We start from the raw sequence: 144,179 nt of genomic DNA, 5'->3' as shown, positions 1-144,179 counted from the left end.
AGGTTATCCCTATTTGGGATGCTTTTTAATCAATAGTGTGTCTGGCGAGTCTTTTACATTTACCAATTTTGAAAAAATGTTTGGTGTCACCAATTTGTCCGAACATGATAGTTGTACCAATTTTCTTTTTTATGTTTGAAATTTTATTTCCACAGATGTAAATTTCAACAAACCCATTCGAATTCGGTTGCTTTTTTAAATTAATGGTTAAAATTAAGAGAAACACAGAATATCTTATATTAAATTGCTGAAAGCAAGGGAAAGCTTAATAAGCATGTTAAGAAATGGACCCTTAATCTTGAAACCTCTTAATTTGTTTTTCCGCTATTGCTTTTAAGGCCACATCATTGCACCATCCTTTTTGTTTTTGTTTGTTTCTTTAGTGTGTTGTGTTGTGATTATTGTTTTTGTTTGGTTTGAGTATAAGTTTTTGTGTCCACTGTTTTGTCTTGTTTGTGTAGGGGTGGGTGGGTTTGGGTTTATTTTCTTTCTCTGATATTAGAGATTTCACTTCTTTTTTACAACATCTGTGTACAATTAATTATGTGTTGTTTTCTTATGAAAAATATTTCCTTTTAATTAATTTGTTGTGTATCAATATTGGGTTGATCTGCAGTGTCTGTCATTTCCCAACTTTTTGGATGCCGGTGCTTCTTGCATTTCACAGAATTAATTCTGTGATGTATTTTAATTTTAAATAATTATAAATTAATTAATTAATTAATGTATTTATTTATTTATTTATTTATTTATTTATTTATTTATTTAGCTATTTATTTATTTATTTATATTTATATTTATATTTATATTTATATTTATATTCATATTTATATTTTTACTTTAATTATTTTATTATTATTATTATTATTATTATTATTATTATTATTATTATTATTATTATTATTATTATTATTATTATTATTTTTATTATTATTATTTTTTTGGTAATTTTACCATCAATTTCATTATTTCAGAAATTGTCTTCCTGTCGGTTGTTTTGGTTTGGCTCTTTATCGGGTCATTTTCATGCATTTCACAGGAGTTTTTTCGTGACTTACATCTCTGCCGTGTGTCTTTTTCACCACCAGTCCCAAGTACATGTACTTTACCCTACTCAATTAATCTATTTAAAACATGCTCAAAGCATTCCCTAATTTCTAGAAAATGCCTACAATACCACCTTAAAACTTTGTATCTATATAAGTTTATTGATCGCATAAAAGGCTACTGTACAGTCCTCCATACCTTTTAACATATAAATGAATAGGAACTGTATTTAGGGCCCATGGAATCATCCATGGTCCAGCCCTATACCGGTATGCATTTTGCAAAAAGTCTCCATAGCTCCATGAAGTTCTATGAATTTCAGAATGCATAGTTAAGCCGGGTGGTGTCAGTTTGAACTCAAATATTAAGACAAATTTAAGCTGACACACAAGAGTAAGGAATGTGTACTGTTCTACAAATGAGATCACATTTGTAGAACAGTACACATAACTTCCTCTTGTATCATTTCCGCCTCGATTGCATGACTTTTTTTAGGAGTGGAAAGTCTTCTTTCGTTTTGATATATCATTGGCCAAAATTCAAGAATCGCAGGATCTTCCTTGACATGCTTGACTCATTTCCAAAAAGATAAATGTCTGAATATATAGGCCTGTTTATATCAAAAAGTGCACGGCAGGTTTTTTTAAAAGTTAAATGGCTAAAACTTTAAAAATATGACCTCTGCTCAAAGACAAATACATCAGTAATTGGTAAACTATTATTTTTATTCTGTCGTAGCCTGTAATTAATTACAAAAATAATGCACAATAATTCAGAACAAATTCTGCACAGTTTTTGAGTATCTTTGATTTAACCTTAAATATTCATTTGACGTAATGTACTGCTCCTGATATTCAAAACAATTTAAGTTCAATTTGTTTTTCATTATGATTTCATATTAATCACATCGTACTTTTTCCAGCGTCTTGACAAGTTTGATTATAGTTTACCATTAGAGAATGAATTTGGAGATAAAAAGTCCCTTTAAAAGGGAAAGCCATCAGCCTCAATGTAGAAGAGGTCTTGTAATTAGTTTTGGTCAATGTGAAAGGCATTTTTAGGATCACGCTTACATCCATGTTACATGACAGTCCACCAAACCATCAACGATGAGAACATGCACACTGAAACAGCAGAAAACATTAATTCCTAATCTCATGTCAACTCTTTAATTCATTACTCCAAATTGTTCTGGTCTGTTTTTTTGTTGTTGTTGTTGTTGTTGTTGTTTTTTGTCTTTTCAGCTTTTTACCCACGATATCTCAATTTCCAATTTTGTAATACCAGAACTTACGAACTCAATATCTTCGCTTAGGAATGTCCGATTTCACTGCTTTCGATATACCACGTCACAAATACACTGCCGGTTTGAGTTAACTTACATGTTGATGATAATAATATTGTTGATAATCATGTTGATGATAAGCTTGTTGATGATAATAATGTTGATGAAAATGATGTTGATGATAATTATGTTGTTCATAATCATGTTGATGATAATAAACCTTCTGATAATTACAAACACTCGATGAGCAGCAAGACCTTCCCTATAAGCTTTTTCCGATAAGCTGATTATCTATTTGTTTTCATGAATTGGAAGACATTCTTTGATGTATTACTGAGCTCAATCATCTGAAATTACTGGAGCGTGATCCACCCAGGCTGGTGACTCACCAATACTTTATTGTAACGCAATAAAACGCAATTCTATTGCACGTGGTGATGAAAAAACCATGTGGTGAATAAATTTTGTGCAACTCATTTCTGACACATTTCTTGCATTTTGTATGTGGAAAAAGTTTGTCGGATCGGAGCTTCGGATATATCTTATTCCTGACCCGGGTTCCTGACACACCACCCCGCATTCTATTCCCCCGCATTAAACGATTCTCTTGAATTCTGTTTCACAGGATTTCTTGTTTTTTGCATGTTCAATAACAGAGTCACTCTTCCGGATGTGACTAATGACTGTCACGTGACCGTCTGATATGGCGAGAGCGCAATACTATTAATCACCACAGACCCGGTGATCTGTCAGGGTGGATGGATATAGATTTCGGGGGGAAATCTTTGACATTATTTTGTCTGATTGCTTGCATGAAAAAGGCGCTCAATAATTACCCTCCATACAGCTTTTGGGAGTTTTGTAACTTTTGTTATTTTTTCAAACAAATGGGACTTTTTTTTACACATTTTATATGCTTTCAATGGTCGACTGGTTGGCGAGTCTGGCTCACAGGCCTATTTTTGCTGAACCATGAAATGGTCTCAGCCTATAGTAGTATACAAATGGTCATGTTTTTTATACTGGGCACCTAAAAGGGTGGCTCTGTTGCATTCTTACTCATCAAGACATGTTTACATGCATGTCGTTTATTTATTTGATGTTTATTATGAGCTTGTCTGGTACTATTGTGTTCCTTAGACATTGGCCTTTCAATTTCTGAAACAAAAATTTATGATTTTCATGTGTACTAATTACTGCAACTCGTTAAGTCTAATTAGTCAGGGGTGGCTCATGTGATGGAGGATCATGTGGTGGAGGATCACAATGCTGTACAATGGTGATCCTCCGCCACATGATCTTCAATAAACATTATTGATGGATTTCTATTTTCTATTTGTTTCTGTACTTGATCTCGGCTAAATGATATCATGTTTAGCATTCATTGCCTCAGTATTTGTTAATTAGACAATTAAAATTTACCAATTACTTGTTGCTACACTAATAAAGTTCATTGACCTCTATGCATTTGAATAGGGATTTAATGTAGGGAACATTCAAAAGGGTGCTACGGGCAAACAAAACATGATAAAAGCCTCAAATTTCTTAAGCAGACCTTGGTTGTGATCCTCTTTACTTTAGTAAACTAAAAACTAGTAAAACATAGAAGGTTTGCGACAAATCTGAAAGAGCGCCCTCACACTCAATTTTGGTCCAAAAAGTCAATTTTTACAAAAACGCTTTGTCGAATTCTCTTTTAACTTTCAAAACTGGATTGTTGAGCTTATTTTACATCTAGTTACATACCTCAATCATGAAAATGTGCATTTCCAGTGCCAAATAAGGTGTGTTTTGAAGAAATTTATATAAATATTGATAGATTTTTGACAACCATGTATCTACATTTTGAATTACTTGACCACCATAAGTTCCATATGACTGGGTGGGCAATTAAGTTAGCTATTTTAAACATTTGTCAAATTTTTACATTATCGATGTACGTCGGGGGTGACACCCTAACTGAATTAATATTTTCATCCTTATTTTGCTTGTTACACCCTGTATATTTTATGGGCCACCCTGTATAATGACTCCCATTGTTTCGTTTCTGAAATCATCCGAGTATATGCTCTCAGAATATATACTTTAATTGGGTTCTAATGTAAACTTTTGAAGTTATAGTACCAAACCTGTAAAAACATGTGATTCGCTTGAAAAATACACATGCATAGGGCCTGCACTTTGGCTCGACATTTGAAAGGGGCGTGAATTCATTTTTGGATACGCCCCTATTATAATTAGGTAATACTCGACTCACACACATTCCCTATATGTATATACATGTACCAAATGTAGTCAATCTGTCTGCTTTATCTGTATTGTGCCGTTCTTAAGCAAATACGGTAGTTAAACACGATTTCATCAAACATAACAATAGCTCTTTTACAGTGTGCAATCATCCCGGGCAATAATTGGGCAATAATAGAGGATGTGCGTGAAATTATTGATTGGCTCCATACAAAGGAATTGAACCGGTGTCCTTCACCGTAATCATGGCACAATGCAGTGCATTCAATCAAACATTGTCGTCAACCTATTTGATCGTATTTGTGCATTTGCTATGTGTGTGAGACGAGCTGTCGCGGTAGATTGCAATAGCTTGTAATCATGCTTTTGTTGAATGAATTTGAGTACTCCGCCATATTTACGGTATGATACGTCATAATCTAGGTGATTATTTGCATTGGATGTCTTGAATACGCTGGCGAGGTTGTGTAATAATCGGATTAATGCTATAACAGTAGGTGAATACTAGTTTTGAATATATCGCGTTGCAAAGCCCCATTCAGTGATCCCAGCGAAAGTGAAAAAAAAATCAAATTGTTACTTGGCACAAAACCCAAGAAAACGGCAGTATTGACGAAGTTGAAGCCCCATTCAAATACATGTAGCTAATTTATATATACTGTCAGTATATAAATTACAGATTCACGTAAATACATTATTTTTTGTCTTAAATAGGCCTACACGGCTTAGGGCTGAACCACTAGCAGAAGACCCCAAGTTGATGTTTTATGACCTTTGACATTCTTTTGTGGCGAGTGACATGGTCAGTTCAATTCACGCCGAGTGTCGTTTAACTCTGCTTCGGTGGTCATGAAAGAATTCAAAAGATAACCTCTGCCCCAACAATCCCAAGCAATTGTCTGAAACTGCTCTTCGGATGATGTATCATAAGAACTCAGTCGTCAAATGATGATAGTCATATATAATGACCTAAAGATTATTACTGACTATATCATTGAGCGTGTTTATAGTGGTGTACGGTATTTATACGGTATTCTTATACGCATACGTGATTAGAATGGAATGTGACTTATCCGTTATCTCGACTGTTTATAGTGGCAATCAATAGAGCTAAATAGCGCTATTCTGAATCTACACCACATTTCGCCAAAATACATTCTAGAAACGCTTGCTGTTAGAATAAGAAAAATTTTAATGCTAATTTATTGCACATTCTAGGGAAGCGTGGTTACCTTTTTAAAATAACCGAGTGAGAGGGTTTTCAAGATAATATTTTTCCTGTCAAAACTGAAGCATCCTCTGTATAAAAGAAAATATGAATATTAACTGCACATCATATATAACGATTCGTGATACCCAATTGTGGCACATTTGATGTCGTTTAAGAAGCAGAGAATTTTATTTCAATTTTATATACGCCAAAATATTTTTTAATTGAGCAAGAATAAGGATAGAAAAAACGTTGAAAATCCTATGTGAATATTACATTAGACCCGGCAAAAGATTACTGTTTCGTTTTTATGGTAATCTAATCTTTTATTTCCTGAAAAAACATTTGGGGTCTAAAATGGAATTTTTATGTAATTGATAAAAACATCGAACGTGTATACAAGAAAATGGTAGGTTTTCCTCTATAGTATTTTACTGACCATGGAAATGTACTGAGACACAAGCACGTGTCAAAATCGATATAATGTATTGTCCATACAGACGCCCAGTTATCATGTTCATTGTTGGATTTTTTTTGTATAAACACGCAGTTAACAATAATTGAGTGCTAATAATACACATAAATGTTTTTAGGCAAATAAAATTCCAAAATATGGTACGTTTTCTGCCTTTGCTTGTCACGTGGTAGGCCTATGTTGAAGTTGCGATTATATCTTCCAATAAGTTTCAAATGAATTCCAAGAAGACAGGTAGCCGAGTGGTCTAAGGCGCTGGGTTCATAGTGTATCCAAAGCAGTCCGCCGCCGTGGGTTCGAACCCCGCCTCCGCCAAACTTTAATGAAGTAAAATTAAAATTAAAATTTTACTTTAAAAAAATTTCATATTGGGGAAATGTGACTGGCAGAATGTATGTATGGCGTGGAGTGGTGTGTTCTGAATCCGAGGTGGTTGAACTCAGCGTGTTCGAGGTCACCGCAATGCAATGTGGGAGACACAAATATGATGCCAGTTTCAAATAGTTTGCCGTGGAAACGATACCGGCCTATTTTTTAAACATAATTGCTACAGTACCCTACCATTTTGTAGGTGATGTGTTATTACAGTGACAAATTTGAGCTCGGAGAGTTATATAACCCTGCTCCACTTCCTTGAATAACGGTATCGTTAATCCCCGTCTGTTTATAGTGGCCGTATACGGAATGAATGTACTGCAATATCCATCGATATCGAAGGATATCAGTTCCGTATAATATGTGCGGCAAATAGCGCTATTGGTCTGTTTATAGTGGCGACCAATACCGTATAAGATGTACTTATACGCTAAATACCGGATAATCTGGCTCACTATAAACACGCTCATTGAAGACTGAGTTCCGCAGTCTTGTACAAAATCTGAATTTTGATGATTTTTACGATCGTCCGGATGAAAAAAAATCACTGAATGGGCCATTAGTTCCCTCCTCTCCTTACACTGGCAATATGGATCAAAGAAAAAAAAAAGAAAAGAAGAAAAAAAAGACAAAGAAAAGAAACAATAAAAGAAAAACAAATATGAAAAGTTCGAACAATATTTGGTTTATAAAATTAATGTGACCGTGATGAGGCTCGAACTCACCACCTTCCGATTTAAAGTTCGAAGCGCTTGTGTACCAAATTCTGATGCCTTACCAAGTGAGCTGTGCTCCTGAGATACGAAATAAAAATAAAATAATACACTGTATACCTGTTTGTGTCGGTAATTGATTTGCTCAAATTCCTTAATGGTACAGTGCAACAGAGCAAAATGCCCAAAATGTAAAAGCTATATAATCTATGCCCACTATACACTACACATAAAAATACTAATACAAGGGAATTTCAACGTAAGAATCCAAACAATTAAGTACCAACATGCACAGCTTTGTCCTTATATCACATTTGGGTTTTTAACAAAATGTTATCAAACCTCTACTGTGATTGGCAGCTGCACAAGGCATCTCTTTGATAGCTGATCATGGCCATCCATTCAGCAAGTGGCTACTAACTGACCTTGACAGGCTTGAATGAGCACTGTCATCTGCTACAAAACCATCACACTCTAGGACTACACCACATTTCGCCATACTGCATTCTAGAAACGATTGCTGTTAGAATAAGAAAAATTTTAATGCTAAATTATTGCACATTCTAGGGAAGCGTGGTTACCGTTTTGAAATAACCGAGTGAGAGGGTTTTCAAGAAAATATTTTTCCTGTCAAAACTGAAGCATCCTCTGTATAAAAGAAAATATGAATATTAACTGCACATCATATATAACGATTCGTGATACCCAATTGTGGCACATTTGAGGTCGTTTATGAGGCAGAGAATTTTATTTCAATTTTATATACGCCAAAATATTTTGTTAATTGAGCAAGAATAAGGATAGAAAAAACGTTGAAATTTCTATGTATAAATAACATTAGACCCGGCAAAAGATTACTGTTTCGTTTTTATGGTAATCTAATCTTTTATTTCCTGAAGAAACATTTGGGGTCTAAAATGGATTTTTTATGTAATTGATAAAAACATCGAACGTGTATACAAGAAAAATGGTAGGTTCCTCTATAGTATTTTACTGACCAAGGAAATGTACTGACACCGTGCGAGCACATGTCAAAAGCGATATAATGTATTGTCCATATAGACGCGCATTTATCATGTTTATTGTCGGATTAACAACAATTGAGCGCTATTAATACACATTAATGTTTTAGGCAAATAAAATTCCAAAATATGGTACGTTTTCTGCTTTTGCTTGTCACGTGGTAGGCCTATATTGAAGTTGCGATTATATCTTCAAATACGTTTCATAAAAGATTCCATCAAGACAAGTGGCCGAGTGGTCTAAGGCGCTAGGCTCATAGAGCATCTCCAAAGCGGCGTGGTGCGCCGTGAGTTCGAACCCCGCCTCTGCCAAACTTTAAAAGAAGTAAAATTAAAATTTAACTTTTTTTATGATTTCATATTGGGGAAATGTGACTGGGAGAATTTATGTATGGCGTGGAGTGGTGTGCTCTAGGACCTGGTCACTCCATAATGCTACAGGGAGCACAGTACTTTGACAATGGAGTGAAAGACTATTATTATTGATTAGGCGCGGATTTTAAAAGTACAGCTCCTATGCGTGTATAGCAAAAAATTGGAATAGAATGTTTGGAATCATGTAACTAAAGTACTAAATGCATTCTGCAAAATGCGCTCTGACCAATTTATAAATTTAAAATTTCATTAGCTTTAATTTGACATATTGTTTGACATATTTGGAATTATGGTAAATCATTAAATAAAATATTTATTAATTAATCAATTATGTCAATTAATTAAAAATTTTATGCAAATATGCATATTTTCTCTGACAGAATTGTAGGATTTGACAAGAGCCATCTTTCTTCAAAGTTTGATTCTTATAACATACCGGTATCGTATTGCGTCCCGTTATAGTTGCAGAAAAAAATACGCGTGCAGGACACACATACGCACACACCCCCACACACCCAGAGGATCGTACCGTTTTACAATCGTATAACATTCATTGGCGCTAGTAGTAGTAAATTTCAATTTTCTTTGCTTTACCTCACTTGTTCTGCTCAAATTAAAAGGGGACATATCTGACAGTAAAAGCTTACATTTTATGGAAATTATGTTTAACTATTTGCTTAAACAGCACAAAACAGATAAAGCAGACAAATTTACTATACATAGGCCTATACATGTATGGTATCTGTATGCCAGTGACTGTTTAAGAATATAACATTAGATTTATGATATTTACTTCGAGGACTGTTATTTATCAAAAATATGAAAAATATCAAATTTTAATAATTTGTCATAAAATTTGTATTATATCGTGAATTTCAAACAATGAAATTTATTTGATATCAGAAAGACATTCTTCGTATTCAGAATGCAATTCGATATGTCTGATGTGCTCTCATGTCCCACAAAAAATACTATCGAAACGCTCAAAACAGATCCCTTAATTTGGTTAATTTTCTTTTCTTGTTTTCGTTATTTTTTTGTTTATTTTTCTTTGATTTATATTGCCAGGGTAAGGAGAGGAGGGAACTAAAGGCCCATTCAGTGATTTTTTGATTTTTTTTCATCCCGACGATCGTAAAAATCCACAAAATTCAGATTTTGGATACTAGACTGCGGAACTCAGTCTTCAATGATAGTCAGTAATTTTTAATTTTTATATTTTGGACATTATTATGACTATCATTTGAGGACTGAGTTCTTATGATCCGAGGAGCAGTTTCAGACAATTGCTTGGGATTATTGGGGCAGAGGTTATCTTTTGAATTCTTTCATGACCACTGAAGCATAGTCAAACCTGTCAAGGACACTCGGCGTGAATTGAAAGACCATGTCACTCGCCACAAAAGAATGTCAAAGGTCATAAAACACCACTTTTGTGTCTTCTGCTATCTAAAGGCCTATGGCTGATTTTGTACCTTTCGTCATTGTCATAGATGTGCTAACATAGCTTGCTAGTGCAGTGGTTCAGCCGAAAGCCGCGCCGTGTGTCTAAGACAAAAAATAATGCATTTACGTGAGTCTGTAATTTATATACCGGTACTGACAGTATATAAATTAGCTACATGTATTTGAATGGGGCATGGGGCTTCTACTTCGTCAATACTGTCGTTTTCCTGTTTTGTTTTTTTTGCCATTTGTTTTTCATTTAAAAAATTTATAAACGTAACAATTTGATTTTTTTTTCACTTTCGCTGGGATCACTGAATGGGACTTATAGCGCGGATTATTCAAAACTTGTTTTTACCTACTGCTATATAGTATTAATCCGATTATTACATAACTTTGCCAGCGTATTCAAGACATAGGTTATGTAGGGATAAACTGTACATGGGTATAGAGGCCCTGCATGCTTTTATCGATTGGCTCCAAACAAAGGATTTGAACCGGTGTCCTTCACCGTAATCACGGCGCAGTAGCCTACAGTCCATTCAATCAAATGTTGTCAGTGTGCGAGACGAACGATGTATAAATCTGGAGGTCACATCATCACTTATCATGCTTATTGTAAAAAGTTTGTCCAATGCATATACTGTGTGTATTGTTCCCGGGTATTGTCAATACAGTCAAGCAAACAGGTATTATATTTTGAAAAGGCCGCTATAGTATATTCACAGGGGTGTCTTGAATGGCCAATCATATGGGACATAATCAAATTGCAGTGACTGCTTCCTTTGTTACCACATGTCAGTCATCTTGTGATTATTGGACCATATAAACCTGTAAAAAACGAGCCAAAGTGCAGGCCCTATGCAACGCAATTGGTGCCCAACATAAAAAACATGACCAAATACTACATGTTTAGCTATGTTTTGAGGGAAAGTAGTCAAAACTACTGGTCCCTCGGTGTTGGATGATTTGACTACTTCCCGACGCGTCAGCGGAGGGAAGTAGTCAAATCATCCAACACCGAGGGACCAGTAGTTTTGATTACTTCCACCGAAATGAAACATGTTGTATTTGTTTTACTATACCTCATAAATATTTTCACTATCACGGTAAAATCGTAAACAAAAGTCAAAACACACATGTCAACGACAACGTGCCGGTCGGCATGGTAAAAGCTTAATATTTTGCTTACCTGATTTTATTGCTGGATTTCTGTTCAATCAATATTTACATTTTGACCTATTATTATTCAAATTTTCTTTTTAACTTTCCATAAATAACATTTTGTTTCATAAAACGTCAAATTCGCGAGTTATTATCCATCGGTAATCTCGGCAAAATAACTGCAGCAGACGCCATTTTCACGAATTCGCATCTGCAGAATCGCCGTTGTCTAGCATAATGCTACGTCTGAAGGAACGGTGATGCGCGGGGTCGATATACCGTGTGGTAGTATATAGGGGTGCGGTTTTTACTACTTCCCCGCGTTCGCGTAATTGCACAGGCGCGGGGAAGTAGTCAAAATACCGTACTCGGACGCTGGTGTTATTAACCAATAAGATGTCTGGATTACCTAATAAATATTTATGAGGTATAGTAATCTATGTTACTTCCTTACTTACTTCCTTACTCCCTTACTTCCTTACTCAGCAACCTTTTGGTCTGAAATGGACATATCTCTAAATGCCACGGAGGTATGACCCCATGAGTGATGTCATATGAAAGAGGAAAACATAAAGAATATAATAAAAATATTTCCAAACGTCAGAGGTCATCCAGGGTCACATAACAGGGCTCAAAAAGGTCATTTTAACCAAAAATGCTCCGATTGAGCTTAAATTTAAAAGCAATGATCCTTATGACATTCTAAACATGTTTAAAACATTTACAAATTTATTTAAGGTCATTAAGGGGTCATAAAGGGGTCAAAGGTCAAGTTTTTCAAAATGCTCCAATTGAGCTGAAATTTATATGCAATGATCCTTATGACATTCTAAACATTTTAAAAACATTTTAAGATTCATTTAAGGTCATTAAGGGGTCATAAAGGGGTCAAAGGTCAAGTTTTCCAAAATGCTTCAATTGAGCTAAAATTTAAATGCAATGATCATTATGACATTCTTAACATGTTTTAAATATTTTAAAATTCATTTAAGGTCATTAAGGGGGTCATACAGAGGTCAAAATTCAAGTTTTCAAAATGCCAGCTTTCCACGATCAAGGTATATTAAAACGGCAATTAATGATTAAAATTAATACTATCCAGCACAGTATTGCTGCTTGATCAGATCGTCACAGTCATCCGCCTAAAGATTATGTCCATTACAGACTCCGGGTGACATTGGTATAGGCCTACCACAATATACTGCCGAAGCCACATGGTTCAGCTATGGTGCGGTTATCGCTCTAGTTATAATCTTATTCGTCTTGAATATACGATTAAAATTTTAATATCATCGGTTGTATAAACTGTTAAATATATACTCGTGAAGAGCAAGAGCAGGGGCGTAGCCAGAGAGTCACCCCCTAAATTTTCAAGGATGAAATGGGGACGGCAAATCAAAATAACTAAAAATGGTACAAAAAATTGACAAATGGCTTTGCCCCTTGCACTAAATTCCTTGCTACATGTCAAAATTAACAAAGAAGGCATGTTATAGCAAGCCAGTGCACTTTGAAAGTGTTCTTTTTCACAGTGACGTAGATTTCTTTTTGACAGGTGGATGGGGTTGAATTTTTTTTCTTGAAGTATGCAATGTAGTTGAACCAGCCCCTTTTGGCGACAGAATAAAGTTTATGGTACAAATGCGCCATTGAAGCCAGGGGCGTAACCAGACCTGACCTTCCGGGGGGGGGGGGGCAAGATGGAAAAATGTCCCAATTTTTGACAAAGAGTAGTAGTATTTATGTGCGCATCGCGAGCGGCTTGCCGCGAAGTGATAAACGGGTGGGGTCCAGGGGCCCGCCTTAGGGCCCCTGGTGGGGTCCAGGGGCAAAGCCCCGGCGGGGGTCAAGGGGGCGGAGCCCCCTGAAGCTCATGGTTTTTGGCATATTAGAAGCTAAAAATCCAGTGTTCAGAGTACAAAATTTCACAATGAAAGTAGTATAGATCTTCTTCCCTCTTTCTTTCCCTTTTCTCTTCTCCCTTCCCCTCTTCTCTTCTCCCTTCCCTTTTTTCTTCCCTCTTTTTCTTTTCTTCTTTCCCTTTCTCTTCTTCCCTCTTTTGCCCTTTCTCTTTAATTGCTCATATCTTTGGAACTGGTTGTTCAGTTTCGATGGGATTTTCTGCAAAATCCAGATTTGTAAATGCTTTTTTACTATACTATAAGACACTGACAAATTAATATTTCCGAGTTCCGACTGACATGCTGGAACGCATTACATTTAATATCCAGAGTCCCTTGCCTGGTGTAGAAACATTTTTTATATAAGATCGTATGATTTAAGGAATCGGATAGCATCGTTTGCACAGCATTTTTTGTGAGGCCTGATGAGAGGCACATCAGACACAACCAAATTTCATTCTGAATACGACGAATGTCCTTCTGATATCAAATAATTCGGATTTTTTTAAATTCGCGATAAAATACAAATAAATTTTATGGCATGATTACAAATTGATGCTTTTTATATTTTTTTATATTTAACAGTCTAAATCTAATGATATGTACTTATGTATGTAGCTGGGAGGAAAAGCCCTCATCATTTGAAAATTTTGACCTAACTTTTGGCCTATATCTTCAATACGAAAGGTCAGGATTTTCAAGTGATGGCTTTTCCTCTCAGCTACATACACTTTAAGTACATATCATTAGATTTATAAAGTTTACTTCGACAATGTTCGAGGACTGTTAAATGTAAAAAAAAAATCAATTTTTAATTAATAATTTGCAATAAAATAAAATAAAATAAAATAAAGTATTTGATTAAGTGACTTTTTACCATTTGTCACAATCATGAAGTTTCATAGTCGTCAAGTCAATCGAACGACCTTGTGTACTGAATATTAACTGATAACCTTCCGCATTTCAAAATAGTTCAGTGCGTGTTCAATCATGGTTCAATGGAAAGTAGGTAAGTTCGATAGCCAAAATTACGAGTTCCAAAAGCCCCACAGAAGTGCTAACCTGCAAAAGGAACGTGGATATCAATGGGAATACAAAAGTGCACAAGAACAAGTGAATCACTGTGCACATAAATTAGCAGACACTATAAACCAAACAACCAATGTTGCATTTTTGGGAGCAATTAAATCTTATTTCGAATTTTCTTAAGGGATCTGAAATGAGCGTTTTGAGCGTTTCGACAGTATTTTTGTGGGACATGAGAGCACATCAGACATATCGAATTGCATTCTGAATACGAAGAATGTCTTTCTGATATCAAATAATTTTCATTTATTGAAATTCACGATATAAACAAATTTTATGACAAATTATTAAAATTTGATATTTTTCACATTTTTGATATATAACAGTCCTCGAAGTAAATTTGATAAATCTAATGACATATTCTTAAAGTGTATGTAGCTGGGACGAAAAGCCGACGATCAATTGAAAATTTTGACATTTCATATTGAAGATATGGATTTTTTTCCCAAAAAGACCTAATTTTTTTTTGTGTTTTGGAAAAAAAAATCCATATCTTCAATACGAAAGGTCAAAATTTTCAATTGATCGTCGGTTTTTCGTCCAACCTACATACACTTTAAGTATAAATCATCAGATTTATAAAAGTTTACTTCGAGTACTGGTAAATATCAAAAATATCAATTTTTAATCATTTGCCATAAAATGTGTATTACATTGCGAATTTAAAAAAAAAATCAAAATTATTTGATATCAGAAGGACATTCTTCGTATTCAGAATGCAATTCGATATGTCTGTTGTGCATAATGTCCCACAATAAATACTGTCCAAACGTTCATACCCCACCCCTTAAAGTTGTGACGTGAAATTAAAAACAACCTACTTGAATCTCGATGGGGGGTCTGCCTGGTTGAAGATATACGGAGATGTGACACGGTTTTGGGTACCTTTATAGCGATTTAGGTATCGATGGGTGAGTTTTCATAAGGCAAATTTGGGGGCTTTTTGTTAAAAATTGGTATACTGATGGGTTGCAAAAAGCAACAAGTAGTTATAGAGAAATTCACCTTCCGAATATATGCGTGGCACATCCCCGCACAATTTTCTTCGAAGACCCCCCCCACTTCTGCCCTGGACTTGAATATATAAATTGAATATAAAAATTAATTGAAGCATATTTTTATAATTACACATTTTATTAGCATGCTACAACTACAATCCCGGATTCCCGGTCAAAAGTAGTTGGAATACTTGTGTAAAAGTAGGACTGTTTTAAACCGTGGAGTGATTTTCCTTTATACTTGACATACTAAAATTATGCATTCTTTGGTGTGAAGTCTGAAATTAACTTTCCGACTACTTCAAACCCCACACCACCACCAATCAATGTTGGATGTTTCCTTGGATCCATGATTTCAAATCAAGGCGGATCATGCTCTACCGAGATCAGACGTCGCGTAGCAATGGCAAAAACACCAATGAATGTGCACAATGCACAAGTTATGGAAGGACAGAAGCATCAGCAAGTCAAGCAAAGATTAGACTCGTCTCCACTTTGATTTTCCCGATCACAATATATGCATGTGAAACATGGCTGATCATTGCGGCAGATCAGAGAAGGATTGAAGCGTTTGAGATATGGTGCTGGAGAAAGCTTCTATATGCATCCCATGGACTGCCAAAAGGACAAATGAGAGTGTTTGGCATGAAATAGGAGAGAAAGACGCACTCTTCAACTCAGTGATGAAACAGAAGTTACAGTATTTTGGACATGTTGCCAGGCGAGAAGGAATCAATCTAGAGAAAGTGGTTATGTTCGGAAAAGTTGAGGGGGAAAACACAGAGAAAGACAGAGACTCAGGTGGACAGATGGGATTATTTCTTTAACCAAAATGTCAATTTACAGCTGTTACACCAAGGCACAAGATCGACATTAGTGGAGAATCTTCATCAGAAAGGTCACGAAAAGGTCATGTTAGCATGGTTAGCTGACTACCTCTCGAACCGCTCCATGAAGGTAATTCTGAATGGCAAATCGTCCAGTCTGAAGTGGATCAATACTGGTGTCCCACAAGGATCCATCCTTGGTCCTCTCCTGTTTATAATATTCATAGATGACATCTCTCAGAGGCTGACAAATACTTCCATCTTGTATGCTGACGATGTTACCCTGATGACCTTTATCAAGTCTAGAGAGGACAGACAAGCTGCTGCTGCATCTCTCAACAAAGACTTACTAGAGATCGAAACATGGGCCTCTACATGGAACGTTCTTTTCGGACAGCTAAATGCCAATCCATCACAGTTACCAACCGCAGAGATTCTGCTGGCAATCATCCTAGCGTCCAATTCTTTGGTATAAAGCTCCCAGAGGCAGATAGTGTTGAACTCGTTGGTCTCACCCTCAGCAGTGATTTATCTTGGAATCATGTTATAACCAAGATGGCAAAGACAGCAGCCCAGCGCACTGGTCTCCTCCGTCGTGCTGCACCCTACTTGGTGCCAGCTCAGAGAGCGATTATGGTGAGATCTAAGATGGAGTATGCTAGCACAGCATGGCATGGAGCAACTCCTACATCACTGTCAAAACTAGATGCAGTCCAGAAACGTGTTGCTCGCATCCCGGGGCTCGCATCATCGATCTCCCTGGAGAAGAACTTTCCTCTCTTCAAATTTAGCCTTTGGCTCACCGTAGAACAGTAGGTGCCACCACTATGTTCCATCGCATTTTCTACGGGAATGCCCCTGAATTACTATGCCAACTACTTCCGGACCAGCTCCAGACTGACCCTCGCCTTCGCCGTTCAGTTAGATCTCACGACCTTGCAGTTCAAATTCCAAGATCTAACCTTGTTAGTCATGAGCGGTCTTTCATTCCATCTACAGCCCGCACATGGAATGCACTCCCGCCTCACATTCCTGGAATTGTGAAAAGGAACGGCTTTAAAAAGGAGGTTAATAGCTATCTAGGCGCCAATCCGTCAGCTTTATCGCAACGATAACAGCTGTTTTAACATGCCGTGATATGCCTTGATATGTCTTATGACGATTAAAATAAGAAGTCAACTGTTAATTTTGGTTTCAAGGTTTTAACTCAAAAATGCATTTTTCATTGCACCGAGAGCAGTTTTATATACCTGTTATGTATTTTAGCATCATGTTTCCCACATTTTACTTTTATTTTTGACTAACTGATAAAAAAAAAAGGTTCACTTTTTAGGGGAAAATATGCAAAAACAAAGAGGTTCAAATTTAATATAAAGAAAACATAAGAAAGGGACCATGTACCGCTTCTTGTTGAACCGTTGAAAGACATTATGGGCATCGTTTTTAGCTTAGTGATTTTGGAATTTAATGCTCTCATATTTCTTGCGAATCAGAACTCGAAAATCAGAACTTGTTGTATTCCTCAAGGGCCGTTATTGGGTCCTTTACTTCGTAATGCCGTTTATGAAGATGATAAAAGCATCCAAATTTAAAAGGCGTCCGTCCAAATATTATCGGGAAGGTATCATGATCATATCGAATGTCGTAGTGTGCAGGTACTTGAGATAATATTCGTGATCCACAGCATCCCCCTCCCCCACTTTTCACCAAAAAAGTTGAGATTTTTATACCACTGAAAACCTCTGGCTACATAGTGTTTATGTACAAAAATATTCTTGCTGATTTATTCGCTTAGCAAAAATATAGTGAAATTTTAATTACGTTCTGGTACACCACAACGAAATTACAACACATTGTCTATGGAGCAGTATAAGACACATAATCATGCATAACTCGCAAACACAAAATCAATTGAAATTTTGGTAATAAGCTTTTTTCATGGATATCTACTGAAAAATGACATAATAAAAATTCCCTTTAAAAGGGAAGGCCAGCCTCAATGCAGAAGAGGTCTTGTAAATAGTTTGGGTCACCGTGAAAGGCATTTTTATAGGATCACGCATTCACGCTTACATCCATGTTACATGACAGTCCACCAAACCATCAATGATGAGAACATGCACACGAAACAGCAAAAACATGAACTCCCATAACTCCTGTCAACTCTTAAATTCATTACTCCAAATTGTTCTGTATTTTAGTCTTTTCTGCTTTTTACCCATGCTTATTATTAAAATCAAGAAATACACTGCAGTTGTTATTTAATTCGCTATGTAAACTCAACTTACATGCACATTTTATTTTTAAATGATTTTATATTAATTCGCAATGTATAGTTTACTATAAAGTAGATAGTGGCAAGCACATGATAAAGGACTGATCACTCACTACAATCTTCACTTTTAAACTGTATTTTTCTGAATGTGTTGATTGTTAGTCCGAAACTCCTGCAAAGCTATGGACATGACAACCTATTCCATTCTGTAAATAGTCTGCACTGTGTGTTTTGTCAGTCTTCAATCATTTTGTTGAATGTAATTTTATGATTAATAAACAAGATAGAAAGTGGCCTCACTTTAGTTATGTGTCATTTTACAGTATTTATAATTTATAAAGTAAGACAATAATTTATTTGAAAGTAAATTAAATTAAACTTCAACACTACTTGTTTATTTTCGCTTACCGGGAGCGCTTTCGAGGAACTTCCTCGTCGTCAGCCGATGTTGATGGCTCTGATGTATTTCTTGGAAACGGCTAGAGACCAACCTGATCATGTGTCATCACACTGGATGACGTCACAGAAGTTTAATTTAATTTACTTTCATTTTATTACCACTACGTATGAATCTGCAATAATTTATTTATTTAAAAGTGCATGTCAAAATATGGGATATATTGTTCAATACTATAGGCTTGTGCCCATATTATAGCTAGCCCCTAAAAACTTTATTTTCCATCGGATTTTTCCCGTTGAAAAGACATTATTACCACTACGTATGAATCTGCAATAATTTATTTATTTAAAGGTGCATGTCAAAATATGGGATATATTGTTCAATACTATAGGCTTGTGCCCATATTATAGCTAGCCCCTAAAAACTTTATTTTCCATCGGATTTTTCCCGTTGAAAAGACAAAACTGATGTTTAAGATAGCAATAATATCATCAATAACATTTTGAGTCGTTTTTATCCATAAAACGATACAGGATAGGATAGATAATTACTTTGACTTCAATGTAGTCCATATAATGAAGATTTTGATTCTACAACATTATTAGATCTGTTATCAACATATCAATTATGCACTCACATGCAACCAAACATCATGCTATGCTCAGTAGTCCACTGATATTAGCCATGTGTTTGATAATTACAGAAAATAAAATATGCAAAATTGCTTCTCAAAGCAAATTAAATTACCTGAAATATGATTGTATGGTGTCAATGTATGCAGTTTAAAGTTTAAAGTGGTTTAAAGTTGAAATGGACCTCTTGCATTATTATGACCACTGGGGTCACTTATATTCAATTTGCTTCTCCTGATCATCCTACACCCCGCAAATTATGTTAATTATATACCAATTATTCAAATGTTAATAATTTTTTACAACATTTATTATGCTTAATGTATTGGTCTCATCACAAGCTTTAGTTTGACACCAAATTTAACTACATAGGCTGTAGGCCTAAATTATGAACCCCAAAATGTCGCGCGCATGTTACATCTCCACTTAAAACACATGGCCACTTATTGACTTATTTATTTCTTTATTAACTTATTAATTTATTTATTCATTTTAAAATAAAATAAAAAATTAATTTTTATTTTACAGACATTAAATCATGAGAGTAGTTCAATATTGAGTTTACCTATTATTGTATTGACTACGTTAAAGAAATTCTCTAAATTTTGCTTACCTAGGTCAACGGGCAATACTTGTTAACAGTCGGGCAACGCTGTGAATTGTAGAAATATATCTTTCTCCGGTTCATAGTTTTATATTCGAAGCCGCATATATTTTGACGACCAAAAAGTATTCGAAGCCGAATATTCGCCTTCGAATATACACTTTGAACCAGCCTTAACCTTCGTTGGTGATATACCCCGCTAATTACCTTTTTTGATATGCTGATTGCTGAACAAGTTTATTGGTTAGCAAATGTTCTCAGTACAGATCCAAATAAGTAAAATTAGGTACTCACTAGAAATATTTCGATTCCTATCAAGAATCTTGTTCACTCTGGTTTGGTGAGTGGCGGTGTTTCTAGTTGTTATCGGCAATCTTTGTGACTGATGTTGATGACGTCACATGGGTTGCTTGCCGATTGATGATCTGATCGTAGATTCGATCAAGTATGTACGCCCCATCGTCCTTGGTGGTGTTGCCTCTGCTCCTAATCCAGATGGCCTCTTTGAGCCAACGGGTTGTTTTGTTAGCCTCTTGGTCGATTACTTTGGCCTCCTCCCACCCAATCACGTGATTTTTTTTTTTTAAAGAAGAAAAGTCACATATAGAGCAAGCACTTAGTCAATGTGGCTACCCTCAGTGGTCAATCAAGAAAGTTATCGAGGAAAAAGATCTCACAAAGCCAAAGAAACCAAAACCTAGCGACAGTAAAGACAAAAGCAAATGCCTTGTTGTGCTTCCATATGTAGAGGGCCTATCCGAACGGGTATCAAGAATCTTCAAGAAACATGGTTTCGCAACATCGTTAAAACCACATTCCACCATCCGCAAGGCTCTTGTACACCCAAAGGATAAGCGAGACCCGCTCCAGACAGCCGAGGCGGTTTATGAAATTCCGTGTAAGAGCTGCCCAAAAAACATACATAGGAGAAACGGGGCGCCTTTTGTCTACGAGACATGATGCAGTCATGTCTACAGTAGAACTCATCTCGACCTTTGCAGGATTAAACCCCATTAAAAGCTATTAAACCAAGATAACACTCATTGAAGCAGCTCAACTGATTAAATCAGATCTTCTCTGGTTGTGCACAAGTGTCTGTTTTCAATGTGCGACATCACAATAAAGCTGGTATTTATAGCTTCAGTTGGGTAACCGATTATAAAGGAAACGAAAGGAAACAATGGTATGTGTACTTTTGTTCACGAAATGAGACAAAGACCTGCTTTTTGTTAACCAGCATTCTTCAAAATGAGCAACATAATGATTGTTGACTTAACACGGTTTGGAAATAATTTCTTCATATTTTTGGTGTTATCTGTCGTTTACATATCCTTCCTAAAACACAAAAGTGCGACCCTCTCCAAACATCTAAATTAGCTAAAAATTTAGGACATGTTACAAAACTTTATTTTCTAGAACCTATTTAGAATAATTTAAATGTAGCTTTTACCGTTTTTTGTGGCATCCTTCAGAAGTGAGCGGTCCGATACCAATATTTTCGGTCAAATCTCCATTCAATTAACACGGGGAGTTGGCTAGCTATGCCTTGCCCTCACTCATATTTTACAAAAGTGCGACCATTTCTGAACATCTAACCTAGCTGTAATTTTAGGTCATGTTAGAGAAATATATTTGCTAGAAGTTTTGGAGAATAAATAAAATATTGGCTGGTTATTTTTCACACAGTGATGTTAACTAGGCAAGTGTCCATTCTCCCAACATACATCATTTGTACAGGTCACGCGTCAATGGTGAGAGCACTGTGTATTGTGTATAGGAAAACGGACAGTAACTGCAGTATGACTAAAAGAACATAAATCGGAAGCAGGTAGTGAGAAATCTTTCACCAGAGCACAGAGGAAGGCGTCAACCACAGAAACTTACAAATCAGCCATAGCTGAACACACAGCAACTAATAATCACGTGATTGGGTGGGAGGAGGCCAAAGTCATCGACCAAGAGGCTAACAAAACAACCCGTTGGAGGCCATCTGGATTAGGAGCAGAGGCAACACCACCAAGGACGAGGGGTGTACAGACTTGATCGAATCTACGATCAGATCATCAATCGGCAAGCAACCCATGTGACGTCATCAAGATCAGTCACAAAGATTTATAATCGGTTACCCAACTGAAGCTATAATACCAGCTTTATTGCGATATCGCACATGAAAACAGTCACTTGTGCACAACCAGAGAAGATCCGATTTAATTAGTTGAGCTGTTTCAATGAGTGTTATCTTGGTTTAATAGCTTTTAATGGGGTTTAAGTCCTGCAAAGGTCGAGATGAATTCTACTGTAGACATGACTGCATCATGCAAGATTCCCGATAGGAATCGAAATATTTCTAGTGAGTACCTAATTTTACTTATTTGGATCTGTACTGAGAACATTTGCTAACCAGTGATTTATGAACGATCCTGATGAATTTGTTCAGAGTGAACAAGTTTATGTTCTATGTGTAGGCCTAACCTATGATAACTTTTTAAGTCATAATGAATTCAAACATAACTCTGGCAATACTCAATCGTTTTCGTTCGTTGAAACGGCAAATCATATACTTTCTTTTCCTTACAAATCGAATTAGCAGACATCAAAAACATTTCCACCACAAGAAGTAGGATCACGAAATACTCCAGGCCTGGAAATACTCCTTTAAATTGTTTGATACCAACTTGAAATGCCGGACGTACACCTTCCGAAAATTACTTACATCATAATGTAAATCAGCATGGAAATAAACGTTTGATCATGCACATTTGTGCAAAAGATGACATAGCAAGCAACCCCTGAAGTTGTTTGTTATTTCATTTTGAATGTGTGTATCAAATTCACTTCGCGGTGTCGGACATGCAAAAAAGGACGATTTGCACTGGTCCCCCACACACCCCAATCGTCAAAGCACATCTTGTTGACCTTTTATACTCTTGAAGGTAAAGGTACCGATAACTGGCGTGACTGGAGCCATATCTGTGCTGGAGCAAATGGTCATCATCCTCATCCATCACAGAACTGGGCAACTACAGTCCACTTCTATTATAGCTCTTCACAAAAATCATCACAGACTGACGCACGACGACCTTGGCGTTTAATCAACCCAGAGAGCAGATTCAGAAGTGGTTATCTGATTCATCTCATCCAACTCAAATTAAAATCAAGCAAACGAATACCAACACTCAGCTGAGCCACTGATTGTGACATTGCACAGATTAGGAAAAGGCGTTTGACAGTGTTGATAGTGTCACAGCTTTGTTTGACCAGGGAACTGACAATGCTTTAACAATCGATCAACAATTCCCTGGCCAACCAATGATGCATCGTCTGTAACCATACAACATGTCAGTATTGTACAACAAGGTTCAGCTACCAAACTCTTAAGTGAGTTTCATCATGGAAACTTTTTTTTTCTTCCATGGTTTCATATTAAGGGATGAGATATGAGCGTTTGGACAGTATTTTTAGTGGGACATGAGAGCACATCCATGACATCAGACATATCGAATTGCATTCTGAATACGAAGAATGTCATTCTGATATCTAATTTTGATTTAAATGTAATACACATTATTTATGGCAAATGATTAAAAATTGATATGTTTGATATTTAACAGTCCTCGAAGTAAACTTTATAAATCTGATGATACATGATAAAACTTAGATGACCTTAAATCTGATGATATAAAACTTAAATCTGATGATATGTACTTAAAGTGTATGTATGAAAAGCCGACGATCAGTTGAAAATGTTGACCTTTCGTATTGAAGATATCTCCCCAAAACACCCAAAAAAATGTATCTCTTTGGTAAAAAAATGTATATCTTCAAAATGAAAGGTCAAGATTTTCAAATGATCGTCGGCTTTTCCTTCCAGCTACATACACTTTAAGTACATAACATTAGATTTATAATCTCAAAAAAAAATCCTCTACGATAAGAATAAACTTCAATTTGCCGTATAAGTGACGTAATAATCGGATTGTGAGATAGAATAGATGAATACAATTTTTGAATGTATCGCCCTTCACTACAAGCAGGTTTGCACCCATCACCTCTGTCTGTCTGCAATCATAGATTGAATACAATACCACTCTTTTCAAAGATACTTATCTTGCAGGTGCGAGTGATCAGCATGTGAATATTCTATAGAACTAGTTTCCAGGTCTCATCCCTGTTCTTAATTGACATAGGCCTATATTTTTTGAGCTTTCATAAATTTCATAAATGAAGGATAAATGTTGGACAGAAAATTTTTGCACATGTAATGTGTAAGTAATGAGGCTACAATTCACAATTTAAATCAACTTATTAAAAGGGGCCTAACGGTTTTTTAGTTAAGCCCAAATTTATGAGGGGGGCTTACTTTTTTGGAACCGTTTTAGTCTACTGCAGTAGACCATTTAAATAATCATCCCCCAATCCCTCTGACCATAGAAAACCCACCAATCCTGTTCTGATCCAACAGCTAGCTATCCATGTTTTTCTGGGCATGTCAGTCACTGGGGGCCGGGGATATGTGTTGTGTTTTATGCATGGAATGATAAAAAATAATGAATTGTTTAAAAAAGGAATGCAAAGCAGTCTAGGTATATGGTAACGTATTTATTATCAATTTTGAATGCCTGCATTAAACTTCCAAAACTGAAAGAACCACCTCATCAAACGTGTTATATTTATGAACATGGTGATCCCCGAACTTTGAGCTTCCAGGAAATACATGCATAAATGCATGAATAAAACAGAATCATTAGATAATGACCTTTATTTGTGTTTATGTCAATTGAGGTTATCATGATTAGCCATTCAGTCTGTCTTAACAAAACTTATTTACTGTCATTTGAAAACAATGGGAATAAAAGCTAGACGATAAAAATAGGATCTATTTTACGTATACCTGTCGGACATGTCCTAATAAAAAAAACATTCTTTAATTTTAAAGAGTGATGAAATTAAATAAAAAAATTCACAAAAGTGTTATTCATGCAGTCTTTTTATTTACATTGTGAAGTCATATCAAAATTAATCTACTGATTGTCGTGACCTTCATGACGCTAAAATGTGTAATGTTGTAATTTTTTCTTGATCTCAATTCTTTTCTTCAAACTGTCATTGTTTCTATCTGAGACAAGTTCATATGACACACTTTTTTAGTTGTATGCAGGGGAAAAACAAACAATTAGGGTCTTTATGCTTTCTTGGTCAAAAGAGTCCAGCATCTTGGGAAAAGATTCACTTTGGGGAAACAGGGTCCTCTTTTTCATGATCCGCCCCTCCCCCAAAATTAATCCTGGCTACGCCCCTGATTGTATAGGGTTGTATTTGATCTTGTGCTATACTATTTACATCATGGAGGCTGAAAATAATGTGGGACTACAAATTCATATAATAATTCTCATAAAACTCATTTATCATGTTTTCATGCCCAATCATGTTACAATTGATGTTCAATGTTAGTCTCTGTCAGTGATCCCAGCGAAAATGTAAAATAAAATAAAATAGAATTGTTTATAAATTTCTTAAAAGTGAAGGATAAATCATTCAATGTCATTTGGTATTTTTGAAATGAAAAAGTGGAAACATTTCAATAGCAAAAAACAAAGATAACAGCATGTTGAAGTTGAAGCCCCATTCAAAATTTCAAATACGTGTAGCTAATTTATATCAGTAGATTAATACAGGTTCATGTAAATGCCTTATTTGGTCTTAAATACACAGCTTTTGGCTGAACCACTAACAGGCTATGTTAGCACATCTTTGACAATGTCAAAGGTACCAAAACCTGAATTTTGATGATTTTTACGATCGTCCGGATGCGCAAATCACTGAATGGGCCTTTAATACTCAAAGTTTGAAATTGTCCGGACTTGACAATACTCATGATGCTGTGTCACTGAAAATTTACAGTTCATGACTCGACTTCAATTATGACTAAACATGATTCAACCAGGGATATGAGACAACGTTTTTATGTTTCAATGTTTATTGATTTTTATTCATTTCAAAACCAAAAATAACACTAAATTACATCATATTTACATGTATATTTATGCAAAATCACAATATAATACTGTACATACACTAGTGTACACATTAAACATCAAAAACAATCATGACAATAACAGAAAAACCGGAAATTTAGATGTCAAATCTCCATCTACGCGGAAAGTGGCATGAGAGTTTGTTTTCCTCTTAGCAATTTGAAAATACTCTGTTTCTCTATTTATTTGATTAAAAGCCTTGGTTACTGCACTGGTGGGACTTCAAGTTGTTTTGAACTAACACACAAACATAATATTTCACAAGTTTGTCAAAACATACTCTTGGGTACCCCAAAAATGTTATCAAATGTTACATGAACATTCTGGAGAATGCCTCTTCTTAATTTTGGATCTTCTAAATCATTGAAAGCAATAGCTTTGTAGAAGATTTTAAAATAAAATGAACGAAATCGAGAGAATCATTGAACATGCATTTAAAATTACGAAGATAAATCTGATCCCATTCGTCAGGGTCATTAACAAACTTATTCCAAAAACTGGCACGCTTTTGAGGAACACATTCCTCAATCATGATAGAAGAGTAGAATAATATATATAGGCATGTCGATGAGTTTTTAGATCTTGGTCTTGGATAAGGTTATCAACCAGATTATCAAAATATCCACGAACTAGAACTAGATCAATGTTTGGACTATCAATCCAAATAGACTAAAAAATGATTTAAAAAAATGTATTCTTCCTATCACGATTAGAAATATCAAAGTCAAGAATCATCATCTTATGCAAAATACGTTTATTTATCGTACCAGTCTTCATAGTAAAAATAATGTTTAGATTTTGATCTTTATAATATCTAATTTTTATTAAACCACAAAGATTGGCAAGACTCAACTTGCTTGTCTCCGTCATATCCCTGATTCAACTCAGTTTCCCCATTTCGTCTTGACTTAAGAAAAGTTGCTGAATTACTCGACTCGACCACTTGGGATTGAAGGTAACAAGACATTTCTTTCTTTTTTTCTTTCTTTCTTATTATTTCCCCGGATTATTTCTTTTGGTTTTTGTTAAACAATTTGAAGCGTTTATTTAACAGCTTGACCCTGCTCTGGTTGTCCTTGGAACTTGGACGCAGATTGCTGCCATGAAGCCGTTGCTAACTTTTGTAAAGTGCAAGCGGAAAGGCATTAATTTTGGCGCGGAGTGATCTTTGCAACTGGCAACTTACTTATTTGCATGGAAGCTATCCGGCTCCCTGATGCAATACTGATTTCAACCACAAAGTTATTAAACACAACAGGAAGTAGCCTAATGCAATTTCAACAAAAAGCAATACAAATCTCCCATTGCAAAAAATTTTCTTCAAATACTTTTGCTTAAAATGTATAGAAATTAGATTCTTATAAAACGCCTAGCTTCGGAATCACAATACTCATCATCATTCAATCTAAAGTTGAGCATCTTCCACCTGCCAGGAGTGAAGATCTGATTGGGTAGGCTACAATCAAATAAATACCTTCCATTGCATAAAAGCAAAGCAAACAGAAGATAGCAAGAGAAACTTTGATCTCAAAGTCCTTCATCATTTGATCATCATCATATCATTTGATCATCATCATATCATTTGATCATCATCATATCATTTGATCATCATCATCATCATCATCATCATCATGATCATCATCTTCATGATCATGATCATCATCATCATCATCATCATCATCATCATCATCATCATCATCATCATCATCATCATCATCATCATCATCATCATCTCTTCATCTTCATCTTCATCATCATCATCATCATCATCATCATCATCATCACCACCATCATCATCAGCAGCAGCAACAACAACAATGTGAATACCAAAGAAATCATTTTGACTGTGGTGATTTCAGGGTCAATCTGTCTCAGTTATTCGGACTTTGCAAAGGTTAAATATCTGTTGGTATAAAAATATGCCGGAAAAAATATAATTTATTTTCTTTCAAAAACAAATCACAAAAAGAGGATTGGAAATAATAATTTTTAAAAATCACCAAAAGGGGAATGGAAAGTATAACCCCCACACACACACACACCCACCCACAAAAGAAAAAGCAATTTACACAATAATTCTAGTTTAATATCATGGCAAAAACAAAAATTAAAAATAAATTGGGAAGAAAATATAGATTTATCGGGAAAATCCCGCTAGCCTATATCCATTCATCAGCCAGGAAATGTGTTTTAATTACTTTCAATGAGAGTCAGATCAGATGGTACAAAATTAGGCCACACTTCAATCAAGTATAATACCAGGCAGTCGGTATGATTCCATGAATTATGAGCATTACTGCTTCACGCTTTTTAACCTAGAATTGTGAATTTGTTTGGAAAAGTTTGGAAATATCAAATACACAAGTTTGTTGGTGGTATCGGATTCGGAATGTTTCATACTTTTACAGGGACATTTAAATCTATAGGCAAACAAATTTGAGCTCAAAAGAAGGATGAAGCGCATGCATATTATTGAAGTCTTAAGTTTAATGTAGGATAGAATGTAGTTATAAACCATTAACTTTTTTGCTCAGTTGCTTTATTTGTTGTTTTGTAGCCTATATAGAAAAGTTTTGGGCTATATGTTTAATTAATAATTATTGATTTCAACTTTTCAGTCAATTGTCTTTATTGCCCTTATATTCTTGATCAAGGTTTAATAGTTAAACTTAAATTATCTATTTAAAAGGTAGAAGTAGCCAAAGCTATTAAATGTTTCAATAAAAACTGCTGGAAAAATTGTAAAAGTCCCAAACTTTTGAAACTACTATTTTATTACAAGCAAGCTCTTGCTTATCTTAGCCAGCACTTCTTTCATTGTTTACCCACTGCGCATGCTCATTCGACCTTGAAGCCCAAAATGGCGGCAGAGCGTAAGGTAAGAGCCGTGACACAATCGTAGTTTTGCTAAAAAATAAATGTTGCATGAGCTTTACATTAAATTTATCTTGCTATGATGTTAACACCTAAGTTGTCTACTATGTTGTAAATTTTTAGGGTCTGTAATAGTGAAATAAGTATCAAAACTGGCTTCGATCTTCAGTGGTATTATCGCCGAGTATGATAGTTGCCATTTAAATTGCCGTACACACGCTGCACTTGCAAGCGAGCACCCAGATGCATGCACACGCCAAGGCACCACCACAACGGCGTTTTGCTCTGCTCGATCGGATAGGTCAATCGGGCAACTTGAATAGCCATAGCAAATGGTAGTTCAGTAGTTGTTGTGTTCTTTTGAATTTGGAAGTTCGTGCTACTATTGAGCCCGTGGATATTTTCAAGTTCAACATACAACTTCATTCCTGCATCTAAGAGAGTGATGGTATTTAAATATCTTGTTAAAAATCATCATGCATGCCGGTATTATTAAAATGATGAATATGAGGGTTTAAAAATATTAACATTATTTTTATGCATACCATGGTTAAAAACTAAATGAAAACATTGTAAAAAATGTATTATATTATAATATTAAACGTCCCAGGTTCAAGTATTAATTTTCATTTTGCATTCCCTGGTTTTTCTTGTCCATCACTCAGAAGTCAGAACCTGTCCCATTTTAAATCCATAAGATATAGTGATATACAGTACTACTGAGATAGTCAACTTGTCTAACTGTTTTGTGCTGTCCAGATTTTCATGGTTAACATTTATGTTTAAATCTTAAAATTGTCGCCAAGTTATTTCATAAATTAAAAGAATTCAGTTTAAATAATAATTGCATCCGTTTTGATTATCATAAATATAGGCCCTACCGCGGCCCGGTGGTGTTTTTCAAATGTTTTATTGAGTCGTGTCAGAATAATTTATTATAAACATGAAAAAGAAGAGCAATTGAGGGTAACTACAAAATTTGTTCTGTTTGACCTTGAGCCAAAAAGCCAATCAACACTGAGTTGCCAGATGTATAATCAGCATTCTTGATTTAGGACTACCATAAACAACTTGCATAGAAAAGTTTATACAAGTTTCATGAATTAGAAAAGTGGTATGGTACCAGAACTGGATTTTACACAGTATTTTATGATCTATTTTAAACTGGAAAGCAATTCTATTAAAATCATGGAGGTCTGTTTGCAAAAATGATAGAGGTTGCCAGATTGATTTCACTGGATCTTGCTGTTTTAGGTGCAACAAAGTCTGTCACATATTTTTTTCTTGGGTAGAGTGGATATTTTTTTTCCACCTTCCAAACATTATATCCGTTTTCGAGATATTCCGGTAGTATCATAATTAACAGCTACCGGTATTTAATATTTATTAAACTTATCCAAAACAAGTCAACAATGGTTGATATCAAATGCTTGACCCGGTTATAAAACAATGTTAAATTAAATTTTAAAATAATAGTGCACATGTGTACAGAGTTTGAAAAGTGCACGCCTCATTTTCACCAGTACGGTAAGTGTCCTTACTTAAAATAGATTTAAAATGTAAAATGAATTTCAATAGCCATTGCAAAATGGAAAATTGAATTTATAGGATAATATGTACATAAAATGTACAGTAGCGGTACCGGTATGTCACCATTAAATTTTTTAAACATTTTTTAATGGTTAGTGATTTTTCTAAAAACAGATAGTACCGTACATATTTGCAGTCGGTTTTAAAAACATGACACGTTTAAACATCAACACCCATAGTTACCAGAACATATATATATTTATTTAGTATTTTTCAAATGTGAGTACTCAGTAGTGAGTGTAAAATCTCAATGCAAGAGAAGTACAATTGATTTTTTAATGAACAAAATTATATTTTATGAAGCCAGACTCAATCCTCTAATACTAATTTTTTTGTACCAAACTGGTACTAAAAAAAGATGTGGCTAATATTTTAGAAAAAGGGCCCAAAATATAAAATACTTTTAGGGTGGTGTTTTTCAGTCAGAATATGCAAAAAGATTTTTTAGCTATTTTTAATATGACCCTTCATGGAAGCATTGTGATTGAGCGATGTTTCACTTGGCAAAACAGTAAAATAATTAATATGGAAGCAAAAGCGAATAATAATAATAATGTAAGTAAAATAATATTATTTTTTACGACATTATTATTATTTTATTTATTATTATTATTATTATTATTATTATTATTATTAAGCTTCTTTGCTTCCTTCATCAAATGTCAACGCAGTTAATTTTCTATTTTCAATTTTCTAAAATAATTAATCTGTTTAATTAAAAATGTCTGCCCATATTTTTTTTCTTAATCGGAAGAGATGACACTTGGGAAATATTCAAGAATCTGCTCAACATCCTTCATCCATTCATTCCATTTCCATTGTTACCATCAATTGTTTGTACTTGTGTCTTGTACTTTGAAGGGCGATGTAAATTGTACCGGTATATTCCATTCCATGCATCGATGCACAACATCATTGACATCAATCTAACATCAAGCTTTTGATGTCTACTTGCGTTATCCATTGCCATCAATACACTCTGTAATTTACCTAGGTGCATGTGTGTTGTTAGCAATGCTTACAGGAATTTGACACGTTTATGAAACTACAGGCGTAGTCACTCGTTTCATTATTGTTTTTGTTTTTTTGCCATAGACCCGGTCTGCACAAGTGTGTTTTTCCTATCAGTTACGATTGTGTATAGCTACGAAATAACAAATCAAATTATTATGAAATTTAGTACGGTAGCGTGTCTCCGCTCAATGTTGTCGGCATAATACAATCATGTCATCAATCGCTGATGATGAAAATTTCTATCATTGGGCCGTTTCGTAGCATGATGATGTTGTAATTGCTGATGAAAGTTACCTGTGTGTGTACACAGTTTGTTGTTGTGTCATGTTTGCTCAGTGCAGTGGACTTCGTAATTACTGTGGCGTGCGTAAAACCAGAGGTGATTCCGACACAATGACGAGGTGCTAAAGTGTGAACGCTCTACAAAAATGTAATCATACATTTTAATCGTGTCATAATCGGGAAATTACAACATCATGACAAAATAATACAATGTGGACTGGGTCATGTTTACAAGCTGCGAATATGGCAAGAAACATTAAGAATAAGAACAGAGTGAGCACTGAAAATTGAGTTGAAACCAAACATGCAGTTCTGATACGTGAAATATAAATATTGTCATGCTGTAGTTATTCCACATTTTTAAGGTAGTCCATTATGTCGAGATCAATTTCATGCAGCCACAATCAACTCCTTTTGCTTTTAAAGTGCATCATATTCATATCTGTGTGTTTCTCAAGATGAGTCACTGGAAGGGTTGAGCATTATTATTTTCTGCAAAGCCTCACCTTTTGTGATACTGGTAATGCTTCAGTAAGCCAAAGAATTAAGGTACCAGTTATGTTCAGCCCTGTATATCCTAAATAAAGACAAATATGTCAAAATTAAAACAAGCAGCCAATACCTGTACTCTTTAGCTCTGATTTAAGACCTTATTTGTTGAAATTGGCTGAGAATTAAAGAAACAGTGATCTATGATCTTAGAATGAAGAAAGGAAATCAAAAATTGCACTTTTGTGTTCTAATCAATGAAAGCACAATGCTAGTTTTAACGTGCTAATCAATGGAAGCGCAGCGCTAGTTCTCTTGTTCACAAACGTTTTGTGTACAAATCAATAGGATATTTAATGCAGCAAACTGCAACCTTTAAATTGGTATCTTCCTTGGGTTTTTGGATTGCCGTGTCTTTATTTCTTGAACAATTTCAACGAATGAGGTCTTAAATTTGAGCTAAAAGAAGCAGCCAAAATTGGCTGCTGGTTCCAATTTTATGACATATGTGATGAGATCAAGCAAAATCAGTCGGAACTCGGAAATATTAAATTTTCAGTTTCTTATAAGATAGAAAAAATCATTTACAAAGCTGCATTTTGCTGAAAACCCCATTAAAATTGAACAACCAGTTCCAAATATATGAGCAATAAAAGAGTTTCCAAAACAAAAGGAAACAAAAGGAAATATTTCCTTTATTTGGCTATATCTCAAAATCAATATTTCCGAGTTCCGACTGATTTTGCTTGATCGAAGCACATATCTGTCTTTGTTGAGGATATACAGGAGGTGAACATAACTGGTACCTTAATTTTTTGGCATACTGTATTCTGCCATAATGGTATTTTGTTTATTTCCTTACCTTTATGTCATAATGCTATTCTGTCAATGGTATTTTGTGTGTTCCCTAATGCACATAGAGAAGAAAATTTTATGTACTTGATCAAAACATATCTATTACACATTACACTAGTTTTTGGCGGAAAATTGCGGATTTTTGCGTTTTTTGGAAAATCGGGGTGCATTTTTTAGACTCCAAAATTGCGTATTCTTAGCAGCCCTAAATTATGGTGTCTATTATATCGCATTACACATGGAGATATGTATTAACTTGACAACCATGTGGTCCATTAGTGTTTGTATCATGTTTGGTATTTATCTGAAAGGTTGTGTTGAATTAGGGGTCGCAGCAGTTGAGAAACGTATGGCTCCTCCCAAAAGACTGCCTGAACTATATAATATAATAATAATATGCTTCTTGTATATATCCAGTCATCAGATATGTATGCAAGACAGATTGAGTCAGAAATACATGTCAGGTACTATGTATCTAAAAATATCAGGATTTAAAAAGTTCTGAATCGGGCATCGGTGTTAGTGAATTATGCAGTTGACGTTGTACAAAAATGAGAAATTGTAGCGCTGTATCATTAACCATGCTCAAAATGCAGTAATGTCAACATGAATTGTGAAAGATATTGGGAAAACAATGAATATTAATATTGCTGAGTTACTGAGTTTTTACAATGATGGTGCTTTGTATGTAGTGCTAGTAGAAATAAAGCAATATGAGAGCGACTAAAATACTAGTTTGGATGGCCATTTCATGCCAAATCAACACATTGTCATGGTCATATTTGGATCATAATTTGGGTATCCATGAGAAACTAATCCAAACATAAATTCCAATTCCGTACCGTTTTCACATCTAGCGGCAATGGCTGCCAATCTTTATTGTCCATTGACATGGTGCCATCCATGTCTTTGAATACATATTGTACTGCCAAACATAAGGCAAAAAAAAAAAAAGTTGTTTGTTTGTCCTCCACCGCCCGCTCCTCAGATGAAGGCCTGACCAATATTTTTTTTTTTTTCAATTTTTTTTATTTTTATAAAAATGAGTAAAAGTATCTCTGGACCTAGCTAGAGCTAAATGCTAAGATCTTTCATGGTTGAAAATTTAAAAAAAAGCCCACCAAATCATTAAAGACTATGACATGAACACAAATTATAACTTTAACTGCATATTAAAGAAACAAAATGTGGGTTTTTTAAGTCACCATGAATGATTGTAGCATTTAGCTCTAGCAAGGTCCAGAAATACGCCAAATCCGGGAAAAAAAAAAAAAATCCGCCCGCCCGCACGTCCTCTTTCAAAGCTGTGGAGGACAAACAAACAATTTTTTTTTTTTGGCCTGATGAGAGATTGTGATTTGCACATACATTGTAAACGCTAACTTCTACACATACGCCACTTGGAGCAATTCTAAATAACTCTACTGTGACAGATTTTCAATTGAAAATTGGTGACAGTATCTGTGGTTTTGATTGAATTCATTAATTGCAGGCATAATGCATAGAAATAGTCTGGAATTACAATTTCTCACTTTTCAATTAAAAACGAAACACTAATAAATTAAGATGAAGAAAAAAAAGAAATGGTAATTTTTGTTGAACAAATTCTAATAAGCACAGCAAGGGTGTCCCATTTTCCATCTTGGAAAGGAAGTTTAAAGACAGCTACAGACTCACAAGTACAATGTATTTGACGTAGATTGTTATTAGTACACATATTTTCTTGCAGAATGCATTGCATTAAATACTTTAGTTCATTGCTTTAGCCTGCTAATTCATGTCAGCTCATTTTAAAGGTCTGCTCTAACACATTTTATCATATTTTCCCATGTGTCACAGAATCATTCTATCAAATGCCACTGTGAAGTTGTATCAAGTTTGTTAAATCTTAAGCCTTGGTTAATACTAAATTTAGGTAAAATGATTATGCATTTGGCAACACCATCTACATAACCCTACCTAGATTGATTCAAATGTCCCTGGTCAAATGAATGTTCCATGTGCTGAAACTTTGTTCATTGAGTATTTCCTGTTTTTGACAAAATGATACTCAAAACATCTGGAAACACTGAAACAGTCCCTTTCCATGTATTTATCTATTGTGGGCATCTTGGTGTATCCCACTGGATCAGTTGAAAACTGAAACAGATCCGGTAGGTCAGGGTACTTTACATGAACAGTATGGTTACATTTGATTCACTTCCAAAATGGTAATAAAAGAAAGGTCATTTCATGAATTATCAGTAGTGCACGTTAAAAAAAGAGTTAAAACATTTTGGAACAAAACATTCATATGTAATTCTACCAAGATGTTAGCCTATCATCATAATCTATTTTGGCAAAACAATCTCAAGAAATTATTCTTTGTCAACATTATGTTGTACAAGTCTTGTGGTACATAGTATTGTACAACATTTTGAAGTTATAAATCATTGGGTTTGTCAGGTACATATAGTACATGTTGTTTTTGCACCTCTGTATTAGTAACAACTTTACCAGAGAAATTGAGATCTCATCCTAGAAAAGAATTCATTCCTTTCATTTCACATTAAAAATAAATCCACAGAAGGAACAATAACATTTGTTTTAAAACTTTCATTGCTAACATCTAGCTGCTAGTGCTAACATCCAATTGATATCATGTATTAGTAATCATGTCATGCAGCAGGCTAGATATTTTAAGCTACAAGTATTAGTCCATCAACTAAAATTAGAATTAACACTTTGTAAGTGCTGCATGCACATATTGGAACAAGCCTTAAAATTGATGAAGTCACCAGATTGAGTCTCTGTTACAGCTCGGCAAATTATTTTGGTCTATTTTTAATTTTAACACCTAAATTCATTTTCTAAAACAAGTGATCCTTGGACTTCATTCGTCTTGTGGTTTGGTCCCTGAATTTGCAAACTCATAGAACAAATGTAAGCCAACTTTTAAAACTTATTTCGTTATGTAGATGGTGGTGGGTCAAAACTGCAAATAATTTAAATGAATAGATAGATTCATTGCAAACCTACCCAATGTGGCAAAACCTATAGCGGATGCAGAGACTGGCAACTTCACTTAAAACTGCTCGTATAGATTACCATCAGCAAAAGTCCATTCTGTGACTTCTTTTTACATGGTAAGTACATGATACAAATGTTATAAATAGAGATCCGTCCTAAAAGTAAAAGACGATACATGATTTCTTAAATCCACATGTGACATGTTACATCAAAATTATATATCAACTTATTGTAAACAGGCATGGCATTTTCCAGTGGAAACACTGGAACCAGTCTTTTTTTATTTCAAAATTCCCGCAGTTTTATTTATTTTCAGCCCATTTTCAGGTGTTTTTGTCCAATTTTACGTGCTTTTCCAGACTTTTTCATAAATGCGTACTTCCCATGCCTGTGTAAATTATATGTCGCCTTAATGTAAATTATATGTCGCAGGGACTGTCTTTTTGAATTAGCAGGAGAGCATTAAATAGCTCGTCTGAAGCCTTCAAGGAGAGCTGTTTAGAGCATTTACAATAGAATATAAAAGGAGAAGATGGTCAACTAAGGAGAGCTAAAATCCACTCTCCAATATCAGATTTAAGGAGAGCAGTAGAGAGTGATTGCTCTCGCTCTCTTCAAAAGGCAGTCCCTGATGTCGGCTGATTTCCAAAATATGTAGCTAATGAGAGATTTAAGAAATGCAATGAATACATTCAGTTTTCAGCTACTGATTGTTGTTTGCAATGAATGGCAAGTTGATTTACAAAAGTACTAGGCATTTCAAGCTTCCATCCCAACAGTTGGTGTAGATACATGTAATGCTCAAGCAAGTATTAAAATCTAGAATCGATCTAGAACATAAATTTCTGAAGTATAAGGAATAGGTAATGATAATTCTTTTCGATGTAATTATACATGTAGGACGCTATACTTATTGTGGGATTAAAATAGTTTTGGGTACCATACAATGCAATGGATTTCTGCCAAAATAGTGTACCTTTTGAATTTAGGACATCACTTATGCAATTTGGGCTTTTACTTGTAAAATGCTGGTCACTGGAAATTCTGCAATACTCTGTTCCTGTGATTGTGAATATATAATATACCAGTAGTCTGGTTGGTGGACTCCTAGTCTGGTTGGTGGACTCTTGCTATAGGAATTCATGGATAATATGATTATTATGGCATTCAAATTGTTTGTAACTTTTAATTACATTGCTTGTTTGCAGTAGATCAAATTGTTACAAGAATATAGGGTTGACTGTATAATATTTGTAATTATATTATGTTGGGAAATCAGTAAAATCAGCAGATAAAATATATCACTTGCATTACATGCATTATCTTGTTTTATCAGCGACCTTTGCCTGTGTGTATTTTTATATTGTAGGTTTAAATTAATGATACAGTAATGGATGTAATTGGAACAGACAATGAAAATTAATGAATCAACCCTTATCTATAAATTTCTATTTTCTGTGCTTTAACAATAAAATAGTGACTACACAGTTGAGAGGCCAGTGTTGCTGCATTATTATTTAGGCCTATACAAATATTATTTTAAGCATTAATATGATTATAAAGGCCTCCTTGAAGAGACATTGTCAATCGCAGGTATCTCAACCAAAAGTCTGTTTCCACAATATAGTACATAATGTGTAGGCCTATACGTTACCTAACAATTGTTTTTCAGCCATTAATAAATTGCTCATGACTCGATAACCAGTTGGTACCGAGATGTAGCACTCATAAACTGCCAGAAATAGACATAAACATTTCCAACTGAAAATTGCCGACATGTGACTCATTCCTTTTGATCATGTCACATGCCTCAAATGGTCAAATGTGTATTTAATTTGTATCACTAGTTACCTGCTCGATTTAAATTGCTGTGCACATTTTCAAAGTAAATTGAACCCTGAATGTATGTTTTCTATAATACATTAATCCTAAATGATAACCCCTTGAGGATTTTGTAATATCTTAACCTCCTTGAGAATAGAGGAATACTAATTACTAAATATAAGCCTTGTGTAAAGTAATAAACTTATTTGGGTCTAATTTTGTACAACCAGGGTACAACCTATCTCCCATTGTAAACACTGCAAGGCCGAAGCCCGAAGGTCTGTCCTATATCCTAGTTGTCCACTAAATGTACAGCCTGGAGATATTCAGTCTGAACAGTGATTTTGACCCACACAAATGGAAGAGGGTGGTGTTGATTGAGCTGGGGAAATCAAAACTCTTGTACAAAGTTCTTCATAAATTACCAATAGTTACTTATTGGTTTCCATTCAAAGTTACGAATATGAGTACATTTTGGCAAGTTCATATTGACTGTAACTTTTTACCTTTGTGGGGTGCAGTTGTTCCCATTAACATGTACAAACATCGAGTTTTTTTTTCTTTTCAACATGACTTGCATGACAACACCCTCCTCCGTGACTGGCATCCCTTCCCTTTACTTTTAGTTATGTGATGCAATTAAGCAAAATGAGTCTGATGTTAATCAAAATCAGAATTCAGTTTTCAATAACATTATATGAGCCATTCTCATAGCTTTAGTTTGCTGAAAACCCCATCATAATTAGACTTACGGTTCCAGAGATATGGCCATTAGTGTTGCTCAGAACAATATAAAACAAAGGAAGTTGAATACTATTATTAGCAATATCTTAAAATTAAAATTCCCGACATCCGACTCATTTTGCTTGATCGCATCACATATATGGGTGTTAATGTGAGTTGTAAATCTATATTCCAATTGGTATGAATTGAAATATTTAAATCAGGTCACACCAAATGTTCAAATGTTGTTTATAATATTTCTGTGTTTACACCTTGCAACAGTTTGACCATTGAATCAACAAATCTCAGCATCTGAATTCTACTAAATATATTTTTTTAAACTTTGTGGTTTTCATTTTATTTACACAGTTTGTAATATTCTATATAGTATAACTAATATTGATACTAAGTTATGTAAAGTAAGGTGAAATTGCATTATAATTTGTGGCACTCAAATTGAGCAACCTTTTAAATTGTTAGACTCAGTCTACTACTATTTTCGGAATTTCCAAATTATGACACAAATATAATAGATGAGATGAAGTCCATATTTAGTAAACATGATTTAACAACAAAATGCGTACACATGGGTAACTTTCATTGGCAATAATGACACGATCATGCTAGGAACCGTTTCAAAGGAAATGTTTTTTATTCCAAAATTCATGTCTGTAGTTTGCCGATAATATTGAGTGGGTGCAGAATACTAATCAGGAAAAAATGTACTTGTGCGGACCGGGTCTCCGCGATGGTAATTTTAGACAATCAGTTTTAGAGATGTCGATTTGTCAATTGACGGACTTGTTAATGCTGCTCTTCGTAGTAATTCTCTTGTACATTGTAGCTAGGAAGAGATAAAAAATACTATAGATACTGTGCTTTATATTGCTTTTCGTAAGCCCTCTAAATAGAATTACTTCCAACTCCAGAAAAATATTGTACTAATTTTTTGGGGGATTAAAAGAATATCCTGTTTTGCCAAGTAAAGCACAACTCAATCATAATAGTTGGACGTAATGTAACTGGGCAACTCCCAATAAATGGTATGTACATCAAAATCATAACCATTAAATAAACAATCGGCAAAGATCAAGGACATTACTTTTTCTATGCATGTAGATGAATGTCTTGTCTTTTGAACATGAAGAAAACATTAGATACTAAGCGTTGAACAAAGTTTATTAGGTACATGTAGAGCATCAAAAGCCTCTCAAAATGTCTCCAAGCGCCTACGCAGTGCGTATGTTCGATGACTTGGTAGAAAACAAATTTATGCTATTTGTACTTCAGTTGCATTAATGAACCATGTGCAATTTTATGCCGTGTACTTTGCACACTTGAAGTATTCAGATGGGTATATTTACCTAACATTTTTATATTTACTTGCATTCAATTTCCATAGTTGATTCATGAGCAATATTGGACCCTAAGGAAACTCAACTCATTTTGTCTTTTCTACAGAGTTTGAACAGTGTTCTTGAGAATGGCAAGGATGCCATTCTTAATGAAGACATATTGAGTGAACTGGGTACAACTCGCAGGTCAGTTCGCCAGCAGGCCATTAAACTTCAGAAGACGGAGGAGCAAGAGCAACAGCAGCCGAGTGCACCTGTTGAGGATCATAACAGTCTTCCATCAGACAACCAGCCACCAACAATGGAATCTAACAATAAAGAACCTGCGGAATCTAACAATAAAGAACCTGCGGAATCTAACAATAAAGATCCTGTGAAGGAGTCTTTAGCCTCTAAAGAAGAAGAGACCTCCGCTCCGGTAACTCCTCAGAAGAGGGGCCGTGGAAGGCCTGCCAGCGTAAATCCACCTTTACTAGTAGATCAGCCGACAGCAGTTCGGAAGGAAAGCAACGAGAATCTTCATCGGAAAAGCATACAGGATCGGGTGTGACGGATAGCGAATCAGAGGATGCATCCGTGCAGTCCAGCAAATCACCAGAAAGAGCGCGAAAAGATGAAACTCCGAAAGATAGTGCTTCCAGTAAAGGGGAGACAGCCAAAGGTACAGCTAAAGTCCACCGGAAAGGTGTTGGCGAGAGATCAGTGCGAATGTCCCCATTGAAGAATATACCTGCTGCTCAGCGGGAGGCTGTTAGCGGGCTTGCTGCCAAATCTTCACCGAAACAGAAATTGGAATTAAGTACCAAAGATGCACCAAAGGACCAGACAGTATCAACAAACAATTTGGCAGAGGATAAACCAACAGACAATGATGATGGAGGAGGCAAATTGGAATCTAGGCGGAAGAGGAAGAGAGAAGAAGGGGAGTCAAAGGATGGTGAGAAAACGGATGAAGAAGTTGAAAAGCGTGAGCTTAGGAGACGTAAACCGAAAGATGATGGACAACAAACTGACGCTGCTGACTCTGAGAAAGAAGAAACTGTCAAGGCAGACCCTAAAGAAGATGAACCCAAAGACCCTAAAGAAGATGAACCTAAGAAAAGTGAAGAACAAGAAAAAGCAGCAGATACACCAAAGAGAAAGAGAGGAAGACCAAGAAAGAGCCAAATCCAATCAGATCAAGTTGACAAAGAGAAGGAAGGTACTAGCGAAGATACCAAAACTGTCGATGTCAGAAAGGAAGCTGATGCTGAAGAAGAGCAGAAAACTGCTGATGTAGATGGAGAAGAAACTGAGCAAGAGAAAGGTACCGATGCTGATGTGAAATCTGCTGAAGCTGAAAGTAAGGAAAACAAGGATGGTGGAGCTCAGCCAAAAGTGAATCCTGACCAGGAAGCGGTGGCAAGTGAAGTGGAGAGTGGCAAGGAAGAGCGGCTATTATCAGATACTCACCAAGAGGCTGCAGACATTGCTGAAACCAAGGAAACACCTGATAAATTACCCAGTGAAATCAAGGAGAAACCTGATAAATTACCTGCTGGAACCAAGGTTAAACCGGATAAATTACCTGAACCAGCAATTAGTGCAACAAAAGACGCTACGCAGGATGTTGCACAAACAGCTGAAACTCCTGAACAAACTGCAGAAAAAGATGACGAAGTATTTATCAAAGATTTAGTGCCTTCAGAATTGACTGACAACAGTAGTGATAATAAAGAAAGTAAAGACTCAATGAAAGAAAATAGTACGGAAGAAAACTTGCAATCGAATGCTCCAGAAGATATGGAAACTGATGTTTCAAAATCAACTCCAGTAGAAACATCAGTACCAGAAACTGACAAAGTGTCGCAGTCCACAGATAATACGCAGGCAGAATCTACCACAAAGGCTCCACCACCTGCTGCGGCAGAAACAAGCAAGGAAACAGAACAATCGGAACCGATGGATGCGACGTCTGATACTACAGTTGCGGCTGCTCCAATGCCACCAGTTTGGTGCAGATGCTGCTGCCAATGCACTTCCTTCTAATTCCCCATCAGCAGATTTTCCTGTAGGCACAGCAGGCTCGGTGGCGCCCCAGAAGGCTGCAGCGGAGGATGCCGACAGGAAGGTCAGGAAACCAAAGTCAAGACCAAGGAACAGCTTGGGTAGGACGCACTTTGGACAGTCAAGAAAACGGAGATCGATGAAGAGGAACAATTATGACTCTGGTAAGTCAACATTATTAAAAATGAATTTAATAAGAAGTGGCTTGGCACTCTGCAAAGTGGAAATGTGAATTTAACTCAGTCTGTATTGTATTGAATTTTCCTTGTTTCGTATCATTGAAATACAGAATATCAGCAGCTATGACATTTTGTCATATCTGTGATTGCAATTGACTGCAGAAATTTCAGACTTACACAGCAAAATAAATCCCTCTTTGCTCGCCTTATTTCAATGCTGTGTAATGCAATGCAATAGTGACTGTAAAAATTGTGGTTGATTACAGAAATGTCTGACACGTACACAGAATAATAAACCTCCTTTGCTCCAATAATTCAAATGCAATGCAATAGTGACCTTGTAATAATATCTCAAAGTAATGTACGTCCATTTGGGTTATGTATTTGTACTTCAATTTGTCCGTATTATCTCACAAAATTATAGACTCTACTGATGTGCAGAGTGAGTGTAGTACTGAAGGTCAACCAGCTGGGAAGAAATACAAGAGATCTAACAGTACATCGACCCATACAAGCATGGAATCCGAGGACGATAGGAGTTCACATTCATCTGTCAATAAAGGTAGTTTTACTTTGGGTTACATCATTTTGGTTTACATTTCAGTTACATCATACCCAAATGGTATATAATACTGCGAAAGTTCAGTCTTGGAGATGCCAGTTGAGCTTGTGCAAGTAATCAGTTTGTGCATTTTGTAATGAAAAAATCACAGGGGAAAGTTACTTTGCCATGTGGTATATATGAAACCTATATACTGAAAACTAACTCCATATGAGGCCTGTGAGTGCCGAACTCAATTCTTTTTATGCTTAATGCTAAAAAGACTCAAAAAGAATATAAAATGCCAGAAAATAAAGTGTGCAATGTAAGGAAAATAAGTAATTATGTTAAAAAATATAAAATCAGCCAATTTGTTGCATAGGTGTTTTTCAAGGTTAAACATTAAAATATTACTTTTATTTTTAAGGGAGATCAACAATACCAGCACTTCCAGATGCACTATCAGCACAGGTAAGGCATAAAGACACAAAATGAAGATAAAAAAGTAGTTCTACTCCGAATCATAACGATTCTGCTGTTAAGAAGATTCAGTGTCATAACATGAATATTTCCTGGAATCAGGAGTTACATATTAACTTGTTTTTTTTTTAACTCTCAATGATTCATTTAACCGAACGTCTCAACTGATACAGGAAATGGAAAATACAGTGTATGTATGAAATGAGCACAGAAACGCACACAACCACGTGCATGAAGCCACACACCCATCTTGTCGCTTTATCGTGATCAGACAATGCAACATGCACCCAGTCAGCCACAGACATGCAATTTTGCACACAAAGCACATATGGTTACAGTTGCACACACACATCGCGTGTGTGAAACCACCAATATGCAATTTGCACACATACAAGCACACCCCTTACAGTTGTATACACACGTCCCACATGTGTGGACCAATAATCTGCTTTTTTCTAGATTCTAGCTTTAAAGGCCCATTCAGTGATTTGCTCATCCGGACGATTGTAAAAATCATAAGAATTCAGATTTTGGTACCTTTGTCATTGTCATAGATGTGTTAACATAGCCTACTAGTGGTTCAGCCAAAAAGCTGTGTATTAAAGACAAAATAAGGCATTTAACATTACATGAATCTAATTTATATGACAGTATATAAATTGGCTACATGTATACTGCTGTTTTCTTTGTTTTTGCCAAATTTTGCATTTCAAAAATACCAGATGACAATTTGAATGACTTATCCTTCACTTTTAAGCAATTTATAAACAATTTTTTTTACTCTTTCGCTTGGATCACTGAATGGGCCTTTAACACCACTGTATTTGATGTAATTTTGTTGTTTTTCCTTTGCTGTGTGTAGGCAGAACCTCCATTATGTTCTTGTAAGATGGAATGGGACAAGCCGCCGACATCAAACATCACCGTATGCAATGCTCATGAAGTTATCAATAACAAGGTAAGACCCCCCAGCAAGCTAACCACTTGCAATAAGAATGAGTTTTGTTGAGCTGCCAATGCATCTTGATCCTGCAGAAGACTTACTCATTTGCTGGCAATCTTCTGTCTTCTGCAAAACATATTAAATCTTCTGCATTTGCAGCCATCTGGCTAAAAAAAATCATAACAATCAATTACACGCCCACTGTCCTGGCCTACCAAGGTTGAGTAGCCTTGGAAAGGCATTTTTAAGGGTCTCAAAAACCTGTCATAACTATTTTGAATCCTTTTATCGTCATGGATTCCTAGAATCTAAATGGGGTTATTGGCTTGGTCCCTGTTCCTAAGAAATGTTGCCTAATGTGGACAGAATGATGATTCATTGTTTGCCTTGCCAGTGCTTGTTGGGGGAGGAGTCTATTAAAAGAAATTTGACATTTTACCAAGAATTGATCCATACTGGACACTTAAAGGATAAATTCAGTTAAAGAACATGTTCCTTGAGTTTGAGTGGGAGGTTCCAGTATTGAAATCCTCCATTATTTGTGGTGGGCTCCAGAAGTGATTCAAAGTAGTTTATTCACATGTATATGCTTTTCCATCTTACATAGTAATAATAATACAATAATGATAATAGAAAATGAATGATGTAGCTGACATGACATGATACCGTATGTTGTAGCACATATTAATCCTTCATTTTTTTTGCATTGCAGCTAGTAGAATGTGGGAAGTCTGTGGATGGTCTGAAGGTCCTACGGCCCTCAACAAGGGTGGGATTTAAGACATTATGTGAAGAACACAGGTAATGGATTGACTTTATATGTACTTTAGTTTCAAGGTCATGAGCACATTCTATGAAAAACAAAACTTGATGTTAATTGGGCTTTAAAAAAATTATTACCTCAAACATATGTGGCATAAAGGCAATGTACTATATGGTGTGTTTGAGGTGGAGGGGAAAATAGCTAGGTGCGATGGGGTTTCCCTATAGAGCTTTATAGTAATTTTATTATATAATGTAAAATTTATTATATAATTATTATATAGTATAGAATTTATTACATAATGTAATAAAATTTATTATATAATATAATAAAATTTATTAGATAATATATTCTATAAATATATTATATAGAGCTCTATGGGGTTCCCCATTATTATTAGTGGCCGGGTCAGAAAACCTTATGAAAACAACACTGAATGTTCTGTAAACAAATGCACTAGTGGGATTATAGATCATAAGATAATTTCTTTTTGTTTGACCAATCCAAATATTTTACTCACGACTTGAGCTTGAAAATCATGTTATCAACTGGGAGGGGCGGGCAAGCATCTTGGACAAATACACAAATGCTATATATCAAGAAGAATTAGAGAAGCGATACACAAGAAGGGGGCCAAAGCAATCAACCATGATGACTGCACATAATTATGTGACACACTGCTGACTACAAGTTTCATTGTCAGAGTGCATCCAAACTGCGTGGGAAATGCAGTGGACCAGATCATTTGTGATTAAGTCATCAGCCTGGATAACTACATGTCATGAATAAGAAATTTAGATTTGTCAAACGAAAACAAATAATCTTAACTCTGAATGCTAAATTATTCAGATTATTAAATTGTCAGGAAATTGATCAATAAAAATCCAAATCGCCTTTGTAACTGTTTGTATTTATATTTTGCAGGCACAAGATGGCCAAACATCAATGTTGTCCTGGGTGTGGCTGCTTCTGTACAGCTGTAAGTGGTATTACTTTTGCACATTGTAGCTTGTTTCCTCAGGATTCTTCTGTTTATAGTAAATGTGATTTGGTGAAATCATTGTATATTTATATCTAACAGGTGTTTAAAGTAAATTACAGCTAATTGGAGAAACATGCACACCAACGAATAGGATGACTTTGACAAAATGCAGGAATACTGACACTGTCCATCAGAAAGGCCTATTCAGCGATTTGCTCATCCGAGGATCGTAAAAATTATCAAAATTCAAATTTTATGCACCTTAGTGTCACAGATGTGCTAACATAGCCTGATATTAAAGACAAATAAAACATCTTACATGAATCTGTAATTTCTCTACTTAAGGGGGTACTACACCCCTCGATAAATGTGTGTCCATTTTTGCATTTTTCTCAAAAACTAATAACACACTGGGAACAAATGTTATGTATATCATAGGGCAAGGAATCCAATTACTACACTGGAATTTCAGTGACCCAAGACAAGCGGTTAGTTATTTATGATAAGAAATAAGGTACCGCTAGGATGTACCTCATTTCCTATCATATATACTGAACCGCTTGTCTTGAGTCACTGAAATTTCAGTGTAGTAATAATGGATTCCTTGCCCCAATAATATACATAAATTTTGTTACCAGAGTGTTATTATTTTTTTTGAGAAAAATGCACAAAATAGTCACAAATTTACCACAGGGGTGTAGTACCCCCTTAAGTAGAGAAATTAGCTACATGTATTTGGATGGGCCTTCAACTTTGTCAATACTGAGCACTATTTTTACATTTATTTATTTTGCCAACTTTTTCAATTCAAAAATACCCAATAATGATTTTAAGGACCTTCACTTTTCGGAACTTTATACACAAATTTACTTTTTTTTGTACACTTTTGCTGAAAAAAACACCTGTTAAACAGGCATGAGAATTTTCAGTCAAAACTTTATTTAATTTCAGCCTGTTTTTGGTACTTTTTGCCCAATTTCACATGAATTTTCATTTTTTTTAGGAAAGTGCAGTCTCATTCCTGATAAAAATGTACATCAAAACTTTGTGGACAAGAAGCTTAATGCTTCATTTTGAATGGATTTAGTAAAGCTTGTGATTGGGTCTGAAATGTGACAGTTTGGATGTTTTTGTTCTAGTATGTTGCAACAATTATGATGCAATTTCATCCTAGAACCTTTGATTTACTGCTGCTTTTTGAAATTTCTATTTGAATATTTCAGTTCAATTTGATGAATATATGACTGATCACAAAATTGAATTAATGCGCTATTTTACTGAGCTCATTGTAATCTACAAGATAAATACATAACATAGGCAGATTGATGATGGCACTAATTGTATTTCATTTCATTTACCAGGGTATCATGATGATGTGTACCATCGAAGAGGTCAACCATCACTTCCACAAAGAATGCATCAAAGAAATCGATGGCACCCTCTACTGCCCTCACTGCGGCGAGAACGCCAGCCTCGCAAAGGAGGTGACTCTACCCTCTACGGAGGCATTAGACCAACTGAAATTAGTTCCTCAGACTGTGCTGTTGAATGGTACACTCAAGCTACCCAGGGTGTTGTTGGCCAGGTTAACAGGGATGTCCAGTAAGGCGTTGGCCGTTCACATGGGAGAGGAAGAAGATCTACAATCGCCTAGGTATGGCAATTGTATAACAAGGTCACCTTTTTTCCATATCTATACATTCTACCATGATATTTTAAAGGATGCCAGTCAAATGTCTTTAGAACAGCGGTTCCCAAACTGGCCTCTTCCAAAAGGCATCATGGAACTTGCCGGAAAAATTACATCTGTGCATTAAAGTGCAGGGCATGGTCATGTAACATCATACTGACCCATTTTAGCATTAAAATTGCAAATTTTTGTGCGCTTTCACACAGATTTGTCCCAGTTAAGTCATCAATTGATGCAATTAGTAACAGGCAATATATTGTATTTTTGGTTATTTTGTAGAAACACGCATATGCAGGCGCCTATTTCTAGGAAAGGAGTAGCACCTTTTCTGCCTCTAGATGACGTACCAGATGATCTGCCTTCCAAATCTATCACACTGAAATCAGGGATAACAATATCTTCAGGTAGGTATTACAAGAGATGTGCAAATACCGACAACCTTTCTGGCAATTGCAGGATATGTGGTCGTATGTTCATCTAAGGAGTGAAAACACAAATTGGCCTCACTAATGTGGGGCTGGCCCCACTCCACATATTTTTTCTATGCTATGGCCGCACTATCTGGCCCCAGCAGTTCCCCAGGTTGGCCTCACACTGGGTGGTCCTGGTATTTTGAAGGCTACAGCCAGAGTGGGGCCATTTGATGTTGGGCCACATGGATTATAATCCACTTGAATAAAAAATGCAGTTTGCATAATTTACTCAATGAATGCAATCCATTATTCTTATTATTCATTGTGCCACTTACATATACATTTGATACTGTATTTAACATGTCTAAGATTTATTTGTAGTAAGGATTTGTGGTTTCTCAAAGCTATTTACTACTTAACACAATGTTTTTGTGGTTCGTTCAGATCAAATACACTGGGTCCTGGTACACACTATTTGTGAGGTAGTGGGGCCGACAATAAGTGGCCTCACTCAGATTACAGTGAGGCCGGCCTCACAGATTACAGTGGCCGGCCTCACTCAGATTACAGTGAGGCCGGCCTCACTAGTGGGAGACAATTTGTGCTTTTAATCTCTTTAAGATTCAGGCTTTCGATATGGATCTAGACTTTTGACCTTGAAATGGTTCACATTTTACATGATTGTACAATCAAAATAACTTTCCTGTTTTTTTTGGGGAAAAAACACATCGTCACTGGGCGGGAAATCTCATATGTATTTTTTGCTTGAACATGGATGAAGCAAACCATTCAATATAACTTCTGCACCTTCAAGGCTTTATCCATTTCCAAGGGCCAGAAGTAAATATGTGGTGTTTCCTGCATGTACTTATGGCCCTTGAACATGGATGAAGCAACCTCTTCAATACAAAGTTTACACCTGCAAGGCTTTATCCATGTTCAAGGGCCAAAAGTATGAGGGGTTTTCCTGCCCAGTGACGACACTATTTTGATTCACATGAAATATTAACTAGCTAAATAACGTGTTTGTGAGATTTAAAGTCTAACTGTATTAGCAACAGATATCTCTACATTTTGAGCAGTCCAATGAGTCCCTTTGAATTCAGCAAAATTTTGGTAATTGTATGGGTGATAATCACTGGAGAGAGATATTTAAGAGTAGCTCCATTATGTCAGCATTGCAGTGGTGAATGGTTTCATCCCCAGAAAAAATATTACAAGTCATTACAGGTAACAGTGCTAATATGGCTATAATAGTGTCAGGTAGCACATTTATCCGGCACAGAATTGAAAGCTTTGCTTTTAAGAGTTGAATACTAATTTATAGATGATATTGGTGGAATGTATACCTCCTGTCCCAATATATTTTGGTTCACCTCAAGTTTGGTAATGATGTCGATACATTTTCACTGTTGCGCTGCAAGCTGCACGTGTGCGTGTGTACACTCTGCGCTATTAACTTAACACACATGGTTCGATACTGCGGCCAGCAAGATACACACCCACCTCACTACCGGACCAATGTATAGTAACAAACCATTTGTACCCATTGCTTCCTCAGCTTCGCTGCCACAAGGCCCAAGTAGAGATGCATTAGAAACAGCTCTGCAATTCTTAGACACAGAAAGGTAAGCAATGGTCAAGGTGTTGTGCTCTAAAATTGTCAAGTAGCATTAGATTAGATTAGAGAAGATTGAACATAACCCGGTAATCAATTCATTTATTACATCGGAAGTATTGTTATTGAACAGGGTCTGTGGTTTTGTTAGATGCAAATGCAAAAGCTACAGTTTGTGGCAAAGGAGAACAACAGCTGTTTACATTTTGAGAGCGTGCAGAGCGTGAACACAGAAGTGGGGTTCTGATTGGCTGATTCAATCGTCTGACAATCATAACAACAGACCGATAATCTGATTGGCTCATTACATTGGTTGGCGCACTTGACGGGAACACAAAGCTCTGCGTGCGTCGCTCATTAACAGGGTGCTCACATCAATCTGAGCAAGGGACTGCCATTCTTTTCTGAAAGCAAGTGTAGGATTAGGAAGTAAACTGCTCAGTATGTGACATAATCTGATCCAATCATGCCAAAGGAGGCTTTTTTGAAAATTGAGTCAATTGCATGGTTATGCCAGTTGTCGAAATCCTTTACACTCCTAATTGGTTGCAAAGTTCTGTTCTCCTACCATGCCAAATTTCTACAATGTTTATGCTATTGCGCCATGACTAAATTGTTAGCTTTGGTCCGGTTGGCCGTAGATCACGTCTTGTCAGTTGTCACATATCGCTTCTTCAGAAGAATTTTCACAACGATGACTTTATAACCAAAGTGAGCTCATTGAACAACCAACCGGTCCAGGAAGTTGTCACTAAATATTTTGTTTCTGTTGGCATATATCACCATTAAGCCACTTGCGGTTCCGCCATTATGCACTATGTGCGGGAGAGCCTCGAACTGGCAGCATACATGAATGGGAATTGAACCAGTCATATAACATTCTGTGTAAGGTTACGTAATTCTTCCTTTCATGTATGCTGCCAGTTCGAGGCTCTCCCGCATATATAGTATAATGTGAACCGCAAGTGGCTAATAGCTCTTATCTGAATATTGATGATGTCATTTACACACGTTTCCTGTATAGATTTGTCTGGATTTTTTCCAGATTTTCTGGATTTTTCGTGCCAAAATGTACGCAATTTTATTGCTTTTCAGCCTGGTATTTTTGCCCAATTTCTAAGGGTGTGAGTGAGTCCGGGAATTCGAGTCCGCCCGATAATCCTATTACCGGGCAGGAAATTCCCTGCCGGTACCAAAAAAAAAATTTTAATTTTTTTTTTTTTCAAAGTTTTTTTCGGTTTTGTAGTGTCTCTGGACCTAGACCTAAATGCTAGGATCATGGTTGACCTAAAAAAAAAATGAATTTTGCACATTGTTTTGTAATTTTAATATGAAAATTGATACATAGTTTTCATGTCATACTCTATTAATGATATCAAAATGCATTCAAATTCAATGCATTTTGATATCATTAATAGAGTATGACATGAAAACTATGTATCAATTTTCATATTAAAATTACAAAAAAATAATGTGCAAAATTTATTTTTTTTAAATTTTTTTTTTTTTAGGTCAACCAAGAGCTTTAGGTAAACCTGTATTATCCGTCAATTTCTCCGAATTATGTTGAACAAAACTCATTAAAATTCTAATAAAAATAAAAATAATGGTGTCAAATGTGTATTTTTAATGTATAAATTACTGTTATACCCCCACTGTCATTAGAAATTGCCTATTTCCCCCTCTATCGATCGCTAAAACGATAAACAGAGGGCAGTATCATTCTATTAATGAGAATTAAATACTGCCCTCTGTTGGCGATAAAGCAGCACATCTGCAGATCACGGCTGAGATGTTATAATGTGAATGTTTGACACTCTTCCATGCCAAATTTGCTAGCGATTTTTCACGACTAAGAGTTACACAAGAGTTACAGTGACGTCAGCAGCATCTTACTTACCATACTATAATACGAAGGGGTATGCAACACGTTATCACGTGACCCACTTTGACCAATCATATTACGTGAAATACATAACTTTATCGGTTCATTTTCTGACAGTTTTGTCACGTTCCATGACCTTTTTCTGCGCGCGTCATTATGAAAAAACGCAAATTTCAAGGTCATCGAGTGGTCATCGAGGGATGTAAACAGAAAACACGGCACATGTGATATGTCAGCGCTGTGCTAATCACCGGGAAAACAAAATTGGTGAGTACTGTCGGTTTTATTCAATATTATTATTATTTTAGTAAAATCTAAAGAGGGTGCAGATGTAATTTGCATGAAATTTGGGCATCGATAAAGTTGATTTTGAGGGTTTTTCGGCGCACAAGTCATGATCAATGCATTGGATGGTAAGCTTACCATACATGCCATATCCATGTTACTTCATGAATAACAGTACTTCACATTCAGTGTTCATCATGTTCAATGGATTCAATGTGCGTGTGTCATGCATGATGCATGGTGTGCATTGAGAACTGTGCTGTATTAATTTTGAGGTTAATGCTTGCGGATTTTACTGGCACATTTGTGGTTTGGACTCCCCGGCCTGGCGCGCATGCTGGTATATTAATTTTGTCAACAAATGTGACGACATCACCACATGACCAGGCCGTGCCCATGTAATCATGGTAATGATGTATATGAAAGGTGAATTCAAATTTGCCATCAAACCGCATCATTTTATATATCAAATTAAAGCCCTTCGGGCCTTGAGTAAAGAAAACCAAAACTGAAAACCGTTTTGTCATAGCACTTTCCATAGCAAAGTTACATCTTGTCAAAAGATTGACTTTCATCAAAAAAATTCAGCCAACATTTAATGCATCAATTAAATAACGACACGGCATAGTCTCATGATCGAGAGTGCAGCTTTTCTCTGTGGAACTATTATTCACAATCCCTCTAAAATTCCATGTGCGATTGTCTCATAAAAAAAAAAAAACATTTTGGGTCAAGTGAAGTAGGTATAGACAACATAAATGTAGGTTTCCTTGAAAAATCTTTTCTTTTATCATGTTATGGAGTGACATGCATTGACGACATCGGCACATCGCCGTCGGGGCTGGTAGTAAATTCCAATTTTCTTTGCTTTACCTCAGTTGTTGTGTACACGCTTAATACGCTACATCATGGCAACAGGTACGCATTACATGTACGCTTCGAGCTTGGCCAAGAATTACTTTATTTACTTGTAGGTCATGCCTGTTCCATGTGATGCTATGCTATGGCATACAGCTTCTTTTGGTCGATTGAGGTGTGCATGTGATGATGAAATGATATATGAATCATGGGAAACTGACTTCCTAATTACATTGTGAAGAGAGTCAAATCTGCCAGTGCAAAAGATTTAAGAGTATTTTGAAAATGTCCTTCCCATTTGTTACCAATTATACAATTGCCTGCCACTGACAGTGGCGTACCGTGGCCGCCCCAACCCCAGGGGGCTGAAAAGAAGAAAAAATTTTGCCGTCCCTTCCTTAACAGCCCGAAAAGGTTGACCCAATTTTTTCACGGTCGTTTGAAAAGTGAAGAGCAAAAAAAAAAAAAATTTTAGGCGCAAGCGTCCCAAAAGCAACCTTTTTTTCACAATTTTTATGCTTTTTCAATTTTTGGCGCCCTTTTTCTTTCCTAATTCGTTTTGCCACCCCTTCGTTTTTGCCACCCTTGTTTTTGCCGCCTTCTTCTTCCGCCGCCTTCGTTTTTGCCGCCCCTACTTTGACCGGGGCTGGCACCCCCAAAAAATCGCCGCATGCCTGAAGATGCAAAAAAGATTTAAGTTAAAAGGTAACAGTTCTTAGCAAATTATTCCAAGACCGTATCATGCGTGTGTGGTACAGGCGCGAGACAAAGATGGTGGAATGGGGCATATGTACTATTTGTAGCGGGTGCGAAATGACACTGTGCCCCACTGGGGCCAAAATGGATAGTTTTTAGTTTGGTACCGTTACCGTACCATCATGATTTTCCTCGTATTGGTCCTATGATCAGCTCGTATTCACAGGCAAGAAATTGGGCTGGGACTTTGCCGGGCGAGGGCCAGGATTATGTTGTAACTCACCCGGGATTTTCCAACCAGTAAAATGGGATGTGAACATGGCTGTGGTTTGCTAGTTAAGGATGCCCACATTTTAATATGGGGTGGGGAATCCTATCACTTGGCCGTACTTAAGCCGTGGATGTATATTAATATTCACTGAGTCGCCACATTAATATTACTGTTCATATAAATCCATTAACAAAAACAAAATCTTGGCTGTTGTTTCCACATATTGCATTAGGCCATGTATTTTCAATTTAGCGTGTCTTTAAAGTATAGCTTGATTAACAAGACCACACTGGCTTCTTGACATGCATGTGCAAACGAGAGCCTGCTTTACGCTTTTAAATTATTTATGCCAGATGTATTGTTTTTTATTTTTACGTTAATTATTTTAACCACCCGCCGATTAATATTTATTGCTGGTAGATTCATTGAAAATGTGCCTAAATTGAAATCCCTACTCATTATTCTATAGCAACACCATAGAATTTATATTTTAAGTTTAAAATAAAAATTTGGTAAACAAATGTTTTGATATGAAGTTGAAACTTGTCCCAAAAAAAAAAAGAAAAAAAAATATATTTACTCTCAATTATTCTCTCTGCAGGAAACTTATTTGTTTACATTTCTAGCTGCTAGCTGTGAATTCCTGAAAATTAAAGATGTGTAAAAATCTAGCTTTCATAAGGCATATTGGAATTGCCAAATCAGGGAACCTATTCTATTCAATTGTAAGGATCACAAAAATATAAATATTAGCCTCTACTATGGAAATAATGATGTATATTAAAGTGGCAAAAAAAGTTAACAGGTCAAGTTCTAATGGCAATTGCAAATCGGTTCTACCTCGGTAATTATACGTCACTGTAGTGATAGTAGTCACTGCTACAAAATATTATTCTTCTCTTTTATTATATTTAAGTCCAAAGTTTGCGAAAAAATCAAAAACTTGAAATCAAATACAAATTTTGAGTTTTATTTTCTCCTTTTTGTAAAAAAAAATAAAATAAAAAGAGATAAAAAAATGAATTTCTTGATTTTCAAAGAGGACAACGCGCATGATTTTACTAACAGCGGCAGCTTAAGACACAGGATTTAATTAAGATCGCGTTAGGATGATTGTCAAAATGGGGGTGGGGTGAAAATTGAAAAATATTTGGTGAGGCACCATGAGGGGTGCCCAAGAAGGGTTTCCCCCTTGGAGTCAGAATTTTTTTTTCAAAATATAGGTCACAAACACCAATTTTCCCTCTATTTTATCAATCTGTTTGTTTTAATGTTTGTTTGCACATAGAGATATTGACATGGCCAAGGAAATCAACCCTGCACTCTTCTTTGAGAATCTGCAACAGAGAATTGAGCGGCAAATTCGACACAAGAATGCCTTCAGAAAAAGTTGCTGGAAGTGGAATGGGTGCACCAATGTATGTGGTTATGGCAGAGTCCATTTGACAATTGGAGGGACAGTGTCTCGGTGAGTGCACACAGTCACAGAGCCTCTTACATGGCTTTCAAAAGAAAGAGAGAGTGTGAACTGCCATATGCCAGTGCCAGTGGCTATGTGAAGCACTTGCAGCCAACTACACTGCATCCAGTAACAATTTGAGAGATGATGTAATAGTTTGCAACTCTCATAATTATACATGCATGTAGGCCTATAAAATGCTCTTTAGTTATGCTTCAAGTGCTTCACTAACACAATTTAAAAATCCCCCTCTCAATGTCGGCCTAATTTCACAAGGAATGTATATTGGGGAGATAGTAGGTGTACAATATACCTTGTTTTGAAGTTTTGAACTCAAAGTACCGTATTTCGTCAAATAAATGCCCCCGGGGCGTTACATTTTCCCAAAGGGGGCGCGTTTATTCAAGATCAATTTTAGAACGATAATTCATGTTAAAATCATTAGGTAAACTAAAAACTCTCGCTAAAATGACGAACTATGAACTAGAAACACTGACTTCTGGTTCACTTCCGGGTTTCCAATCCAGATTTTCGCCAAAAAGTGACACTATTATCGACCATGTGAGCAACTTGGTAAGCTTACTACACAAGATAGCATGGAAATATCGGCATTTTGAAACATCTTGGTTGAAAAAAAGTGGTGGGGCGTTTATTTGAGGGGGGGCGACTATTTGACGAAATACGGTATGTATGCAATACATGCCCAAGTCCCTTCATTGGCTTGGACCTCCACTCTATACAAATAAACAAAAAGTACACAGAAAATAGATTCAGGCATTTGTTTTTGAATTCAAGCAATATTTTAATACAATTTTTCTATCATTCACTGTATAAAAACATTTGCAAATGAACAATAAAATGTAAAAATGTTACATTGTATCAAGCTATTTAAGGATGCACACAGGATCACTGAAGTGTTGCATGGCCAAAATTGAGTTTTCATCACTAATGTCACCTTCAAACCGTATTTTATCTTGTCATTAATAGATTTTAAAGAAATCTTAAAATTTGAACCATAAGAAAAGCTATTTTAAAGACCCTTTTTCATTAAAAATTAGTCAAAATGCAAAAGCAAATAAATCATTGTTTTCCGCAATATATCGCGTTCTCGAAACAGCGTACTGCGGCGTACAGCTAACAAAGACACGCACACATGATAAACTGGATGGGCGAGGTGATTGCTGATTGAGGCGCTAGAGTCGCCAATCGCGATCACTACCGTATTTTATCGTATTGATCTCTTCCAAGGTATAGGTAAAGCTTGCACCATTGCATTGCGAAACTGCGGGCCGACAGACCAACACACCGTCCCCATCCTAGAATCAGTAGGCCTACTCGATAAATTTCAGAAAAAAAAAGTGCTGATATAGTGGTATAAATTATAGGTTTTTTATATGAACATAATTTAGTGAATTTTTTGTTTGTTTTTAATTTGTTTTTCAAGTTTCATTCTGAACTTGAAAAGATGAAATTTATCTGTAAGAAGTAGTTACCCGTAAGAAGCCCTGTAATGATGACGCAATCTGGTAGATACGATAGAAAACGTAGGCCCTAAATATTTTGCTAGTAGGCTAGACTTAGCCCGTACATCATTAGGCTTATTGTTTTATGTTTAAAAATCAGTCTCGTCTTAATTTTGAAGACCATAAAAAATAGGCAAGCAGTTACTACCGGTAGGCCTATATTAGATACCTAAGGCCCTGAATAATGTTTCAAAGTGTTATTAAAACACGGATTTAAGATTCGTTTTCAAACGTTCTCTACTCCTGATTGATTATGATTGCGATAAAAGCTTTTGGTTTTACAACACTTTTTGCGAATGTTTTGGCCGAATGCCTTTTTATTTGCAATGTTTGCGTGGTTTTTAACTTTCACTTTTTAATGTTTTCTGCATACTTTAAAAGGTAAACTGCTTTAAAGCATTTTTTAAGTGAATGTTTTCATGCAGTGTTTTAAAACGCTCTTTATAGCATGATGCCTATACGGTAGGCCTACTGCATAAACCACAATCTAATTTAAAGCCACAAGTGTTCCGTTTTCTACTTTTGAAATTCGGTTTTGTTAGGCTATGTCAATTTCCGTGTTTTTCAGTTTTTTTGTGACCTCTCCGTGTTTTGCCCGTTTAACATAATATATAGGCCTACTTTTTTTCCGTTTTACAAGAAGTTTATTCAAGACATATTACAACTTTTACCCCAATTTTTACACGTTTATTTGATTGAAAACAACAACAGACACACTTTTTTTTTTTTGTTGTTGTTGTATTTTATTCACTTTTATGCGGTACAAAATATTTTACAACTTTATTGTAGCTTTAGGCCTATAATAGGCTATGACCTTTATACGTGTTTGATAATCCGTAAAAAGTTAAAAATAAAATATGATAACAACAAACAATTACAATAACAAAAACGGAATATTGAGTAATGCGACACATCAGCCTAGCTATAACGGGCGTTAAAAACTCATTGGCGCTGACGAGCCGTTGTGGTGCCTCTCAAGCACTAAAAAAAAAGAAAAAGCAACGAGTAGTAACAACATCATGTTTGCGGTTCAGAAAAGGACAATGAACAAAAAATGCAATATTTGTCAACACAAAAAAAAAAAAAAAAAGAAAGAAAATCACCAAAAGCGATAAATTAAAAACATTGCATTTTTAAAGCAAAATTAAGAAAATTAGGACAAAACAGAAATCACAATTATAATAGGCCCTATGTCTCAATTTATTCTTCATTTCATAAAACTTCCTGATTATCTGCTAAAATAATTGCTTGTCAGTTATTCTATGCTACGTTTAATGTTCTGATGTCCATAAATTTTAATACAGAGCATGATCTTTTTTTGCGGAACAGGACAAAATTGTGCTTAAATAATCATGGTTTCGTTCATGGCAACACTACCATGCACTGTGCAACTTATTCAGCGTAACCTGTCTGTCTGTCCACATTACGCCCTGTCGCTCCTCAAGCGCTGACGCGCGCCCTGCCTTGCTGCTTGCTGCCGAAGCTCTGCTGCACCATGGAAACAAGACTGCAGTAAATAAAATGATTACACCATGTGGATAAATATCTGCCGAATGTGCACGGATCATTTAGTAAAATTGTATATTTTACCTTCTAATTCACCAAAAAATGCCAATCTGCTGCAGTTGGACGCCCTTCTCATTTTCTAACTTGACCAAACGTCCAAGTCACCGGATTATATATTTATGGAATAATCTTCAAAAATGGACCTAAAATCCGCTGTATTTTTTTTTTTTTTTATTTTCGGCAAGTTCACTTTTGACCACTTTTAACCATTTTTGGTCCGCCATAGCGTCTAAATGAAGCATCACTGAGGTAAGTTTTTAAGTCAAACGTTTAGATATGGCCAAAATCTAGATAGTGTTTTTTCATTTTTTTAAATTAGGGCCTAGAACTTTTTTTATCACCCATGATTCAAAAATTTGAACACGGGTCATACGTTTTTACTGATTTTTTGCCTGTATTTTAAAAAGCGAAGCAAAATTTCGAAAAAATAAAAAACACTTTCTAGATTTATTTGTCTAAATTAAAAAATTCATGTTTTACAGTTTTGATTTTCAAATAATTTTTTATAGCGGACCAAAAATTTTTGGTCAAAAAAGCCGTTTTTTGGGATTTTCTCGAAAATTGTACTTTTTGACCCAAAACTGATATTTTAAATGGATTGATGAGCTCATTTCCGTTCAAAAAATGTATACTTTTATATACTTTACATAAATAGTTTTCGAGTTAGGAGGTGAATAATAATGGATAATTAGTGATCCTGTGTGCCTCCTTAAGTGTGTAATTTTGTCATTGCTATCAGTAGTAGATAGCAAAAAAGGCTAAATATGATACCATGTAAATTAGCTTATAAATTTGCATAGTAAAACCCCCTCAAAATTGAATCAAACCTGTCTAATTATGTTTATGTTTACCAGTATCCAAATTTATGATATATTATATTAACATGTAAACATAAAAATTCTTTAGAGTGCACGCCAGTGACCAGTAAATAGGAATCTCCTAAAATGTACATTTCAGAGACAGCAAGCTATTTGTGAGTCGCCATAAGCTATAGGGTGATCTAGTCATCAATTTTCTGAAAAAACCTGATGGACTTCAGTATGATTTCTCTGGACTAGATGTCTTCAGCTGACCTTCAACTTGCAGAAAGTGTAAGTTTTGAAGAGCTGAGTCGCTCTGAAGTCAAGAAAATGATGTTTTCCGGGACCATGTTTGTACAGAAAGTCAATGGAGGCTATTTACTGGTGTGCTGTGTGCACCCTTAATATATCAGTGTAAAGCTTATTTTGAGCAAAAAATGCTTATCCATTATCTCACAAAGTGAAATTGCCGCCAACAGCCCATTTGTGGTGTACGGTCACATAGCAAAAAGAAACATTTTGTCTCAAAAACAAGAGATTTATAGTTATTGTCTCTCACTGATACCATCATATCATCACACATCCTATCTAGCACCTTTGAGAGCAATATGGTGCATTATTGTACTGATTTACTATTTTGTGTTTCAAATTTTAAACAACATTATGTGATGCGATCAAGCAAAATCAGCCGGAACCTCGGAAATATTGATTTTGAGATATAGCTAAACAAAGAAAATATTTCCTTTTTTGCCTCTTGTTTTGGAAACTCCTTAATTGCTCATATCTTTGGAAATGTTCCGACTGATTTTGTTTGATCGCATCACCTACATTGCACTGGCCTGGGTACCGTATATGTAGGACATCATGCCACAAAATGATATGTCTGGTCCTCACCTCATATACTCCCAAAGTACAAAGTTAACTTTTATGCAGTTAATAATCACATTGCCCATGTTCTTATTATTTCAGATCTTCATGACTTGCTCAGTCAATTGAAGAAAGTTGACAAACATTATACAGAGACAGAGAGAAATTGTGCAGAGGAACTAAAACAAAAGGTAAAGTCAAGGGTGAAATTAACTGCTTTTCATCCAGAACTCAGTTTTGGAGAAAAAAGTGAGTCATGGACCTAGTTCACCAAATGTTAGCTAGAACCAGGATTTACTCTGAGCTTACCAGGACTCACTTTTTCCATGTTTTTAGGGAATTTAAAGTATTTGGAAATGCTATCTAGACAAACCATTGCCAGCCAGGGGTAGCATTAATGTCAAAGATTAAGGGATCCAAATGGACCCTTACAGTAAATCCAAAATTAAGGGTCAACGGTAAGCAAATTTTAGGTTCCAAAACCCGTTCAATATATTTACAATTAAAAATTAACTTAATGTGAAATGCATTGTGTAAACTAAATCAAACCATTAGTTGAGCTTAGCTAACATGCGGTTAAAATCTCTACATATTCTGCTCTGTATTTGTCAGGAAATACACAGTATTAACAGTGGCGGCACCAGGAATTTTTTTCAGGGGGGCATTGGGGTGCAAAGTGAATTTCGGGGAGGAATCGACAGAAATTTATGTAATTGGGGTTTTTGCCTCAAAACTGGGGAAAGAAAATGCCCCCACTTCCCTCCCGTAGAGCTGCCACTATGTATTAAACAATGTCTTTAATGCTTGGTTGGTAGGTATGGAGAAGAAGAATTTTTGTGGAAATTTTATTTATGCTTGCCAAGTTACTAAAATTCATTCCAAGAGTCAAGAGAGAAATATTCACATGCGATGTGACTGGGTTTTCCGAAATAACAGAGGACCAAAGAATGTACAGAGTAAAGTGAAGAGGGTAAGGTACATGGTGGGGAAATAGTGAGGGTGGTGGGGTAATGGGGTAGGATAAGGTGGTGATTTAGGGATTCAATCATGTTTCACCGTTGTTCGTTACAGATTAACAACGATGCGTCTAAAACAAACTTGTGCTTCAAACTACATATTAATATTTTTAAGTTGCCCATGACATGGTGTATTATTTCTTTAAGGGGTACTACACCCCTGCCAAATTTTTTGTGCCTATTATTGCATTTTTCTCAAAAATTATAGCGCATTGGTGACAAGTAAGATATGTATATTATAGGGGCAAGGACTACAACTACTGCACCGGAAATTTTATTCCAACACAGACAACAGTTGTGGAGTTACAGTCAAAAATGAGGGAAAACCAATATTTGATCAATAAATCAATAACTACTTGCCCTGAGTTCCTGAATTTTTAATGTAGTAGTTGTAGTCCTTGCCCTTTAATATACATATCTTACCTGTCACCAATGTGCTATAATTTTTGAGAAAAATGCAAAAATAGGCACAAAATTTGGTCAGGGGTGTAGTACTATAATGCATTGCAATGGTTACAAATCATGATGTAAGTCTCAATAATATGTAGTTTGAAGCACAAGTTTGTTCCCAATTCACATACACATCGTTCATCCTGTCAAGTTTGTTTTGATCCAAGCGAGGTCATTTTAAATGTCGCGCCAGTCTAATTGGACTGCTCATGCACATTAGGTACAATTAGTTATTGAAGCAGACAATTGGGTTGCTTGATCTGAGCATGCATGCACATAAATCCGTAACAGACCTGGCTCATTGCACATGGTGAATTCCGATCCCTGTTGGGGTTTTTTGTCTCAGGTGCTGAGGTAATAGTAGATGGTAATGTGGTTATATAATAGTGGGTGGCGGGGTAAGGGTGGTGATGGAGTAGGGTTGTTGCCTTGTCAGGGTAAGTTGGTGGCATGTTAGGGTGGTGGGGTAGGGTTGTCTGGGTGGTAATAGTGGGTGGTGATGTAAGGTTAGTGGGGTAATAGTGGGTGGTGGAGTCATAGTGGGTGGTATTGTAATTATAGTTGGTGGGGTCATAGTGGATGGTGGTTATATTTCCCCCTACATGTAGTCCATACTTGACATTCTAGTCAGAACAGATCGAGAAACAAAGTCAAAGCCAACACATGACTCAACCAAACAATTTGTGACACCTATCAACTTAAGTTGGTAAGTTGGTGGCGGGTTGTCTGGGTGGTGGTGTAAGGTTAGTGGGGTAATAGTGGGTGGCAGGTTAGGTGGTGGGGTAGGGTTGTCTAGGTGGTAATAGTGGGTGGTGGTGGTGTAAGGTTAGTGAGGTAATAGTGGGTGGCAGGTTAGGGTGGTGTGGTGGGTTGTCTGGTGATAATAGTGAGTGGTGGTGCAAGGTTAATGGGGTAATAGTGGGTGGCAGGTTAGGGTGGTGGGTAGGGTTGTTTGGGTGGTAATAGTGGGTGGTAGTGCAAGGTTACTTGGGGGTAATAGTGGGTGGCAGGTTAGGGGGTGGGTTGGGTTGTCTGGGTGGTAATAGTGAGTGGTGGTTCAAGGTTAATGGGGTAATAGTGGGTGGCAGGTTAGGGTGGTGGGTAGGGTTGTTTGGGTGGTAATAGTGGGTGGTAGTGCAAGGTTACTTGGGGGTAATAGTGGGTGGCAGGTTAGGGGTGGGTTGGGTTGTCTGGGTGGTAATAGTGAGTGGTGGTGCAAGGTTAAGTGGGGTAATAGTGGGTGGCAGGTTAGGGTGGTGGGGTAGGGTTATTTGGGTGGTAATAGTGGGTGGTATAGTGCAAGGTTACTTGGGGGTAATAGTGGGTGGCAGGTTAGGGGTGGGTTGGGTTGTCTGGGTGGTAATAGTGAGTGGTGGTGCAAGGTTAGTGGGGTAATAGTGGGTGGCAGGTTAGGGTGGTGGGGTAGGGTTATTTGGGTGGTAATAGTGGGTGGTATCTTGCAAGGTTACTTGGGGTAAGCATGGGTGGCAGGTTAGGGTGGTGGGGTAGGGTTGTCTGGGTGGTAATCAGTGGCGTGCCGTGGCCGCCCCCACCCCGGGGGGCTGAAGAAGAAACAATTTTGCCGCCCCCTTCCTTAACAGCCCGAAAAGGTTAACCCAAATTTTTTCACGGTCGTTTGAAAAAGTGAAGAGAAAAAAAAAAGGATTTCAGGCGCTAAGCGCCCTGAAAGCAACATTTTTCAAAAATTTTTATGCTTTTTCAATTTTGTACGCCCTTTTTTTTTTTCTTTTTCCTTTTGTTGCCCCCTTCGTTTTTGCCGCCCCTGTTTTTGCCGCCCATTCTTCTTCCTCCGCCCCTTCGTTTTTGCCGCCCCCTTCTTTGACCCCGGGGGGCTGGCGCCCCCAAAGCCCCCAAAATACGCGCATGGTAATGGTGGGTGGTGGTGCAAGGTTAGTGGGGTAATAGTGGGTTGCAGGTTAGGGTGGTGGGTAGGGTTGTCTGGGTGGTGGTGGTGGGGTAGGATTGTCTGGGTGGTAATAGTGGGTGGTGGTGTAAGGTTAGTGGGGTAATAGTGGGTGGCAGGTATAGGTATAGTGGGGTAGGGTTGTCAGGGTGGTAATAGTGGGTTGTGGTGTAAGGTTAGTGGGGTAATAGATCCAATTTTTGTAGCTTATAATTGATGATATTGTGCTCCAAAGCTGAAATAATGCACTGATAGAGACTTTATGAAAGATTTCCAAATATCTGTGAAGCCAATGGTGGCGAAAGCGCAGGCAAGACTAGTGATTCAAGTACTGTTTATGTGTAAAAAGGCTGATGTAGTAAGCATGCTGACAAGCACCATTAAATCACACAAGATTGGGTGGATTGGTAATTGTGGTCAATACTTAATAACATATATATTAATGTGTTTTTACTTTTTCTGTCTACAGAAATTACATTGAATGTGAATACTACTTCAGGCTAGACAGCTGGCAGCGAATGCAAATGTATTCTTTTATGCCAAAGAAGGTAGGTAAATTATAATATTCAAATTTATCACAAAAGTCTGGTGACTTTTTCCTCAAAATGTAGTCCGAACAGTATGCTGAAATGGTACTAGATCTAGCCAACACACAGTCACCATCAAAAATGGCAGCCTTTTACGTAAGGTTGGCTTGAAAACAAAGGCAGACCTGAAGGGGAGAATCTTGAGTAGCAGCTTACTGATACACTGAGGTCAAAGGTCATTTGACATCAACTTTTAAATATGCTGAAAATCTGGTATCACAGGAACAGTTCACATCCAATTGCAATCAAGCTTGAACCAAAGCTGTATTATGGGAGCTTTCATGTAATGGGGCATTCAAGGTCACATATTGGGGTCAAAGGTTATTTGAGGTCAACTTGTAAAATTGGCTTGAAATGAACAAAAGTGTTTCACAAAATTGCAAAAAAATGTTTCACATGAATATTACTATGTGTAGTGCTCACTACTGATATCTTCGTATGACCTATCTCGAACCGCTGTCCCAATTTTTAATACCCTGCTCATGTACAATATTTGCAAAATTATAATACACTTAGGAAAAAAAAAATAAAGGTATTTTTATGGTACGTATTTTGAGAAAAACAATCTGAATTTCCGCATTTCTTTTTTGGCCTTAGCATTGAAAACAAGCTATAATATGGATATCACAAACAGTGTCCAAATATAAAGCGTGGTCACTGATAAAAAGGGTGGGGTTAGAAATCAACAATTGCAATCTCAAAGCTTACTGCAATTTCCAATTGAATGACACTTAAATGAAACAAAAAAACACATTGAAATCCCATTCTGTTCTCTTTGGATGCAATCTGCACCTCCTGGATCACCATAACCAGGTAAGTAACCACGCATAGAAAGGGTGGGTTTCGGAGTTTTGGTATAAAGGGTATAAAATAAAAAGGGTGGGTTTGAAATAAAAAAGGGTGGGTTGTATCACCACTGCCAACTATGTGTACTGACTTAAAAATCTCTTTAATCTCAAATTAACTGACTGCAATGCAATGTACATGTACTCTTTATTGAACATATCTCAAGAAGAAATTCCTTTCATCAAAATAGTCCACTTTTTTTTGATAGGTAATGCTGCACTTTGTTCTACTGGTGATTTTGTTACTGTGAAGGTGCCCAGCTGGGTCAGAGAGGCAATGTCACAACAACAATTATCTAATACATAGCTTGTGTGAGTATAATGACTATCATGATTCTTAAATGATCTTAGTAAATTTTAACAAAATATCACTATAATGTTAAACTGTGATATGTTTGATGCCACCAAGAAATTGATGTATTAAATGATATGTATCTATATTGTAATTAAAAAGAAATAACATCATGCTTTGACTGCAATTATATTTTGACAAAAACCCAAATACCACAGTATCATGTCATGTACGTACACCTGGCATGTACACAAGAGAAGTTCTTCATTGGTTGATCATCAGGGCAGTGACCTTCAGAGCCTTATTTCACCATATATCAAGATGAGCACTAAATAATTGCTGAAGATGTATTAATGTAAATGTAATAGTAATGGCTTATTGTCACATTTGTAAGTTTCTAAAGTGGCGATATTCTCATTTTTCTGTATCTTTATACAGGTTGTGAAAAGGACAGATGACACAGTCCAGGTCAGATTTATGGAGAAAGTATCTCTAAAGCCATCAAGTGGAAGATGTTGTTTATCTTTTGCAACCTCCAGCTATTGCAATGAAAGGCAGGGTTGTAGAAAATATGTTGCTGGTCACTTCTCCCTGATAAAGCAAAACAAAAGAATCATATTAATCAGACAATGAACATAGTAATGGATAATTATATGATTATATAAATCAAAATAATTTGTACACTGCACACAAATTTTATTTGAAAAGAATTACATGTACTGGTCACAAATTATGTAAACAGTAAATCTATATAATCCAAAACCTCAAATATGTTGCTGTGCGATTACTCTCTATTCCCCATTCCAGAAAAATACAGAACTAATTTTTTCGGATTTAAAAAAATATTATCCAGTTTTGCCAAATGTAACATAGCTAAATCCTAATCCTTTAGTTAGTCCTAACTGGCAATATAAGTCAAAGTTTAATATTTTTGCAATTTGTCCCAAAACATGCAATTTTGCATGTTTTCTTACAATCATTGTAGTCACAAAATTGTAAGTCTTGGCACAAGTCTAAGCATACAAAATCTTGAGTGTAGGGTAAGAGTTAGCTCTTAATTTTAATATTAGGCCAAAAAAAATAAAGGTTTGTCTGCTCACGAGTGGTTTGAAAACAAATGCGAAATGTTTTTTATTCCTGACTTCGTATTTTTATGGTATTTTGAAGGGAAAAAAATCTGATTTTCGCTGAATTTTTCCGGAAATTTTTTTTTTGGCCTTATATGTTATTTTTGCTAATTGGTTACGAAAAAGATTGAAAAATGTGTTTTCCAAAAATTAGAATCAATACATAACTTGAAATTAGCCTTTAGCCAAGTCTTTGGGCTTGATTGTCGACACAGAATAAGAAAATGTTTGAAAAACGCCCCAAAAATGCATGTTTTTGGTCCTTGTTTCCCAATATTGACCAAATATTAAAATTTTACTTTCATTGCCGGTTAGGACTAACTAAAGGATTAGGATTTAGCTATGTTTCATGGATAATTTTCAGGATAATATTTTTTAATTAAAAAAATTGTTCTGTACTTTTCTTGAATGAGGAGTAGTATGCTGTTTCAATGATATATTTTTAACTTGAATTCACTTTGCAGAAACCAGTACCGTAAAAACTCAATAATTAGCAGATGTGCTTACTATATCGAGCACTTTTGAAAACATGAAATTGTACGAAAGTCAGTCCTGCATTTTACCAACTGAGCTAATGGGGTTGAGACACACATTTGCAGGTTTTAATACTTGTTCGTATTAAACTATGTGAATCGATGAATTGCTCAAAACCCTTTACACTTTTGTGGATGAGGCTCTTCATGTTAGCATGTTTTATAAGCGCTCTAAGTTTTTACGGTATGAAGGTGGATGAAAAACAACAACATTATCATATTACGAGGACATGTTCTTAAAATTTATACCCCGAAGAGCCAGTATCGGGATAATAAATTTTCTTTTCCTGATCTTATTTTCACATAACAGGACAGGGCTCCAACCAGAGCTCCAACCAAGACATGTGTATAATAACCCTTGCCCTTGTCTACCCTGCTGACAGTGGTATTTGAAAATAAGATCAGGTCGATCGGAAAGAAAATTTATTTCCCCGATACTGGCTATTTGGGGTAAAAGATTTTAAGGGCATGTCCATGTAATGATTAATAACTTTATGACTCATTCAGCATTTTTCTATTGGAATGTCGGCTTTTATCCGGTTTGGGGATTAAAGATTACCAGTAGAAAATGGTGTCCTCCGGTATTTGGCAAATTTTCTCTGCTCTTTCGCCGGCATTTATGCTAATAAACTAGGATTTTTTCCGGAGATGAAAGCCGGCTTTCGTCAATAGAAAACCATGCACAGCTTCCGTATTCCGGCTTGCTACAGTGCAGTGGAGTACTGGAGAACCGGCAAATATGCAAATGACATCAGCGGCATGCGGTGTTTAGCGCAGTAGAAAATCACGGTGAACAGGAATATTCCGGTTTAATCTCTAACCAGAATGATTCTTTATTATACCGTAAGTTCAATAGAAAAACGCTGATTGTAAAGACCAATTAAAAATGCCATGGCCTCTTCCTATAGGGATTCAAATGTTTTGAAACAAAATCAAGGGTCAGAATTTTGTTGATTACTCCGAGAACCCAGAGAGATTCTTCTGAGAGATCTGTTCCAAAAACTCAATAGGGTTCATGTAGTGACTGCCAAAATTCTACCCCTAGATGTCATGGAAGTTGAAAGGTCACCAGCTTGAAAGTGAAACAGACTGGGAAATTGTCAGGCATATTGTGCAGGTCTAATATATCATAATGTGCTTTTTATTCTGCCATATCGTTTATTGCTTGTGGACATTCTCCCATCTCCTTCATTTCCAATTTGGTATTATTAGTGACCACGACTACTCAAGCATTGTCAAGTATTAAACAACTATTATTTAGCTCCAGGCAAATATAGTGGCATGCTTTGGTTTATGTAACCAAAACTCAAGTTAGTATCTTAGACTAAATAAGATAGAACCTTCCAAAATTGTAGATATGTTTTGTAGCTTAAGTTTGTAAAGCTCGTGTTCATTTTAGTAATTTCATAATACTTGCTTCAATGCTCGAGCAGTTTCGGACCTATTGTTAGTGGGTTAGGGGCAAGTCTATGTGTGGTCCTTTGACATCATGATGAAAGTCAAAACTACTATATAGCTCATCAGGTGGTCGCACAAGACCCTTCGCCAACTATATGAATTAAACAATATGAATTGAACACAAAGGAAGTTTCAAATCTTGTTAATAATATTAGAAGTGAATATATCAATAACCAGTGCTCGAAATAAGGATTTCTCATTTTGTACCTCAACTTTCAAGTTGGAGTGCCATTCATCCAATATTTAAGTATTAAACCACCATAGTTTATTACTTACTTATGTAATCTGTTTTGCAAGTTATATCATGATATGCAATTTTTGAGGTGCAAATTACGATACGGCTTATTTCGAGGGCGGCTGATATTAAACAAAGAGTTAACAAAACATTCATATTAGAAAATACAAATTCTTGGTGAAGTTGTACAAATGTACAATAATGCAAAAATAAGATCTATCAAAACAGCATGCATTTAAATCATAAAATTGTTAAATTTTAAATCTGAAAGTGTAATATTAAAGCAATTTAGGTATTATTCACTTACAACTGATCAGTAATTGCTTTAAACAAGAAAAGATCCTAGAACTAGGAACTAGGACAATACGATTTTATGTTTCCCAGTTATGCGCAACATGATTAAGAGTCGAGATACATAAAATGTGCATTACTAATCAGTTTTTATTTCCTAGGCTCAGTTATCCAATACAAAATGTAGCAAATGGTCTGTAATAAAAAAGAGTTTGATCCAGTGAAGGTATTTCTTGTTTGTGATTTTTTTGTCATGTTGGAAATTTCATTTTAAAGTAAAACATTTTGGTTTTAAACATACCGGTATCTAAGTTCTTGAAACATGTCAGGTGGGAAGTTTAAAAATTATAATATTATGAAATTATAATATTTTGCAGTAAACCTTTGATGAGGCGTATTTTAAGCATACATCACATATTTACTGTGTTGAAACACACTAGTCTCTGATTGGCTGCTGAGGTGATCTACTGTTGCCATATGGAAATTTATGAATGAACTTTGCACCACACACGTTGTTAGCTCTGACTTTGTACTAGTAACATCACGGTATAATATTTTGCAGTAAACCTTTGACAAGTGTGTACTACCGTGATGTTGCAAAGTCAGAGCTCACAACGCGGACGGCGCAAAGTTCATTCATACCGTGGAATCATGGCATATTGCCTATCTGCGTCAGCAAACACACAAATAGCACAAATAGTGCAAGCGTACACAAAAGAAACTGTGTGTAAGATGAGCGATGTTGCCAGGTCTGAACGATGGACCTCGTCAGCTGAATTCGAAATGCGCTTGGAGGGCACAGGCATGGAAAATTCCAATCTGTGTGTTTATTAATCTGTGTGTTTATTAATCTATGATTAATTTCCACTCGGCAACAGCAGAACGCCTAAGCAGCCAATCAGACAAGCTCATTTCAACACAGTAAATATGCAATGTACGCTTAAAATACACTTTTGTCAAAGGTTTACTGCACATAAATTATAGTAGATGCTTGTCAAAGGTTTACTACAAAATATTATAGAAAAATTGGTAAAAAGTAGCAAAATTGCAATTGCTCATACGCGGAAATGATATTTAGGTTATGAAAGTTGATGCAGGGAATAAAATCCCTGTTTAGGGTGTGAAAACAGGCTCGTGTTACCTGTTTAGGGTATCAATTTAGACAAGGATTAAATCCTTGTTTAGGGTGCTTTCGCGGGTGGTGTATTGAAATAACTTACTAATAATGCAACATGTTGGTTGTACGGCCCTCAAACACCATTCTCGAGAAAATGAAAATAATATAATATGAAAATGCAGTACTTTTAATTAAACGTGAAACAATAACACTGGAACGTACAAAAAAAAAAATCATGTCATGGTTGACAAATCAACACCATAGAATATATATATACGTAAAAAAATGTTTCTTAAATAACACACAAAAACACTTCTGATGAAGTGTTCAGTAGAAGCTGTGCCACTTGAATAAGAATTTTAAATAATGATATTAAAAAAAGGAAAAGAAATGAAAACACTTATTTATCTGTAGATAAAGCGTGCAATTTTACAGGAGTGGGGAAATTTAAGTCTGGGGAAAATTTGCTTCCCTTCGGCCTGCCAAAAATATTGTCCTCCTCCCCACGCACATGTCAAATTTTTGGGATCTCAATACCATAGCATTGTGTAAATATATATTCGCTCTTTGCAAGGAGCGGCCCTGTAAAAAAAAGAAGGCTTTTGCAAAGAGTATGCGGCATTTTTTTGCGGCGGGTAGAACCCCCGGGGGCACTACCATATATTGACATACGTCATGCGCCCACAAAAAGACCCCGACAAATCCTATACCCAATGACCCCTTTTTTTTCAGTAGCCTACACTGAATGACCCCCTTTCTTTAACAAGTAGTCCTCAAAATTTAAATTTCGGTGCGCGACACACATTTTGAGCAAAATAAATGAGTTTTGTCTATTTTGTACTGTAAAACTGGGTAAAAGCTATTTTTGATTGTCGATGATTTGAAATTTTAGGCGCTCCCATACAAAAACCACCCCATTTTTGAGATTGTCGACACCGAATGACTCTATTTTTTCAGAAAATTTCTACACAAATAGTACGCTTGTGGGCACTTTCATATTCGAGTGCCTCCCCGGTGTAGAACCTCGTTTTGAGATGATCGGCGAATAGCGAGATTGGCGACTAGTGAGAGCAGCGAGCAGGAAAATTTCCCATTTGCTACTTGTTTCACTGTTTTCATTTTATTAAAAAGGCACCCGATGAATGTCAAAGCCTGCAATGAATGTGTGCCAAAAATCGCTTGCCCCTTGGCTTGCCAAAAATTGCTTACCACCCCCCCCCCCGATTTGGCTGGCTAAAAGATGCTTCTAAGTTTTTACCATCCCACAGTGCTCATAATTATTGCACAGTCCCTTATGTAATATAAATGCTGAAATGGACCTCGACCATGCTAATCATCTCTACCGGGATCATCCAGCACTCAAAGGTCGGATCTATATAATTGTGATGTCATATTTAGTGACTAGCAAGAATAAAATGCTTTTTGTGGAGAAATAGCCAAGGAAACACGTTAATCACGCTATTTTGTGATAAAGACCAGACTCGCAGAAACACCATAGAATGTATATACAAATCCTAAGTCTGGTTATTAATACACATCGAAAAAAAAAATTCCAACAGGAACAAAATTAGGGACGGACCATTTGATATGAGTAGTTGAGGTTGTGAGTTGTGACAAATATTTTTTTCAAAATAATCTGAAAGTATTTTGGACCATGATCCGGATGAAATTTGGAGAAAAACAAAAAATCTACATTTTGCCTTTGAAACCCAAGGATATTCTAAGTCCAAATCAAAATGTTAGCTTTTTCACAATGCCCAACACATTACAAAATGTACTACCTACGGTTAACTTATTAACTTCATTCATAACCATCACTTTCATTCATAACCATCACTTTCATTCATAACCATCACATCACTTTACAAAATAATAAAATTTTACTCAAAATTCGCAAAAATAAACAATTTCCTTTCTAAAAATCAAAAAGGCTAAAACAGTACAACCAATAACATTCGAAGTGCAAATCACAATCTGCAAATATGGTAGAGTGCAATCCAAATAGCGGCCACCACTGCAGTTTGTTCGGCGCACTAACATTTACCTGACGATTACAACGCGTCAACTTGAGTCTTGAGATGAATACTCCATAAGTAAGCTGGCGCTTGTCCTTGGAGAATGTGCTGTGCAGAAGTGCCTCGGTGCTCAAAAATTACATTGGTGCAAGTAAAAAAACCATGGCTGCCTGCTTCTGGTGGGTGGAGGTGGGTTGCATCTCCCTCAGCACTGGAAGGGCCAGCGTCTGAAACTGTTGAATATTAGTAACCACATTTCGTGTTTTTGTAAATAAATACAAATAATTGGATCACATGTATTCATGAGGTTATGAATGTCCTAAATGCGATGCGTGCGATCCAATTATATTTTGTTAATTGTGAAAACGGGAATGCAAATCGAGGTAATTAATATCTCACAATTGACCACAAAATGCGTAGTTGTTCAAAAGTAAACATTCATAACCTCATTAATAAACGCGATGCGTGCTATCCAATCACATTTAGTTATTTGTAAAAACGCGAACGCAAATCGAGGTCATTAATATCTCACACAATTGACCGCAAAATGTGTATTGTTCTAATGTTGCACACAATTGACCGGCGTTTATGCGTGTTGTTTCTTAACGCGCAAACAAACACGCAGCGTAATCACCGCGAGTAAGCTTGCGTACTTGTTGATCGTAATTATGAGAGATGCAATTATAGGCCAAACTTTCCCTCTGGTGTGGCACTGACGTCAACACGTTGAGGCAGCTGTTTCGCTGAAATTCGCTCGTGCATATGCATTCTGGGTTAGCGTCTTTAAGGTAATTAGCGTCTGTGTACATAGTACGCCAGCGTTGTGAGTGAACGCTAGCAATTTGAGGATGCGGCCAATTAAATGCACACTGACGTCACTGCCGCATCACACATGCAAGGTGAAAAATGGTATTACATAGACAAGACATAGTACCGTACTACTAAATAAGTAATTCTTGGCCAAGCTGGAACATGCGTGTTGCGTCCATGTAGGGTACTACATGTATAATGGGATTTCAATTGAAAGAAAACACAGCTTTCAACAGCTGTATGTGACCCAACCGCAATTGTATATCGCATATTTCAAACAACAATGCAAGCGCACGACCTTGGATACAATACGGTACTAACCAATCACGAGTGCGCTGGCATGGTAGGATTCACTTCCGCATAACGCACACGCTGGCATACATCGCACATTGTACGTAAAAAATCGTCACGTTATGTCAGGCTGTGTTCATTCAATTGAAATTCCCAGTGCAGTATAAGCGTGTACACAATCAGAAAATGCAAGGCGTGTGTATGCTTTATTCTCTACCGCGCTATGTGCGCATGTTTTCATAGCGTTCTAGCTTGGCCAAGAATTACTAACTTACCTGTAACTTAGTTTGTTCGGCTTATTTATACAAGGCGGAATTTATTTGGCTTTTGTTACGTACTGCGCATGCGTCAATAAAGTCCCAACTCAGCCTCGCGTAAATTCACATAGCGTGCGCTAGTCACGCAATTACACAATGCACAACTAGCGTAAGTAGTAACAGTGTTATGTGTCATATTTTTTCTGCCTTTACTGTAGTATAAGCCGAACAAACTTCAGTACTATAGCTAGTTTCTCGATCATGAGAGAATGAATGTACTGCGTGTACTGCGTAATGTTGCAAGTTTAGTGGAATGACATGATAGCGCGATCGATTGTGCACGCACAGGAAATGCAGCGCTACCCAAAGCGTGTGTGGAAGGCGTTGTCTGGCGACGCAATTGTCATTATGCGTGCCTATTGAGCTCTCATAATCGAGAAACTATTATTTTAGCTATAGTAATGCATACACGGTTTTGTTATGTTTTTATGCTTAAAACTTATAAAAGCTTACTTTTCTTTTTAAACAACTTGCATGACATGCAAATGCAAGACTCAAGACTTCCAAGTTTGATTACCGTACTGCAAAATCCGGGCCTACCCTGCAGGCTGGTGTGACTTACAGTGAGACTGTCGAAATGCACAGCATCCATGCATTCACATCATACACAATGTCATGAATGTAAATTAAAAACAGTCATGGCAGTTGACGTTTGCCTTGTCATAGTACATGCATTGCATGTCATGATATCCACGTATCATTCACAGATCACATTCATATATGGATTGAACTGGATGGAGCCCAGGACTGGAACTTTTTGCAGCGATTGCCATCCATTATTTCCACAACTATTACCAGCTATTTGTCTCGTATTCGCTGCATTATCGTCACCAAATACCTTCAAATATCTTTTTTTTTCCCGTTCGATCGTTCATTCGAAACACTTTTGTTCAAACCCGGTTAAATAATAAAAGGATCGACATGACCGATGACCCAGGTCAAGCAATTTGAGTGATGCAAATTAAATGACATTGACGTTTTAACACCATAGAATTGAGAAAGGGACCGATTACCTCTCTCAAATACTACCGAAATTCCATGTAATTTCAAAATTCCCACTATTGCAATTTTGAAAAGACATCCTTAGATGTAATATTACTCCATAGCGAAAGAAAAATGTTTTCAAAATACTTCCAAAGAAAGAATTATACCCACCTTTCACTTGCAGGACTACTGCATTTTTCTCTTCCTTGCCTCCATCTTTACTGCAGTACCGTCCGCCGATCAGCTTTCTGATCAGCAAGATCTTGCTGACGTCAGGCCTGAAGCTGTCTGACATAGCAACGCAAAATTGGCATAGCAACGTGTGACAGAATTAGCAGATAAAAATCTGTGCCGTTGCACACCCATTCGTATTTAGCAGTAAACCTCGATAGAAATTGATGACGTCATCGTAATTATTCCTTGATTTCATCGGCATCAAGATTCTGGTCTCAAAACTCCGAGGCTGGAATTTGGCGATTAATCAACAACAGAGGCGCTATGTAGAGTAATTAACGACAGTGGGTGAAAGATCAGCTTCACGATATAAATCAAAGAAATACGATTTACTGAGTCATTGGCGATGACTGTATTTAAAATCATTGGTGTTTTTTTTAATCATGATTGTTTCAACGTCATGCATACGTATTATCGCACATTTGACACCATAATTAATCAGATATTATAATTATTAGTATATGTTCTACAAATTGGAGAAAAATTAACGGACAATACAGGTTTTCCTATTGCTCATGGGTCAACCATGATCCTAGCATTTAGGTCTAGGTCCAGAGACACTACAAAACCGAAAAAAAACTTAGAAAAAATTTAAAAAAATTTTTATTATTATTATTATTTTTTTTTGCAATTTCGGGTACCCAGGCACAAAATTACCCGAAAATCACACCCCTACCAATTTCACACTGTTTTTCTGGATTTTTCACTATTTTCTGGATATTTCACAAACTTTGAATCACACCCCTGCAAAGAGAAGTGCACCAAGACTAATATGTTATGGGACAATTCCCTTTATCATTAAAATATTTACCACATAGGTTGTAATGAAAATGTTGTAATAATTTCATTTGTGTTCCTATCCATTTGAATTTCAGTCCCAAGAGGTTACGCTTCTTCCCAAAAAATCTTTATCTGTCAACATCACAAGGAGACTTGGACAAAGTCCTTCAAATGTTAGGTAAGAAAAATAATGTGGCAACTGAAAAAAAAAATAAAGTGTGGTAAGGTAACCAAAAAAAACCCCATTTTACGGACCTGACAGACCTGGATTTTGCGTTTTGGGAGATTTGATTTTTACTTTTTGATAAAATTAGCCGTTTGGGGGCAAAATTAATTGATTTTGACTGAAAAATTTTGGGAAAATTCAGAACGTTCTCAAAATATGTTTGCATAAAATGATCAATTTTTTGGCCAAATTTTAAGCGTTTGGTGATATTTTAGAGTCATTTTAGTATCTGGGGAAAAAATCCCGCCCGCCCGGTTTTTTTTTTTTGTCGCAAAAGTATGCAGTACATACTAAATCTCTCTCTTTAAATCATTTTTTTTTTCACTTTCTACTTATTAGAGTTTATTTCACATTATATATAGTTATAATTTTCAATCAGAAGGAAATAAAGCACATTGATCAGTGAATTACAATTGGAAATAATCAAATGGTTCTTTTTTTACTCCCATGTAAAAAGTTCTGATTAATTATTTCACATGCGTCTTGGATGAACATGTACTATATGAGATCAGCTTGTAATAGGTGAGAATTATTTTGTTTTTGTTACTGTGAGAGTCAATAAAGTCCCAACTTACATCCGGGTAAATTATTTAAAGCGTGCGTCAATCACGCAAACACAGTTTGCGTAGGTGCTGCACCCAGCTATGTGTACACAATGTTATGAGTCCCGCCTATTACGAGCTGATCAGAGTATAGTGATGAATATATTTCAAATATTTCCTTGTTGCATTTTGCAGGTGATGGGTTCGATCCTAATTACAGGTTTCCATCCCATAATCACGAGACAGCGCTACATGTAGCAGCGGCCAAAGGTCACTTAGAAATCATGGCAATGTTAATTCAGGCTGGGGCCAATATAGACCCTGTTGATGAGGACCATAGGACCCCACTGGTAAGTTAATGTGTTAATAACAAGGTTTCCATTTTCTGTTAAAGGTCTTGCACCATCTATTAGTCAACTGTTTAACATCGAAATACTAAATCTTAAATATGTGATTTCCGAATAATGCTGCTGCCCTGCATGCACAGGGACAAGAAAGAAGATTTGTTATATATTCTTGTATACTTTTATCAAAATGAAGGATTGTCCATGGAACGTTCACAGTCTTAAGATCGTCCATGGTCTCAGGAATACCTTTGGTCTTGGGATCGCCCATGGTCTGACTCTTGGAAATAATATATTTTATTTTTCAAAAATATTTGAACTGCCAAAGTCTGCCACAAGGATCAGATGGGATTGTAATGAATTAGCGTGTTTGTTAAAAGTTACGAGGAAATTTCAGGATGGTTGTCAATTGTCATATGGTTGGCTTTCTAGTTATGAGGGTGTCTGAGTAAGTCGGTTGGGTGACTGCAAAAACAAACATGGTTAGCCTAGAGTCCGAAGATTACCGTTTTCTAAAATCAATTTTCTGTGTTGTAATCTGTGTAAAATTTGTTAATCCATGTTAAATGAATAAAGCTTAAAATGTATAAACAATGATATTAATGTCACAATAAAGTGTTATATCGCGATCAATATGCTCCAATTGGAATATTCTCACGATAATAGGCCGACTATTACGATGTTTGCAGGGATATAGGGGATTCATGCCTTGGTAATATAAACACATCAAAAGAAATAAGTCCCCCTCTGAACATGTCGTCATAACATTGTACGGTTTCGTTTTGTACAAATAAAACTAACTTTGAAATAATTATATGACTGTTTACCAAGTGCTGTGTGAGAGATTTTCATGACTTCAGGGCTGAATGAGCCTAAATTGAAGGCAAAAACTGCCCTTTTCAAAAGTCACAAAGTAGGCCTATGCTTGTCACAAAAGTTGATTCATGACTTGTTACTAATGGAAAACCCCATGTGTTTGAGTGCAGTTTAAAATCCTCACCAAGTGAACATTTACTGTAATGTGTATCGATTCTTGATCATTCAGCCATGGTGCAGAGTTCAGCACAGTGAGTTGTAAGATTGCCAGTTCCATTCCTTGTCTCAATACGCCTTGCAGTTAACAAGCATATGCCTATTTTGTGACTTTTGGAAAGGGCAGTTTTTGTCTTCAGTTTAGGTTTACTTAGCCATGAAGTCATGGACATCTTTCATTTTCACAAAACACTTAGTAAACAGTCATATAATTATTTCAAAGTAATATAATTATTTCACTGAAATGACCAATAGCATTCCACAAATGGCTATGGATGAGGAAGAACCAGATATCCTGAAAGAGGAGGTTATCAGTGCTATTAAGAAACTCACTGATGACAAAGCCCCTGGCTATGACAATGTGACTGCCGAAGAACTAAAAGCTACCGGAGAAATAGGTGTGGAAATATTGCACAAACTTTGCAATATGATATGGAAAAATGAAGCATTTCCTGACGACTGGGGCAGAGCCATCATTACCCCTATCTACAAGAAGAAGGATAAACTGGACTGTGGTAACTATAGGGGCATTAGCTTACTAAGCCATGCAGGTAAAATCATCACCACAATTATCCAAAGAAGAATACTAAAGAAAGCTGAAGAAGTGATCTCCGAATCTCAAGCGGGATTCCGCCCAGGAAGGTCGACTGTGGATCAACTGTTCACACTGCGACAAATTACAGAAAAATATCTTGAACAGGGAAAGGAGTTATTCTGTTGTTATATAGATTTTGAGAAGGCTTTCGACTCGGTATGGCAAGAGGGTGTATGGAAAGCACTCAGCTTCTTTGGATTTCCGCTTAAGATAATCAATATGCTTAGAGCCCTCTACAGCAAATCCAACAATGCAGTGAGAGTAAATAGTGACCTCACGGAATGGTTCCATACAACAGTGGGTGTACGCCAAGGATGTGTAATTTCGCCCCAACTCTTCAATATCCTCCTCGAACTGGTTATGCTTTATGCAACTGATAACATCACCATAGGAGCACATATCCAAGGCCAGCTTATTTCAAACCTCCGCTCACGACGACATTGTTCTTATAGCAGAAACACCCAGGGACCTCCAAACTTTTGTGGACAAAGTATTCAAAAATAGCTCCAACCTAGGGCTCAAAATCAACATTTCCAAAACAGAAGTTCAAGTCATCAGTCGACAAGAAATCCAGCTCAACATCAATATTAATGGACATAATCTAAATCAAGTAAACGAATTCATATACCTCGAAAAAAAAATATCTGGCAGAGGAACATGCAAGGAGGATGTCAAACACAGAATAGGCAAAGCGCTAGGTGCAGTTCAAAGATTACAACCAATCTGGAGTGCGAAGGATATTCGCCGCTCAACCAAAGTTGAACTGTACAGAGTACTTGTTCTTTCCATCCTGCTATATGGTGCAGAAACCTGGGCCTTGAAAAAGGAAGATGAGAACCGTCTGCTTGTCTTCGAGATGATGTGTCTGAGAAAAATCCTGGGAGTATCTCGTTTAGACAAAATTAAAAACTCAACCATCCGTCAATCGCTAGAAATGAACCACACCATCTTAAACAAAGTAACTCAGAAACGACTGCGGCTCTTTGGACACGTCCAAAGAATGCCAAACACAAGATACCCCAAAATCCTCCTGGAAGCAAGTATACTCCCACAGAGACCAAAAGGAAGACCACCAAAGAGATGGATGGATTGCATAAAGACAGATTCCTCAACCATTAACTTGACATCCCTGGTAGAAGCTGGAAGGCTAGCAAAACAGAGAACAACTTGGCAAAGCATCATGATACAGATGGCAAGGCAGAGTGATCCACCCGTGCCGACGCCTTAGGTCAAGGTAGGTCAATTATTTCAAAGTAAGTTTTTTTTGGTACAAAGTTTTACTACGATGTTATGACGAAATTTTCAGAGGGGGACTTATTTCTTTTGATGTGTTTACCTTTATTTCGGTATTATTTAACAGTATTTTTATCATAAAATTGACATACATAACTCATGATTGTTTTTAACATTTATTTCTCTTATCTTTTAACAATTTTTGTCACATCATATAAAAATGTCATTTTCCGTGTTGTACCTCCGATTCTGTGATTTTCTTCCGTTTTCCGTAAAACGGAAAACTTTGGACTCTAGGTTAGCCTTAAGTATTTTATTATGTTGTTTTTACAGCATGTGGCAACTGAAAATAACCAGGTACTCTGCATGAAATACCTTGTCAAAAATGGTGCTAATCCACAGCATTTGGTAAGTAATACAATCTTAAAGCAACATCAAAAAAATGAAATTATTTTTCCACTAAATATTACAGTAATCACTAATTCCAGAGTTTAGGTGGTACTACACCCCTTGATAAATTTGTGACTATTTTAGCATTTTTCTCAAAAAATAATAACACACTGGTAACAAAAGTTATGTATATAATGGTTTGATTAGCTCAAACTTGCTTGTGGGCTCAGATATGTACCCATAGACAATGTATCTGTGACATTTGAGTCATATTATCACATATTTTTGGCACCAGGGGACCCCAAAACGACAAAATCACCTTTGCGGTTGAATAAATTACCAACTTTTAGTGCTCATAACTTAAAAAGGAAAGCAGATATCTGAAATTTAGAGCCAGATTCTGAAAATATGATATAAGGTTAGCTAGAATGCAACATTGCAGTAAGTGCCAATAAGGTGGGGGGGGGGGGTGTCTGGGCCAAACTTCATAGGGCCATTTCTCAAAAGCGACATGGCCTATGAGGCCAAATTTTTGTATGGGTTCATTGTGGCCACAAAAGATTATTCTGATGGAATTTCATCCAAATCTGAGAGGGTCAACTGGGGACCCCTGGTTGATTTGACATGGACTGACCCGATTGTCCTTTCGGTGTTGTCGCCAGACGGTTTGTTTAGTGACGAAAAAGCACAAATCGGCTGGGACCGAGACTACCACCCACCAAGTTTGAGGAACGTGCGATCATTAGTCTCCGATAAAATAGGCGGCCAGACACACACACACAGAGACAATGCGTATTAACATGAGCAAATTGTCCCTCATATCTTCCATTTTCAATTTATCATGCTCACAATGAACCATCATGGGACAACGTTTTATAGTATCGCTATATGGTAATTATCTTGTATTTTATCCTTGTATGTATTTTTATTGTCTTTGTATTGGTTATTTTTTCATGGCCCTATGCCTCGCCTGCTTTAAGGTGGCTGATCTGGGTCTTTGCTTTCATTTATTTTGTACAAAAGTTTTTGATATGGTAATAAAGTGATGTGAATTTGTGAAATGGAATCAGTAAGCCTTTTTGAAGAATGTCGAACAAAATAGGAGGGCATTCAGTGTGGGTAAAACCTTTGAAAGTCAAAAGGATTTACCCAAACTGAACAGCGCCCTCCTATTGTGTTTGTCATTCTTCAAAATGGCTTATTTACGGTGTTGTGATTTTCAAAAAAATATTGACCATTGATATTGAAATGAAAATATCAACTACTTGGATATATGTCACCCGCACAAAGTCAACAAAAGAGGTGTAACTTATTTGAAGTATTTACTTCAAAGCTTTAAAATCATACCAATCATGTACCTGTGTCCAGTCACTTTAGCAATATATGACATGTTCTATGCTTTTGTTGCAATTTTGAACTTTTATTAACCAAGAAAAGTACAATGTTAAAAAAAGGTCAATTCCATTTTTATGTCAAGAACATTGACAATTTGATAATTGCAATGTTGTCAATGTTAAGGAAACAAACCTAAAGTTTTGAAGGCGTCCTATAAACAAAATGCCTTTGCCTGGAGGCTGACACCTCCCTCCCTGCCTGTAACATAAGTGTATAATATTGAAAATTCCAACCTCAAAAGATCAACTTTGGCCAACAATATTGGCCAAATTTTAAACTTGCTTTTTACAAACGTAATCCAACTTTTTGACACCCTCCCATGTCGTTTAAATAGGACGTCATCAGACTTTTGGTTAGGGAACAACCCAAAAGTTCCATGAAGCCCTATAAACGAAAGTCCTTTCGTTAGAAAGCTAACCCCCTCCCCCCTCCCCTCTAACGTAAGTGACAAATATCGAAAATTCCAACCCGTATATTCATATAGGATACAGGGGCCGTCGCTATATGGTGTGGGGTTGTGGAGGGGGTGCGACAATGCTAGGATATTGATCATGTTTATGGAAGAAACGAATATTGCATTCTATTTTAAAATATTTTTCATTATATTACAATAACTTTTTGAAAACATTTTAGAAATAGTTTTGTAGTATGTTTTCATACATAACGTTTTTTCATGACGGTAAAAATGACCTTTACATAACCAGGGGATGAGACTGCTCTGGATAAATGTCGGGACCTAGGTCACAATTTGAGAAGAAATGATATGCCAAGAGTGACCAAACCGTTCCTGGTAAGCCGTATACTATTACAGTATATGCAGTCTACATGTTCTTTGTTGACAAGGGGCAGTCTTCAGTGAACAGCTCTCTTTTTCAGATTCAACAAACCTTTAAATTTAGCAGATCGGCGAGGTCTGCTTGTTTTCTGTTGACAAGGGGCAGTCTTCAGTGAACGGCTCTTTTCAGAGCCATCAAACCTTTAAAACCAGCAGATAGGCGAGGTCTGCTTGTTTCTGTAGACAAGGGGCAGTCTTCAGTGAACGGCTCTTTTCAGAGCCACTAAAACCCTTTAAATTAGCAGATAGGCGAGATCTGCTTAATCTCTGTTGACAAGGGGCAGTCTTCAGTGAGCGGCTCTTTTCAGAGCCACCAAACCTTTAAAATCAGCAGATAGGCGAGTTCTGCTTGTTTCTGTAGACAAGGGGTAGTCTTCAGTGAACGGCTCTTTTCAGAGCCACCAAAAACCTTTTAAATTAGCAGATAGGCGAGATCTGCTTGTTCACTGATGACAAGGGACAGTCTTCAGTGAACGGCTCTTTTCAGAGCCATCAGTAGGCAAGGGGCGGTCTACATGTCTCATTCTTCTGAGGTACTTTGTCCTGAAGAAGTCAGAGCTACTCCTGACGAAAGCTTGACAGTTCTAAACTTGTCTGACGGTGAATCTGCTAAAAAAACCCACTAATTGTTATGAATTCCCGTCGTAAAAGCCTATCCCACAATTTCCCTGATATAACCCGACATTTTAATGTTATTAAAACGTTTCTACCAAAACCAAAACCCCAAAACATGTTTAAAACGTTTTGTGTTTGCTTGGACAATTGCTTTAAAAATGAACTTACATGACGTTGCAGGATGCGAGTACTGCACTCCATATTGATTTGAAATCATTTTGAAGAAACCACTGTAAAATTTAAATATCGTACTTCGGAAAATACTAAAATTTGAAAATTATATTTTAAATCTTTAAAAAAAGATAACCTTTGACCGATGTTTTAACTACTTTTTTACAAACGTAATCCGACTTTCTGACCCCCTCCCCCCCTAACGAAAGGACTTTCGTTTATAGGGCTTCATCGAACTTTTGGGTTGTTCCCTTAGTTCCCTTATTAATCCTGCATGAATAAGTGAGTCTTTAAGAATGTTTGGAAAGTGGGGAACAGTGAATGAGCTTCACAAATTTTCACAAGCAAAGAGTATTCACTGACAGTATTAAGTGAAGAAGCGGAAGGAACATTTTGATTTTGGTACGGTCGGAAGAAGTTAATTGGTGGAGTGTAGCTGTAGATTATGTACATGATTTTGTTGATATGATTTTGCTCCACTCATTCAGGATGATGATGGTATGTCAATCCTGCATGCTGCTGCTAAGATTGGTAGTTTAGAAGCCATTCAGTTCATCTTATCACTCAGGAAAGTCAGCATCAATGTACAGGTGAGTTGATACATTTTAATATGCAGGAATCTGTACATATATATGATAAAGCAATAAAGAAATTGTTTCTTGAATGTTGGAAAATTTCCTGGAGTTCAACGACAATACTTGGCAAATATATTGAGGCAATGCCAGTTCCCAGGCTGCAAGTCTTAAAATTGCTTTAATGGTGGTGTTAAAAAAAATGTTTTGGAAATGGGGATTTCAAACAAAGTTGATTATGGAATTTTCAAAGAAAAGGAAGGTATTTCAGCATAAACAGAACACATTTTGAAATGAATTGTTTTCTAAGAGTTAAATACAGGCTGGTTTCCCGGACGAGCCCCCATATATGCCGAGTATTACAAGCAAGTGTTGTGCACAAAAAAATTTGTTTTTATTTAATAACCACTTGGGGGAAAGAGTTGCAAATTGACACCACTACTGTAGATGCTTCAACATTATCAAATATGAAGAATTTGAAGATGCCTGAATGCAATTTGGCAGGAAAGGGTTACCAAAGGTCATGCAGAGGTCAAATTATATTTTTGTAGTTCCTGGGCGTGTTACGGTTAATTAAGCCTATATTGAGTTTCGATAATGGTCAACTAACCCTAACGCCCCAGGGGCTTTTTGGTGACAGGAAGGAAATGAAGGAAGCAATAAAGACAGAAAACAAAGAAGTTTTTTGCTCTGGGTGCGATTCGAACACAAGACCCCTTGCATGCCAAGCACTAGGTCTGCGACACTTTGCCACAGGTCTTGGGCTGGCCTGGCCAGCGAAAGGGCGATTGCGTCGTCACACCACGTGGGATGCATGCACGAACAGCACGTATATCAAGTAGTATTTTGTAGTACCTGGGCGTGTTAGGGTTAAGAAGTGAGCAAAGAAAGCGGCATTTCATTCCAAACTATAGTGCAACTTGCAATGTTTCTTTTGCTTTATTGTTTGTCTTGCATGCAGGATGATGGTGGTTGGAGCCGGTTATCTGGGCAGCGGAATCCAAGAACTATCCAGTGGTGGCGTACCTTCTGGAAAGAGGCGCTGATCCTAATATTAGGGACAAGGTAAGGCTTACATAGCCGAGTCGGAGACCATTTCAAATCAGGTTCCAAAACCAGATGCAGTAAGCTAGGAGGTCAAAAAATGTTATGAAATACAGCTTATTTGGCCACTGTCAACATGGGGTCATCAGGTAAAATATTTTCCAAAAATTACTACTGCTATTTGGCATTTTATAATATGACAGTAAGGCGACGAAAAAAAAAATCCTGTTCTACGGGCCCGACCGACCCAGATTTTGAACAAATTGGGGAATAATTACCCTGTACAAATGAATGCCCACCCAAATTTCAGGAACAATTTTTTTTTTCTGTATTTTCCCAAATCACAAAATATTTACAGGTTTTGGTGATTTTTTGGGTCATTTCCAAAACAACAACAAAAAAGGCCTGACCGACCCTACTTGAAAGGTCCGGCCGCCGGTAAAACAGGGGTTTTTATATCACCTAATGGAAAGAAAAGTGGTCTTTAATTTTGGCCACTTAAGATTTGAACAAATTGAAAACTTGACAACCATGCTTGATGTCTTTCATGCAGATGTGTTCAGGCCAAAATAGTAAACTGGGTTATCCATAAACAAATGGCAGCTGTTTTTCAGAAAACTTTGATATGAAAAGGATTATGTTAAAGCCATAAGTTTTCTGTGATACGCACAAATTTCACGGAATCTGAGGTAGAAAATTTCATAAATAAATAAAATAGAAAGTGAATAAAATACAAAGAAAAAAAAGAAACATATGTGTGTTTGTTGTTGTTTTCAACACGGAAAGCCACAAGAAAATGGAAGTGACATATTGACAAAACAGAAATTCAAAAGTAGAAAACTTATGGCTTAGGCATCGGAAACAAATTTGCTCGATCTCTGGATCGACCATCGATGCTGCTTTGATGCTTGTTATTAATGAACTATCTACTAATTATCGTATTCATTCCAATTAGCGCCCAGGGCCCTTAACAATGTCATTTTGGGTGGGTGCTTATTTTTTACCTGGTTTACCTAATTTTTTTTTTAAGGGGCGTTTATTAGAGATGGATTTATGTCCGTTGTAAAAGGATCCTGCAAGACGTTTTGTAGCTTTTCTGCAGAAAAATGTATTGCTAGTTTACACAGCACTTCTACTCCTCCAGCTATTTCACTGTATCCACGCTTTCACTTCAATGTACCCTTTAGCAAATTGAAAATACCCTGGATGGGCGCTTATTGGGGCATGGGCGCTTATTGGAATGAATACGGTAATCATAATTAGCGCTAAATTTATATTGGTCAATATCACTACAGGCACAAATTACTATTTTATCGGAATTAACAATAGTAAATTAATTGATTTCATAAATTATATGGATCGACCAAGCATCGATGGTCAATTGAAATTTGTTTATATTGCCTTAGTCTATGTACATTTATAATCACTTTGATTGTGCTATGTGGTATTCTGGTGTGACACAGAAATTGTCAACAACTAATAATGTTCAGCTTTATGTTAAGAAAATTATCTATCATCTTAGCACAGCGGTTCTCACTTTATTTGTTCGATGGTTACAAGGGAGCCAAACATGCTTTGAGGGCTAAATTCACTGCTTTCTATAAATTCTAAATAAATTGCTTTGTCGTCAATATAACAGCCCTAATTACTGATGTCATGTTCATACCTCTTTCCTGTATCACGTCTTAAATAAAAATTTCACTCTGTTATGTATGTAATTATTAGGAAGGCAACTCGGCCCTTCATTGGGCCTCGTTTGCAGGAGCAGATGAATTGACCCACCTGTTCCTTAGCAGAGGTTGTGATGTACAAGCCGTCAACATCCACGGAGACACACCACTGTAAGTTACCTTACATTCCAAAATGGGCTCGTCCATTTAAAATCCACACTGGAAGATTGTGAAAATATCCACAGGAGACTATGAATTCACATTAACCAACGCTTATTTGAAACTCGCCCTCCCTCTGTGGAAGATTCAGGTAAAATCTTTCTCACAGGGTGTATGAAATTCAAACGGAGCTGCCTAATATGTTAATTCTATTTGAAATCCATACTCCCCCTGTGGAAGATATTTCAAAAAATTTCCGCAGAGGTAGTGTGGCTGTTAAGTGGAATAGCCCAATACATGTATGCAATGATAGTTTTTTTTTGTAGACTTAGGTATTTCCCGTATTTTTCCCTGAATAATGTTGTGACAGTTGTGACTGTACTTAAATCGGGGTTAACTTTACAGACGTAGATTGATTTCTTTGTATGGTGTTCTATAGACCTTTTCAAGCTGATCAAAAATCTTTTGAAATTACTTCCAGAAAGATGTAGCATACAGTAAACAAAAACACTCCAACCGATGACACACTGCCGATTAGCATGTGGCGTGGTACTCGTACTAATCACATGCCGCATTGCTCTTACTTCACACACATTTGTTCAAATTGCCAGAAATGGATGGGTTGGATATGTTTGATGCCATGCATAAAATCCACACTACCCATGTGGAAGACTTAAGAAGTATCTTCCACAGTGGGAGTATGAATTGTAAATGAAATAAGCACATTAAGCAGCTCTACTTGACATCTGCCTTCCCTCTATGGAAGAGTAAGGTTGAATCGTTCTCAGGGGGTGTATGGAGTTCAAATGGAGCTGCCTAATGTGTTCAATCCCCCTGTGGAAGATACTTCCAAAATCGTCCACAGGGATAGTGTGGATTTTAAATGGAATAGCCCAATCATGTTCTTCATGAAAGTCCTGAAAAGGTCTATTAACCACAACTTGACCTAAAGCAATTTGGCAACCCTATCCTGCTTGACCTAAAGCAATCTGGCAACCCTATTAGCTACTTGCAGTTCCGCCATTATGCACTATGTGCGGGGAGAGCCTCGAACTGGCAGCATACATGAATGGGAATTGAACTAGTCATAACGTTCTGTGTAAGGTTACATAATTCTTCCTTTCATGTATGCTGCCAGTTCGAGGCTCTCCCACATAGTGCATAATGGCGAACTGCAAGTAGCTAATCCCGACAGCTTGGTCACCTGACTGCTGGTGGTGATGATCACACTTCAGTTGTGCATCGTAATCATGTTCAAAGAAAGAAGATGTTTGTGTTGCACCATAATTTGAAATTATCTCAAACTTGTCGTCGAAATAAGTTCTGCAATTATAATGAAATACTTGCTTCTCAAGTTGTGTGGGTTCATTTTTAAACCTACTGTAAAAACTCGATAGTTAGAACATGTGCTTACTATCGAGCGCTTTTGAAAACATGAAATTATATCAAAGTCCGGCACTTTACCAACTGAGCTAATGGGGTTGTGACACAAATTTGCAGGTTTACTTGTTTGTAGATAACTATGTGTATCGATGATTTGCTGAAACCCTTTACACTTTTGTGGATGGGGCTCTTCATGTTTGCATGTTTCAAAAGTGCTCGATAGTAAGCGCATATGCTAACTATCAAGTTTTTACAGTATTTGAGGCAGGTTATGCTCTAGGCAACAGTTTTTTTCATGGTTGTTGGTGAAGGGAAGTCCTGAGTGCACCCAATATTTTGTATCCAAATTCTTGCATGATTGGTTCTCAACAATAATATTTTGACGGCTGAAAAGTAGAATATAGAATAACAAAAATGTTTGCAGTGTGGTTTTGAATGTACTTATACTTTTCCTGCAGTTTTCTGTAATTTGACCGTACAGAAAATGCATATAAATTTGTTTGTGCATTTTGAAACGGTACATGATATATAGTATGTACTGTTAAACTTATTAAAACCAGTGTATTTTTAATATGTGACCTGATCTGATACCTATAGCCTTGAATCTTTCAACGATACTCATAAAAATTGTATTAATATTTCTGTTTGTCATATATTTTGTGAATTCCAAATTTTGATAATCCTAAGAGAGCTCAGTGGTTTGTATTGCAATTTGGTCAAGGGCTTCTACTATGCCCAGGGAAAGGGATTTGGTGTCCAAATTTTCAGAGCGCTGTCATTTTTTCAATAGACTTTCAATATTAAATGTACTCAAAATACTGGTCCGTTACCCATTCAGAACAAAATCTGTTTGAAACTTTGAATGCAACCCATTCGGAACAAAACCTTTTGGAATAAAGCCCATTCAGAACAACACCTGTTTGAATACAAACCTTTCAGAACAAAATCTGTTAGAATACAACCCATTCATATTAAAACATGTTGGAAGACAATCCATTTAGAGCAAACCCTGTTGGAATACAACCCAATCAGAACAAAACCTGTTGAAATATAGCCCATTCAGAACAAACCCTATTGGGATACAACCCATTCAGAACAAAACATGTTGGAATAAAGCCCACTTAGAACAACAACTGTTGGAATACAACCCATTTAGATCAAAACCTGTTGGGAAATGACCCATTTAGAACAAACCCTGTTGGAATACAACCCATTCAGAACAACACCTGTTTGAATACAACCCATTCAGAACAAACCCTGTTGGGATATAACCCATTCAGAACAACACTTGTTTGAATACAACCCATTCAGAACAACACTTGTTTGAATACAACCCATTCAGAACAAACCCTGTTAGGATACAACCCATTCAGAACAAAACTTGTTGGAATACAACCCATTCAGAACAAAACCTGTTGGAATATTGGTCACATGGAACATGGTCACATGGAACACGGTCACATGGTGATGGGTTACTATATTGGTTTGCTGTGGGCATGGGATTTATCATGTCTGTTTGGAATAACGTTTTGTATTGTTTTCATTCTGTAGATTGAATGTCTTCTTCTACATTCATAAACAACCCCCTTGTAAAGTCACCAAAATTGGTTGGAAATAATTGATATCACAAGTTTTTCTGAGCCCCGAAACAGCTTGAATGACCTTTTGGTACATGTGAAAGATGTTTTTCTGTACAAAATCGTACATTGGAATTTTTTTAAAGCTTCACTCTCGTAGTTCTAGGTAACAAAGGGCTTCCCCCAAAAAAAAATTGTTAACCTCTCTTTAGAAATTGCCCTGAATGATAGTCGGAAGGAGTGTTGAGAGTGAAAGACAAAAGTCAGCTAGGCCTAACTTGCACCTGTTGTTTTAATTGCAGGCATATAGCTGCAAGGGAAAATTTTTACGCCGTTGTGAAGTAAGTATCCTATTCGATCTGTAAATAATCATTATTTAAAATCAGTTCCCCAAAAACAAAAACTTTTTTTTTGTTCAGTTCATTATAATTGATTCTTGTTGTGTTATTTATGAGAAAATAAAAAGGCATTTTTCACATCCAAGAAAGTTTTTTTTTTTTTGATATTTCGAAAAAAATTATCCATATAATGATGTTTTAATTGTTATTTGTTGGAGTCTGAGATTTCAAGCCAAAATGCACCTTTTCTACTCTACTCTGCACAGTGTCACAGTGACAAAGTTTTTTTGAATGTAGCACACATAGTGTTTTGAGGTTGTACATGTATGTGAGCATGCTCATTCATTTATAGCATTCTTGCATCGCTTGTTGCATGTTTGTGTGTCATATTTTGTTTGTTTGAGAATGCCACTTGTTGCATATTCAGTTTTATGTCATTCTGAAACACATTCAGGTAAGTAGTGTTTGGAATGCACAGTTTTTTTCTTAACTGTCTACACTTGCATGTCACAGAAATTACACAAAGGCAGATTTAAAAAAAAGAAGGTTGATGCCGTAAAAGTGCACTGTCTGGGCAGGATATTAATGAGGGAACAATCCAAAAGATTGAACGAAATTAAAAGAAGGTACACTTTGCAAAGAAACTATGTGTAATTGCATTTATAGGGCTTTATGAATTTTTTGGTTTGCCCCCTTAGGATTACATTCATCACAAACACAGAGGTGGGCATTAAGAAAAGTTTGCTGTGAATGAAATGGTTAAAAATATTCATATTATACCTTGGTCACTCCGCCATGAAAATATGCATTGTGAATCACCTCAGTTTGAAATGAAACAATACATAGTTGTTTAGTTCCTTTTTGATAAGGTTAATATTATCTCTGGTATGCAAACTTAGTTAACTATTAATATACAAATATTGACTGCTTTTTATTCAGAGCATGGTTAAAATTATAGGCCCGCGGTGTCCTCAAAACCATGACTATACCCCAAGGTGTAGCCGAGGGGCATAGTCATTGTTTGAAGATCACCGCGGGCCTATAATTTTAACCATGCCCCGAATAAAAAGTAGTCAATATTTGTTTTATATACCAAATCTTAAGATTCTTGTCATCTGTTTGGTTAAAAGCATCGATTTTGGGAAGAGAAATTAATAGTGTCAATGCGAACGGCACACAGATTTCAATCAATCTGCGATTTCCTCGTAATATAGCGCGTGAAAACATTAACGCGTGTGTAATATCATTTTGCGCTGGAAAAAAGTACACGCAGAACTTTGCCCGGGAATAGTTACATTTATGGGCATAGTCAAAACTATGCCCGCTTTTAACCAATTAGATGGCGGGAATCTTCAGATGAGGTATATAAAAGGAAACAAAAATAAAGTCCCAACTGACGCTTGAATTTGCAAAAGCGTACGACAATCACAGAATATACTAAGCGCATTTGGCGTAGGTGCTGCTTTGTCAATCCACATTGTTATGATCCCTACCGATCTATAAGTTGAACAAATTATAGTAGGAAAAGTATAAAGCAAGGATGATGCGACTCCTAGTTTAGTCTATAACACAGCCTTTCTTCCCCGTTTCTTGCAGTATGTTGCTCCTACGCAATGCGGACATCTCAATACGCAACAAGGAGAACGAGACGCCCTCGGATTGTACAAAGCCGAAATCCGATATCTACCTAGCTTTACAGGTCAACAAAAGAATGAAATATGCTGTGGCCAAAAGAGCTATCAAGACCGAGAAAATTATATCAAGGTGAGAGAGATTATTTACCGCTACAGCACAGCCCTCGAATTAACCCATGGCACCGAATATGCCGTGGGTGCCCACCCCCACTGCCGTAATGCCCTCAAAATATGTCCTTTACCGACGGCAGTCACTTGCCGTGCCCTCTAATGAAGTTGCCGTCGGTGCCCCAGCCCTGCCCCTTCATTATAAATCATTAACAAGTGCTGGTTAAAACCCCGAAAAATTGTGGAAAATTAAATCGAAAATCTTGAACACGACCGCTATTTTGAGCATCGTAACCCAGCTATCAATCACAGTATACACAATAGTTTGTTGTGAATTAATATTCATTACCCCTATGTAAGCTTACATATTCAGCCAATCACATCGGCTTTTATACATTATCTGGTTGCTAGAAATCTGACTTCATTTTTCCGATTGGTCAGAGAAATACCTTCAGCGTACTATCGACCAATCAGAAACGCTGTTAGTAACTAAGCTTCCTCGTGTCGTGAACAAAATCCGATCGCTGGGAAAATTAATTGATCTCTCGATTAGCAAACATTGACTTCAGATTGCAAACAGATGTGAGCCCATCTCTAGATATGTTTTGACACCAAAAACGCAAGTAATGACATCCAAAGATAGGAAGAAACCTGGAAAAAACAGTGTTTTAAGGACGAATACGCTGCCAAATGGAGTTGTATTGTGAAGAATAGGAAAGACAGCGCAAGATGCACAATGTGTGATTTGTAGAAAAGGTACAAATTTACACAAATGGGTTTGGGGTGCAAAATACGTTTTTTTGGTCGTCTGAGTACGGAAAACAGGATTTCAAAGTTGGCATGTGATGAAGTAAAAATCCTGGTATAACATTTAGTATTTTGTTTGTTCTTGTAGGGATATATCTCGGGGTATGGAAGTGCATCCTATCCCGTGGTGAATGCAGTAGACGAGGAAGGCGTCCCTGATGACTTCCTCTATGTGTCTGAGAGCTGTGAAACATCAAGACTGAATATAGATAGGAATATCAAGCATATGCAGGTAATGGACTATTCCAGTTGAAATCCATACCCCCCTATGGAAAACATGACATTAATCTCCCATAAATGGGTGACTCCATTTTAAGTCTACACCCCAGTGTGGTACATTATGGGTGTGTTGTGGAAGATTGCAATCATGCTTTTGTTGAATGCATTTAAGTAGTCCGCCATATTTACGTTATGATATCATTTGCACAACCTCTATACAATGGGCATTGGGATTAATCCGTTTTGTGGGTGTATAGGCTCATAAAGTGATACGGTGTACTATTAAAAAGTTTTCTGAACTCCACCCAAAAGAAAGAAGAACAAAAAACAAATGGGGTAAAAACCAATCACTTTGTGTAAGTATAATTTACTTTTTCATGCTCTAAACCCGCACTAGGGCATTGCTTATTGTGTATCTCGCCTCAAGTTGAGTGCGTTTACGTCGTTATATGATACAAATGTACGCTATGCATACACACCCTGCTGGATGAGGTTAGTGCGACTACTCCAATCTGCCACTGCGAAATCCAACATGGCGTTACTTTCACCTTGAGATGAGATGGACGATAGAATACCACCAGCATCTAGTACTTCAGTGTTGCCAGTCTTCAGGAAATTTTCAGATTCCAGGAAATTTTACTTGGATGATCCTGTACAAATGCATTGGCAAAGTTCATTTTTCAGGAAATGTTTTGCCATTTCAGGATTTTTTGACAATGTTCACTGACTGGCATCTCTGCTACCTGTTTGGGGCTTGCATTTCATTTCAATACAGCACTTCTGGATCACAGAAATGAAAAAATTTTTCTGTTTTTATCAGTCCTTTATATAACTTTTTCACTTATGTGTTTTGTCTTTCTCCCGTAATTCATGGTTTGATCATAAGGCAGTTTATGGACTTGCCACTTTGATTTTTTATTTATTGTTTTAAATCCCTGCATGGCAATTACTTATCATGAAAATGTTCCTCTTGCCCTTTTTTCAATGCCTAAAACTTATATAAAGTTTTAGCATTATATGTGACATGATCAATGAGAATGAGTCACATGTCGGCTCTGGTCGAAAATGAGTTTTACACATGTTTCTAAAGAGGACATTTAGAGCTTTCAGAAACTGAAAACCCCATGTTGATACGACTTTTCTTTCTGACGCCAATTTATCAATCGCTGAAAACAAAAACAAAAGAATTTTAACACTTTCTTTGCCAATATCTCAAAATCAATATTAGCGACATCCGACTCATTTCCCTTGATCGTGTCACATACGTATCCATTTTGACATTATGTGTCCATTTAAAAAGAATTGTAGCCACATTTTTCACATTTTTGCATATGAATGCATAAATGTTCCTTTTGCATACATCTTTAATGTTACAAATAGATCAATTAATTTTCACGGTGATTTTTTTCTTCATCAGGGCTGCCTTTGTACCGATGATTGTGCCTTGGAAACGTGTACATGTGCCCGCAGTAGTGTACAATGCTGGTATAGTTCGGTAAGTTCAATTCCTTTTCGGTTGTACTGTTTTACACATGCACAAAACAGGAAAAATAAATATGGACTCATTCATATAATTGATCAGTTATATGAAGGACATGACAATCAATTGAGTAAACCAACTGCATGCAAAAACTTTGCATTTGCGCTGTCGTCGGCTAGCCTCTCATGTCGATATGGCATTGTGTTAACATATAGCCCAAATATTATCAGCACACACAAGAATTGAATACAAGACAACTCTTGCTTTATGCAATAATAGAATTCATATCAACTGTGAATTCTGAAGTTGCTTGTCTCCTTGGACTTACAAAAATGATCAAATTAATGGTGACTGGGGTGCTGTTAAGTACCTCAACAGTGGCCTAGCGTCATAGGGGCAGGGGGCCCCCCAATCGAGCTGAAATTTAAAAAAAATCCCATAGGAAAATTGCCGAAAACGGCTTTTGCCCCCCAATCAGACCAGGTACCCCCAATCATAGTCGGTGCCCCCCCACCATCATAGTCGGTGCCCCCTCCCCAATGTGATGACCCACGCTATGCCACTGTACCTCAAAATAAATTTTTGGTGGGAGGTTTGCGCTAGAGTAGAGTCAACATTTCCATTTTACAATATTCAAATTCCATTTTGTTAAAACTGCACTTCAGTGTTTATTGATTTTCTAATTGTGCACCTGGTTCTCAACATGTGTTTTGTTGTTCATTTAGTAAATTATGACTGATTTTTGGCCCCACATATGTTATCATCCAAATGGTTGTTTGTTTTCTTGCCTGTTTGTTTGTTTCTTTGTTTCTTTCTTTGTCCGGGCGGAAGCAAATTCATTAATCCACTCTGCAGCTCTGGCCTATCAACTTCATTATTATGTCTTCAGAATCTTGCATCCTATAACTTTGTACATAACCTGGCTGTCCGATAAATATGTGTATCAGTTACTTGGAGTTACAGGGTTTTTTCATATCTGTAGCCTCTTCATAGAGTGCATAGTTCATATACTTTATGTGCAAAAGTCTCTTTTGGTGTGATTTTTTTTTTTAATGGACATGCCATGACCAAAAATCACATTTTTTACCAAAAACCACTTTTTTGACCAAAAGTCAAAGTCACGTTTTTGACTAAAAATCGTGTTTTTTTAAAATTAAAAATCACGTTTTTAAACAAAAAAGATTCTGAAAACATAATAATGATAAAATTGGACGGATACTTTGACATGATACCTGAATTTATTGATCTCGCTAGAGTTTTCAAATATCACGCTCGACTTAGTCTCGCATGATATTTGAAAACTCTAGCTCGACCGATAAATTCAGGTATCATGCTCAATCCGTCCAATTTTATATCAAACTTGGTATTGTGATAGTATATGGTGGCCTCATGTGGTGTATAGTTTTGTGGTGACCACGTAATTCTAGTTAAGCATAATAATCTAAATATTCTTAACATGTGACAATTCGTGAGATTGGGAGCATATAGCTCATTGCACCAATTTGTGCGAAATTGTGAGAATAAATGTTGTAAATGTTGCATCACTTCTCTATTACATGACATTTACATAACACAGATTTTTGGTACAAAATATTTGTACCAAGTGTAACTGTTCCAGTAGGGATGGTGCAATAATCATTGTGTACCCCTGCGTAGTCAATTATAAGGGGGGGACAAAGATTTTTTGGCAGGCCAGGGGGGGGGGGAAGGGGGGGGGAAGCAATTTTTGGCAGGTCAAAAAAGGAGCAAGTGATTTTTGGTACAGATGCTTTGGGCACCGCTTCTATATTACGCCCTAAAAAGGTGTAGGAAAATGTAAGGAACATGTTCAAATATGCAAAATTTCTTGCTCACTGCACTCGTGTTATAATGATAAGACAATTTAAGATTTTAAATTTGGGTTCCAAAAATCTTGCGTGTATAAGGGGGGGGGGGCAAGTGATTTTTGGCAGACCATTTTGAGTATTGACCACCCCAGGGCTACACATCATTATTGCACAGCCCCTGAAGGATCAACAGGTCAGTTTTACCAAAAAAGATCAGGATGATAAAATTATGTTTTATAAAACAGCTCATCATAAAGAAAGTGTCAATCACCAGCGTTGACTGTTTGCATTTATGTGTTAAAGCTTTTTTAAAAAATGGTATTGCCGTTAAAGCTCCAAAGTCAGGTTGAGGTAGTTGACGTTTTTTCTTTTAATATTTTGTCACAAAAAATAATGTTAAACAATGATTTATATGGTTTGTCAGGGAACCTTTTGGGAATTTTGTATGAAAATTGGAAAAGAATGCAACCATATTTTTTTCAGATTTTTGGGTTGATAAGGAAAGGGCAATTGATGCAAAAAAAATTAAATCCTTCTCTAATTTGCTTATGTGAGAAAGTACTTTTACGCTCCCGTCATGTCATATGTCGCATTATTTTCTTTGTCAGATTGCTTTCAAATTTGCCATAAATTTACAAGCTTATTTATAAAATGCTTGTTCAAAAAAAAAATTCCAAAATGTGAATTCCGGTTTAGCGAGTCACCAATTGTTACTTTAAATTGTCAGTCTTAGTCTACAGAAAGAAGTGTGCCACGGGACCTGGTTATCATATTGTGTATCTTTTGATATCTCTTTTTGTTTAGTTTCTCTCTATTATAGAATGACTTGAATCATTTGAATTGCCCCGGCTGCAATTTCCACGGTGCACAGCACACTGCACATGAGTTCATTTTTTTTTTAAATTCTATTTTGTCACTTAATTTCTGCAACATGAGATGTTCACTTAGTGGAAATTAAGTTCATTTTAGGTGATTTTTGTAGAAAAAAAGTGACACCGAAAGTAGCATAATAGAATTGAGTGTACCACTTAAGGGTTTCATTTTTGGCCCACTTCTTAGCTGCAGATAAAAAAAAACATAAGTCTTTTAAAATATGATGTGCTAACATGCTAAATTTAGCAGCTATGTGGGCCGGACACCAAGTTAAATTTTTGTTGTTCTCGACCTCTCTTGGCCTTGAAGGTCTGTGACCCGATCGACAGCATCATCCCCCATTTTTGTTCATCAAAAGTGAGATTTTGGTATCAGAAGAAAGCTCATATTTTTCTCATTACCCCAGTGAAATTTAACCCCTGAAATATGTTTCGTTTAAATTGTGTGAACAAAAATGTAGTGATTTGTGGTTATCACACCGGGAAACATATGTACTATCCTATTGGGCATTGTTATACACGCTTCTGCTTCTCACATCAAACTGCAGCAGCAATGCAACTCAAAATTTGGAAACATCTTGTTTTAATGGTTGGCCTCCACAGCAGCTGAAGGGAGTATCCCATCATGCATTGCACTCTATCTGCTTGCTCCATAGCAAATACATAAGTAAGAGCGGCTTAAATATTGAGAGCTATGGATAGTTTCACAATACTTTAGAGATCATATTTTTCAAACAAAAGTCTTAACTCCCCTGATATAAGCGAGTAATTGAAAGTTGAAGTGAGGAATTTTGTGTACACTTTCTATGGCATGTGCAGTTCTACTGCATGGTACCGCAGAGGATGATGGGATACACCTATCAGCTGCTGTGGTTGGCCTCATTGTAAGATTGAAAACAACATGAAAAATCAAACCACGCCTCGTTAACTACTGTGCGTAATTTTATTACATTAAGTTGCTCTATAAATGTACATATATTTTCATAATAACTAAACTTTTTAATTTGGCCAAAAAGCTGTGATTGTCCACCACTAATGGGCTGTACAATGGCGTTTTCACTTTTTGTGGTGTCGGACAGGCATATTCTCCTCAAAATCAGCTTCACAATGATATATTACCGGTACATGTCCAACATTGTTTGCAAGGTAGTGAAAAATCAGTTAAAGGGTTGAGAACAGGGTTGTTTGATTTAAATCACGCCGATTTAAATCAGTGATTTAAATCGCGATTTAAATCACTTGATTTTTTTATAAAAATCACTGATTTAAATCAACTTTTTCCATTTTTTACCATTTTTGATAAATGTAAGTTAATTTCTTGCTTAAATTGACTGTTTTACTTCATTCTTAATGCTTCTACAACTTTTGGATACAATTCAAATACCTCTATGATGTCACTTTATCTATTGCTAAAAAGTCATCTTCGAGGTGCAGAATTCAACAGGTTTGTTTCCCATGATTTTACCAAATTTTTTTCTTTGAAATTTTCACATGTAAAAACATGTTTTGATTTTTTCTAAATACCTGGTAGGATTGCTCATATGACTAGCATTCCACTGGTACTCTTTTTACTTTATCATGGGGAATAGAAGTTCTTGGAATCAAAAAATCAAAAATCTGATTTTTTTTTATTTAAAAAAAAAATCAACAACCCTGGTTGAGAAATATATAATCTTTTTTTATAGCAGAATCTTTTTTCTTATCTCCACATGAAATTTGTTTCAAAGATAATTTATTTCAGGTGCATCTTATCAACTGATCAATTCACTCGGAAGCCAGATATAAATCGTGTTACCAAGAGTCTGTCTATTATCTGAGTTTAGCAAGACAGTCATGTAGTGTCAAATATAGCATGCAAGAAATTCTTTGGATTATATCAGACTTCTACATAGCTTGAGCAATATACATGTGGTGAGTAATTTTCCACCATATGTCAATTTTGCAATGCGGTCAAATTTGACAAATTTGATAAAGCATAAAATGTTTTGAATAAATGGTACTATACATCAAAATGTGCTTTTTTTTTTTTTTTTTTGCTCTTCACTTTTTCAAACGACCGAGAAAAAAAATTGGGTCAACCTTTTCGGGCTGTTGAGGAAGGGCGGCACAATTGAAATTTCTTCAGCCCCCGGGGTTGGGGTGGCCATGGTACGCCACTGATCACATACCTTTTAAAAAATGTTAAAACAGCAATTTCAGAAAATATATTCTGAAATTGAAAAGATAAACTTAAAAATAAAGTTGTTTGAACACCTTATCCCTCCAATATAATTTACTGCCAAATATATATCATCCACTGCAGTATTATTAAAATTGCTATTTTTGTGTCCCTTCCAGCCAATTTTGTCAAATTGTCAGTTTGTTAAGTTGATTGACAAAATAAAAATAACATTGGTTACAATGCTGTCATAAAGATGGTTTGTGCAATAACCTCTAAAAGGTCAGCTACCTCTGATTTGTGTAGAATCAGCTAAATTCAAGATATAAATCCTACAGGATTTAGAGAAAAAACAGAGACTTCAACCTTGTCATTCATTCAAGGTACCTGGTATTGATTTCAAAAGAAAATATGCAATTTATATGCTTGTTTTGTATCATATCGTTGTTTTATCAAACGGTATCAGTTTTAAATCGCGAGGTTTGAATGTATAATGGGCTGATCAGGTTAAAAGATTTTGGAAATATCTTCCACAGATGAAGTTCAAAAGGAATTAGCACATAACGACTCTACTCATCATCCTCCCTCTGTGGAAGATTCTGCTTCAATATTTCTCATAGAGTGTATAAAATTCAAATATGGCTGTCGACTTGGTTCAGTCCATTTGAAAAATTATTCATACTCCCCCTGTGGAAGGTATTTCCAAAATCTTTCACAGGGAGGACTGGATTTTAAAGTGAATAGCCCAATATTGTGTATAGAGTTGTCCTTGCAGATCCAGTATCATGGTTGAGAATAATTTTCAAAACTGAAAGATGCATCTTTGCTGGGGGGGGGCACTCAAATATGAAAATGATGCAGGGGTCTTATCAGTGGGGATTTCTATCCAAAAAAAGGAGGTCGTTCAGTGTGTGCTCCAAGACAATGGGGGTCATTCAGTGTGTGCTCCAAGACAATGGGGGTCATTCAGGGTGTGCTCCAAGACAATGGGGGTCATTCAGTGTGTGCTCCAAGACAATGGGGGTCATTCAGTGTGTGCTCCAAGACAGTGGGGGTCATTCAGTGTGTGCTCAGAGACAGTGGGGGTCATTTAGTGTGTGCTCCAAGACAATGGGGGTCATTCAGTGTGTGCTCCAAGACAATGGGGGTCATTCAGGGTGTGCTCCAAGACAATGGGGGTCATTCAGTGTGTGCTCCAAGACAATGGGGGTCATTCAGTGTGTGCTCCAAGACAATGGGGGTCATTCAGTGTGTGCTCCAAGACAATGGGGGTCATTCAGTGTGTGCTCCAAGACAATGGGGGTCATTCAGTGTGTGCTCCAAGACAATGGGGGTCATTCAGGGTGTGCTCCAAGACAATGGGGGTCATTCAGTGTGTGCTCCAAGACAATGGGGGTCATTCAGTGTGTGCTCCAAGACAATGGGGGTCATTCAGGGTGTGCTCCAAGACAATGGGGTCATTCAGTGTGTGCTCCAAGACAATGGGGGTCATTCAGTGTATGCTCCAAGGCAATGGAGGTCATTCAGTGTGGAAACGCTAAACATGTGTCGATGACTGAAAAAGTAACTTTCTGGGCAAAAATTAGCCAAACTTTGCAAATATTTGTAATTTTGAAGCTAATGGCTACAAAAATGTTTTAATTATTTCAAAATATGCATGAAGCATGCACAAATGTGCACTATTGTGCAGAAGAGTCATTGGGTGACCTTAAGCTGATGAAAAAAGGGGTCATTGGGGTCTATTGACAGGCACATGACAGGTGCCAATATATTCAAGTGCCCCCCCCTGGAATTTTGGGAGAAGAACTTATTATCAACAAATGCAGAACATTAGAAATCTACACACAGAAACTTAAATATCACAACCTAAAAGCCAGAAGATTTACATATAATTAAATTTTGTTAGGAATTTGATACTTGATGGCATTAACAAAATTTTAGTTGCACAGCACAAGTGCAATGTTGAAAAGGGGGCTTGTAGACAGTTGTCTCTTGAAAATTATCAGGCCACTTATTAGGGGAGGGATGCTAGAATATGATTATAATGTTTTTCAACACTCAACAGAAGCACCAGTTATTGATTGTTTAAATGGTCACTCCATGTAAATACACATTTGGGTCTTGATAGGACCACTGTCACTGTGGGACCAGGTGTAAGCAATAATGCTCAAGCTAGATTATGACATGAAATGAGTCAATTGTAATTCAAAAAAGCTAGTATTGTATTGAAAATGCATTTATGGTTAATCCAGTGTTGCTCTTGGAGCTCTCCATATTAGTAGATCTGCTACATTCTCTAACCAACATGTAATTACTTGTTACAATTGGTTTGGTAGCATTTGTTCAAACCAAATTAACACCGGGCTGTCTGCGTTCATCTCGAGCGATGCAAACCCTGTGGGCTTAATAGTAGGTCAAAATACACTGCAAAATAAGCTGGCGGAGCGTATTTCACTTAACTATTAATGACCAAGAGTGGCCAGTTGTATAGTTGGCAATCAATTTTTCATTTAAATGCCGGACCTGTACATGCTGAAGTCTTACCCTGAAACACGTATATATATGCCCTGGTTGGCTATGAACATTTCAGATGAACCACCGTCATGGTATGTGTTTATAATTATGATTGAGTGACTGCTGTAAGTGCTAGTTTTGTATGAATGTAGTCAATTGTCATTTTACTAGTGACAGGCTGATTGATTTTCTTAAGTGTACCTTGAACTGATTTGTTGCCTTTTTTCTTTCTCGCTCTCTGTCTCACCCACTCACGCTTACGACAGGGTTCGAGGTTTGAGTACGGTTTCACTGCCAAATGTGTGAAAAAAATATTTAGGTGTGAAGAATACTTCTAAAAATGAGCATATATAGTATTTCTAAGGTAAAAATGTCTGCATTTTCCATTTTTGTAACTTAGAATACTGTATCTTAAGTCGTTTTTGGGTTAAACATGGATTTATGGCCATTTTTTACTGAAAATGACCAGTTTTAGGTGAAAAAAAAATTCACCATTAATTTTGAATCCCTAATATTTTCTACTATATAGATAAATGTTGTCTTTCTCTGTTATTTTGTATTACCTGATGGTTTATTTGTTCACATAAAACTGTTTTTAATTGATTTCATTGCTTACTTTGTATACCATACCCGGATAAAGTTGAACTTGAAAGTGAAAAAACGAAGCCCAAAAAAAGGCCATTTTCGAGAGATTTGTATCTTAGTTTCGCCATAAAATTTGATCTAAAGGGGTTAGAGACCTCATTAACCCCTCATTTTAATGATATTTCAATTTGCCACACACTGGTAATAATTTTAACTTCCTTCAAAAAAGAAAAATTGAAGAAAATTGCAAAAATGTTACCCCTACCCTAAGCGTGAAAAAAATATGGCAAATTGTAAAAAAATATTTCGAAAAACTTATGGAGGTACAGCTCTGAAAAGTTGATCGATTGTGCACTCTACCAATCCCCACAATCGATTAGATTTGTGGAATGATGCCATGTATACTTTTTTCAAAATAATTTTTTTTACGACTCAGATTTTGCCCCATTTTGATGTTCACGCCATTTTTCTGATGTATCAACCCCTTAAACCCAAAGGTCACACCCATAAAAGTTATTCCAGGAAGAGCAGTCAATGCCTTTCATGTTGTGCCCTCAAGTATGTTATTATAAAGGGATGATCTGATGATAATACGACCACCGATGATGAAGAATCTTTCACACCGGAAGCATGTAGTATGGGCAAAGCATGGTTGCTTCTGGTATCCAGCTAAAGTCATTTCCCCAACTGATGTACCTGAACATCTGAGAAGTTCTATCCTGAGAAAACTGAAACAGAATCAAGTAATAGTCAAGTGGTATGGTGAAGAGAGCTTTAGTTCTGTACCAGCTCATCACATCAACCACTTATCAGAAAATAAAGTTGATGCAGCCGGTGCCGCTAGATCACACAATATTCAGTTGCGCTATCAACAAGCCATTTCTGATGTCAGGGGTGAATAAAGTGCTATGCTTCAGTATAAACATTTTAAGATTGTGTAAAGGTAATCAGTTATACATTAACACTTTCTCATTTCTTTATGAGTTTAGGCATCAATAGATATATTGTCTTGACACCAAACCTGACCGCTATATGTTTACTAAATATATAGGAATACAGGGGCCTCAGTACCAACATCATTTCATTTTCATACATGATAACAGTGTTTAAGCAGTCTTTATAGTTTGTTTAACATATTTATAGATTCAAAACAACTTTAAGGTTAAACAAAGTGTTGAAGGGCTTTACCTCCAGAAAAAATATATTATTACCTTATACGTAAGAAAATATGTCTACTTATCATGTGAAATAAAAAAATCCGGAAAAAAATGTGTGAAAATGTGTTTTAGCCTATTTTTTAGCTCTTGTCAAGCACTATTATTCGATTTGTTTACAAGCGCCAAGCAACTGTCGTCTAGGAGAGTGATTGACATCTTTATTATTAGAGAAGAATGGAATCTGTATAGTTCATGAATATTCATGTAGTATTTATACAACCTGTATCCCATCCATTTTGCTTAGCTATCATAATCGTTCATATAAGACGCCCATATGATCCATGGTGTTAAACTGATATTCAGCAACTTTATATCTCTCGATCTTTGCGATCCGAAATATTGAATTTCAACTTTAGGCACATCTCTAGCAAGATAATTAAATACCTGTCACAAATAGAGGTCTTGAAATGTTACTTGCAACGTTAAAAATGTGAATAGAGAACAAATCGGGTTCAAACATGCTTCAAAAATATTAAGGTAATTGTCAACGCCTACTACCAGAATAGCCGGAAGAGGGCAGACTTCATAAGGGAGTGTTCATAATATATTTTAGTGGGGGACAAAGAATTTGAACTTATTTCGGGAAATTTCCTGGGTTTTTGGTTTTGTTTTTTTATTTTATCTTCCTGTTCGGGTGTTTCGTTGGCACATTTTCGGGCATTTTCATGCACTTCACAGGAGTTTTTTCGTGGCTTCTCTGTAGCTGTCGTGTGTCTTTTTCCCCACGTAGGCCTACAGGGTATAATAATAAATGAATAATAATATTTGAAAAAAAGAATCTGGAACTTCAACGTCAAAAAACAAAACAAAAACAAGACAAACTGTACCCTGCTAAAAATATCAACCCCCATATCCTCTCTGAGAATAAAAATAATAAGACTCCAACCTCACCTGCAAAAAAATATTTTTTCGGGGATAATTTGGGATAAGTTCGGGCCTATTTTATTGCGATAATTTTCAAAATCTATAAGGTGTCGTGGGATGTGCGGCAGATTTGGGGTGCATTTTCAGCCATTTAGTTTAGACTCTGTTGTATTTTTAGCCATGATTTTATTGACCCTCAGTGTCTTGAAAATTAGGTTTAAGAAGGGTATTTTTCAATGATTTTCTCGAAAAAGTAAAAATTTGCGAAAACTTTCAGTCCAAAAGTTGATACAATTTTGGGTCTGTTTTATTCAAATTTGGTTTAAAATCGCATCAGTAGTTTTTTCGGAGTCACAGCCTCACATCCTTACCCAAACCAACTTGAGAAGGTTCCCCGGGTGTGTGCAAATTTGCAATTTATAGGCCTACACTCATCATTTAAGCCTAAAATCAAAGTGTTAATACCATTAACACTACCATGGCCCGTTTTGTCGTGATGACTATTTTAAATTATAAATCTGTTCCCGCTAGAGGTGTGTTTTTACCCGGAGGTCTCTCCCTCGGGTTCGTGGATGTGCCACAGTTTTGGGGTAGGCCTACCTTTTCAACGACTATGATAGGTGGGTTTACAGCGAAGACCAACTTTTGGGCGATTTTGGCAAAAGTGCCCTTAAAAAGCGCCAAATTAGGCCAAATGTGGGTGACTTTGATCCTCAAGGGTACAAATGTTTTGAAGAGACCCGCCGAGGTGTTTTTATAAAAAAATGGTCGGGCCTGCTAAAAACCTCCCGAATCAAGCATGGGTAGGCATACCAAAATGCCTTGATGACCCCCCCCCCCAACCCAGCGCCTGGACCTCCATGACATGATATTCTCCGCGAGTCCACCAGAAAATATAAAAATATAACATTTTGATAGGCCTACTATAGACCTATATTTGTCTGTAAACCTCATAGTTGTAGGCTACCGCGTATGTCTACCGTGATGACAGTAGCGTAGCTGCCGGGGGGCAATTGCAAAATTGCCTATTTGGGCCCCCCCGCCCCTAGTGCAAGGAAAAAAGAGGGAAAGAGGGGGGGGAAGAGGAAAAAAAGAGAGGGTGAGAGGAGGGGCAGAGAGATGGGGAATCCAAACGATATGCAATACAGCTCAATAGGCCTACCATATACGATTATTATCAATAAGCCTGGCAAAATTGTCTATTTGGGCCCCGCCCCAGTGGGAAATTTGGTGGATTTGGGCCCCGCCCATAGGGCCTACAGTCTTGCCCCTCCTGAAAAATCCCAGCTACGCCATGCGTGATGATGTTGCAAACTTTATGGAAGTTCATTCATTGAAATTTCCCATTTCCACTCGACAACAACCCGGGACAACAACAGGCCAGCACGCAGCGCGCAGTAGCTAATCCCCGAGCTAATCAGAGACATGTGCGTTTCTCTTTCAACAGAAAATATGTGACCATGTGACTGACACGATGTAGGCCTACGCTTCAAATAATTATGCTCTCGGCGTCGCAAGTATGATAATGGAAAATATTTATAATGAACACTCCCTTATTTAGCCACACCTCAGTTCCTTTCTCGGGTTGCCTGGTATATCAGCAAAATCCTACACCTATCGCCTTCCCTTGGTAAAATCCCTGATAAAAACTCGTGATATTGAAATTGAATTTCAGCGCCAGAACTTCCGTCATTCTAGCATCATGGATGGATATGCAGCAGACTTGTAGTGACTCGACTCGAAATGACTCGACGCGGGTCGACTCGTGTTTTGGTGACTCGATGACTCGACTCATATTATGCAGTGGCGCCGCTAGGGGTGGGGCAGTATTTCCCCCAATCTTTTTTCTTTCCCACCCAGTTTTTAGGCAAAATCCCCACAATTATGTAATTTTCCACTTTTTATGCAATTTAGTGCAATGATTTCCAAGTGCCCCGCCTCAAATTCACTTCCCCCCATGCCCCGCTGAAAAAAAATTCTGGTTCCGCCACTACGGGTATGACCATAGCTAGGGGCTTTCCCACCCACCCCAGTTGCCCTTGGTTATGCTGGACGATGAGAAATTTAGAGCTTGTTCAATTCCACCAATTTTAGAAATTTTAAAGGTATATACAGCTAGTGTAACGGATCACAGTCAAATAAAATATCGTAGGCCTAATAATTTTACCAATGGCATTTATTGAGCTGCTCCTATGGTTTAATATTGATATTATATAATTGAGCTCCTTGTCAAGCTCCTGAGTACAGTGACTAACTGAGCTCCCGCTATATTCAGAAATGAAGGCCTGGCCTTAAATGAATAATTAGGATTGAGGCAGCCTTTTGTTTCATTTTACAGAACTTTTTTTTAATCCCCCAAAATTAGTGGGTTTTTTTTTAATGGGGAGTAGGCTTTTAAAACGAAATTCAAATTTGGCAATATTTTCCATTGCTTAACGAATTGATCTCGTGAAAATGCCTAAACATGTGGCCAGAGCGGGATGAGTGGTATAAAATTCTTAGCTTGTGAGAAAGGACGTTGGCCTATGGGGTTGTATGAGGTTGTGGATCACGAAATGCCCTTTAATGTGTGCTAGGTAAAGTCATTCTTCCTCCCTTTCGACATGCCAAAATTTATTCCTCCCCGCCCGCCAAAAATTGCTTTCTCGAAGGCTGTGCAATCAGTACCGGTAGGCCCTATTAGCCTACTAATTATAAGCCAAAATTTCAAGCGACTCGCTAAAATCGCTTGCTTCCCGCCTCGCCAGTCAAAATCGCTTGTCCGCACCCCCTGGACTGCCAAATTTTGTGGCCCCTCCCCTTGGCCTGCCAAAATGCCCCACCCCTTTGCATAGGCCTAGGCCTATGCCAATTTTTTGGGATCCCCAATTTCCATACCCATACCTTAAATGGATTTCTAAATATATCTACCTGTTGCAAGCGCAGCAAGCATGAAAATGTGCACATTTTTTTCGCCCTAACTACCCCCCCACACACACACACACACACACACACACATTTTCCCTCCCATGCATAGACATACCACCTAGACCTATTACTGCCCATCCTTTACCACAGCGGAGGTGAAGCCCGTATCCAAGGTGATATTGACGGATTGACGGGTTACTAGGCGCGAGAAATATCGCATACATGTTTGACGCGCTGCTTATGGATTACTGCGCCGTTATCGCCGCCAAGCGTCAAATGCAACATGTTCCATAGACGCCAACATGTCTGCTTGTTTGCGTCCGGTATGCGCCCTTGTCAAATTCGCTGCTAAGCAGTGTCGGCTTCACTACGCGAGTCAAAGTTATTGGTCTAGGTTCTCGTTTGTCTGGGCTCCCATGCACCAGGTTCATTGGCGCTAGATTTTAAGCTAGAAAATACCTAAATATTTTAAAATCCAAACTCGGCAACACCACTTTATCGGGCAAATAGAGCCCGTCTTATACGTAAACCGCTTTTTTAAAAAAAAATGAGAGTGTCACTTTTGTCCAAAAATTTCAATTTTGGCCTTGAGCAGCGACAATCAGAGGTAAGAAAAACACAGTATGACGCAGCTTGAAATATAGAATCACTATATCAATTTTGAAGTTTGTACTTCAAAGCACAAGTCAAACGAGGTGAAATGGTTCTAAAAAAATTGATTTCGCTGTATCTTTTTATCGCGAAACTAGACAATTTGACAGCAGCGAGTCGGAAAAATAGCAAATATCTCAATTTTCTGCTATCGAAATAAAAATTTAAATAGCACCTGCATATAGAAGAGGGTTTATAGAAATAATGTAGGTCAGAATTTTGTCTATGAAAGCGTGCACGGAATTGTTATTACTGATTACAAAACGACATACAAGTGGAGGCCATTTTACTTCAAATTCGCAAACATGTAAGCTTACTAAAACAAATCGAGACAAGCAATATCAAGAATGAATATGCACATTCTTTTATTGACTTGTTTGTAATGTCGTCGTAGTTCCCAACAAAATCGCCACTTCCACTGAGAAATTATGGCCGTGTTCCCAAAAAATCTTGATGCTCGGATATTGAAAAAAAATTGAAATGTTTGAAAAGTACATTTCTTTTTGAGCCAAGTGGAAAATTCAAGCATAATAATAACCCTTACACTTTCAGCTTTTAGACGTAGTTTATGCTTTCTCTCTACGATATTTATTTCCAGAAATAGATAATTTTAAAGGGGCTACATGCAGTCTCATTCTGGATCGATCATTACAAAGTTTAGTATAACCTTAAGGGGGTACTACACCCCTGCCCAATTTTATGCCTATTTTTGCATTTTTCTCAAAAATTATAGCGCATTGGTGACAAGTAAGATATGAATATTATAGGGGCAAGGACTACAACTACTGCACTGGAAATTTGATTTCAAAACAGACAACAGTTGTGGAGTTACAGTCAAAAATGAGGGAAACCCATTATTTGATCAATAAATCAATAACTACTTGCCTTGAGTTGCTGAATTTTCAGTGCAGTAGTTGTAGTCCTTGCCCCTATAATATACATATCTCACTTGTCACCTATGCGCTATAATTTTTGAGAAAATTGCAAAAGTAGACACAAAATTGGCCAGGGGTGTAGTACCCCCTTAACTGAAGTAATAATGCTCTGTAACTTTTTTTAAATACAGTTGTGTTCCAAGTAGACTCCCAGGATTGGTTAACATTTTCATATTATTCTTCGTAAAACAACATGCACTTAGAATTTGTTACATATCTTTAAAATGGTGATACCCTGTGTATTAAAAAGTTCAGAAATGGACTCAGCACAAAATTCTAGTCCAGAAAACATGTATAATGTTATGATAACATGAACTTCATTTTTCCCCCATTTTGGCAGTAAAACCGTACTCAAACCTCGAACCCTGTCTTACTCTCTCTGCACCACCTCCCTCTGTGTGTCTCTCCTTGTGTTTTGTCTCTTTCCTTCTTTCTCCGTCTCCTATTCTCTCGCTCTTACATTTTCTCTGTAGACTACCTCACTCTCTGTCTCCCTGTCTTTTGTCTCTTTTTGTCTTTCTCCGTCTCCTATTTCTCTCGCTCTTACTTTCTCTCTACCATCTCTCTCTTTGTCTTCTGTCTCTTTCTGTCTTTCTCCATCTCCTATCTGTCTCCATATCTCCTCATTGCTCTTTTACTCTGTCTCTTAATCTTCTTTGTCTCCACTGTCTTCTCTTTCTTTCATGTCTGTTTTTCCCTCTTTCTTACAACTTGTATTTCTCTCTCCATCTTCCACTCTTTTTTCCCTCCTGTTTTCCATCCTTGTGTCTCAATCTTGTCTTTGTCTGCCTCTCTTCTTTGTCTCATATGTCTACACATCTCTCTCCTGCTCACACATCAAATTATGCCGTATTTGGATTTTGGATACAAGTAAAATACAGATCATTGCTAAAAATTCGTCTTCAAGGTGCAGAATTCAACAGGTTGTTGTTTTTTTTTGGTTTTTTTACCAAATTTTTTCTTTGAAATTTCAACATGTAAAAACATGTTTTGATTTTTTGTAAATACCTGATAGAATTGCACATATGCCTTGCATTCAGGCCTCAAAATAAGCCAGAATTTCTGAGGGCCATTTGGGCCCTTGATCTCAAATGTTTGAGGGCCCTCACAAATTTTTGTGGGCCCGAATTGTACTGTGCAAACCCGGAAACACACAATATTGCTGATTTTATGTGAAAAAACAGCTGCACCTACTATCATAAGTATCAAATTATCATTTAAGATTTAAGTAAGTAACAATGTTGTTGGCGTTGAATTGTTTCAATTCTCCTGAAATGCGAATTTAGATTGCGATATAGTCGGGTGATTGTTAGTGTTGCATGACGGCTGAATTCTGCAGTAAGTTTACTGTGATAAAAATTGCCAAAAATTTGCTACGTATCTTTTGCGGGCCCTCACTGATTTTCGTGGGCCGAGGGCCATTGGGCCCTCCTTATTTTGAGGCCTGCTTGCATTCCACCGGTCTCTTTTGACTTTATCATGGGGTGTAGCAGTTTTTGGTATTAAAAAAATCAAAGACATTGTGATAAAACATTGTGATACTATTTCTTAAACATTAAGTATTCTATTGAACCTGAACCCCCATACTCCCATTTTCAAATGACATTCATCATACGTAGGGTGCACTTTGAGGACACAGTACAAAATGTTTATTCTAAGGCCTGCTCTGCTGTCTCACTCTTTCTTTCCACTCTCTCTCACTGTTCCTCTCTCAAGTCTTAATAATTTGATCAAGGGTCTCATTTAGCTGTATGATTTTACTCAGCTGGTTTAAATCAATACAATTGTCATTTGTATGAATTATTGGTTATTTTATCCTTGTGAATTTGACAGATTATTGTGATGAGGAAGGAAGCCAAGTTGGGGTTGCCAGACCCACAATTTGGTTGCCAAATTGAACTACAATCTGGGACAAAATTGTTGGATTACTTTTAGCATGTGCCTTTGACATTGTCGTTTGTCCCCCTTTACCCCTATCAATGTTGATTCCTTGAATTTTGTTGCTGCTGTTGTGGCAGTATCCAACATTGACAGGGGAGGGATTGGGGATAGGTATTGGTTTAAACTTGTTTCATAGGTGAATTCCATGGTGACTGAGGCCATTTGAAGCTTCAAAACACCTTGGGTGATCCAACACATTTTGTCCTGGATAGCAGTCAAATGACTACCACAGTTTTGTGATTTCAAATCCTGTCAAGGATGAATTTCCTCTTCCATGGCCCAATTTGGGGCTTGAGTGGAAAAACATTTATTCTAAGTTATTCTTTTCAGTGAATTTTACCACAAGAAAGGTTGATGAGATTTGTAGAAAATCACCCACTTACAAATTTAAAAAAAAATGGATTTAAAATGTCTCTACTATAAAAGTTGAATTCTGGTATGGTAAATTTGGGCAAATCTTTGTTGACGAGTTGTGGGGCTAATTACAAGTGTCATCTGGTCACACTTGCAAAATGGGCTAAAAAATTAGGCAATCCTGGGGATAGTCAATGCATAAAGATGTTGAAAAATGCGTCGAAAGCATTATGAATGTGGTCTGGCCATATTAGCCATTGCCTGTACGTAAAATGTCATCGCAAATCAAGACATTTGATGCATATTTTTCAGTGTTTCATACTCCTACATCAGACGATAAAACTTGATTTGCTTGAACTTCTGAAAACTATGTATGAAAAAAATTTGTTTCGGCCTACCCAGCATGATATTAGATGAACGACACACTTTCAATGCCGTTGAACAAGGAAGAAAGCGAAGAGAACTTAGGGGAAAACCCCTGTAATGCCAGGTATATTTTATTTATGCAACAAGCCCATTGTGATGATGCCTGCATTTACTATAATACCTCTTACGCATTCAGACCTGCTGAAAATCTCTAGATGGCTTGCAAAGATACCGCAACCTTGTGCCTTTTTTAATTGGATGAATAATAGCCTTGTGTATTACACTATTCCCTTGTGTAAATGTAGGACAATATGTTGGTCTTTTCATACCTCTTTACATTACATTGAAAGGGAGGTCGTTTGTTTGATGGCAAACACAGTGACAGCATTGCTGTCTCTTTGAATCACATATGGGTTTTTTTTTATTATTATTATTATCAAGCCCAGAAGCGGTTTCTAGTGGTTTTTGATATACGTTAGTCGGCTAAAATTAGGGAGATATTAAAGATCAAGATTTTCAAACACGCAAAAGGATGGTTTTCTTGTGCCAAACATCAGTCTATAATATCGAATTGATTAATTTGAATTAAAACAATTAATTGAGTGGTCATGTCCAGCGCCATTAGACATGTTACAAGACTACCAAGTGATAGATGATTAGTCGTCTTAGGGCATTTAAATAAAGGCACTTAATTTAATACCCACGTCACGTGACCAGATGGGTGCTGACATTACAGCTTTTAGACAGGATGTCTGGAAAAGTGACCTTTGGCACAGCGGGTGGTCTTCCTGTGTATTTCAATTGGAAACGAGGGATGCATGTCCAAATCTTCTAGCAAATTTGTCATTTTTTGGCTACTTTGTAGTATTATTGTAAGAGTTTCCATAGGTAACTTTTTTTTCCGTCTGTCAAAACTTTCAAAATTTAGTTCTTGAAAACATACTAAAAAAACAGAATCCCTCAATGTATAATTAAGTTGCCTTTTAAATTTTCAGCAATTTTGATGATATTTGTCTGAAAAAATTGTATACTCTTATCTTAGCATTGTAGCACATCTACTGATAACTTGGTGGTCTTGGTATGGCAGCGCCCATGGGTCACGTGGGCATTAAATTTAGTGCCCTTTATTTAATACCCTATGGTAGCTGGTGATGGACTGTACACACACAAAAGAATAGGCACTTTTTTGATAATTTTCATCAAGGTTACGCAAAACTTATAGAGCTAATTTATTATACAGCAAGGGTCTCTGCCTTTTGGATATGTTATGAAAAACTTAATTTAAAAAATGCTTGCCAACAGCAATGAAAATCCACCGGCAGAAAGTCTTGTTATAAATGCTCTTACAAAAATTTTGGTCTAAAGATTGGCCAAGGTTACTGCTGTCCCATTCAAAAGCACAGGAAGACCACCCACAGCATTGAGGTCACCTTTCTAGACTTCCTGTCTACTGGCAGTAATGGATACTACCAGTGCTAGCATCAATGAATTGTTTTATAAAATGAATTAATAAATTCGTTATTATAGACTGAACATAGCATGGAAGTTGGAAGCATGAATTAAATATCAAGACATTTCAAAACTGCTGTAAAAGTAGAATTTTTAACTGTTTCAAAAATTGTGATTTCTAAGCTTCCAATATATTGACTTACATACACAAATAGATTATATTTGTGCACTATTATTTTCATGGTAGTTGCTTGGAAACAGGAAAATAAATTTAGCGTGAAAATTTCCACTTTAACCGTGCGTTCTGTAAAGCAGCGTCATTTTGGTCCACTTTATATGTCACAAAATGGTGCTTGTGTGTAAGCAGTCTGGAGTGTATTTCACTAGATTTTTAACCCTTCTTAACTCAAGTAACCGTTCGTAAGTTACGAATACCCTTTTACTAAACACATCAAAAGAAATAAGTCCCCCTCTGAACATGTCGCCATAACATTGTAAGGTTTTGTTTTGTACCAATAAAACTAACTTTGAAATAATTAAATGACTGTTTACTAAGTGTTGTGTGAAAATGAGAGATTTCCATGACTTCAGGGCTGAATGAGCCTAAATTGAAGGCAAAAACTGCCCTTTTCAAAAGTCACAAAGTAGGCCTATGCTTGTCACAAAAGTTGATTCATGGCTTGTTAATGTTGCTAATGGAAAACCCCAAGTGTTTGAGTACAGTTTAAAATCCTCACCAAGTGAACATTTACTGTAATGTGTATCGATTCTTGATCATTCAGCAATGCAAATCCCCTTGGTGCAGAGTTCAGCACAGCGAGTTGTCCCAATACGTCTTGCAGTTAACAAGCATAGGCCTACTTTGTGACTTTTGGAAAGGGCAGTTTTTGTCTTCAATTTGGGTTCATTCAGCCATGAAGTCATGGACATCTTTCATTTTCACAAAACACTTAGTAAACAATTATATAATTATTACTAAGTAAGTTTTATTGGTACAATGTTTTACTTTACGGTGTTATGACGAAATTTTCAGAGGGGCACTTATTTCTTTTGATGTGTTTAGAAGTAGACGTAACTTACGAAGGGTCCCTGTAGTAAATCCCTATTGCTTATGAATGGTACCGATAGCACAGTGTAAGTCATTTCAGTGAAATGGATTTTATTTGATTGTGACATTTTACAAAGCTTAATAAAGTTTAGGCCAAATTTAAAAAAAAATGTAAAAAAGTCCTATTCTACTGTATGAAGTGTTGTATTGAACAATAAAGTGATGCTGCTATTGTATTGAAGTGAAGAAGAGTAGGAGTCTGGTGGTTCATCTCGATGTTCTTTTCTCCCCCACCAAACCTAAGTACAGGGAATAATAGAGGAGGATGTATAAAGTAATGTGCACGGGAGCTTTGAGACAAACTTTTTTTTAATTTGACCTTAGTGAAATGAACTCCAGGTCATTGAGAATATCATCCCAGATATGGTAACAACTAATACAATACAATACAGTGGGGGCACCAGGACTTTAGTCTGGCAATGGATGGGCAATGTAAAATCTTGGGGAGGGGCTAACATGCCCAATATTTAGCATTTTTTGTTCAAAATAGTGAGATTTTTGTTCTGACTAAAGCCAAAAGTGCTGCCCCTGCAAAGGTCTCGGGGCAGCCGCCCATAGGAAGGTTGAAAAATGTGGGGCGACCATCAAAATGTAGAGCGGTCAAAATACAAATATGCGCCAAAATTGGAATAACTCTGTGAAGAATATCAACAAATTTCTCAAAAAGTGGGCCAGCCATGGCCTCCCCTGCTGCTTCGCTTGGTCCTGTGCAATGGGGCAGTCGCAGTCTACATCCCATTCCCAACCACACCAAAGTACCAGAGATGTCACATTTCCGGATTTATCCGGATTTCCGGATTTTGGGGATTAAAAAAAAAATTCGATTTTCAAAAAAAAAAAATTTTAATTTTTTTTTTTTTTTAAATTTTTTTTTTAAATTTTTTTTTTTCGCTTTTGGAGTGGCCCTATTGTCTTATCTTTCTGCTTCACATATATCAACATCAGCCATATTGTCCATGTAATAAAGCCAAAAAACTTTTTTAACTTGTACATAAAAGTATAGGAAACTGAAAACTTTAAAGCATGTTTTCTGAAGAAGGAAGCACTTTTATTAAAAGTGTAGAACAAGCCAGGAGCTTTGAACTGTTCTTTTTATCCTCTGAAATGGCCTTTACTGTGGTGCTAAATGTGCAGAAACCATCTGGCTTCGGGGCGGCCCCTCGACCCTACCGGGCTTGTCCCCTGACCCCACCGGGGCCCTTAAGCGGACCCCCCGGCCGTGTTGCGCGAAAGCTTCGCTCGCTACGCTTCGCAAGTTCAGGATTTTTTTGGGTCAGCCTGTGACATCTCTGAAGTACACTACCAGATTCCTGTTGCAGCCATCTGCACAGGTACACCAGGGCAAGGTACCTGTGGCTGGTACCAGGGGAATACCAGCCTGGTACCGGTGGGTCCTGTGTAGTAGCAGCATTGGCACTACGTAGGTACTCTGTTTCTGGAATCTTGGCGACTGTGTAGGCAGCCCCAATAGGACTTGTGTAGTGTAGTATTTGGAGATTATAAATCTGAAAAGAAGTAAGAATTTGCAGTAAATATTTATTAAATGCATAGAAAGCATGAAGGGCACCGTTTCCTGATTTCCATGACAACAGGGAAACCCCAAACAAGCATTAAAATATGCATGATAAATATAAGCGAACTTTAGGGGGTTGATATAAGAGGCAATTATCATGATATATGGTGATGTGTGGACACTAAAACAACAGCGCTAATTAATTTATATGTCTCCTTATCAAGGCAAGTCTACTTGGGTTGCCAGGCTCATAAAAGCACTGGATTAGAAGTAGTGTTCAGTAACTCTAATTGTTTTTGCTGGTCCAGGGTCGTTGTAAATCACAGTTTTGCATTTAAATGTCACGTTTGTGATTCAGAAAAGCTACTTATTGTTTGACTATAAAGCACTCGGAATAAAAGGTCAGAATCGGAATAAACGATATTCATGTTCATAGTTGCAATTCCATTTTCATCGTTTTTAGGCATCTGTGTGTAGTAACCTAAGGTTTACAGTTGCCAGGTCAAAAAGCATTTCGTCCCGTGTCATATTTGCTAGGCTTGGAGAAAAATGCAGTTTTTTGACCAAAAATACGAGATTGCAACTGCAATGGACTCAATATCCAAAACAAATAGCCAACCGGACTGTCTCCAAAAATACAAATATTTTCCTCATTAAAAGATCCATATTTAAATACTGAATGGTTGAGTAGTACTAGTAAATAAGAATATTTTAATGGTGTAGCTTGGACGTGCCAGAAAATGGGCTGTTTTTTGTTGTTGGTTTTTTTTTCCTTTTTTGTAAACTTGGGTTTAAAATCAAGTCAAACTTGAAACTTCAACTGTAATGGTTGTCGAATTATGCAAACATGCAGCACAGAAATAGATTTCGTGGCAGAAATGAAAAGCAAGACAAGCACCAAGAAGTGAGATTCGCAGTATGCGAGATTGCGTTTTCTTTCTAAGCCCACGTATTGCCCTCTACTGCTAGTCTTACCCATTTAAAGCTAGCTCCAACTACTATACTTTGATCAGCTCGTAATTGGCGGGCCTTATAACATCAGGGATTAATATCAATATATTTTATTTCGGGAATTGTCTTGTGACATCTCGCCAGAAGTATCACAAATTATTAATTCAAACCCTATGTACTTCGTCTACTTTATTTAACTTGCACAATATAGACCAGACAGGTCAACTTTATCACTCTAAACGTGGGTCTACTTTTTGTATCCTTACAATTCCCGCCGATTACGAGCTGAGCGAAGTACAAAAGTGAAAATTGTTTTAAACTTGGCAACATCTCTCCAGCAGGTGATGAAGATTGTAGACAGATGAGACTGACCAACCCATGATCCCTCTGTACTGTTACTAGCTAGCTGCAATCATTGCAGGGGGAATTATAAGTACTGCCAAAAGTATAATAGTTTGCCGCAGCAATAATTTTGACACTTATATTTAAAGCTTGCGCGAAAATTAAAAATCAACAAAAAAGGTTTTAGTATGCGAGTCAATGAATGTAGAAAACTTGAAATTAATGAGATAAATGTTTTTTAAAAGCTGTTTGAAATTGTTATGACGTGAAAAATGAATCCTGCGAAAATGACCACTTTATCAGGATTGGGCTTAGCAAACAGTGGATGCGCTGTCAAACTCTCTCTCTATCTCCTGCATCATACACAATTCATGTAGACAAGCATTATGGTATTAAAGGGTTCAGATAAAGGATATACATCATCATAGCTTCATTATTTATACAACATTTTTCTGTTCTTGTGACTGAGACGGTGGCAATTTTTATCAAGTCAGTTAAAATATGAGTTACAAATATGATAGCATTTTAGACATGTAGGCTATCATGGCTTTCTATGGCAGTCTTGGTCCAGGGATGAGGAGGTAGGAAGATAAACACTAACAATTCTGTTGTGTTGAAGCGATGACAACTTATGGGGAGAATGTGGCCTAATGTTTAGGGTTAGTTCCCTTTGGTGTGTGTGAGGTCCAGGGTTCAATTCCTGGTGGTGCCAACTTGCTTGGATATTGACTTGGAAGGAATTAATCTGAATTTAATTGGCAACATCTGTAGCTTAGAATATTCCGATTTCCATTCTCCCCATGACCAATAAATTTGTAATTGGGTAAAATTCCATTTAAAATCTCCACTCCCCTGTGGAAGATTTACTTAAAACCTTCCACAGAGGGAGTATTGAATAGAATGGACTATTGGGTTACTTCCATTTGAAATACTCAATCCAGTTGTGGAAGATATAGGTAGAGCCATAATACAGGGGGAGTATGCATTTCAAAATGATTAGCTCTGACCAATTACATTTAAAAACATACTCCCCTGTGGAAGATTTTTCCAAAATCTTCCACAGGGGTAGTGTGGATTTCAAGTGGTGGGGGTAGAGAGAATAGTTTGAATATGGGCTGTTGGCCTGAAGAGTTTATAATAAACCAACCTGGGCATTTTCGTGTTCAGGAATTCAATTGAAATTGGAAGAATGGATGAAGAAACAATTCTTGAAAACAACTTGCCAATTAAAATGTTATTCTCATTTCCTCTTTCTTTCAGGAGGGCAATCTGTTGCCTGAGTTCAACTTCCACGAGCCACCGATGATCTTTGAATGCGGCCGTGCCTGCTACTGCTGGCGGAATTGTCGGAACCGAGTGGTGCAAAACGGAATCAAAACCCATTGTGTATTGTTTCGCACGCCAAAGATGGGCTGGGGGGTCAGGACTACACAAGACATCAAACAAGGGACATTCATATGCGAGTAAGTTGATGCAAATACATACAACTTGACCATTCATTATCACTAAATTCCATAACTAGAGCGATAACCGCACCATAGCTGAACCATGTGGCTTCGGCAGTATATTGTGGTAGGCCTATATACCACTGTCACCCGGAGTCTGTAATGGACATAATCTCAAAATGCTACGAAGGTATGACTGGCCGATTCATTACCGCTTTTAATATACCTTGGTCGTGGAAAGCTGGCATTTTGAAAACTTGAATTTTGACCTCTGTATGACCCACTTAATGACCTTACATGAATTTTAAAATATTTAAAACATGTTAAGAATGTCATAAGGATCATTGCATTTAAATTTCAGCTCAATTGAAGCATTTTGAAAACTTGACCTTTGACCCTTTTATTGCCCCTTAATGACCTAAAATGAATTTTAAAATATATTTTAAATGTTTAGAATGTCATAAGGACCATTGCATTTAAATTTCAGCTCAATTGCAGCATTTTGAAAAACGTGACTTTGGACCCTTAAAGACCCTTTAATGACCTTAAATAAATTTTAAAATATTTTTAAAATGTTTAGAATGTCATAAGGATTATTGCATATAAATTTCAGCTCAATTGGAGCATTTTGAAGAACTTGACCTTTGACCCGTTTATGACCCCTTAATGACCTTAAATAAATTTTAAAATGTTTTAAACATGTTTAGAATGTCCTAAGGATCATTGCATTCAAATTTAAGCTCAATCGGAGCATTTTCGGTTAAAATGACCTTTTTTGACCCCTGGATGACCTCTGACGTTTGGAAATATTTACATTATATTCTTTATGTTTTCCTCTTTCATATGACACCACTCATGGGGTCATACCTTCGTAACATTTTGAGATATGTCCATTTCAGACCAAATGGTTAGTTAGTAACCTAGTAACCTAGGAACCTAGTAACATACACTAATATAGGCTGATACCATTCCATGGTTCAGCAAAAATACAGCACTTTTTTGGAATAAAAAATATGATCTTATTTTGCAAAATGAAACATAGCTAAATCCTAATACTAAAGTTAGTTCTAACTGGCAAAGTCAAATTTTACTGTTTGGTAAATTTTTGGAAACAGGTGTTTTTGAGAGCATTTTTCATATGCTGTGACAATCAAGCCCAAAGATTTCCACAATAGTTCTGTATTTTTCTGGAATAAGGGAGTAGTTTTTGTCTATTTTATAGCTGTCGGTAAAAAGTATTTAAGGATCTAATAAAACAATGTTTTTTTCATGCAGAAGAGAAGTTGAATATGCAATGGAGTTGTGCTTTTAGATGTAGCTGAGTAAGCTGACACAGACAGGCAGCATCATGTAGTATCAACAACATGCTGTTGTTGATACTGAATGTTGTTTTTGTTGATTTTCTTTTTACTACCCTGGACTCGTAGATTTCAAAGATCAAAGGTGTAATCTATCTTTGTTAGATTTGAAGTAACATATTGTTATGTTCACTTAACATTTTTCAAAAGCCAAACACTAAAAAGATTCACCTGCTTACCAAATTATTCATCTTGTTCATGATTCATCTTTTTGTTTCCTTCCTCCCTGTTTTAATTCTCTTCCTTTTCAAAATTTAAAATCTTTGATAGTTAAAAAAGAAAATTTTAGAAAAGGTGTTCAGTATATCGAAAAAGAGCAAATTCATCGTAGCTTCAAATTCACACGTGATCAAAATTGTTGAATTGAATATTACATGCAAATGTCTTTTAATCAAAATTTCCAATCCCTTGACAAAATAATTTCATCTGTATCTACAGAAAAATGTCTATTTCTAAAAATATCTTAGTCTTTTTTTTTTTTACTGTATCCTTGGAGTACTATGCACTTTAGCAGTAAAGTAGATTCAGCTGTCCATTTAATACCATGTAAATATCAAATTTATCATGTAATACACTATATTAACACCTAAGTTTGAAATCGGAGAGGGAAATTTGTGCATCATCCAGGCATTTCCGTCGCTACTCTCGCTTTTTTTGTGTGTGTTATTGTCGAGGATCGAGTGTTGTGTAACGCCAGTTACTGATTGCAGTTCCTGGCTGGCTGGATGGATGAGAGAGGGAAAATAATGTTTGATGCGATATATTTTTCACAATTTTAAACAAATGTAATTTTCTGGTGATTGATCATGCATTGTAGATGGATAGTGGGGTCAAAAAAACTATTGATTGCCAAATGCATGGCTCGAAAAAGTGGGGATGTTGGTGTTTGGAGGGAAATTCTGGTATTAGGAGGGAAATTGTGTCTTTTGGTATATATAAAACATGCTTTAAATTGTGGGAAATTTAGCTTGCTTCCTGGGAAATTAATTAATTAAAGCCCTGGGCAAATGTCATATATAGCAGAGCAATAAACAAAAATGTGTTCAACCCCTCCCTTTCTGCTCTTTACCTAAGTAGAAGGGGAAATAGAGAAAAGAAGAGGATGAAGAGAAAGTTGTTTTCCAGGCCATGAAAAAATTGGCAATTTCCTAGCCGGCAAATTTGGCAATTTGGAGGGAAATTTAGCTTCTTTGGATAAAGAAATTCATAAGAAATAGTGGAAAATCCTGCTACATGTAAGTTGGATGGAAATGTATCTCTCTTGCTGAAAAAACAACAAATTTTCCAGGCTTGTTGTTTTCTCCACCCTGGTTTTGAACCACACGGGTGCAGACCGGGTATAGCAAGCCATGCGTGTAACCGTCGCCCAGTGAGCGATTTTGTGTGTGTGTATGTAGCTTGGGAGGATTGTGCAATGGGACGCATTGCCTTTGCAGTCATTTCGTAGCTCTATTGTTTTGTATGGTCTAGTAGTGTTTGGGTTGAAAATTGTTACAAGGGCAACAGGCAAAGTTTCATGTCCAGCAACAGAGACATGGTTGTAGCTAGGATATATTTAGTGCTGGGTGGCATTTAATAAAAAAATTTCATATTTGGCAATTGTTTGCCAAAATGGACGAAACACTCTACTAATTCAATCAAATGGTGCAATTTTGGCCTCTGAGTGGTAGGCTCCAGTGCTAAAATTGCAGCTGAGTGGTGGGCTCTAAAACTGAGTGGTGGGCTCCGAACAGAGACAATTACGTTGTAGTGCCTCCAGGTATTTGATCGCTTTGGAAGGAGGGATGAGTGGGTGGAAAACAATTTACAATGTACTAATGTAGCCCAAACAATATAAATGATGGTGAAGTCCTAGTCAGTTATTTTCCTTTCCGGAATGGGCTGATTTGATTTGATTTGATTTGATTTGTTCAGGTTTTGACAACCCTGGATAACCCAAGAAAGCCTCTATTGAAGCTTATTTCCATTGGGGTCCATTTGAACACCGGGACGGGTTAGGAACAGTCAGGGGTTAACACCCTACTCTTTTCGAAACTGGCTGCGAGATACATGTACAGGTATGGCTCTCTGTACACGGGACCGACGGCTTAACGTCCCCTCCGAAGGACGGAGTACTTACGTCCCCTCCGAAGGACGGAGTACTTTCATGATTCATTTACCCAATTCTAAATGAACCATGGGGAGAGCGGAAGTCTGAATTTAATCTACAGATTCCATTTAAACTACTATTCCATTTAAAATCCACACTACCCCTGTGGAAAATTTTTGGGAATATCTTCCACAGGGGGAGTGTGAATTTCAAATGGAATGAACACATGACACTCTTGAGAAAGATTCAACCTGAAAATCTTCCACTGAATGGGGGCAAGTTTCAAATGGAGTAGCTAATGTGTTCATTCCATTTGAACTTCTTACTCCCCATGTGGAAGATATTTCCAAAAATTTTCCACAGGGGTAGCGCGGATATTAAATGGAATAGCCCATTTTGTATGTTAGTCATTTAGAAACTGGAATTACTTACTGTTTCTCAATAACAAAATCCTTTCCGTGACAGGTGTAATCACAGTTACTGGCATTTGGAAACATGTATTTTGTGTGTAACAGGTCTAAATTATACATGACACTGATCAGAGAAGATGTCTTACCCTTCCCAGAATCCTTTGCAACATGATGCGTCACCTGATTTCATCAAATGACACACCTATTTCTTTGTACAAGTCCCAGTTGTTTTCGTGTTGAGTTGGCTAAAAGCATGAGTCGTTAGTCATGAAATAAAACATAATTTGCAAGCGCTGGATGTGCTCTGCTCATCGAAGTACCTTATGACCCTATTGAGTCGACCCATGTTGCGCTAGACACAGACTACTCTCTGAGAAAAGACAGACCATGTGTCAAAGTTCCTGTGCATTGTATGCTGTGAATTCTCGCATATTCATGAGGGTCGATTGTGCGTGTCTAACAATCATGCCAGCGTTGCGTGCCATCGAGATATAGACCATAAAAATATGCGGTATTTGCGTAGCAGTTTTGCCTGTCGCATTTCATGGAACAATCGGCCCTAATTATCGGATGATGCTGAGACTTTGCTTGTACGCAGTCTGTTATCTTTTTCGTCCATGGATAAACTGGATAGCAGATTATTGAAATGGAAGATGTGCATTGTGGGAAATGCAAGATCTGCTCTGACATGACATAAAAACATTACAACAAAATAAACAATCCGTCCTTGACAATGTACAAATAAAGGTTTTGCGGTAAAATCAGTACTTCTGTTAATGCATTCGAATTAATTCAGAAAGGCAGTGTCAACAATTCTGTTATTGTAATACTAAAAGTAGCCTTGATCAAGGCTTCCTCCTTACTTTTTCTCTATTCATGCTCTTCATAGGACCCATGTATAATCAGTGGTAGAAGTAGGCCTATCATATACTGGACTCTCTAAAATATTTAGTCAGGTCAGATTGTTTTGTGTAGGACTGCTATTTGGGAATCATAACTTTTAAAAAGGACCAACTTTGAATTTCATTTTTAAAAATTTAATGCTTTTGTTATGAAATGTTCAACTTGGAAGAACTGTATCCCATTCTTTGGAAATCAAGCTTTACCATCACAAATGAAGTGACATTATTTGTATAAATATTATGTATTTCTTTTTACATTTTGTGTATAATTTGCAGTCCAAACCTACTAAAATAAATGGACTTTACCAGATTTTGAAAAATAACTGAAAACTTCCCATGGTGTATTATGTAATCAATTACCAACTCTTCAAGTCCTTGGCGCTGGCAACATGAGCTAGGGAGGAAGTGTGCCTTGTGGGGTGGGCGTGGTGGGCATTTTGCTCAAACACTACCCCTGCAGTGCACAGTATGCCTGGAGTAAAGTAAGATAAGAAAGAATAACTTTTGAAACAGAAATTTTTGGAAGATGTGGCAAAGCTTCCATGAATTTTACATTCACTAACTATGGACGCCAAAGGACTTGAAGCAAGTCTATACTAAAAGTGGAAATTTTTCGTGCTTGACAATTTGCAATTCTAAGGTTCCTTACATTGACATATTCACAAAAGGAATATATTCACGCCATGTTATTTTCATGGTAGCAGCTTTGAGCGGTAAAGCTCGAAAATAAATGTAGCACAGAATTTTCCACTTTTACAGTCTACTTTTACCCTTCTATTTGTGTTCAAAATGTATCTATGATTTATCAAAGGTGCATTTAGTGATCCACAGCCTCATCCCCACACCAAGGCATTAGCCAGAGGGGTGTCCACTTCCTATTCACTCTAATTCACTATTTAGGGTGTCCAAATTCAAAACAGGGCATCCAAATGACAACTGGACACCCCTCTGGCTAATACCTTACCCCCATGGTGACCCCCCCCACTTTTCTATAAAAAACGTTTTTTTTGTATCACTGGAAACCTGGTTTTTGTACAAAAAATTTGTTGCAGATTAATATCGTCAAATTTTAATTACGATCTGGTACACCTGGGCCTCATGGAAGAATAGAGGATACCTTATAGTCCACACTCTTAAAAACAGTGTTTTCTCATTTTTCTGACATACCGCAATTGTGGGGACTTCGCGATGTCCCCACTTTGAAAAAATGCTCCCACTAATACAGTGAAAAACACCACATATGTCCCCCACTACTCCGGATTCACAAGAGCTCCCTCCCTCTCCATCCTCCCTTCCTTGCACTCTTCTCTCTCCCTGTCAACAGATGTAAGTAGACATTTAGGAAAGATATCACTACTCCGGATTCACAAGAGCTCCCTCCCTCTCCATCCTCCCTTTCTTGCACTCTTCTCTCTCCCTGTCAACAGATGTAAGTAGACATTTAGGAAAGATATCTGTAGATATTTTTAGGACAACGATCACAAGATTTAGAGTACAATTTTTATTAGAATTTCAGCAAACTGTAGATTATCAAAGGGAAGCAAAAAGACTTGCAGAGGGGCAATCAGAGACATGTTCTGTACAAAATTGTTGGTCTTGCTCATGGCAGGAAAAAGTGGGCAATACGGGAAGCTCATTGCGGGGAAATTTTTGGTTTTTGACCAAAAAAATAAAGAAATACATAAGGGAAATATGGCATACTGGAGGGAAATTTGGTAAAACTGGAGGGAAATTCTGGATTGCTTGCGGGAAAAAACATTTTCTCGGCCTCTGGTTTTCACTCTTGCTGCTCCATCAAATGATCAGCAACTATTTGATCATCAGTTTGAGGGTGAGGTGGCCGAGCTGATAAGGGACGCACCATTAGATTCTCAGGGGGGGGCATGGGAGTTTGGGTCAGGCAGAATTTTTTTTTTTCGCCCGGCGGCAGAATTTTTTTTTTTTGCCTCCAAGAGCACCAAATTTTTTTTTCAATTTTAATGTACATTTTATACAAAGTTGGGTGGGGAAATTTTTTTTTTTTTTACTCATTAGTGGGGCAAATTTTTTTTTTTTTTTATTTCATTAGTGGGCTAATTTTTTTTTTTTTTCTCACTAGTGGGCAAAGTTTTTTCTTCAAAAAACTCCCATGCCCCCCCTGAAATCTAATGGTGCGCCCCTAAGGAGTTGCACTGTCGGTCAGGAGATTGTGCGTTTTTGGATTTTTATTTTGCTAAAATAAAATCATGTAAAGTCAGCCATTCTTTTAACAATATTTATTGATTTCATCTGAAATATTTTTGATTTTGACTGAAAACATTTTCAAGAAATCATTAAATTTTTGCCAGATTTTTGAAGGTTGCTGTGATGTTTTAAGGGATCTAAAATGAGCGTTTATTATGCGTTTAGACAGTATTTTTTGTGGGACATGAGAGCACCTCAGACCTATCGAATTGCATTCTGAATACGAGCGTGTCTTTCTGATATCAAATAATTTTCATTTTTGAAAATCACAATATAATACAAATTTTATGACAAATTATAAACATTTGATATTTTTCAAATTTTTGATATATAACAGTCCTCGGTAAATTATATAAATCTAATGATATATTCTTAAAGTGTATGTAGCAGGAGGAAAAAGCCGACGGTCAATTGAAAATTTTGACCTTTTATATTGAAGATATGGATTTTTTCCCCAAAAAGACCTAATTTTTGTTGGTGTTTTGGGAAAAAAATCCATATCTTCAATCTGAAAGGTCAAAATTTTCAATTGATCGTCGGCTTTTCATCCCACCTACATACACTTTAAGTATAAATCATCAGATTTATAAAGTTTACTTCAAGTACTGTTAAATATCAAAAATATCAATTTTTAATGATTTGCCATAAAATGTGTATTAAATTGCAAAAAAAAAAAAATCAAAATTATTTGATATCAGAATGACATTCTTCGTATTCAGAATGCAATTCGATATGTCTGCTGTGCTCTAATGTCCCAAAATAAATACTGTCCAAACGTTCATACCCCAGCCCTTAAGGTAATTTTAGCCTCTAGAAAAGAAAAAAATCCTGACCAACTGACCCTACTTAATAAGTATATCCGCCCGTAAAACAGGAGGGTTTTTTCGTCGCCTTATATAAAAATATTTTTAAAAATAGACATTTGGTTCTGTGCAAGAACAGATGACCATTATTAATATGTCTGATTATTTGCATCACATTACTAAGATGTGCTTTCCTTTTGTGTTACCCCTAGATACGCAGGCGAGTTGATCTCCGATGCAGATGCTGACATCCGGGAGGATGACTCTTATCTCTTTGATCTTGACAACAGGGTAAGTAACAGTCACGATAGCCTCAACCCCAGTGGCATAGACCATGTTCCTCAATTCACCAGTGGATTGCTCAAAAGGTGACCTCAAGTTTTGGAGTATGAGTTTTTGTACCCAATAATAAAGGTCATTTTCTGACTGTATGAACACATTAGGGTTAAAGAACTGAGCCCGGCAGATGAGGATACTTAGGTAAGACCACTCTGGTGTTAACTTAGTCTTCTTATGTCATAGATTTTGACATGTGCTCCCAATGAAACAAGAGGTCAGCATTTTAGCAATTTGGCTTGCAACTAAGTGGCCAGTGGCTAATAATCATGGGTTGGAACTGTCAGTAGGGCTCATTACATGTGTGTTGTTCCCACCTGATCCCTCATATTACGGCATTAAAAATTTGTGTTATCACTTTCCAGAACTGTGAAGATTAAAAAAAGTTCCAAATTGTTCATGGGATAAGAATCAAATGTTACAATATTTATTTGGTCCCTAAAGGTGTGTTTTTTGTTGTTGGTGGTGATGTTGCTTGTTTGTTTTGATGTTACTGTTTTATTGCAATTTTTAAAAATATTTTAAAAACACTATCCCTGAACAGTAGTGTAGTTTTTGTGTCCCTGCGCTGCAAAATTGTTATTGTTGAAATGGGATGATTTCTCCCTGTTACATAACTTGCCAGATAGGTTCAGTGAAGAACACATTCATGACGTTTTTCACAGCTGCAATTTATTTATTTATTTTTTTCGCTTGCCAATCGGGCAGGCAATAGTAGAAAATTGCTTGCTTGAACTTGCTGAAAAAATTGCCACTATTCCTGTAACAGTAAGCACACGCTAGATTATGCCTGCCATCGATGTTTGGTTCCGAATTTGTCACCCAAAGTTGATTATCGCAATATGTGACCATCCACCACGAAGTGGTAGTAAAGTCGGCTCTAGGTCATTTTCAGTTTATTGCAGATTTTGAAAGAATGTGTTTTCAGCTAAGTTAAAATGACACCTCAACACGCTTCATCGGACATCTGGAAGTGAAGTTATGGTTCATCAAAGGTCAAATTCCTAATATATTTTACATAGAAATCCATTAATACTGTTTTTGATTGTATCTCAAAATGGAAAATGCCAACTTTACGACCAGTTTGTGGTGGATGGGCACATATTGTGTGCCGTTACTATCACAAATTTTCCCAAGATATTATGAAGAAGGTTTACGTTGCTTGACAAAACTTGCACAAACAGGCAAAGTTAGCACACGCAACGACGATTGTATGGTGTAGATGTAAATAAAATAGCAACTATGGGCTGGCTTTACCGTTTGGAATGCATACACCCCCTATGGAAGATGTGCCCACACAGGAAGTGTGAATTTCTAATGGGATTACATTACCTGAATGGATGATTAAGGTCATGTCTTCCCTATAAGGGGGTGTATGGTTTTCAACAGCAACAGCCCATTGTCTCCTAGATGAAAAATATACTCTTATTTGCTTACAAGAATAGTACCTACCGCAAGCACTTTCAACACAGCCTTGACATTCACAGGTGCACTGTATTGACAACAATACCTGTTTTTAACGAATTGAATATCAGAAGCTATTAATATTATTGAATTAAGATGTAAAGTGTATTTGTGTGTGAAATACAGAGTTATGTTATGAAATAGAACCCCATTTTATAGAATTTAGATTTCAAGCATTTTTTTTGCAACTTTCCCTATAAATCAGGTTACAGCCAGACATGTTTAACAATATTATACATAATTCAATAATGGCACTTGCTGACCAAAGGTTTAGACAAATTACGAGGTATTTTTGCCTAGTGTGTCTTCCTGCCATATAAGCTCCTTGCTCGTTTATCCATTGTAGTAAACCAATATTTTCAGGAGATTCTCGCCTTTTCAAAATAATTTGAAACAAATAGAAATGTATTTTATTTGACAAATTGGTTTGATATGATTCCAAGAACTATAAAAATTCTGTGAGGTTCTACTCCTGAGAGTTCTTGTGTGATGCTCATTTCCAGCCTCTCCACCCCCCTCCCGAAGGGTTCTTGGATTGTAGCCTTTCTTAGCGAGACTAGCGCTAGTATGGAGACTCTCATTAGGGGTATCAAATCCAAAAAACGACACTCTCTAATGATAGCATATTCTAACAGTCTATTCTAGTCCGATTCCATGACCACGCATCTTATTTTTCTGAATTTTTGATGAAAACTAAAACACAAGTGTGACTATTTATCTTTCAAAAGTCATTAACTTGATTTTTGGAGGGGGTATCCATTTCTTACCCCAGTATGATTTTTTTGCTCCATATTCAGCTCTGCAACATAGTATTGAAATGTTTTTTTAAATGAACCACCTGTGGGGCACAAAAATTGACTGGTATTAATTGGAATTAGTAAAGTAATAATGTGACTTGTATCAATGTTTAATATCAAACTTATTACATTTGTTGATAAAAGTAATTACATTTTGCAGACTTGTTTATGAGCAATAAAACTGCATTCAAAAATTGTTGTGGAATTTTGTAGAGCAGCCAGGCCAACGAGTTAATAAAGTAAGAATTGGAAGGATGAATGAAAATAAAAACAACCGCTTACATGCAACTCTCTTGCGATTTCAGATACCCGATTGCTCTATTTGTATTAATACTTTGTCCCAATTATGTTTGAAATGCGATATTTCTTAAATGTAATCCAAATTTGTAATTGGTATTTTTTTACTGTGCTGTATGTTAGATTTGATGCTTGTTTAGATACAAATGTACTAACAAACATGATTTGGCATTGCATATCCTAGATTAAGATTAAGGTGCACTTAAAATATTTTGCAATAAGTTTTGTCTATTCACCAGAAGGAGAAAATGTGACAGGAGTAGTATGCTGGAAGTGGAGATTTAATAATTTTAATAAGACTGACAATTAAATCAGCTTTAAATTTTCAAGCAATATTGAAGCAATTTCAGGCATTTTGTTTGGATCTTCCATGTACAAAAAGTATAGGGAAATACACATTTTCAGGCAATGTTGTTTTTAAAAGCAGTTTCAGGCATTTCTGTCAGTGCTTGCTTTCTGCACTGTCTGAGAAACTTGCAAAAAAAAAATCATGCCTTAATTTTTCCATTGTGCAGCAACTTGCCAGCAAGTCAGGAGGAAATATGAACTCAATAGACATTCAAGCCGGTGAAGAGCAAATAAAAGAAACCCATTCACCGGCGTCATATTCCACGTGTAATATGATCCAAATTAGGCTTTACACAAATTATTATGTGTGATAACAAACTTTCAGTGTGACCACAATGAGGGGTGTCCTATTTACAAAGTGCCGATGTAGCGATAACCTTTAAGACCCCACACTTAACAATATTTCAGAGTTTTTACCTGTAGGTTTTTCCCCCGCTTTTAACGAAAATTATACGGGATTTCCCCCAACAAAAATTTGATGAATAGTCCAAATGTTGTGAAGTAACGTTTACCATTTCATTTGTGTGGGTGGTTCAGATGTTGTTCATTAAAACAGCGCTTGTCTCGGTTGATGAAATGACATCCCGCGCAGATTATTTTACATTTTTTAAAGGACAATTACTGGAAAAGTGGTAATTTTTGTGGATGTAATTTTTCATGCTTTTACCAATTTTGAGCTGCTTCGCTAGTTTTTTAAATTTTCAGTTTTGTCTCATAGACATAAGTTTACAGAGAAGAATTTGTTATTTTTGTGGTAGCTGTGCTGCTGTGTTCACTATGGACCACAATGGCCTCATCCCAATGGCATAGTTCAATAACCTCAATTAAACAATCAGTTTGCAATATTTGACCTCAAGTTGCAGAGTATGAGTTTTTGTACCCAAATTTTCAAAATCATCCAATGAACAGGGGTCGCGCTAAGTTGCGTTCTTGCGCGCCACGCGCATTTTTTTAAGTTTGAGCGCATCTATTCATTTTTGCATACCAGTTCGGGGTTTTCATGCGCAGAAAAATGAAAACATGTGAAAGAAAAATAAAAGCTTCGATCTCCAATATTTACGACCTGTCCAGAAATTATGTAACATAAAATGCGATAACATAAATGTTGATGTGAAGTCGCCGTAGCATTGTAACATAATTTAAAAATAAAAATAAAATACACACCGCCAGCGTAATTTAACACAGATTGTGATATTGTCTAGAATCACTGATGAGTTTTATTGCAGTACTGAATGACGACACGAACGTGAGTTGGTAATTTCTAATTCTAGGGATCTGTAAGAAATGCTTCAAGGGTGGTGTGTAGAGATATGCCCGCGGTGAAATTTACGAGGCCGTAGAAGAAAAAAGTGACAAAAATTTGCCCTTGAATTATGTTTTATAGTCAAAATACTCCAGTAATTCAATAAATATCATGATATTTGGCCTAAACTTGAACTCATTTGCAATGAAATGTCATTTTTATTGAGTAAATCATGGCTTTTTCACTGTGACATGTGACTTGCAATGCTGTTGAATTCTGCACTTTGCGAAGTTGAACTGCATTTTATGGAATTCGCGAACTTTTATGGCATAAAGCAACACTTTTATAGCAAGTACACTGTGTGGGAACTTTCTTTAAAAGCCAGATAGTTGGTTAATAGCGAGAATCACGGCGTGAAAGGGAGATCGCGTTTTTGCCAGGCCTTAACTATTTACACATAACCAAAATCACAAAATCTGATACTGATATATTGAAACGCTGAGACGAATATACCTATTCGTCTCAGTTGAAACGGGCATTCAATACTTGACTAGAGAACCCCTCATTTTAGGATTTGAGCGCATATTTTTAACACTTTCAGGGGTTCAGGGGTTCTGAGAACCCCTGGTTTTAAAACCTAGTGCTACCCCTGCCAATGAATGTACAAATGCAGGGGTTAAAAACTGTGTCATGATAGATGAACATGTTGTGGAGCCTAATGGTTGAGCTTGAAAATTAATATTCCGCAAGAAATTCTTAATTATGATAGTGTTTTGCTGCTAAACAAGGAGTCCTTAAATTCAGATTTTGGCATTTTAGGAACAACCTGGTGTAAATGCGCTTATAAATAAACGCTCGTAAATGGTAGGAGTCAAAGCAAACTATTAAGATTTAATCTGACATTTTAAAGCATGAAGGTAGTAGGATGAATGCATTGTGTGTGCTTCTTGCACAAGTGCAGCTGTTGAGAGGGAACCATGCAGTTAACATACATACCTGAGTAGATGTCACTAGGGGATAGAGCCATTAACCATGTTAACACTTTACAGAATCGACAGTGGTTTTTTTTAATGAAATAATAGCATGTCATGAGCTAATATACAGAGTATTTTATGATTCTAGCATTCTCTTTTTATGGTGTGTGTCATTAGATGCCCATAACAACATCTTATTCCCAAAATTGCAATTGATTCCGATTTTGTGTTTGTGAGTTATGCATATGTATATACAAATTTGATATTTTTGCCAATTGAATGAATCTGCAAGAATTTTTTGCATGTAACATTATGTATATACATTGGTTCATTTCAAGTTCAGTATTGACATCAATGCTTTTTGCGGTTGCACGTAAGCGTACCGACAAACTGACCGTGCATGATACTGCGATTTGATACTGTGGCCAACGATACTGTGGCACATACCTCACCAAATTATAGCCAGAAGTATCTGGTGGTATAAAAATCTCTCAACTTTTTAAAAAAGTGAGAGGATGAAGTAGTGGCAGGGGGGCATGCCCCCCAACCAGTTTGAAAATTTAGAAAATCAAGTAGGAAAATTCCCAAAAATGGCTTGTGCCCCTATCAGGTCCGGTGCCCCTGTGGGATGACTCACGCCACATCACAGGGATGAGTTTATAAAACATGAAATGCCCCTTGAAGGTGAATATCAGAAACTGTTCATAAAGCACATAGCTGTTCTGTCTTGTGTTGTTGTTGTTGTTGTTGTTGTTGTTGTTGTTGTTGTTGTTGTTGTTGTTCTGTCTTGTGTTGTTGTTGTTGTTGTTGTTGTTGTTGTTGTTGTTGTTTGTTACATATATTTATGCAATGTGGCCTGTTTTTGCTTTCCTCTAAGAAACTTATAAGCAAGTGATGGTAGTTTCATCTCAAAAACAGCTCATTTACAATGTAAAACATGAGGTTAAATTATTGAATACAGTGTGTGGGCTTTTGCCTCATTTTTCGTCTCATCACACATCTTCATTCAGTCCCCTGTTCAGTATCATATGACATTACAAAGCCAATTCTGTTTGCTCTCAAGTGTGTATAAAGGGTTTATATAAAGCATTCATGGATATAACCCATATTTGATGCGATCAAGCAAAATCAGTCGGAACTCAGAAATATTGATTTTGAGATATAGCCAAACAATGGAAATATTTGCTTATGTTTCCTCTTGTTTTGGAAACTCTTTAATTGCTCATATCTTTAGAACTGGGTGTTCAATTTCAATGGAGTTTTGTGCAAAATCCAGCTTTGAAAATGCTTTTTACTATTCTATAAGAAACTAAAAATTTAATATTTCCGAGTTCCGACTGATTTTGCTTGATCGCGTCACATATATGGATGCAAAGATGGTCTTGCTAGCTTGTATGAACTATCATCTTGACTGGGATTGTACAGTGATTTCATGGCTTATCTTTTGTTCCATGCCATGAATGAATTCATGTTTTTATTTTCAATCATTTTAAGAATTGTCACAAAAAGCTGCTGCATAGCATGATGCATCAACATTATTGGCGAGTTGACGTGTTCAAGGTGTGCGCTATACGCTTGTGTTTGTAATCGTTGCCATGGTAGCTGCGCATGACTGCAATGGAAACTTTGCTATTGTACTCTTTGTAGTTTACACTTTTAAGGAACGCTCCGGCAATCACAACATTATGCCTTATTTGTTAGACAAATAATGATCAAGCACAAATCACATGGTTTTATTTAAAACATATCATATTGACCTTAAAAACAGCCATCTCGCACCACGCGATATTCAAATTTCCCAGGCACCGAAATTGCCTGTGGCAATGACGTCCCAGTAACACAATGATTGCTGACGACAATTGAGCACAAATAACCATGACGTCATTGCCATAGACAATTTTGGTACAGGAATTTTGAATATCGTGTGTTGAGAGCCGGCTGTTTTAAAGTCAATATGAGGGTTTAAAAAAAAAATAAAACCATGTGATTTGTGCTTGATAATTGTTTTTCTATTACATATAAGACATAATGTTGTGATTGCTGGAGTGTTCCTTTAAAAGAGCAAAAGTCAATAGTGATTGACCAATCAAATGACAAGAATCTTTGTATGAGTTATATAAACTTGAATCACAGTCATTTGCTGTTTCCTAATAGTAATATGACATTGAGTGCCCTTGACTGAACCGAATATTTTCCCAACTAAAAATAACCGGAGTTACCAGGTAATCTATAGAACCAAGTGATGCAATTTGCAACACAATGAAATGATAAATATGTTTTGGTCTCCACACAGGAAGGTGATGTGTATTGTATAGATGCCCGTTTCTATGGCAACATCAGCCGCTTTATCAATCATCTCTGCGAACCAAATATCGTGCCTGTCAGAGTGTTCATTGACCATCATGATTTGCGATTCCCCAGAATAGCGTTTTTCACGTCCAGGGATGTCAGAGCCAATGAAGAACTTGGGTCAGTATCAATTTCTTTGGATTTTTTTTTTTTGGATTTTTTTTTTTTTTTTTTTTTTTTGTAAAGTAATTGAAGAGCATATTAAGAAAAGGTCAGTTTGAATTGAGAAGAGGTTGATCTTGTGTGTTCAATTACTTCAGACACCAGGTTTTAATTGTTTTATTAGACAAAAGGTTTTAATTGTTTCTTGAAAAACACTTTTCTTCTTTAAAATATCATGCAAGAAAAAACGTTTTTACATCCGGGGACCCACTATATTTTCCCATTTGCAGTAATAACAAATTTCTGAAGGTCATTTGTATGTGGTTCAGATCTAAAACAACTAGTGCCTGGTATTGTGGAGTAAAATTTGCCACAATTGATGTAGGTACCCCCAATTTAAATATGGAATTCTGTGAAATAGAAAAGATGTGAAAATAATTTTCTTTTAAAAGTGCTCTCTTAAAATCGCATGATCATGATTTCAAGTGTAGAACTGCTTTCTCTGTTTTATATCTGGTGGTTAATAAGTAACTAGTACTTTTGAATATGGTTTCACTATGGACCACAAGAGCCTCATCCCAATGGCATAGTCCAATAACCTCACTTACATAATCATAGTGTAAAATTTAACCTTAAGTTGCAGAGTGTGAGTTTTTGTACCCAAATCTTCAAAGGTCATTCAATGAATGTACAAATGTATTGGGGTTTAAGAACTGTTCCCCTGATAGATGAGCATGTTGTGGATCCTAGTGTTTGAGCTCTCCTTGGAGGTGTACAAGGAAGAACAATCAACCTGATCCAGGGTGCGTAACCCAGGAGGTCCCTGGGTCAAATCCCGGTCAAGGATGAGTTTGCTTTCCTTGTTAAACTTGAGAGAGAAAAATAACTTGCAGTCATTGCAATCAATTATAGAGTATTCTACATCTTTACTTGATTTGCATGAACAGTGCACACATTATATTGTACATGTACATTCAGGATTGTAGCTAGAGAATTTTTAGTGCCCATGGTATTTGAGGGAATTTTTTGTGAAATTGACAATTTTATTGAAAATTGCCTAAATTTGGCCAAATTCTATGTGATTTTGCAATTTTGACACTTGAGTGCTGGCTGGCTGGGTGCTAGAAAAAAATTGTATATCAGTGGTGGCCTATAAATCTTTGAGTGCCGGGCTCCGCCCCGGCCGTAGCTACATCCCTGTGTACATTCCCCACATCTTCCTGAGCTATCCACATACGAGGGGGTATCAAAAAGTTTTAGAAATCGCCCAGAAGTGAAAGAGCTATATCAATGAAATTTTGTCAGTGCAATCACTGATCCTTATGTACACTATGGTGCAAATATGGTCTCATAAGTATGTTTACTTTTTTTACAAGCGACGCTAGATGCTAATAACCTGCTGCCCCAGTTACTGCGCATAAACTGCAAGTTTGAGAAAATTGAGGCAAGCAGCGTTATTAAGATCCTGCATTTGAAGGGTTGCAGTGCCTAGAAAATCAATGATGAAATGAAAGTTATCTTCGGTGGTGATTGTGATATTGTCACTGTTGCTTTTTGGAAAATGAATTTTTATTTCATCACAGATTTTTGGGCACTGTAACCCTTAAAATGGAACTTAATCATGCTACATGCCTCAATTTTCTCCATTTTGCTGGTTATGCGGTTACATGGGCAGGTACTGACATCTAGCGCCTGTAAAAAAAGTAAACATTCTTATGAGACCATTTTTTGCATTATAGTGTACATAAGGACCAGTGATTGCACTGACAAAATTTCATTGATATAGCTCTTTCACTTCTGGACGATTTCTAAAACTTTTTGATACCCCCTCGTATTTCATATGGTAGAGTATATAGCCTATGCAGTTGCCAACCCAGATGTTTGAGAATTGGGCACATTTCTTGGCTCCTTTTATAATTTCAATTTTTTCTCCTAATATGATGACATTTCTCTATAATGTTTACAGTAATTGTTGCAAATTTTCCAAATACACGACACACGGCATTGTACTTGTGAAACAAAACATTCTCATCAATAAAAAAATACTTCTGGCCACAGAGAGACAGGCAGACTGTATAAAGGACATATAAAGGACGTAATGTTTCCATTGCATAAGTAATAGGCCATTTTGTCATGAATGCAAAGAAAAGTAACAAGCTTCAAGAGTCTTGTCAGAGAAATTTCAATAATGCATCGAGACACACATCCGTTGCTTTGTTGACTGTTTCATATGGGATATTAAACTTACAATATTGCTTAACCGTCGAGATAGGAGAAAAAAATGTTATAAGACATCATAAACAAATTTCTTAGAAGTGGGAATTATATTTGAAACTCATAATATTTAAGTTATGGCATGATTTTGGGGCATACTCTTTGTACACATGTTGTGAATTTATTTGCATTGCTGTTGGAGTTATGTTTGGACAGCTTTTGAATTTTTATGCCTCCACCGCGAGGCATACTGTTTTTGCAATGTCCGTCCTTCCGTGCTTCCGTCCGGATGCCATATCTCGGGCATGGATGGGCGGATTGACTTCAGATTTTCAGGATAGGTAGGTCATGGTCAAAAACTCTGGCTACTTTTTTTTGGGCGAGGTTCAAGGTCATATACTGAGGTAAAAGGTCATTTGAGGTCAGGGGGCTCATTTTCCTTATTTACCTCTTTTCTCGGAGACTAAGGGTCGCATGTTCCTCAAACTTGGTGGGTGGGTGCATCTTGAACCCAGGCAGAACAAGTTTGTATTGGTTAGTGGGTCAAGGTCACCTGAGGTCATGCAGGGGTCATTTGAGGTCAAATTAGCAAAAACTGTCATATGGCCATGAAACTTGGTAGGTACAGTCAATATTTAGAGCCTAATTTTTGGAAGGTCATTTTGGGGTCACCCAGGGGTCATCCGAGGTCAAATTAGTAAAAACTGTCGTATGGGAATGAAACTTGGTGGGTACAGTCAACATTTAGAGCCTAATTTTTGGAAGGTCATTTTGGGGTCATCCAGGGTCATCCAGGGGTCATCTGAGGTCAAATTAGTAAAAACTGGCGTATGGGCATGAAATTTGGTGGGTACAGTCAATATATAGAGCCAAATTTTTGGAAGGTCATTTCAGGGTCATCTGAGGTCAAATTAGTAAAAATATGGGCATGAAACTTGGTGGTTACAGTCAACATTTAGAGCCAAATTTTTGGGAGGTCATTTTGGGGTCACCAGGGGTCATTTGAGGTCAAATTAGTTAAAACTATCATATGAGCATGAAACTTAGTGAGTACAGTCAACATTTAGAGCCAACTTTTTGGGAGGTCATTTTGGGGTCACCCAGGGGTCATCTGAGGTCAAATTAGTAAAAACTGTCATACGTACATGAAACTTGGTGGGTACTTTCAACATTTAGAGCCAAATATTTGGACGGTCATTTTGGGGTCATCTGGGGTCAGCCAGCTTTATATCAACTTGTGAGTACATGCCACATCACTCCCTTTGGTGGAGGCATCACGGTCGACGCTTTGCGTCGAAAACTGCGACAGCCGAGAACCGCGGTCCATCTAGTTGTTTCAGATATATAAATGTTTTAAATATTTTTTGAACAAATGTAAATTACCTGGGTTTTTTTTGGCAAATGAAACCGACTCATTTGAATCTCAAGTGGACCACTTCAGTGGCGTAGCATCATAGGGGCAGAGGAGCATGTGCCCCCCCCCCCAAATCGATCTGAAATTTTAAAACATCCCATAGGAAAATTGCCAAAAATGGCTTGTGCCCCCCCCCATCAGATCCGGTGTCCCCCCATCATGGTCGATGCCCTCCCCCAACTATATGACAGCTGATCCAGTCATACAAAAGTCGGCAATGATGAAATTGTGATATCTAAACCAAAAATAAATATAATGGAGCAAAAAACACAAGAAAATGGACGTAAAAAGTTTATAACTTTGCAACAAAGTATGGCGGGGATTACTGGATTTCAGCATCAGTAGGCTTAGGGAACAAGGCAAATGGGAGGGGATCAGACACCTAAAGAAAACACTTTCGTTTTTATGACGTCATCAGACTTTTGGTTTGTTCCCATAGGTACTACTGAGCAAGTTGGTAATGTTGATTGTCAAATGTGATTAGGCCAATAAACATGTAGTTCATTCATTGAGGAAATTGAGTTGCAAATGAGTCGCTGGGTCTGATGTTGATACAAGTGAAATAATCATTTGCACTGGGTTTTTTTCCTTTGCCATTGCAGGTTTGACTATGGGGACAAATTTTGGGCCATCAAGTCGAAATTCTTCACCTGCTGCTGCGGGTCCAGACTATGCAAACACAGTCAGCCAACGCCGGATCTCTTTAGTGAAACTAACAATGCCGGAGTGGACGATATGATCTGAATACCCATAATGCAATTATAACATGCACTCATATCGGTTTATATTATGAGAGAACAAATTTACCTGTTATCAGGCAAGAGTATGAATGAGACATCGAGGACAAAATTGCAATGATTGGACTATTTTTGTGCCTAACAATAACAGTATCACAAGTGTCGATCAGCATGGGAGCAATTTTTGTTGTTTGCCAGAGTTGATTAGTTGTGTGAGTGCGCAAAATAGATGTGTGTTTTAAAAATAAACAATATTGGTCCTCAAAGGAACGTGTGATCATAAAGGAATCGGATAGCAACGTTTGCACAGTATTTTTTGTGGGACCTGAGAGCACATCAGACATCAAATTGCATTCTGAATACAAGGAATGTCCTGATGATATCAAATAATTGAGATGTTTTGAAATTTGCAATATAATATAAATTTGATGACAAATTATTAAAATTTGATATTTTTTATATTTAACAGTTCTCGAAGTAAACTTTATCAATCTAAGGCCAAAACAAAGATCCACAACGTTGTCAAAATTGGGTCGGTAGGTCGGTCAGGATTTTTTTTTTAAAGGTCATAGCCAAAACATGACTGAATGCCTTTAATGAGCTTAATAAATGGCCCCAATAGTTGTGAATTGGGATATTTCTCTACTGTATACAAATTCATGTTTTTAAAATAGTTTAGAAGTGTGTAGAAACTAAAAAAAACCTTTTCAGGATGTCAAAAATGTTGAAAGAAAATAAATCTTTTTCTGGAATTTCCAAAATTAGGGTCGGTATACATTTGTACAGTAAAAAAAAGTTAAAGTGTATGTAGCTCGGATGAAAAGCCGATCATCAATTGAAAATTTTGACCTTTCATATTGAAGATATCAGGCCTTGAAATAAGGGGAGCAATGGTGATTGGCAAAATGCTCCTGCTTCTGTTGGAAAATTACACACAAAGACATAGACCAGGAGCAATTTATTGTTAAATTATAGTACAATTGCTCCTAGCTCCGAAATCCTTATTTCAAGGCTTGGAAGATATACATTTTTTTTCCCAAAAGACCTACTTTTTTTGGTGTTTTGGGGGTAAAAATCTATATCTTCAATACAAAAGGTCAACATTTTCATATGATGGACGGCTTTTCATCCCAGCTGCACTTTAAGTCCATATCATTAGGTTTATACAATTTACTTTGAGGATCGTTTCATTTCAAAAATATCAATTTTTAATCATTTGCCATAAAATGTGTATTATATTTAGAATTTCAAAAAATCAAACCCATTTTATATCAGAAGGATATTCGATATGTCTGATGTGCTCTCAGGTCTTACAAAAAATACATGGAAACATGGCTATCCCAGCCCTTAAAACCAGAATAAAGGTAGGCCTTCGCTCATTGATATCATAGACCTGGATTTCTAGGGGTATGCCGATATGCACAACTATTTGATTCTCCATCTGATCTGTGAAATAAAAGAATGCCACTAATAATAGTGGATGGCTAACATTGAACAGACAATTAAATTCCCACCTCGGATACACAGGGACCTCAGGTTCAAAATGCACATGTGATGTTTTCATCTTTGACAACAACAAAAAATTGGCAAATAATTTTACAAAAAATTCTGGATGGCTAACATTGAACAGGAGATTAAATATTTCATCGAATATTAACCAGAATTATCCCATTTTCGCCTCGATATACACAGAGGTCTCAGGTTCAAATCCTTGTCAAGGATGAAATTTTATCTACCTTTGGCAGCTTGAAAGAACAAATAAATGCGATCAAATTCCCACCAGTTTGTCAAACTTGAAATTACTGTTGAAAACAGGTTTAAAATGTATGTAAATGTTTTGGATCAAAGTTTTCAGATTTTACGTTAAAATATATTGAAAAGGTATGCTAAAATAATAACATAGTACCATATGAGATCGGTATGTATATTTAAAAAAATTTTTAACTAGAACAATTTATAAGCAAGAAGTCGGCTATTGTGATGTTATCATAAAATTTACTTGCAAATTTTTGCACCTTACTCATTTTTATTTGTAATAGTGTTGTGTGGCTTTTATACTGTGAAGCTATTCAATAGCAATGACACTGAATTTGGTACACTAAATGTTTCATTGTACCAAACTGTTCTTCCTGACATGTATGTTTACCATTGAATACTGGACTGGTGATCCAGATGTGCCTGGGCATATATATTTGTAAGTGAGTACTTAATACCAAGCCTGCTGTACTAATGTTGCCATACTATCACTCCTGCGTTAGGCAAAAATAAATGTTCATCTCTCAAACATTTTGCAACATAGTTCTTTCTTTCTTAAATAAAATAACTACTTTCTCCTTGTTTTCGGCTGCTATACAGATTAAAAAAGCCTGTGAAAAGTACCAACACATAGGGTTATGTGCTAGAATGGCTTCCACATACTTATTTGTGCGGTTTTGAGAGACAAACCTTTAATTTTGTTTGGCCATAGTCTTAGGACGTGGAATTACATTCATGTGAAGTCATCACCTGTATGTGCACAACAGCACAGTTTATCAAATATATATATGACGGACGAACAACCCTGTAGTGATTTCATCGCCATAAATATATTTTCCATTCACAATTGATTTCATGGGTAAGAACAAATATGCAGCGATAAGTAGGATATGGAAAAGTAAATCCAAGGTGGCTGGAATTTGTCTTGTTATTACTAGTATGTGTTTCTGAAGGGCATATCATACGAGCACTACCCCTGTGGAAGATTTCGGAAATATCTTCCGGGGGGAAGTGAATGGAGCTGCCTAATGTGTTCATTGACATTCCATTTGAAATTTGTACTCCCCCCGTGGCAGATATTTCCATATCGTACACAGGGGTAGTGTGGATTTTAAATGGAATAGCTCATTCGGAGTGATCAAATGCAAAATAACGAGTGGTGTACAAAATAATGCCGTAATCATCATTCTCGTTCCACCTGATTTCTGTATTTAAATAACTATTCAGCGGACATACTGCAACAAGCTGCAATTTATGGATACGGCTGACATTTTACCACAAATGAATTTTGTTTCTGCCTCATAAAAAGTAGAATAGATTCTGGTTTAATCACAGCATAAGTGGGCTTTTGACTGTTCAAATATGGTCATTACCGGCACTTAAGTAGCCTTGGCGATATCTCTCTGCACAGGCTAAGTTAAGTGTGAGGATTCAACCTGGTCCCAAGATAGCATGAAAACGATCACCAAAAGATTGTCATGATAACAGAAAATGCCATTGCCCTAACTACATTATATTTTATATATGCACAAATTGTACAATTTATATTTTCTTGAATATTTGTGTTTTTAGTGAGGTAACATGAATACTTATCCTGTGCCAAAGTTGTTTTTAATGGTACCGGTATCGATCTAGTTTGGTTGATTTTTTTTTTTCAGTGTGAAAATAATATAATAAAGTGTACTTAATAATTTACAACTGGATTAAGCCATGAAAAAATGCCCATTTGTTAAAAAAGTGACACTTTGCTCATCAGGAAATTCTATTTTTAGATATATATAGGTAAGATGCCATTTCTTCTGGTGGCATATCAATGTATTGGGTGTTCTTTTAATGAAATGGTTACCCTTTCTGGTATGGACATTTTCTATTCTTTATGGCTTTCCAGAGCAAAATGTGTGTGTGTGAAGTATGAAATTAATCAAAATTCCTATACCTATTTCTCATGTGTATTTTTCAATTTCATAGCAAGTTATATTCCATAACTTGCAATAATTTATTTCTCCAAATTGAACTCGGTCCTGGTCATTATGTCATTTATATATATTCTTCACAAGTGCATTTCAAATTTTCCAAAAAAGCAAATAGTATTTTTTTTCTTCTCATGTTCTTTATGTACAAAGATTTTTTTTCCGAGCATACATAACCGCAAATATTATTAAGTTTTGTTGTAATAAATTTTCACACCTGCTGTTTTGTTATTTGTAAATGTAGATAAATAGTGAAAATTAGATTTTTGTTAAATTTGGTTATATTAGTGATTGTGTGATGAAATTTGTATATATATATTCCCAAGTGTAGAGTGGCATCATGAATTTTACTTTGTAAACAAAGCTTGTATAAGAAATTTGTGTTCTGTTCATTTGTCTTAAATGTCGTTAATAAATGAAAATAAACTGAACACCTGATTTATACTGTAAATCATACTGTCCTGTTGTGGGTCTTTTCTTGTGGAACATTAGTCCAAAGGGTCTGAAAAGGGTTAGTTATGGCTAGGTTTTCAGTTAGGATTTAGATTTACAGGTTAGGATGAAGTTTACTGGGTTTTCAAATTATTGACTTGTAACCTTAATAATTATTGTTACTTTGTAATTAAACAACTCTTCCTATACATTTGTATAGGAGCCAAGCATTTGATTTGATTTGGTACTATTAGTGCTGCAAAATGGTGAAACCATTGTTAAAGTATTGTGAAAAGTGTGAAATTTGGCTGAGATGTAGGCCTAGTATTCAGTCTGGTGAACAATTCTAGGGGGGAGGGCCAAAAATATTTTGTCCAATATGGCCGCCATAGAGGTCATCGAACTTTATACAGGGAAAAAATTCAAAGTTGTTCAAATTGAGTTATAAACCATGCCAATGTGTTCCCCTGGTCACAGGGATCCAGAAAAAGTATAGTTTGACCTGTCTGTGATGTACAGTTCTCAAATAAGCAAAACGGTCAAACTTAATGTACAAATATGTAATTTCTGTATGCAACAGGACTCTAAATCTATCTCACAATCATGCAATATATGGCGAACACGATATTCATGAATATTATAATGAATCTTCTATAGCCTACTTGAAGAAGAAAAAAACCTTTAAAAAGCGCAATGTCACAGACGTGACCTTTTAACGGGGAAAGTATATTGAAAGAATAAATTTACGTAGTTATATAATCTGTAATTTCATATTGCCATGGCAACTGAAAGATGTGTTGAACTTTTTGGTAATATTGACCATCTCGAGGCGAGATCTTGCATATGAGTTTGAATGGAGTATCATATTACCCATGTACAAAGTCGCATCATGGCAAGGATCCCATCGAGTAGCTACAAGTATATGTAGTAGCAATAATCGGTAGGTGTTTCACCTTAATCATAATGTTGTATTTATGGCTAAGTTAGAACATTGGATGATCATTCACGGTGGTTTGATGTGATCATTTATTAAATTTTCTAACAAAATGTTCAATTCTAGACCTGGACAATACCAACAGCTATGTAACATGTCTGATGTAGTTCTTTTTTCATTTCATTATCAAATTCATCTTTTTTTTTTTTTTTTTTTTTTTGTTGCTTTTTTGTGGCAATTTTTATTCTATGAACTGCATATTTGTGCTCAAATTGAGGGCGCTATTTACATATATTTTAAATTTAAATTCGCCAAATAATACGTAAGTTATTCCTTACATTTTAGGATAAAAAGGTTTTTGAAAATTTTGTTGCTATAATTGTTACTCTTTTTCTGATGTTTTAATGCCACTATACCAGTGTCTACACCTTGTAAAGATGAAAAACACGATTTAAGATAAATAGCGCCATCAGTGTTCATGTTTTCTTAAAATCGACGTAGTTTTACATGCCATTAAACAACCGTGCATTCAGAGCACTGCTTAAATATCACGCGTGTCCAAATCGCTTAATCGGATCGGGTTTTTGACTCTTGTCATTTATTTATCTTACTGGGATTTAAGTAGTGCACTTACTGCTCAACTGGTCGTGGATTAATAGCTTATGCGGTGTTCAAGATAAATTTTACCTCACAAACTGAAGTTTTCCTCCAATGATTCGAAATCAGTACCAATCTTACTATAAATAGGGGAATGTTGTGACTATCGATCTATGTGAGATAATCAAAGGCTAAGTCAGTTTCGATCCAAATGTCACCAAATTTATACTGGAATTCGATTGAAAATGGTCAAGAATTGGCTTCAAAATCAGTGAAAATGTGATCGGTTGCTATCCTAGGTAAACAAAGAAAAGTAGTCAGTTGCTAACCTAGCCACTCGCGTCGCAAGGGCGTATCTAACGTCAAGCCGATCGCGTAGCGCAGCGATATCGCGCGTGTAACGCAGCACTACGCCATCGCGCGCGTAAACGACACACAGCCACGTAATGATATTACGGGTGAACGACCGTAGAGACGCTATGAGAAGCGGACGTAATAAATTGGCCTACGGGAAAAAGACGTGTGTTTGTTAAAAAAAAGTACAAACAACAAAAAGGTACGGGTATGTGGGTTAGTTAGTCACAGTAAGAAAATGAAAACGGGAATAAAATAGGCTAAAGAAGGAAAGACAGAAACTAATCAGAAAAAAGGCTAAAATAAGATCAGGAAATATAAATTAAAAAAGCTATTAAACTGAGAACAGAATTAAATAACATGGAAACGGGAAATCACAAGCTAAGCAGCAAATAAAAAATGTAAGG

At 36.6% G+C, this 144,179-nt stretch overlaps 2 protein-coding genes and 1 long non-coding RNA gene across 9 annotated transcripts; all 3 read left to right on the top strand.

The window, feature by feature from the left end:
• The first annotated feature begins 28,928 nt into the window (after positions 1-28,928).
• LOC140136905 (uncharacterized) lies at positions 28,929-40,843 on the top strand. 2 transcript variants are annotated; one of them, XM_072158556.1, is made up of 3 exons: positions 28,929-28,995; positions 36,179-36,346; positions 40,239-40,843. In XM_072158556.1, the coding sequence occupies exons 2-3, from the start codon at positions 36,344-36,346 to the stop codon at positions 40,680-40,682; spliced, it is 447 nt and encodes a 148-aa protein (XP_072014657.1). In that variant the 5' UTR covers positions 28,929-28,995; positions 36,179-36,343; the 3' UTR covers positions 40,683-40,843. The 2 variants fall into 2 exon arrangements, with proteins under 2 accessions (XP_072014657.1, XP_072014656.1); XM_072158555.1 differs by lacking the exon at positions 36,179-36,346 and having other exon boundaries at positions 28,960-28,995.
• A 1,091-nt stretch (positions 40,844-41,934) lies between these two features.
• Positions 41,935-140,219, top strand: LOC140136906 (histone-lysine N-methyltransferase EHMT2-like). Its single transcript, XM_072158557.1, is given in 25 exon segments — positions 41,935-42,342; positions 42,782-42,919; positions 43,326-43,369; positions 44,241-44,336; positions 45,034-45,122; positions 46,009-46,063; positions 47,428-47,741; positions 48,066-48,160; positions 49,731-49,797; positions 75,399-75,481; positions 76,267-76,421; positions 79,609-79,683; positions 83,170-83,271; positions 84,215-84,227; positions 84,230-84,318; positions 86,023-86,138; positions 89,389-89,427; positions 91,021-91,188; positions 92,062-92,093; positions 92,096-92,205; positions 93,610-93,687; positions 117,486-117,688; positions 125,668-125,746; positions 133,208-133,383; positions 137,596-140,219. Coding segments are annotated over 25 exon segments (2,823 nt in total). The 5' UTR covers positions 41,935-42,077; the 3' UTR covers positions 137,738-140,219.
• On the top strand, positions 51,870-65,729 carry LOC140136907 (uncharacterized). Of its 6 annotated transcripts, none has more exons than XR_011856781.1 (5): positions 51,870-51,939; positions 60,100-60,188; positions 63,857-63,935; positions 65,029-65,131; positions 65,550-65,729. It is a non-coding gene; the product is annotated as an uncharacterized lncRNA (long non-coding RNA). The 6 variants fall into 6 exon arrangements; XR_011856783.1 differs by lacking the exon at positions 51,870-51,939 and adding an exon at positions 55,237-55,250; XR_011856784.1 differs by lacking the exon at positions 51,870-51,939 and adding an exon at positions 55,657-55,814.
• Positions 140,220-144,179: the final 3,960 nt, after the last annotated feature.

This window comes from Amphiura filiformis, chromosome 17 (assembly GCF_039555335.1).
Source record: "Amphiura filiformis chromosome 17, Afil_fr2py, whole genome shotgun sequence".
In the NCBI taxonomy this organism is placed as follows: Eukaryota; Metazoa; Echinodermata; class Ophiuroidea; order Amphilepidida; family Amphiuridae; genus Amphiura; species Amphiura filiformis.
The sequence above is the reverse complement of the archived record's forward strand: the minus strand, read 5'-3'. Positions and strand labels throughout refer to the sequence as shown.